The sequence below is a fragment of the Clupea harengus genome, chromosome 17, assembly GCF_900700415.2.
Source record: "Clupea harengus chromosome 17, Ch_v2.0.2, whole genome shotgun sequence".
Classification (NCBI taxonomy): domain Eukaryota; kingdom Metazoa; phylum Chordata; class Actinopteri; order Clupeiformes; family Clupeidae; genus Clupea; species Clupea harengus.
In genome coordinates this window covers 14,769,175-14,899,857 of record NC_045168.1, presented here as the reverse complement: position 1 = coordinate 14,899,857, position 130,683 = coordinate 14,769,175, and the positions used below count along the sequence as shown (strand labels likewise).

General features: G+C 43.7%; 7 protein-coding genes and 1 pseudogene across 11 annotated transcripts in view; 6 read left to right on the top strand and 2 right to left on the bottom strand.

Moving 5' to 3' along the window:
• gli3 (GLI family zinc finger 3) overlaps positions 1-19,859 on the top strand; it is a 129,805-nt gene extending 109,946 nt beyond the window's left edge. The window contains exons 10-16 of the mRNA XM_031583572.2: positions 1,837-1,977; positions 10,412-10,561; positions 10,804-10,968; positions 11,708-11,992; positions 14,331-14,494; positions 14,533-14,744; positions 15,015-19,859. Of these exons, the coding sequence (XP_031439432.1) occupies positions 1,837-1,977; positions 10,412-10,561; positions 10,804-10,968; positions 11,708-11,992; positions 14,331-14,494; positions 14,533-14,744; positions 15,015-17,533 (3,636 nt within the window). The 3' untranslated portion in view covers positions 17,534-19,859. The remainder of the gene's footprint in view (positions 1-1,836; positions 1,978-10,411; positions 10,562-10,803; positions 10,969-11,707; positions 11,993-14,330; positions 14,495-14,532; positions 14,745-15,014) is intronic.
• Positions 19,860-20,812: 953 nt separating this feature from the next.
• Positions 20,813-43,855, top strand: agla (amylo-alpha-1, 6-glucosidase, 4-alpha-glucanotransferase a). Of its 3 annotated transcripts, none has more exons than XM_031583657.2 (34): positions 20,813-20,909; positions 21,616-21,764; positions 22,813-23,023; positions 23,638-23,804; positions 24,471-24,674; positions 27,966-28,147; positions 28,346-28,457; positions 28,642-28,768; positions 28,995-29,088; positions 29,190-29,287; positions 29,412-29,551; positions 29,878-30,065; positions 32,448-32,571; positions 33,032-33,195; positions 33,554-33,655; positions 33,975-34,130; positions 35,186-35,336; positions 35,895-36,019; positions 36,185-36,297; positions 36,471-36,605; positions 36,989-37,119; positions 37,249-37,385; positions 37,752-37,885; positions 38,507-38,682; positions 39,210-39,312; positions 40,039-40,264; positions 40,600-40,711; positions 40,872-41,007; positions 41,228-41,340; positions 42,144-42,355; positions 42,482-42,579; positions 42,695-42,782; positions 42,864-42,997; positions 43,270-43,855. In XM_031583657.2, the coding sequence occupies exons 2-34, from the start codon at positions 21,683-21,685 to the stop codon at positions 43,385-43,387; spliced, it is 4,593 nt and encodes a 1,530-aa protein (XP_031439517.1). In that variant the 5' UTR covers positions 20,813-20,909; positions 21,616-21,682; the 3' UTR covers positions 43,388-43,855. The 3 variants fall into 3 exon arrangements, with proteins under 3 accessions (XP_031439517.1, XP_031439515.1, XP_031439516.1); XM_031583655.2 differs by lacking the exon at positions 20,813-20,909 and adding an exon at positions 21,097-21,216; XM_031583656.2 differs by lacking the exon at positions 20,813-20,909 and adding an exon at positions 21,155-21,244.
• A 4,658-nt stretch (positions 43,856-48,513) lies between these two features.
• LOC105911985 (galectin-3-binding protein A-like) lies at positions 48,514-52,093 on the top strand. The gene is given in 7 exon segments (XM_031584308.2): positions 48,514-48,662; positions 48,994-49,108; positions 49,479-49,682; positions 49,931-50,062; positions 50,381-50,675; positions 50,843-51,459; positions 51,462-52,093. Coding segments are annotated over 6 exon segments (1,737 nt in total). The 5' UTR covers positions 48,514-48,662; positions 48,994-49,014; the 3' UTR covers positions 51,857-52,093.
• Positions 52,094-59,436: 7,343 nt separating this feature from the next.
• On the top strand, positions 59,437-63,954 carry LOC105911991 (galectin-3-binding protein A-like). The gene is made up of 5 exons (XM_012840900.3): positions 59,437-59,599; positions 61,467-61,670; positions 61,920-62,051; positions 62,406-62,700; positions 62,859-63,954. Exons 1-5 carry the CDS (start codon positions 59,506-59,508, stop codon positions 63,865-63,867), a joined length of 1,734 nt encoding a protein of 577 aa, XP_012696354.2. The 5' UTR covers positions 59,437-59,505; the 3' UTR covers positions 63,868-63,954.
• A 3,239-nt stretch (positions 63,955-67,193) lies between these two features.
• rbbp8 (retinoblastoma binding protein 8) lies at positions 67,194-83,385 on the bottom strand. 2 transcript variants are annotated; one of them, XM_012840899.3, is made up of 20 exons: positions 83,283-83,385; positions 82,771-82,830; positions 76,715-76,846; positions 75,549-75,591; positions 74,835-74,930; positions 74,433-74,545; positions 74,037-74,109; positions 73,733-73,887; positions 73,237-73,323; positions 71,006-71,073; positions 70,698-70,774; positions 70,195-70,537; positions 69,729-69,837; positions 69,540-69,610; positions 69,162-69,252; positions 68,681-68,860; positions 68,339-68,399; positions 68,167-68,257; positions 67,525-67,666; positions 67,194-67,430 (listed from the first exon to the last, which is right to left on the bottom strand). In XM_012840899.3, exons 3-20 carry the CDS (start codon positions 76,836-76,838, stop codon positions 67,342-67,344), a joined length of 2,013 nt encoding a protein of 670 aa, XP_012696353.2. In that variant the 5' UTR covers positions 76,839-76,846; positions 82,771-82,830; positions 83,283-83,385; the 3' UTR covers positions 67,194-67,341. The 2 variants fall into 2 exon arrangements, with proteins under 2 accessions (XP_012696353.2, XP_031439801.1); XM_031583941.2 differs by having other exon boundaries at positions 71,006-71,070.
• A 105-nt stretch (positions 83,386-83,490) lies between these two features.
• esco1 (establishment of sister chromatid cohesion N-acetyltransferase 1) lies at positions 83,491-91,852 on the top strand. Of its 2 annotated transcripts, none has more exons than XM_031583939.2 (10): positions 83,491-83,947; positions 85,195-87,670; positions 87,829-87,916; positions 88,072-88,135; positions 88,348-88,432; positions 89,183-89,314; positions 89,603-89,692; positions 89,894-90,037; positions 90,523-90,707; positions 90,850-91,852. In XM_031583939.2, the coding sequence occupies exons 2-10, from the start codon at positions 85,196-85,198 to the stop codon at positions 90,995-90,997; spliced, it is 3,411 nt and encodes a 1,136-aa protein (XP_031439799.1). In that variant the 5' UTR covers positions 83,491-83,947; position 85,195; the 3' UTR covers positions 90,998-91,852. The 2 variants fall into 2 exon arrangements, with proteins under 2 accessions (XP_031439799.1, XP_031439800.1); XM_031583940.2 differs by having other exon boundaries at positions 83,491-83,980.
• Positions 91,853-99,677: 7,825 nt separating this feature from the next.
• LOC122133669 lies at positions 99,678-106,760 on the bottom strand (annotated as a pseudogene).
• A 3,252-nt stretch (positions 106,761-110,012) lies between these two features.
• LOC122133668 (CDK5 and ABL1 enzyme substrate 1-like) lies at positions 110,013-117,121 on the top strand. The gene is made up of 9 exons (XM_042710322.1): positions 110,013-110,434; positions 110,586-110,642; positions 110,775-110,864; positions 111,294-111,396; positions 111,857-112,019; positions 112,444-112,547; positions 112,644-112,750; positions 112,854-113,061; positions 116,937-117,121. The coding sequence occupies exons 1-9, from the start codon at positions 110,013-110,015 to the stop codon at positions 117,075-117,077; spliced, it is 1,395 nt and encodes a 464-aa protein (XP_042566256.1). The 3' UTR covers positions 117,078-117,121.
• The last annotated feature ends 13,562 nt before the right edge of the window (positions 117,122-130,683 follow it).

Here is a 130,683-nt window from a genome sequence, read left to right as displayed (position 1 = left end):
TGCATAAATAGATGCAGACACACACAGTGCTGCCCCAGGGCCAATTATGTGACGTTGTATAAAACTATTTGTTTGCTCGTTTCATTCTGGCGGCTCGTTGTTGCTGCTGCCGCACAGGCGATAAGCCCCATTGATCTTCGGAGCACGAGGAGGAAATTGTTTTCCTTTTAATCAGATGCCTAAGTGAATGAGGAGAGCAGAACAACGAAAGAGAAATTAGGCTGCAGATGGTTCCATGGGGCCTCTCCATGTGTTCGCCCCTCATTGCTGCTGTCTGCGGGGCTAGAGTATAGTGGCACGCCACAGGCAAACCCCATCCTGCTTCTGTCTTACTGTCACTAGGGAGTCACAGTCATCCCTCCGTCCCCTCACCTCCTCTTGATGCACTCTCCCTCTCACTGTCCGCCACTCACTTCTCGTTCGTTATATAGAAGCACGGGAGAATTACACAGTAGGGCTATTTCCAAAGGTATCCATTGTGATCTCTCCCTTTTTCCGTCTCGCTCTTAATCATAACCACTCAACTCTTGCATTCTGAGTTTAGCTCCACAGGTTCTCCCTCCCTGGCCAAGTCCAGCCAAAGCCACCCCATATACTCACAGCCAGAGTGCGTCCGTGTCCTTCACCGTGGAGGCCCGTGTTAATTACAGCTCTGCCTAGAAGTGGGGGCCCATGTGTTAGGGAGCAGTGGCCTGGCCCTGCTCAGCCCCACAGTATTTGACATGGACAGTGAAGTATGGGCAGCGTAATGACCCGACCGAGAGGAGGACGTGTGAGTGGGTGAGAGGGGGAGTGACTCCTCGACTGTTTGGTGGTATGAGACCTTGAGCCCAGTTTTATGGTGTACGGAAATGTGACTGGAATAGCATGTGCCTCGAGATGGCAGACCTCAGCGAGCAACCCAAAGCCTTAACCGTGTTTTCATTTCCAGGCTGTTAACACTCCTGGAAGAGTCAAGATAAACAGTCTGCTGCTGTGTTAGTGGTTGAAGTTTTGGAACAGTTTGAATAATTTCACTGTGCAGAGACAAAAACATCTTCCACTATTTATCAAGTTCCTCTACAGGAAGACTAGTCGCAGCTAAGCTACCTCTTGTCCAGGCAGCTTGAAACACTAAGAATCACTCTGCTTAATCAGGAACATATTTTCCTTGGTCGTCACAGCGATAGTTTATATTTTCGGCACACAACCACCTTGGATTTCTTGGATGTCTCTTCTCTCACCTCTCTGTTCCTCAAGCTTAGTATTGTCCTTCTTGGCACACTCATAGTAGACAATGTCAAGTCTTCGCCAGGTTTTAAAACAATTCTATTCTCCCTCATGTCTGACTTCCTTGAGAGAAGAGTCTTCTCATTTACTTCACTTACTCTTCCTGCCCCTGTAGAACTCATGAAACATTCCATTACCACAGCTAGGGCTGTAATGTGTGAAGTCCTGTAGAACTCATGAAACATTCCATTACCACAGCTAGGGCTGTAATGTGTGAAGTTCTGATAAGGCTTTTTAATTCTGTGCTTCTCTAAGCAGATGAGCTTGAGACATGCAACCTGCTCACCAATACATTTCAGCAACTCCCCTTCAGCAGCTAGCTCTTATCAGAAACAAACATGTCAGACATCACAACTCCCAGATGAGAGTATAAAAGCTCACCTTCCACTCTCCTCTCTCCTCTCTCCTCTCTTCTCTCTCCTCTCTCCTCTCTTCTCTCTCCTCTCTCCACTCTCCTCTCTTCTCTCTTCTCTCTCCTCTCTCTCTTCTCTCTCCACTCTCCACTCTCCTCTCTCCTCTCTCCTCTCTCCACTCTCCCCTCTCCTCTCTCCCCTGCCCGCATGTCAGGAGCAGCCGGATGGAATGACGCTGGTGAAAGAAGAGGGGGACAAAGACGAGGGCAAGCAGGAGCCGGAGGTGGTGTACGAGACCAACTGCCACTGGGAGGGATGCTGCCGCGAGTTTGACACCCAGGAACAACTGGTGCATGTGAGTAACTAAGACCAGGAGGGGAAAGTTATGTGATGCGGTGATAACAAGGAAGGGGAAAAGGTGTGTGTGTGTGTGTGTGTGTGTGTGTGTGTGTGTGGGTGTGTGTGGGTGTGTGTGTGTGGGTGTGTGTGTGTGTGTCATTTGTGGAATGAAGGTCACTCTAGACTCTGAACTAGACGGTCACTTAGAGCATCTCAGTGCAGCTGGAGAGGGGGCCATCTCATGGGCCTTTAAGTGTCAGCTGATAGAGCTTGAGGGGACTTCCTACTTAGAAGCTTAGAAGTGGTGCTGTGTGTGTGTGTGTGTGTGTGTGTGTGTGTGTGTGTGTGTGTGTGTGTGTGTGTGTGTGTGTGTGTGTGTGTGTGTGTGTGTCAAGGGGCCCAAGGTCACACTGACCATAGACGCCTCCTAAAATCTAGATCCATTCCATCCCACATGTTGGGTTAGTCACAGGCCAGACCCAGAGTGCCACTCACCCCCACAGGAGCACACACACACACACACACACACACACACACACACACACACACACACACACACACACTCACCTCCACAGGAGCACATGAAAGCTCCGGGTCTGTCTGTGGAAGGTATACACCACTATGTCCCCTTTTAAGAACCCATCATCAGCTCGCTCGCTCTCTCCCTCTATCCTTCTCTCCCTCTCTCTCACACACAGACACACACACACACAGCACCCCCATCAGCACACATCTGATAGAAAGATCCTCAGCTCTCCAAGGCTGTCTCTCCTCCGTCTGACATGGCAATTCGCGGCGGCCACGCTCAGCCCTATCTATAATTGATATCCTGGGCGAGGACTGGGCTGCCTCCCGCGTTTGAAGGGCTCGCCTCAAAGGTTGAGGAGCTTGACAACTTCTTACCCCTGTTTCTGAGGGCAACGGGTGCTTGGGGAAAAAGAGACAGAGAGGGAAAGAGAGAGAGATTGTGTGTGTGTGTGTGTGTGTGTGTGTGTGTGTGTGTGTGTGTGTGTGTGTGTGTGTGTGTGTGTGTGTGTGTGTGTGTGTGTGTGTGTGTGAGAGAGAGAGAGAACACTCACTAAACCTTTCCAGCCTGGATGTTCTCCAAGCGTGTTCTTTGCTCACCCCTCCATGTTCTCACTCCAGGTGGCTTCTTACTTCCTTACCTCTCCCTCTGTTTCCCCAGCCTCATCCTCCTCCACACACACACACACACACACACACACACACACACACACACACACACACACTGCCAGCACCACACAGGAGCTAAATCTCTCTCTCTCTCTCGCTCTCTCTTTCTGACACCCCTCCCTTCCCTCCCTTCATCAACCCATCTTCCTCTCCTTCCTCTCCTTCCTCTGCTTTTGTTCTCCTGACAGGCCCAAACGGCGTTGTGCTTTTGTGTTTCTCATTGTCGTCATGTTCCGTCCTTTTCTTTTCTCCTCCTCTTCGCTTATTGTGTTTTTATTTTCCCCTCGTTCTCCACGCTGACGCGGGTGCGGGTGCTGGTGCGGTGGCCATGCTAATAAACCCCCGCGCCTACAGAGCCGCTCTCGCTCTCTCTCCCCTAATTCAGCGGAGCCGAGGAGAAAAGTCTCTTATCTCTCCCCCGTCAGTAATGGGATAAGTACAGTATTTGGACCACAGTGGCTTCTCTCTCTCTCTCTCTCTCTCTCTCTCTCTCTCTCTCTCTCTCTCTCTCTCGAGCGCTGGCGGAGGGGGTGGGAGTGGGGGTGTTGTTTGGAGGGGGTGGGGGGTGGGGGGGAGTTGGGGGTATTCTGGGGCTCTGGAATTTCCATATATGAAAACAATGGACTGCCCCTCCCCCACACTAATTCAGCTTGTCTCTGCGAATCGCTGTGGAAAACAGAATTAAAAAATAAAATTGCCTCTGCTTCTGTTTGCCGCTCGGGAAAAAATGAGATTTTTAAATGAACTCCCCTGACCTCTCAGATCAGACATATATATATGTATGTAGATGTGTGCATGCTAACACACACACACACACACACACACACCATTTTGTTTTGAGGTGAATTTAAACATTTCTGATGCAGTTATTATTATTGCAGTCAGTTTCCCACACTCTCCACCAGCGCTTTCATAACATAATTTAGTTAATTTAGTCATTTAAATGTGATAATTAAATGCTGGAGGTTTGTGTTTCTTCTTGTTCTCTTATCTTTTCTTTTGGACTCTAATTTTAGATCAAAAGTGCACACACACACACACACACACACACACACACACACACACACACACACACACACACACACACCCATGCACGTACACATACACGCACACACACACCCATGCACGTACACACACACTCCAGCACACATATGCCACCCTCATTGCTTCACCTTGATTAAAGGTAGCCCTGCTGTGTGGATTTTTTTGTATGTGTGTGCACATGCATGTGCATCATATGAGTGTGTGTGTGTGTGTATGTGTGTGTGTATGTGTGCGTGTGTGTGTGTGTAAACAGCATTCTCTATGACGTGGTGGCGTGCGTTTATCAGGCCTACTTAAGCGCTCTCCGCACCGGCGATAAGATAAGCATCACATCTGCGCAATTTAGCGCCCTTATCTGGCCTCCACAGTCTGCCTGAGCCAGGCGGGTGTCAATTTACACTCGCTCTCTATTTCATTTCATTCACCTCCTCTTTCTCTCACTCTCACTCTCACTCTTTCCCTCCCTCATTCACTCACTCACTTTATAATGTCATTTTCATTCCCTCTTTATTCATACCTTATAAAAGTATGTGTGTGTGTGTGTGTGTCTGTGTATCTTTTTTAAAGATATATATATTTTCTGTTTATCTCTCCCTCTTTCCTTCTCACCCCTTCTGCCCTGAAGGGGCCCAGCAAAAGATAAGGGCGCAGCTTTCTTTAATGTGGGATATGTGGGGTGCACTGTTGAAGAGAGAGAGAGAGAGAGAGAGGGAGAGTGGGAGGGGAGGAAAAGAAGGAGAAAGTGAGTGAGAGGAAAGGGTTCTTGTGTCATGAAAGGACACCTCTTCACCTCCCTCTCCTTCTCATGGCCCAGCCCAGATATGAGCCCAGGGCAGAGTTGTAAGTGTACTACCTTCTGTGTGTGTCTGTGTGTGTCTGTGTGTGTGTGTGAGGTAGATGTAGGGTAGTCGTGATGTGTGTGTGTCTGTCTGTGTGTGTTAAGAGAGAGAGGCACGGCGGCTCCTTGTACTGTGCTGTGCTGTGAAGAGATAAACTCGGGCGGCGCAGAAAGAAGGACCCCCACTCTGACTGCTGGCAGGTCCCCTTTAATTGGTAAAATGCAGATTTTTTTTGATCAGGCAGCGGATTAGACAGCTTATCTGTCTGGAGTATCTTGCGCTGAGATGAAAAGCCTGCATAGAATTACACATGCCAATTTCAGTCCCATCCCTCTCTCTCTCTCCCTCTCTCTCATCCTTCTCTCTCTTTCTCTCTCCCTCTGTCTCTCCTTCTTCCACTTTTGCTCCAGTTCTCACCATCTTGCTCTCTCTCTCTCGCTCTCTCTCTCTCTCTCTCTCTCTCTCTCTCCCTCTTTCTCTCTCCTCTCCACTCACTCTCTCACTAATTACCTCCTCTCTCTCTCCCTCCCTCACCTTCCTTTTCCTCCTCCCTTTTTTTCATTCTATGCACAAAACCGCCCCAGCCTTTGACGTCGCAAAAGAGCGTATGATTTATTAGTGCATGTTTGATAAAGCTCAACAGTGTTTTGTCTGGGATTGCCTTGTAAACAGCTCCTGTGCTGCTGCGCGGCGCGGCTGTAATGGAGTGCCTCGTCCTCATCCTCGTCCCAGACAGAAATTGATGAAGGACACAATAGAGACTCGTTTGAAAGGAGGGATAAAACAGGCCAGCAACAGGACAGCCATGAAAGGAGCAAAGGCATCTTCGGGACTGGCTGTGGTTGTGGGAAGCAGTGTGTGTGTGTGTGTGTGTGTCAGTGCCAAGTCATCTTCTGGAATGTGTGTGTGTGTGTGTGTGTGTGTGTGTGTGTGTGTGAGAGGGAGTGATTTATGTTGCAACATGCTGCTGGAGTTCAGAAATTGCAGTATTGAAATATTGTAAACAAAACTTAAATGGACAAATACCAACTGTTTACCAAGTGTGTGTGTGTGTGTGTGTGAGAATGCACATTTTTTACGTTACGGTGTAGAGCATATACGTTGTGGAACAGAGTTGTGTGTTAATAGGCCAGAGCATTCACACTCGCTGGCTCCCTCCCCTCTCGTCCTGTGCTCGTGCTCGTGCTCGTCCTGTGCTCGTGCTTGTGCTCTGTGTAAATCCATCTCTGTGGCGTTTGCTCACTTGTTGGCCGATAAGCCGGCAGATGAATGTTGCGCTCGTCTGGTCTGGTCTCGTCTAGTCTCCGGTCCGCTCCGCTCCGCTCACCTCTCTGCTATCAGCACCTGTGTGTCTGTCTCTCCGCAACGGCCCCGCCACCGTCCCTCTCAGCAGGGAGATTATTGATTCTGTATAAAATGGCCATTAGATCCAGCCATTAGGTCGCCTGTCCAGCCTCCGCTTCCCCCCCACCCTTTCTCATTTTACCAGATCATCCCTCGTTTTTGTGTCCTGTCAGAGAGGGAGGGGTGGAGGGGGGGGGGGGGGGGTTTAGATGGTCGAGCCGTAGATTCATCACCGCTGGGCTCGTTTGTTGAACGTGAGTCGCAGTGTGCTAACTTGCACACAGATCACTCACTCATTTTCTCTTCTCTCTCTCTCTCTGCTCTCTCTCTCTCTCTCTCACTGTGGATATTGAGCGCAGCGCTTCACAGACAGATGGTGTGCCACTGGGATTCCCCCAGTCTCTCAGGTGGGGGTGAGGGTGCCGGGGAGGGAGGGAGAGTTTGTCTTCCATGTCACGGGCCCAACGTATCGATCCTTACAGGAACTTTATGAAGGAGCTCCCTATTCCTTGGGCTTCTTCTCTGTCTGTTCACAGTGAGATAGGTGAAAGGAAGAATGTGAAAAGACAGTCTGACCATTAATAACCTTTTGGGGTTTAGGCATATTATGATCCAATGTGAGCCTAGCCAACACCACATTTAAATGAGGCCTTTGTCTTTTCAAATGAAGTGTCCTAATGGCCTGGTTCAGTTGTAGGCAGTGTCACGTAGAGATGTTATCACAACAGGCATTGCACAATGAATGGCCATGTGCTATTGCACAATGAATGGCCATGTGCTGCTATTGCTGAAAATACATTACTGACAAAAGCTGCCCTTTGTTTTCTCTGTTTCTCTTTGTTTTTGTCATCATTTTTGACATGTTGCATTAAAAGTTGCTTCATGTGCTGATCCTCAGTAGGCCTCAGTAGTACGTTACGATACACACCCTCTCCTGAGAATCAATGGCCGCAGATGGTGGGGCTGTGACTGAAGCAGAGGAGTGTGTGTGTGTGTGTGTGTGTGTGTGTGTGTGTGTGTGTGTGTGTGTGTGTGTGTGTGTGTGTGTGTGTGTGAGTGTGTTTGTGTGTGTGTGTGTGTGTGTGTGTGTGTGTGTGTGTGTGTGTGTGTGTGTGTGTGTGTGTGTGTGTGTGTGTGTGTGTGTGTGTGTGTGTGTGTGTGTGTGTGTGTGACTGAAGCAGAGCCCCTATCTGAGGTAATAAGTCTCTGACCAGTCAGTTGTGACTCAGCATCAGTTGGTCCTCCCAGAGTAACGCCATTGTTTGACCCAGGGCTACCACAGCTGAAAGACACACACACACAAACACACTCACACTCACACACACACACACATCCCAGAGTAACGCCATTGTTTGACCCAAGGCTACCACCGCTGGAAGGCCTGGTGCTTTTCATTCGGCACCCAGGACAGAGCTGGAGCGAAGGATTAGTTGTGGATGCCAGTCACACAGACACACGTCCACAGTATGCACACAGACACACACACTTCCACAGTATGCACACAGACACACACACACACACTTCCACAGTATGCACACAGACACACAGACACACACACACACACACACACACACACACACACACACTTCCACAATATGCACACAGACACACAGCCCCAAAGTTTTTTGGGGTGCGCCTTCAAGCCATGAAAGCGGCGCAGAGAGGTGACAGGGTGACTGAGGCGGCATGTCTTTGTGTCATGAAGAGGAATGGCCGATGAGGCACCTCTCTCTCTCTCTCTCTCTTGCACCCCTCTCTCTTCTCTCGATCCACCTGTCTCTCCAACCTTCTTCCCCCCGTCACACTTATCTCCGGCCTCTCTCTTCCCCTCACTCTCTCTCTCTCTTCCCCTCACTCTCTCTGCATGTATGATGCAAGGCAAAGCTCTCTCCCTCTGCCTCTCTAAAGAGTCCTCATTCTCTGTCTCTCTCGCTGTGTCCATCTTTCTTCCTCATTGCTTATTTCACTTGCTCTCTCCAGTGCATACATATGCACAAATACACACACACACACACACACTCTCTCACACACACACACACACACACACGCACACACACGCACACACACACACACACGCACGCACACGCACGCACACGCACACGCGCACACACACACACACACACACACACACACTCACATACTTATGCATACAGACTCTGAAATGCATGCAAGCGCACAGACTGCTACTCGCAGCTATCTCTCTCTACACCTATCATCCACTGGCCTCTCATCTCTCTCTCTTTCTTTCTTTCTCTCTCTCTCATCTCTCTTTCTTTCTTTCTCTCTCTCTCTCATCTCTCTCTTTCTTTCTCTCTCTCTTTCTCTCTCTCTTTCTGTTTTATTGTCTCTATGTTTGTCTCCATACTTCACACTCTATACTACACCCCTCAGGCAGGGGTCTCCCTCCGCGGGCTCAGGAATGTCATTTTATGAGTTCCCCTCGGTCAGGATATTGTGTCTGTCTCCCTCTGAAAGGCATCTCTAAGAGAGAGAGGGAGAGGAGGCCCACACTGTTGCCTTTGTGAGGAGTCCAGATGTTGTGTAGAACGAACATTCTACAAGTCTCTGTGTGCACGTGCAAGTTCATAAGTGTTTCTGTGTGTGTGTGTGTGTGTGTGTGTGTGTGTGTGTGTGTGTGTGTGTGTGTGTGTGTGTGTGTGTGTGTGTGTGTGTGTGTGTGTGTGTGTGTGTGTGTGTGTGTGTGTGTGTGTGTGTGTGTGTGTGCGTGTGTGTGTGCGTGCGTGCGTGTGTGTGTGCATACAGTTGCTTTTAATATGACCCTATGTGCTTTTCACTTCTCTGTAGTCATTGTGTCTGTCAGTGTTTTAGACGGAACTGAAAAAAGGAATTTATAAGTGAGATTTGGTAAGCATGGGAGTTTGTGTGTATGTGTGAGTGAGTGAGAGAGAGAGTGAGAGAGAGAAAGAGAGAGAGAGAGCTTGTGTGTACACAACTGTAGAAGAGGAGAGGAAGTAAATAGAGGAGGTAGATTGCACAGGGAGTAAGAGAGAGAGAGGAAGAGAGGGAGAGAGGGAGAGGGGAAGAGAGAGTGGTGAGTCTCTCCTGATATGAGGCCCGGCTGCAGGAGTAAAGCCCTGGTGTTTGAGCTGATTTCCACAGAACTTTTGATTTCCTTCTCCCACCCCCGTCACCTCCCCCCTCCCTCCCCTCTAAGCCTCAGATTGGAAGTTGCCACGGCAGCACAACTGTCAGCACATGTCATGGTGGGGCAGAGGCCCGAGATGATGGCGAGTGACAGGGTTTTATTTGAAATCCCGTTCAGATTGGACACTGAGACTCACAAGCCTGCTTTATGCCTGACACTACAAATGCAGCCGGAGAGAAGGAAGGGGGGGAGAGAGAGAGAGAGAAGGAGGGAGAGAAAGAGAGATGACAAAAAGTGATAGTCTGTAATATTCATGGATGAATAAATGTGTGAAGGTGGGAAAGATGTTTTTAAGAAAGAAGGAAGGAATGTTTTGGAGAAAGAAAAAAAAGGAAAAGAAGAAATGAAAGAAAAAATGAAATAACAAAAAATATGATTATAATTAATTTTAGCTGCCAGTGCTTTTTTAAGTCCTAGAATGGTTCCTTGGTTGTGGCTTGAATGGTCTGTTGGTGAAACTAATGCTTCTTCCAGATCTAAACTTACTTCTTCTTAGCCATCTTAGTCTATACATTTTATGCGCTGACAACTCAAGGACATGTCATTGTGACACACATTAATACAGTTCAAATTTCGTAGAGAGGAATAAAACTTAACATTTATATACTGTCTTCGGAATGTGTTACGGAGCCAAACCTATACTGGCTCTGTCTCTAAGCTCACTGAGCATGAAGCCCCCTTGTGGTATTCTGAGATATTACACTAGGACCATTAAGGGATCAGGAAAGAATAGAGATATCGCAAAAATACAGGGTTAATGAATGTGTTTTGGATTTGAAAAAGTAATTTAAATGTGTTTCTTCTCTTGTGTGTATGTGTGTATGATTTTGCTCACCTGTGGTCTCCCTTCCTTCCATTCACAGCACATTAATAATGACCACATCCACGGGGAGAAGAAGGAGTTTGTTTGCCGCTGGGTGGACTGTTCCCGGGAGCAGAAGCCCTTCAAAGCCCAGTACATGCTTGTAGTTCACATGAGACGGCACACTGGAGAGAAGCCTCACAAGTGCACCGTAAGAACTACATTTCCCAGCATTCACTACAGCACTCAAACATCAACATTTAAGTCATAAACTATATAGTTGGAGCGAAACATGTGAACGTATATTAGCAATAGATGAACAAACAGGTGACTAAGTGAAACGATATAGTCCTGGAGATCAGAATATTTGATAGTTTGTATGCATTTAATATAAAGAAATCTGAGGTAAAAAAAAAGCGGTTTTCCAAATGTGACTTCTTTGTATGTGTGCAGTTTGAGGGCTGCGCTAAAGCCTACTCCCGCCTGGAGAACCTGAAGACCCACCTGCGCTCACACACTGGAGAGAAGCCATATGTGTGTGAGCATGAGGGTTGCAACAAAGCTTTCTCCAACGCCTCCGACCGTGCCAAACACCAGAACCGCACACACTCCAATGAGGTAAAACCCATAACATTCACATGATGCACACTCACATCAATAAATCACACACACACCTGTCCTTATATATGTGTGTTTCTGAAACACACTTGCATGCATTATTGGAACACACTCACATGGGCACAAACAGCCATAATCCAAGGCGTTCTCACTGTAACTCTTTAACTGTGCTGTGTGTTGCTTATCCTGACTGTTCTTGTAGACTACTCTTTAAATGTGCTGTGTGTTGCTTATCCTGACTGTTCTCGTAGACTACTCTTTAACTGTGCTGTGTGTTGCTTATCCTGACTGTTCTCGTAGACTACTCTTTAAATGTGCTGTGTGTTGCTTATCCAGACTGTTCTCGTAGACTATTCTTTAACTGTGCTGTGTGTTGCTTATCCTGACTGTTCTTGTAGACTACTCTTTAAATGTGCTGTGTGTTGCGTATCCTGACTGTTCTTGTAGACTACTCTTTAAATGTCCTGTGTGTTGCTTATCCTGACTGTTCTTGTAGACTACTCTTTAACTGTGCTGTGTGTTGCTTATCCTGACTGTTCTTGTAGACTACTCTTTAACTGTGCTGTGTGTTGCTTATCCTGACTGTTCTTGTAGACTACTCTTTAACTGTGCTGTGTGTTGCTTATCCTGACTGTTCTTGTAGACTACTCTTTAACTGTGCTGTGTGTTGCTTATCCAGACTGTTCTTGTAGACTAGCATCCCCTCCACATGCCCATTCACCCACCCTCTCTCCCACAGAAACCGTACGTGTGTAAGATCCCTGGCTGCACTAAGCGCTACACGGACCCCAGCTCGCTACGGAAACACGTGAAGACCGTGCACGGCCCCGAGGCCCACGTCACCAAGAAGCAGCGCGGCGACGCCTACCCCCGGCCTCCACCTCAGCCTCGAGAGCCGGGCAGCAACGGCCAGGGCAGGTCGCCGGGGCAACTGGGGTTTGCAGACCAAAGGGACTACAACCATGCTACCTCGAAACAGGACGAATGTCTGCAGGTCAAGTCTATCAAGTCGGAGAAGCCCATGGTGAGCCCCTTTTCAAGACACATCACAGTTTGACCTCCGACCTCTGATTCACATCAGCAACAGCTATTGGTGCCGTAGATCCCCTCTAGTTCATTTCAATGTCTTTGAAGTATGTAATGTACCGCAATGGAGCCCACAGCAAGGTGCCAAAATAATAGAACTACATCATAGCAAATGGATAAATAAAGGTTCTGATCTCCATTCACAGAACATGTCAGTACATCACCACACAGAACGTGTCAGTACATCACCACACAGAACGTGTCAGTACATCACCACACAGAACATGTCAGTACCTCACCACACAGAACATGTCAGTACATCACCACACAGGCCCAAGTCTAGCAGATCTAGAGGTTGGCCGTCACACAGTGGTACTATCAGCTGATTGCATTAAACTTCGTAGGACATTCCTCAAATCTCAACCCCCTGTTCAACTACCATTTGTCAAAAAGACAGTCAAACTCTGAGGAACATGTGTTAGCAGGTAGCTGTAGTGTAGTGCAGTGTCCAGATAGCTCTCTTCCCCCTCTGAAGTAGGTCTTCTAACCAACGCTTTCCCGTCTGTGTGACACGAGATGAGACACGAGTAACAGGATGTGTGCTTTTGATCTCTGCTCTGCTCTGCCTTGCCGGTGTAATAACTGAATTTCTCTCCTATCTAATGCCTCATGCATTAACTCCCCCTGCCTTTCTAAGGACAGTGGGTAATCAGGTGAGAGTGCTGTCCATTCACCCGTCTCCACTCTCGTGGCTCGTCATGTACCATCTGCCTGCTCAAACCCACCTCTCGCTCACGCCATTGAGACGCCGCGGCGAGGCCGCTCCACTCTAGTTAGATCCCATTAGCTCGTCTTGTCATCGTTTGTGATCATGCTACCCCCATCTTGTCGTTACACCATAGTGCTGTGTGTCCGTGTGCTCCATCCCTGCCCCTGAAAAAGGGCTGCCCTGGCGTAAGGAGGAGAGAGCAGGTGTGGGTGAGGCTGGCAGGGAGAGCTGCTGTATGGATGTGAATGACAGACTGAGGCTGAGAAAGAGAGGAGGGTGAGAGGAGGGTGAGAGAGGTCTTTCTCCTCAGGACGAGAGCAGAGGTGAAGGAGTGGAAGTCTGAAACAGTAGCACTCTTTCTTCTTTCTTTCTTCCTTTCTTTCTTTCTGTCTTTCTTTCGTTCTCTCTCGCGCGCTCTTTCGCTTCTGCAGACCATCATATAGTTCCACCAGGGAGAGCAGCCCAATTAGGGCCCGTCTGGTCTGACAAAACAGCATTGTTTGTTCAGCATTGTTTTCTGAAAATAGAACAAAAAACGTCTGCCTCTTTCTCTTGTGTGCACTGTTTAGAGACTCACTGTGCCCCATTACAGTTTTATGTGCATGTGTGTGTGTGTGTGTGTGTGTGTGTGTCTGTGCTCGTGTGTGTGTGTGTGTGTGTGTCTGTGCTTGTGTGTGTGTGTGTGTGTGTGTGTTTGTGCGTGTGTGTGTGTCTGTGCTCGTGTGTGTGTGTGTGTTTGTGCGTGTGTGTGTGTCTGTGCTCGTGAGTGTGTGTGTGTGTGTGTGTGTGTGTGTGTGCGTGCGTGTGTGTTTGTGGGTGTGCGTGTGTGTGTGTAAGATTGAATGCTTTATTTAGACAGAAAAGACACAGCAAATTGATGTTGAGCAAATCAGCACGTCTGAAGGAAGGGACAGCTAATTAAAGAGTTATTCAACAGCATGTCCTGACAAATATTTAAGTGACTAAGTGCTTATCAGCCGTATCACCCGTTAGGTATTTGTCTGGGCAGCCGCTTACTCTGCAAGAAATCATTTGAAAGTACACATCATAAATATTGTCGTTGGACATCATACATATGTTTTGCCATTGTGGTGTGTTCTGTTGTCATAAGACATTCATATGGGCATAATATTCTTAAACTGTTTTTTTCAGTTCCTGTTGCATGGATGTTTGTACAGTAATAAAATAGATTATGAATGTGAAATGTGTGTTATGTCCGTGGATTAATGCATTATGAATGTGAAATGTGTGTTACGTCCGTTGTTTAATGCATTCTGAATGTGAAATGTGTGTTATGTCCGTTGATTAATGCATTCTGAATGTGAAATGTGTGTTATGTCCGTGGATTAATGCATTCTGAATGTGAAATGTGTGTTATGTCCGTGGATTAATGCATTCTGAATGTGAAATGTGTGTTATGTCCGTTGATTAACGCCCCCTTTATCTCCTCCCTCTTTCCTTTTTTCTCATTCTCTCACCTTTCCTCCTCTTTCATAACTCTCCTTTCCTTCCTTCTTTTCCTTCTGCGGTTTCCTCCCTTTGTCTGGTCCTCTTCTGCCCTCTCCAGACGTCTCAGCCAAGCCCTGGCGGTCAGTCTGCATGCGGCGGTGAGCAGTCCCCCGGCGGCGGCCCTCCCGGCCGTGGAGTCCAGCTTGTTGTGAGCGCCGTGCGGCTGCAGGGGGAGGGGGAGCGTGCCCGGGGGGACGAGGAAGACGAGGAGGAGGAGGAGGGGGGGGGGAGCTGGAGGAGGAGGACGAGGACGACGACATGGACCAGAACCAGGCCCTCATCATGGACGCCACGGTGTCCACGGCAACGCTGGCACTGCAGGCTCGGCGCAGCGTGGGCCGGCCGCTCCGCTGGATGGAGCAGGTGAAGATGGAGCGGCTCCGGCAGGTGAACGCCGCCCCGGCCGGCCTGGCGCACCTATCCCCCATGCCCCCAGTCAAAGGCCACAGCCTGCCCACCATCCTGGGGAAGGGTAAGGGCCCTGCAGAAATGTGTGTACGCTATGCTACGCTACGCTACATGATGACAAGGGCAGCAGTGGAATTGGAATTTGATTAGCACTGATTGCTACTTTTTTTTTCAAATTGCTACTTTTAGACTAGCTTTGACATCACTTCCTGATATTTCATCATTCTGATCCTCCAGAGAGGCTCAACAAACGTATCAAAGCACAGAACAAAGCAGCTATTCAATGTCCTTCTCTCTGATGTAACCCGTCCTCTCTCTCTCTCCCCTCCCTCAGGTTCGTGCCTGGGCCACGGTGATTACCGAGGGGTCACTCTACCCCAGCCTGCCATCTGTCCCGAGACGTGCGGGACGGAGCTGACGGTGCTCAGCCTGCTGGGCAAGGGGCGGCGGGACAGCAACGAGAGCGCGGCCAGCACGGGCTACCTGACCTGCAGCCGCCGCTCCTCCGGCATCTCGCCCTGCTTCTCCAGCCGCCGCTCCAGCCAGGCCTCGCAGTCGGAGGTGAACACCCACCGCTGCCGCCACAACCTGAGCTCCACCGACTCCTACGACCCCATCTCCACCGACGCCTCGCGCCGCTCCAGTGAGGCCAGCCATCACGGCGGCGGGAGTAGCATGGGCGGAGGAGCCATGCCTGGGGTCGGATGGGGTGTCGGAGGAGGAGGAGGAGGAGACGGGGGCGGGGGAGGTCACAGGGGTTCGGGAGGAGGTGGTGGGTCCAGAGGAGGAGGTGTTCTGAGCCTCACGCCGGCGCAGCACTACCACCTAAAGGCCAAGTATGCCGCCGCCACGGGTGGACCTCCCCCGACGCCACTGCCCAACATGGAGCCCGCGAGCCTGCGCTCCCGCATGCCTCTGATGGGAGACGCACAGGATGGGAGCAACCCTCCACTGCCCCCGCTGGTCAGACCGCGCCGCTGCAGCGATGGAAGTGCCAATGGTTACAGCACGCATAATAGCTACCGCCACAGGGGGCTCTACCCAGGGGAGGGCATGCTGAGCACCAACAGACGAGCCAGCGACCCCGTACGGACTGTGCACACGCAGGACCCCGACGGCGGCCTGCATCAGATGCTGCACTTCAGCAGCCTCAACAACATGCACCCCTTACCGCCCCTCTCCAACCAGCACATCCACCAGGGAGAGGCCAGACACGTGAGTCTGCACCACCACCACCACACTCGCTCCGAAGGGAACCTGCAGCGCAGCCTGCACTCCCCGTGTCCCCCCAGAATAGAGGAGCATTCGGCGCTGGAGGACCTGGCCATGGAGGACGACGGAGGCCTGCTGCTGGGATATGAAGACATGCTACCCGATGACCTATTGCAGTACATTCGCTCCCAGGAGCAAGAGGCTTTGTATCGGCAGTCGCAGAACCACAACGGGGACCTCCACCTTCCTCATAATAATGGCACCGGGGGTGACGTAGACCTTCTCCAGGTGAACCCAGCGGGTCAGCAGCAGCAGCAGGCCGCAGAAGGAGAGGGCATCGGCGGCGACGAGCAGCCCATCCAGTGGAATGAGGTGAGCTCAGGGAGCGCACACCTGTCCCCCGCCAGGCAGCAGCCGGCCCAGCAGCCCTGCGGAAGGTGGTCGGAGCGCGGCGTGGTGGCCGGCCGGAGTCCGTTTGGCCAGTTTGGCAACATGGTGGTGCAGCAGCAGCAGCAGTCTCAGCTCCCTGCTGATCTCTTCGCTCAGCCCCGAGGGGGTGACACGGGGTCGGCGAATCCCATCAACAGCTACAGGTATCCAATCTGTAGTCTGAGTTCCTCCCGCAGGTCCTCCGCGTCCAGGCTCCCTCAGCTCCAGGCATGCCAGTTGAACGCCGGCGTCAAGTCCGAGTCATCAAACGCGTCCTGTCTAGAGAGCCGGAGGAACAGCTCGAGCACGCAGGTCTTCGGAAGAGCGCCTGACTTCTCCCAGATTTCCCTTGGTCCAATCCGGCAGAGCTGTGGACAGCAGCAGCAGCAACAGCAGCACTTCCAGCCCAGTCAGCCCGCGGCACAGCTGATCGGGAACAACCTGCTTCTCCAGAGGTCCTCTCAGGATGGCCTCTCTCACGGGTCACTGCTGCGTCCACACCCACCCGCGAGTCTCCAACCAAACGGCAGCAGCTGTAGAAGCTCCACCAGACCCCAGCAGCACCTGACCGGTGGTAATCACGTCGGCTCCTGCCAGCAGCAGCCGCAGCACAGCTCCAGAAATGGCAGCACGGCACACTGCTCACTGGCTGGACACATCTCCGGACTGAAGATAGAAGCTCAGGACCAGGCCAGCTCCTGCTCTTCACTGCAGCAGCAGCAGCAGCAGCAACGACAAGCAGGCTTCTTCCAGCCAGGGTTTGGAGACTGTAGAGAGGCCTTTGACCCGTCTGAGGCCAAGCCGCTGTCCTTGCCCAGCACAGAGGAACGGGAGCGGTGCCTGATAGAGACCCAAGCATCTCCGCCCGGGGCTCAATCAGACGCTCCCTCTGCCCCTCTCCTGTCCCCCGGAGCGGACCAGGTGACCAGCACGGTGGACGGTAGCCCCAGCTGCGAGGTCCTTGACAACGTGGGCCTGGACTTCACCCCCATCCTGGAGGACAACTTCGACCAAGGCAGCCTGGTGTCGGACGTCATCAGTGCCAGCGTGTTCCAGGGCATGTCGCGGACCTCCTCTCGCCTCACCACCCCTCGTGCCTCAGCCGCCTTCGCCAGTGTGCCCTCCGGGGTGAACAACATGGCCATCGGCGACATGAGCTCACTCCTCTCCACCCTCGCCCAAGAGAGCCGCTTCCTGGCGATCATGCAGTAGCTCTCTCTCTCTCTCCGTCACTCTCTCACTCTCTCGCTCTCTCTCTCTTTCTCTCTCTCCCTCCCCCCTAAGCCCCCTTATGTGGCCACACGTGGAAGGAATTGCTTTAAAAGGTGAAATTAAAAGGGACATAATCTTATAAAAATAAACATTTTTAAAAATAAGAATAACGCAGAGGAAGAAAGTTGATGTTTTTTATTGACTGTTGGTTTATGAAAGGATGTTAACACCAAGTGTTGGTCAAGCAGATGTAAGTTCTGTCTATTCCACATAGCAGCAGAGATATGCCAAACGTATATAAGGATATATAAATATATATTCCATTTGTGGAATGAAGGCTATTTTTTAAGCCCTTTTATAAAACTATCTCTTGATAATGATGATTGGAGGCCTCGTCTTTCACTCATCACTTTGAAACAGTATTCCGTGTGTTGTCTTTATTTTTATTTTTATTTTTTTTCTATTTGTGTTTCTTTTCGTTTGTTTGTTTACTGTATCTTTTCCGTTCTTTTTGCTGTACACTGTTGATATAAATGCATGTTGCTCACATGGTGAAATGTACACACTGTCTTTTTAAGTGCGTAGGCTAGCTCATGTGCCAATGTAACTTGAGAGAACCATGACTTGTAGTATACACATGGTGCAACCACACTGAATCCAGAACTTTGACCCCCCCACCCCGACCCCTTCCCACCATCAGCAGGTCAACACAGGGTCGAATATCACAACATGCAGGCGCTTAGGTCACATTTTTATACGGTATTTACATTTTTTTTTTTACATTGTTGTTTTAGTACTTTTTATGTTTGCGCAATACGTAAAAGATTGTGTTTTTAGTGATTTTACAAGCCTCGCCAAGTGGTGTGCTTGTGTGTGAGTGTGCATACTTGAGCAAGTGTTCCAGTAACGTATTGAGTCCAAATATGTAGGGCCATTTTGACGTCAAAGGTACTCTTAGAAGCGTTTTGGTCAATTGTGTATTACTTGATTTATCACTTTTTTTGTATGTACTCACCTGTATATATCACTTTTGATCTTTTCTCACATTGTAAAAAAAAAAAAAATCATGCTTACTATTTCTGATATCAGGACCATCGTTGTACATCATCAGAAATATCTTCTAGAGACTTGGGGAGAGTGTGCTCTGTGTTTGACCCACAGGGCAGGGCAGGGCGCATCAGGAAGAGGAACAGGTGGCATGACTGCACATCAACAGACGGCACTGTCACGGCCCATGTACAAGATGTCATGTGATTCCAGCCAGGAGTGTTATTGGATCATGATGTTGATTTCTTTGTCACCATTTCCTTCATATTGGTAGTTTATGATTTAGCTGTTGTGACTAGCGACATGAGACAGATTTTAGGACTCTCCTGCTCCTGTAACCTCTTTCATGGTACTAACATCCCACAGATTTCTTTGTAGGCCCGAAAATGTTCAGTTTTGTATACCACAATGAGAGATTTATTAACAGTATTATCATTGATCTATATCGTTTTTGTGTACAGTCTTCAGCACCATCCTGTAGCAAATTACTGTAGGTACTGTCTGCCAGATTGGCTGTGTTCTTTTACAGTCTGATAGTCGGAGTCATTTGTTTTGTAGATGTGTAACAGTGTGTCATGATATTGTTGTTTTGAAAATGGTATGGCCCACCCCCAACGGAGAGGTTTTGAGGGTGGGTGTAAGGTATGTGCCTTATCTCAACCTGTTCAAATTAGAAAACGTACACAAAAAAAACTAAACAAAAAACAGATCACTGCCACTCTTCCATAGTGAGTTCTTATATAAAAAATGATATACTGTATGCGTTACGTATTTTCTTTTTCGCTTTTCAGAGCAAGAGTTATTTGTTCAAAGATTTTAGGAAAACAGTGAATTCTCTGACTCTCTGTGTGTGTGTGTGCGTGTGTGTGTGTGTGTGTGAGTGTGTGTGTGTGTGTGTGTGTCAGGAGAATATGACACATAAGATCCATTTTATTAGAAAAAAGAAAACATCAACTAAAAACATTTTAAAATGTTGTTTAAAAACTTTGAGTTATCACATTTCTTGCCTTTTCGATTTGATTGTTTTTTTATACTTGTAAATATATAACCGTTCTGTAGGTTTAGCTCAGACTTGAGGAGGCACCATGGGCCAAAAAGAGGAAAAATGAAAAGTGACAACAACAAAAAAAACAAAAAACAGGGATCCAGGGCCCAGGTCCGTGTTGAGAATGGCGAGAAAAGATAGCACATCCATATTGCCAACAGGGCCCTGATGATCTTTTCTAACTGACCACAAATGTTTGTATGGTTTTAATAAAAAAGGAAATTATATCTGAAACTTACTTCCGGTGTGCTTATTCTGTGATTGTTAGAGTTGTGATGAAAACCTAATGTGCTTTAATAATGTGTAATCCATAAAATCATTGATACGACATGTTTTTTATATATAAATTAGGATTTGTTCATGTGATGATATAGGTATGTTCGATACATACCCAGTGGTGCGGCACTGGTCGTTGCAATACCAACGTTAATCACAAGAGGGCATTGTAGTATTTCTGGGGGGGGGGGGGGGGGGGGGTTCTGGGCATACCGCAGACGCTACAAAGGAAAACAAATATTGTAGTGACCCTCACATACTCTCAAATACACCCATACATGCATTAGCGTCATACATTTCCCTTAGCTTAATGAGAGAGAGTTTGGTTAGTAAGGAGGGGGGTCGGGTGCTGTGGAGAAGGAGCAATAGACTGTATTGTCTAGTTCAGAGAGTTATCTAGGTCGTTCTTTTTTTTTCCAGGCACGTCTGCAAAAAGTTATGAATGTTGTCCATCAGTAAAAACACTGAGAGATAAGAGTTGGACTACGCTAAATCAATTGTAGTTTACCCATCTCACCGCTATCTTAGGTGATTCCGAAAAGGGTAAAAAGTTCTAGGTTCTATTCAGGTAACATAAAGACAAATTTTGTCTGGTATTTGTTACTTTATATTTACATTTGATTTCCTTAATTCCGTAGGAAAGTTTGTTAACCTTATCAGGTAAAAGCGGCACCCAAAGTACGTGTCGCTGAAGCACTTATTTCAGTGGATTGAAAATTGTCATTTGGTTGAGTATCATGAAAGAATTGATAGTTCATGCTCAGTCAAGTCAAATATTTTTTTAATGACTGGCATTATAACACCCAGTTTATGTGGCGCATTAAAAAAACATATGCTTGTATCCTTTTCAAATGCAGTTGCAGTGTATGCAACGCGTAGGCTATTCCCTATCTTTTATGTTCCAGGCAACATGCGGCATGGGAAGGGTGAATGTTCCAATGTGCTCAGATCCTGATGCCACGCCCCCCGCACCACTGCAGCGTCTGGACAGGCTGGAACACGGAAGAGGTGAAATCTCTATTGTATAGCCTAATAAAGTAGTTTGAATACGATTGTTGTTGGCTATAGATCTCCGTAAGGCTTACCAGAAATGTGTTAAATCCGTTGTCATTGTCAGGGAAGCCCGTGACGTAGCGCTGTGTTATTGCACTTACGCCGAGAGGATAGATGAACTCGCACGAAAGATGTTGTCTATTTAAGGGACATCAGAGTGTGACGACCTTACTTTAGATTCCTAGCCTTATTAGACGCCTACTGCAGGTTGTAGAACAGTTTCACATGTGATGAAGCTTGTATGCAAGATCGGAGGCTTGAGGCAAGTAGATGGTCGAGAGCGTTAAGCGGTAGGCGCTGACAGCTTCTGTGGTGCTTGTTGCAGGAAATGTCCCCTCTGTCTTTTCTGCACGTCTCTGTTTTGTATCGTTACGTAATATGGTTGCGTGTAGTTTTTGTGTTCGGATGCTTGGTAGTTTAAACGCAGAGTTGTGCCTATTGTGCCTCGCTGTTTCGAATGTAGCCTACTGAATGCATGGAGGATGTTGCAAAAGGTTGCAAGGTTGTAAAATGCCCGCCTATGCTACGCCCCAGTCCAATGAATAGCGATAGCGATGATTGGGGGGCTGCATCAAGCGTATCTGTTGCTATAACTGCTTGTGGTGACAACACGTTGTTTACACTGCGGAATTAACCTATAGCGGGGCTCTATTTCTCTCAGAAGGCGCTAGGAATCCAGAGGCTGCACTCCCCGTATGCAAAGGACATCCTAAAAAAGGAAAACCAAAATGGTCCTTACAAAACACACCAGAGTTCTGCCTCTGAATGACATGGAGCGGCTGGAAAGAACCCTCTTCCGTCTGGAGCAAGGTAGGCCACAATATACGTGTTATAAGTATCTCTATTAGTACACCATACGCTCCATGTCACAACTGGGCCGAGTGCACGGAAAAGTACTGCTGCGAATGTTGCAAACTTGTTGTCATAAATTACTCAGGCAGCGGTCGGCCAACGAGCTGCAGGTCTGCAGCGCGTGCATAGACGTTCAACGCTCGGTGCCAATGGGGACACAGTGTTCTTTAATATTTTCATAATTGTTTGGTATAGATTCCGTTTTATAGTGATATTCTCTGCAAATGTGTGTGCGTATGTGTTGGTGTGTGTGTGTGTGTGTGTGTGTGTGTGGTCAACGCCTGAATCAATGCACCTTTGCCATTTGCCGAAATGTCATGGTGAAAGAGTAAGTGCTATTATTAGTTACTGTTACAGGGCTTGTGCACCCTGTTGTCTCTGACTTGGCTTTGGTATGGTGGTGTGGACATTGAAGCAGAGTTGCTCACCAGAGGTACAAGGCCACACTTTACCTCGAAAATTCACATGTCAGGCTGGTTCTGCAATCTGTCTTTCACTCTCTCTAGTCATGAAGAATAGTTGCACTCTCTTGCTCTGCCATAGTGAACTAAAAGTGATATTCATTTCAGTTAAAGTGTACATATACACAAATGTGTTTTTTTGAGCTGTAAATTAAACAATATGACTGTACTTTCACGGAACTCATCAATGCTGGTGTTATTATTGACAAAATTGCCATTCCCATTACAATCTGCATTTTATGGATTGAAAACGTGTCAATATGCCATCTACTGTTTTAAATCATCCAATGCTGACGTAGACTCGACCAGTTGGTACATATCTAAATTAAATACATAAACTCTCAGCCACTCCCTGCCCCCTCTCAGCCCCTTGCCCACTCTTTAGCAGTTTTCGAGCGTTAGGCTTAGAGCTGGGGGTGTACTTACGCTTATCACGCCTCAGTGTTACAGTGGTGCTGTAATAACTAGCGGCTGCACTCTACCTACATGTACGTTATCCTGTGAACTGTTATGCTAACCTGTGCATTAATTGTGTTATACACCAGGCTTTGAGCTTCAGTTCAGGCTGGGCCCCACGCTGCAGGGCAAGTCTGTATGCGTCTACACCAACTACCCCCCAGAGGGGCAGAAGTATGATCCCGTCAAGTACCGTGCCCTGGACTGGATCAACCTAGCAGGACGCGAGGACGATTCGGACAAGTACTGCAAGCTGGACCTGGAGATTGCAGGCTCTTACCACTACTACTTCAGCTCTGGGTGAGTGTATGGACATGTCTCCTTTACTGGGCATCAAAGAAGATAAGATCAATATTAGAATAATAATAAATAAAAGATAAATATTCTTCTGAGGTACACAGGGGCCAGGAGGTGAGGCGTGGCCCAGTTTGTAGTCCAGGTGTCCAAACTAAGACCAGGAAGTAACAGTTGGATTTCCACGGAAGACTTTTTTTCTCTACAGCCCACAGAGCTGTCTTACAGCATTTCCTTCTAATCGTTTTGAAATGTTTCTTCCTGCTCACTATTTTGTCTTTGCACTTGAACTCACTTGGACAGCCTTCTGTTGACTGTAGTGGAGGCTGCGTGGGTAGCCTATCGTTAAGTTTTCACAATTGCTTTAGGATTTTAAAAGGCAGATACCTTGTTTTTCCTGATGCTTTTTCTTCTTGTGTATGAAGGTGTCTTGAACAACCTACTATCATTTTGGTCACCTGTGTCCTAATGACCATCTTTCAGATCATGTGTCTGGACTCATTCATTGAGTCATTTAATCATTCATTCATGCATTTAAAATACACATCTCTCCATTGGCTGTTGTATCCATATTCGGCCATCTTGTTGATGTCAGTGTCACACAACCATGTTCTTGACAGGGAAGAGAAGAATGGCAGTGGCTACATTGTGGTGGACCCCGTGCTGCACGTGGGCGCAGACAGGCAGGTCCTCCCCCTGGACTGCATCACCATCCAGACATACCTGTCCAAGTGCCTGGGCCCTCTGGACGAGTGGATGGACAGACTGCGCGTGGCCAAGGAAGCCGGTGAGAGCCAGCAAGACTGTCCGCTGTCACCAGAATCACGATGACCTGAGCAATCAAGAAATGACATACTCTTTCATACTCTCACTTGAATGTGTGGTATTAATACAGTGTGTGGTATTTTATTATTTTTAACCCTGATTTAGTTGTCAGAGCTGGTCTCGTGTTGTTAAAAACATAAGAGAAACACTACAGAAGCCACAGTGCAGTTGGTTCGTAGTTCTGAGGTATGAGACGACAGTTGGCTGAACCTTTGACGGAAATGCTGTTTGAACATTATTTAGGAGACAGTCCCCATGGGTCGTTGTCCTCTCTCTCTGTTTGTAGTGTCTGTCACTGCCAAAGTATTGAGCGCTCTTATGTGTGTGTGTGTGCACTCCTGTCCAATGGGCCGTCCCCTCCCTTACCAGTCGCTCACTCCTTACAAGCACACGGTCATGTTGCAGGCATGTAAACATGAAAAAGCCTAGTTTTCATAAATCTTTCAGTTGAAATCATTATGACTGTTTTGCTGAAGCACTTAAGTCATATCTGGATTCATAAGTGCATAACAGCAAAAAAAAAAAAACGTATTTAAAATTGCCCGTTGCAACTGTCTCAGCAATCTCTCACAAATTTCACACAAAATTCTTCAGTAGTCAAATATATAGCTTTTCTTTTTCATCCCAGGGTACAACATGATCCACTTCACACCGCTCCAGAAGCTGGGACTGTCCCGATCATGCTACTCTCTGGCCGACCAGCTGGAGCTGAACCCTGAATTCTCTCCTCCGGGGAAGAACTTCACCTGGGCGGATGTGGGGAACCTGGTGACCAAGCTGAAGACCGAGTGGAATATGGTTAGCATCACGGATGTGGTGTATAATCACACAGGTGTGTAGGCCATGACAGTCTGTCATCTTTAGAAGAGAGGTATGTCGCTATGTAACTGACAGTTGTGATTTGAAGCATGATAAGAAGCAGTGGTTTGACTTGTATCTTGTCACTGTGAACAGAAGAAGAAAAAATAATATGTTCCCAAAGACTTATTTTGTAGGATTGGTTTTGGAGCCTATTTACAATGCCGGTGGCTTCCCACATTAAGTCATGTTGAAAATATGTATCAGAATCAGAAGAAGGTGTATTGCCAAGTAGGTTTCCACATACAAGGAGTTTGCCCTTGTTGAGTTGTGCCGGACCAGTTAAATGTACAAAGGGAAACTAAATCTATCATTGCGATTAACATAATTTCCACTATTTTAACGAGGATTCATAATGAAATGATTGTTGGTAGTACTAGACCGATAGAAAATGGACATAAATTAGGTTAAGTTAGAAACAATCTATTATAGGTATAACTTGTATATAACTTATAGGTTTAACAGCATGAAATGTGATTGAGGACGTGTCTTCTGGGCAGGTATATATTGTGATGGAATTATGTCTCAATGGCAGAGGTGTACTCTAATCATGTGGACGGGTAGATCACGCACAAAACACGCTACTGTGTGAATCTTTCAGGGGCACCAGTGAGAGAAAGCCCCACGTGCTGCCCCTCCCATGCGGGGGTGGGGTTGGGGGCAGGCAGGCTTGTGTTGCAGTTGCAGCTGTCCGAGTTACATCATGAGGTTCATCCGTTAGTCAGCCTGAAGGTCAGGTCGGCCGGTCTGTCTCTCTGGGGTGAGCGCCTCTGCTTGAGCGGCACAGGCGCCTCGAACATGAGAGCCCTCGCAGCCAGGCCGATGGACCGCCGTGACCGAGGCACAATGTGGCTACCTCTCTGGGGTCAAATTAAAGACAACACAATTTGGAGCGTGTGAAATGATTTTCACATGTGTAGTAACGTTTGGCAGCTGGAGAAATATTTGATGCATGTGTGAAAAAGTAGAAAGGTAGGAAACGTGTGTGTCCATCCAAAAACATTTTTACACATGTGCCAATTATATCTAACATTATTTATATATATATATATATATATAATACATTTTCACACGTGCAAAAAATATTTCTACAGCTGCAAAACTTTATTGCATATGTGAATGTCATTTCACCAGCTCAAAATCTTTTTGACTTTAATTTGATCCCGATTACCTCTTGACCTTTCTAAGAGTGGAGAGGATGAATGGGGTCACGGAGGCAGCGGCCTGTGACATTATAACATTTCATTTGGCGCCTGCCAAAGGCCTAGAGACATCTGCCATGTCACCTTTCAACAACTTTGCCAGTCTAAGGCCCGCCACTCCTCTTCACAGAGACCCCTGCGGACGCTGACTACTGTTTGGATTCTGATGAACGGAAACCACAGCCTACTCACTGGGGTCTCTTTTCAGAATTGTTTGATGGAATAGGATTACTTTAATCAGATTTAATCATACTTTAATCAATTTCTTACCCCTAGTGTCCCTAATAATTTGAAAGCTAATATTCTATCTAATCTTATTTATACTTGAAATGTTATAGTATATTTACTGAAGACACGATTCTGTCAAATAGCCAATAGGACAATAAAGCCGTCTTGCCATCCCAAATACTCTGTTAACTTGAGTTATACTAAGGATTCAATGGAATGGGTTTTTCTTTTTCACTACAACAGTGTCAGCAGTTACTTAAATGTTTCATGCAGAAGGTATTCTGATTGTTCTAGGTGGTGGCAGTAGAACTATATAAATCAGTTCTATTATAAAACTGGTCGGCCAATCTGATGCTCTACACTGTGAAATGAATACCATGGAGCCAGACAGCCTGTGAGTGCTGTACCTAGTTTGATTTAAATTTGTGTTTTACGTTTTTGAGCAGTTTGTCGCTGGAAATATGACATGTTTAATGGTTGGACACGCACCCGCCGTTCTCATATACCTAAATATCTAACCACTTTTATCCAACGCAGAAAAAGGGCTGTGATGTTGAAGATAATTAAGCTTAACATGGACTCAGTGCCAGTTATCTGGCTATGAAAGTAGCCTACCCCACTGTGAGTCTATCTGTTTCTTGGAGGCGACTCTGAAAGTAGCCTACCTCACTGTGAGTCTATCTGTTTCTTGAAGGTGGCTCTGGCTAGGGCTCTTTGTTTAATTTGCCTCTTCTCCTCGTCCTTTTTTGGCTGGCCCAGCAGCATCTACATATCATTGTTATCTACAGGTTAACTAGTTAAGTATCTATCTACCAGCTGGCTCTCTACTATTAACTTAAGCCTCAGGAGTCTCAGAGACATAGTTGGTGTGCTATGAAGGGTCATCTATGGGAATGAATCCAGTGTCATCCATCATTTGTTTTTTATTTGTCGTTAAACCAAATCAACTGCTTTGACTTTTTGAGAGAGTTCAGCTTTCCCTGGTGTTCTAGATGTATTATGTGTTGTGTCCCAGTACTGTCACACTTAAGGGAAGAGCCTGTCCCTGTGTGTGAAACATCATCTCTTTCGTGTTTCGGGGCAGTTTGAGCCTAAACCCTCCACACTGGTCTTCAACAGAGTCACACTTGATATGTCAGAACACACACGCGGGAGGTTAAAGGATATCCATTTGCTGAATCCATTAAAGATGCAGTCTGTAACTCAGTTTCATTTTTGCTAAAGCTTGTTGATTGGCTGCGATGGCTGGATCGGAGCCACTATGTATGTTTAACGTTTAATGGCAACCACTATATGTTGGTTACACAACTTATGTCAGCCATTCGTGAGATGTTGCTGTTTACCAAAACAGTAGCCAGAATTATGCCACATGTTTTGTAAGGTCAGCAGTAGAAATAAAAATATACAGGATGTAAATTCAAGGTGCTTTTTTCAATAACCAGTGGTATGTTGTCATTGCAGCTTATGCCAGCCATTCCTTACATGCAGTCAGAAACTATGCCACAAGTTCTGTGAAGAAATAGGAATAAAAAATATATATATTTAAGGTGCACCTTATTATTCACGGTCGGTAGACACGTTATGAAGTGAAAGGTTACTGTGTTTTATGCATGAAAATGTTCAGCATCTCTAATATGATGTTCCACATTTACAGTTGTTCTTTTGATAACATGTCTTCCACTCAAGTGTGGCTCCATTAGTCTGAGAAGATCATTACCACCCGTAAAGCAGAAGTGATGTCAGACACACAAAGGGTTGAACGTACTAAAGGTGAATGCTCCAAGTAATTGCAAGGCCTTTTTCTGATTTGTATATTACTTGTCACTTCCCATCAGCTTCGAACAGCCAGTGGATCCGCGTACATCCAGAGTGTGGCTACAACCTGGTGAACTCCCCGCACCTGAAGCCTGCGTGGGTGCTGGACCGGGCCCTCTGGCACATCACCTGTGAGGTCGCGGACGGGAAGTACAGCCAGCGGGGCATGCCTGCGCTCCTCACCAGTGAGAAGCAGCTGAGTGTGAGTCCCGCCGCACGCTGGCAATATGTGAACTCCAAGTCCCAGCATGCAGTGCTTTTCTGTGTGTACACTTTGGGTAGACAGTCATCATATCACTACGTTCACTCTTCAGTGACTGCTTAAATACATCAATTAGCAACGGTGAGATTATGCATAAAAAATGAAAGTTGTATGTGAAATCTTAAATTCCCGTTTCAGGTTTTGCGCGAGATCTTGTGTAAGGACATGTTCCCCCGGATCAAGCTGTGGGAGTTCTATCAGGTGAACGTGGACAAGGCCGTGGAACAGTTCAGAAAGATGCTGGGGGCAGGTGAGAACAGGAGTTCCTCGACGCTGTTTGTCCATGTTGGTCTTGACCAAAATGTGGAGGGGTTAGATGGAACTAAAGCATTCATGAAGGAACTTTAATTCAAAGTTCCTTTCACCACATAGTGCATTCACAGAATCCATCCTCACTGACTGAGGTCATTCTTCATTTTGGCCGTTTTCCTCAGGCAACAAGCCGGCCAGCAGTGGAACAGAAGGCAAGTCAAAGCTTCGAATCATTCAGGACCCCCATCACAGGCGCTTTGGCAACAGTGTAGACCTACACACAGCACTGGAGCACTTCGCTCAGAACGGGTGAGTGGACACTGACCTGCGCTCCCTGCTCATGCTCCAGTGTTCTATGCTCTATGACTATAAATGACTGACTATATATGACTTAAATAAAGAAATTTAAATTCTCAATTTAAGTAAATGTCTCCTACATGTTGGTATAAGTAAGCCTAAGTGGCATTTTGCACAGTGCAAAAATGTGAAATATTTCCTCCCCTCTCATTCGATGTTATTTCCCCCCCTCTGTCAGTAATGATTATCAGGACTGCTGCAATAGGCTGAGGAGGAAACTAGAGGAGATCAACAGGGAGTTCTTTGAGGAGATGCAGCGCCATCAGGAGCAGGTTGGAAACTGCTCGAGGAACATTATTGTTTATTTATTATTTAACTTCTCCCATCTCACCATCAACCGCTCCTCTCAAACTCTTCTTCCTTCTTCTTTTAGGCCATCAACTGCACCATGGGAACTATAGTTTATGAGCGTTTTGCTGACCATGGACCTAAACTGGGGGCTGTCACTAGGGAAAATCCCCTAGTAACAATGTAATGTTTGCTGAGCAATAGTGAACACAAACTACATGAAATTGTTCGTATATTGTGATTGTGTTACCATGTGCAGGTAGTTCACCTTCACATTTGTATATTGTGATTATGTCACCATGTGCAGGTATTTCACCTTCCCATTTGAGGAGATGTCCATGGAACAGGAAATGACCATGTTGCATCAGGATGATAAAGCGTGTCACTTCCTGGCTCACAACGGATGGGTGATGGGAGATGACCCCCTCAGGAACTTTGCTGAGAAAGGTGAGAGCAGTCGCTGCCAGCTGTGTGTCACTGTGGTTGAAGGCCTTTGAATTGTTACCGAGGTCATTTACAATACCTCCAATACATTTATTTACATATAGTGATGTTCTGTTTATTTAACTGTCACAATTTAGGTACATTTTACCAGTTAGACATGAAAACAAGGCATGTGCCTATGAAGCCTTAATGCTGTTTCACTATACAGTTGTCCCTTTTACATTTTGAACCTATTTTTAAACGCGGTATTTGCGATACTGTATCGATGATTTTGGATCCTCCTTATGTAGTCCGTATGTGTATCTCGCTCCGTCTGTGTCTCGCCTCAGGCTCTAATGTGTACGTGCGGCGGGAGCTGGTGTGCTGGGGGGACAGCGTCAAGCTGAGGTACGGCGAGAAGCCTGAGGACTGCCCTTACCTGTGGGCGCACATGAGCAAGTACACAGAGATCACCGCCAAACACTTTGCCGGGGTCCGTCTGGATAACTGCCACTCTACACCACTCCACGTGGCCGAGGTAGGCTAAGAGGAAGACATCCTTCTCATTCGAAATGACTTGCTGTTTGGTGATAGTTCTGTTAGGTTGTGGTTCTTGAGGCAGTACGCCCAGTGTGTGTAATATGCAAACCAAAAATATCGAATTGGTCCACATGTGGGCAGAGATGGTATTTTCATGCTTGCCACCATGTTTGCCACAAAATGGGAGTATGTTTGGGCTTATAGTGAATTATTTATTGAGAACTGTTTGAGTTACCGTATTAAGACCTTACATTGTTTTCAGTGAAAGATTCCAAATCCAGTATACGTATGTGCGACTGCCCAGTTTTAACACAGATACTTATTCTTGCCATGTTCAGAGTTCCCATGATCATGGGGATCCCGGAAGTCCTGGTGCAGGCCTGTAAAAGTCATGAAATTCCATAAATCCATTGAAAGTTTTGGAAAAGTCCATGAAATTAGATTTTATTGAATGTAGGTCTAATGAAATTAATGATGTTATTGTACTCTTCCATGGATAATGTTTCACTCTGTAAATTTCTGCTATTAGAAAGGGAATGGAATAGAAAAATTCAGCAATTAAGGAAGCAATTTTGTTTACTTGTAGGTTGTGAAAGGTCCTTGAAGAGTTGTGGAAAGGATTTGAAATGTTGTCACTGCATATGGGTGGGAACCCTGCAACACAGGGACATTGCAATTGTTAGTGTTGTGAAAACCCAAACTGACTTCTCCTATTTATATGAGTGTATGTATCTACGTATGTGCTGTATGTGTCTATGTATATATGGGCTCTGTAGGCCATGCTAGCTGCAGGCAGGCGAGTCAAAACCAATCTCTATGTGATAGATAGCTGAGCTCTTTACGAGTAGTGAGCAGATTGACAATCTGTTTGTGAATCGGCTGGGGATTACCAGCCTGATCAGAGGTACTGAGCTACTGCAGGTGCACGCAGAGCAGCACGCTGGAAAAGAACCCCCATTAACACGGCACCTGTTTTTGTCTTAAAGGGAGTATTTGTAAGACTGGCTAGCTCTCAGCAAGTTAGCTAAATGATTTCATACTGCCCACCCCAAGCAGATTGGGGGCAGTGTTTTACTGCATTCATGCACCCCTACCTCACCTCCCTCCCTTCCCTTAGTTCGTAAAAGTAACCAAAAGGGTTGGCCATGGTGGCTGAGGGTAAAGGCTACCTGTAGCATGAATACATTTATATGATTGAAAGATATCTAGGCTTTCATTAGTGTCTTCATCAGCATCGATTGATATTTATATGTTACATTCATTTAGTCGAGGCACACAGACTCCTGTAGGTCTTCATTTAAGCACTCAAGGTTTTGAGCTATCTGATAGTCTAACCATTAATGTTACAATGGACTTGCTACTGAGCTACTTAGTGCTACCAACTACAAGATAGGCATGCTTGTTTGAGTGCGTCAGTAAATTCAATTTGGCACTTTGACACCAATCCAGACAGTATGGGCTAACGCCTATGGCAGCCCATTGCTTTGCCTTTCCGTTTCCTCTTGAGGTACAAAGAGGTGTTACTTACTTTGGTAGATATCTGGGCAACGTTTATGACATAACATCAAAATGGTAATTTCTTCACCTTCTGTTGCTATCTCTGGTGAAGGTGGCAATGTTATAAACTAGGGCGAGCGATTAAAATGAATCTAAATAATTAAATGCTTTTTGATTAATTAATCTGGATTAATGGCATATATCAATGACATTTGTTTGTGACACCACTGCGCTACAAGAGCAGCAACTGCGAGTTCAAAGCAGACTAGAAAGGATAACAAGAACAGCTATGCGTCCTTGATGCCCGCAATTGTCCGTGCGTGCACCCGCATACAACTCCACTGCACACTACAATATAGCGCCATTCTAGGCAGAACAAAAACCAGAAGTAACAGATGCAGCCTTATGCTTTTGGTGTTGTGGTTGAAGAATGTCACCTAAAACTGCCTTTTGTGTTTTTTCCCCTCCCCTCCCTTTTTTTTATGTCATCTTTCTCAATTGTCACAATTCTCACTCTACTGACTGCTCCATCTAAATCCACTCTTTTTGGCATATTTCCTTCTTGTTACCCTTTCCCCTCTCTTTCCTCTGCCACTCTCCCCCACTCTTGCCTCCATTGGTTCATCCCTGCCTTGCCACTGCCCAAACTCGCTCAACTTTCATGGCACGTTCTCTCCCTCCTCTGCCTTTCTTTTTCCCCTCTCCACCTCCGATCCCCTCTTTGTCCCCGGCTCTCATTCCTCCTCTCTTCCCTCCATCTCCCAACACCTTCCCCTCTCTTGTCTCACTCACTCTCTTTCTCTTTTTTGACACCCTTAATCTCCACACCACTCCCCCTCTCCCCCTCGACCCTTGCTGCTACTGCTGCTGTGTCTGGCTGCAGTACATGCTTGCGGTGGCACGTGCCGTCCGTGCTGATCTGTATGTGGTGGCTGAGCTCTTCACTGGCAGTGAAGATTTGGACAATGTGTTCGTGACGCGACTCGGTATAACCTCTCTCATCAGAGGTAAGGCCCCTCCCTCTGCACTGAACACCCCACTCTGTCCCTCCCCCACCCCACCCCAACCAAACAGTATTGAAACAGTACTTTTCCTTACAAAAAGTTTGTCTAATTGTGTCATTCTATATCTTTTTAAGTTGACTTGGAAGTTTGTTGTTTTCATAACATGCCTTAGCTGTGATTTCACTTGTTATATTGACTTTGCAAGCAGACCTTTGAGCATAAATAAAAATGCATTTGCAAACTATTTAGGCCCAATTTTACTGCTGACTTGTTGCAATAATTATTACTGCAATCCAATACTACAATATTGTTATATTAACTGGCTAGATCTTACACTAGAAACAGACAAAAATACACAATTAGGGGACATGGTACTAGTTTTTGCACCTACTAAAGGTTTCAGTAAATCAGGGTCTTTCCAGTGACTCCATTCTCACCTTTGACCTTTGCTCCCTTTTCCCAGAGGCCATGAGTGCTGGCGACAGCCACGAGGAGGGTCGTCTGGTGTACCGCTACGGGGGCGAGCCGGTGGGGTCCTTCGTGCAGCCCACCCTCAGGCCACTCGTGCCCGCCATCGCCCATGCCATGTTCCTGGACGTCACCCATGACAACGAGTGCCCTATTCTGGTGCGTGCTGTAGCTCAGATGGTGTTCTATGCTAACCTGTAGCTCAGATGGGGTTCTATGCTAACCTGTAGCACAACAGGCACTTGTGTTAAGAGTTAGTTGAGTTAGATGCTGTTCTATGCTAACCTGTAGCACAACAGGCACTTGTGTTAAGAGTTAGTTGAGTTAGATGCTGTTCTATGCTAACCTGTAGCACAACAGGCACTTGTGTTAAGAGTTAGTTGAGTTAGATGCTGTTCTATGCTAACCTGTAGCACAACGGGCACTTGTGTTAAGAGTTAGTTGAGTTAGATGCTGTTCTATGCTAACCTGTAGCACAACAGTTGATGCTGATCGCCTATCTGCTTGTGTGTTGCAGTGCCGCTCTGCGTATGACTCACTGCCCAGCTCTGCCATCGTCTCCCTGGCCTGCTGCGCCTCAGGCAGCACGAGAGGATACGACGAGATGGTGCCCCACCAGGTGAGAAGATAGCAGAACGTGGCGACAGGAGAAAGAGTGACAGTGACATGATGTTTACAGTAAATGTGTCAATAACAACATTTCTCACAAAAGTCAGTCAGTCCCGAAGAATGTACAGTTCCGGTGGTGGTGGTGGTGGTGGTGGTAGTAGTAGTAGTAGTTAGATTATTTACTACAAAAGATTTCCCAGGAGCATAGCTGCTATAGTGAGGTGTTGACAAAGGAACAGACCTGAAGAACTCTGACTTCAAACATCAGAGTGTGTCCTCTTTGTCTTTAATTTACATAAACTTTACATGAACCTTTTTTCTCTGCTCAGATTTCAGTGGTTAAGGAGGAGCGCTTCTACCCCAAATGGAACCCCGATGCCAAAGCCTCCACTCCTGGGGAGACCAACCTCCAGACGGGGATAATGGCGGGGAAACGGGCTCTCAACAAGCTGCACCAGGAGCTGGCTGCCAAAGGCTTTAATCAGGTCCAGTGGCCACGAGGGTGTATGGTCTACAGCAGGGGTACTCGATTAGAAACCCAAAAGGTGCACTCGCCAAATTTCCATTCAGTCCAGGGTCCGGAATCCAAAATCCAAAAACATAACTCCAACAAAAACGTTTGAACTATGCACAAAAGGTGATGCGGCCTTATTTGTGTGAAAGGTGACACTTTTTTGTGGTTTAAACTTGGGCATAAAGGGTGTGAAGGCCAGGCGGAGGCACTGATGTAAGTGTTCATTAGTGAGTGTGCTCCTGTATTTGTTTTTCACCATATTAATGGTTGAAAAGGCAGACTCACAACAGTATGTTGAGGTATACACGCTCTTGTTGTGTGGCTGATCTAACTATTACACTGCATGTTGCTTGGTATGATTGCAGATGGTTTATTTTTCTGCCCCTTACCTCAGAGTTCTGCGGGTATTTTTGTTTGTGTGCATGAGTGTGCATGCTTTGTTTCATAGTGACGTTTCAGGTTACCAATTTTGACAAGGGCAACAGTCTCGTTACAGATTAAACACATCGGTGTTGTGCTCCCAACAGGCAGCACAAATGCATACTTGTCAGTCCACAGTCCACACAAAGCACGCAATGATTTTTGTTTGCTGAGAAAAAGATACCGTTCACAAATCTATTTGCCCGCGTTGTTGCCATTGACACACACAACCTGCGTGACCCACAGAGCTCGCGGCCAACATTGAGTGAGTGAGTTGTCATATTGATATTGTTATTACAGCTCCTGATTGGACCTCTGGATTGGACACGGAAGATAGAAACCACATCGAGTAGGAAAAAAATATATAGCGCGAAATCACGCACCAATGAAAACTCGCTTGGATCATGATTAAATTAGAATGTTGCCTTTGGCTTCGGTCCAAATTTGATTGCGTCTGGGTCCGGATCCGGACCGTGGTCCGCCTATTGAGTACCCCTGGTCTACAGTAATCATATGTGCCATAGGGGAAGATGCTGATATATCCAGTTTTTATTCTGATAAACACATTGATTGTAACTGGTGTCTGTGTGTGTGTGTGTGCTGCAGGTGTATGTGGACCAGGTGGATGCGGACGTTGTAGCCGTCACCAGACACTGTTCAAGCACACACCAGTCAGTGGTAGCCGTGTCTCGCACCGCCTTCCAGGATCCCAAGAAACATCACTACAGCAATGAGGTTCCGTCTATGTGCATCCCAGGTACACATCACTCCAAACTGTCTCTAAATCCGTACTAGTACATCAGGCCTTTAGAACACACTCAAACCTGTCTCTAAATCCGTACTAGTACATCAGGCCTTTAGAACACACTCAAACCTGTCTCTAAATCCGTACTAGTACATCAGGCCTTTAGAACACACTCCAACCTGTCTCTAAATCCGTACTAGTACATCAGGCCTTTAGAACACACTCCAACCTGTCTCTAAATCCGTACTAGTACATCAGGCCTTTAGAACACACTCAAACCTGTTTCTAAATCAGTACTAGTACATCAGGCCTTTAGAACACACTCCAACCTGTCTCTAAATCCGTACTAGTACATCAGGCCTTTAGAACACACTCAAAGCACAAGCAGTACCCTGCTCTCACATTGTTTTGCTAGAAAGTTTGCTTGGCAATATGACTAGGATCATAAACCTTTTTCTGTATTTGTATGCCTTTGTCATGATTATACACATTAATGTTTTCCATTATGAGGCCTTATTTACTCGTTGTAAAGATGTTGCTGGAATGTTACCTGGAATACTCTGTCTGTAGGGCAAATTGAGGAGGTTGTTCTGGAGGCTCGCACCATGCTCCGGTCCGCGGGGCCATACGGTCAAGATAAGAAGAGCATTAATGGCCTGCCCGGCTACACCGTGGAGATCACCGAGCACATCCAGGTAACATGGTTCCCCCATGGCCAGATGGGGGCCAGATCACATCACATCACAACATCTACACACGTGGCTAGCAGGCTTTGTAATGTGATGAAAGCAAGACATGCAGAGACTATGGTCTGTGAAAGTTGTTCACACCATTACTGCTTACTCATCTCCCACCTACAGTTAAAGGATAGCAAGATTGTGAAGCAGGCAGATGTGACCGCCAAGGGCCGCAAGGAGTTTGTGCAGGAGATCGTGTTTGAGCACCTTACCCCAGGAAGTGTTATCGTGTTCAGGTGGGTGAACGTATACATATACATGACACATGTCTTTGGCAAGCTTTCTTAATATGGTAGAAAAATAATTGAATTGTGTTATTTAGGCATTGTCATAGATAAATCATTATTAAACTTAAACCTGGAGCATAGTTCTGGTTTGGCATGTTGAAGAGCATTTGTCTCCCACACAGGGTGAGCCTGGACCCAGAGTCCCAGAAGACAGTGGGGCTTCTGCGTGGTCACCTGTCCCAGTTCAGTCGGCAGTACAAAGCAGGCAGTCTGGCCGACCCTCAGGGCCCAAGCATCCTGAAGAGTGACCTGGAGTCGTGAGTACAGCTGCCATTCCTCAACTCCTCATCTGTTCATATTTCTTTTAAAGATACAGTCCACGATTCAGCTGTGAAAAGTTGCAGATATTTGAGCTAACAGCCAATCAAATTACACCGTTGCCTTCCCTGCTCCTGAATCACGTGTTGATTGGCTCAGTCCAAGTCACTATGTTTGTTGCCCCTTTACCGAGTCAGGACTGTGTACGAACACTGGAGTTTCTTTGGTGGACAGCTCAAATTCACTGAATTTTACAAAAAGTGTATTGGATTAAAATTGTGGACTGCACCTTTAATTACCAGAGTAAATGTCCTTCCAAAGAGAGTCTTCATTAATGTTGACAAAAGCATGAGATAAGCATACATACTTTCTCTCCTTCAAGTCTAATGTCTAAACTGAGTCTGGCCGACCTGAACACACTCATGTTCCGCTGTGATGCGGAGGAAAAGGAGGATGGTGGAGGTGTTTATGACATTCCTTCCTGGATACCCCTGAAATATGGTGGCCTGCAAGGTACAAACAAGTGTGAAGCAGATAACCATGTGTTACGCCATAAAAGTTAACTGTGTGAGTGAATTTTTTTTTTTAAATTAAAACTATTTGCAGTGTTTTGTATAATGATACTTGACATTTTGAACAAAGGTTTAATTTCGGTGATGGCGGACATCCGCCCCAAAAACGACCTGGGACACCCATTCTGTGACAACCTGCGTCAGGGTGACTGGATGATCGACTACGTGAGCAACCGGCTGATAAAGAAAGACGGAGCACTGAAAGAGGTTAGAGACAGGCACCTGACGAGGCCTTCAACCAGTACCTGCACTCTCGACAGAAAGAAATGTTCTTCCCAGGGCACAATGTTCAGCAGGCTCAGTGGAACCCTTTGGTCATGTATCTGACCGAATCTGCTACATACAGTATGTAGTGGAACCTTCCTATGCACAAGTGAATCATTATGTGTCAGCAAAGCACATTATGAATGGTATGACAATGTAATAGTTAATTGCGACAGACATAAAACATCCCAAATGTATATTCATGTGTCTGTAACAGTTTTGCTTTTTTTCAGTCAGAGAATGATGAACTAGATGAAAAGGAACATTACCGTGAGATCTATGTTGATTTTTAATGTTACCTGTCCACAGGTGGGCAAATGGTTTCAGGCTATGTTTGGGTACCTGAAGCACATCCCCCGCTATCTGGTGCCCCGCTACTTTGATGCCATTATTGTGGGGGCCTACACTGCAGCTCTGGACTCAGTGTTCAAACAGATGTCAAGGTAGCTGCACATTTCATACGTTCTAAACCAATCGGCTTCATTTCTGTTAGTTGAAACAAATAGATAAAACATGTGCCACAAAATGTTGTTTTCATAAAACATCAGTGGTTACAATGTCATAAAAAAGCTCCAAGTTTGACCCTGTGATCATGCAAGATGTATATTTCTTTTCATCCCATCCCTCTGCCTTGTGCTGAGGTGTTTAGGGAAAAGAGCCTCAGATTACTGTATGGACAACATATCGCAAAACTATGAAGCACTGCTTCACTGTATAGGAAGCTGAAGCCAGTGAAGCAGTGCATCAGAACTTCTCTAGGTCTGCACTTACAAATGCACTGCTCAAAGAGACTCAGTGGAAATGTACCTTTGTCTCAGTCAGAAACGCGTGTTCAAGTCAAAACAAGAACTTGAGTCAGTTGCACAATGTGGCACAAGCACTAGTAATTTTCCATCCTACTTTTAAAACCACACAGCCACCATGTCCTCAACCTTAAAACCTATTTGATATATGTCATGCATGTATCCATGTTTCACTCACACATCCGCAAAGAGTGGTAATCATTTGATGTGTGCAGTGTTTTATGGTGTTCCGTGTGTCACGTCTATTCTATTCCCCCTCAGCTTTGTGCAGAACGGTTCCACCCTGGTAAAGCAGTTGGCCCTGGGCTCGGTACAGATGTGTGGGGTGGGACGCTTCCCTGCCCTGCCCCCCTTGTCTCCATCACTGAAGGATGTCCCAGTCCGCCTCAACCCCGACACTAACAGCCAAGAGCAGTGCTGTGTGTCCCTGGCAGCAGGTTGGTACTGTTCCAAGCCTCCCAACACGGCACAGACGAGACGTGTTCAGTGATTCAGACACTATTGGGCTCACGTACACAACACAAGCATAGTTGTTTTCATGTAGGAACAAAAGGTTTTTGCAGAATTTCTTACTCAAATAGTCTTTGACTGGGGTTCATGCGAGTCACATTATTCTTTACAAAATGTGTGTTCTCTGGGATTTTGAAAATACAGTTTTATGTAATTTGTTTATTTCAATAAAATACCACAATATATTAATTATTGGCCTGGACGATTGGAGAAGGATACCCATCACAAATAGCAGGAGCATAGCATGGCCCTACACACAGGCCGGTGTTCCAGAAGGAGAGAAAAAGTGATTCATAGTATTCATGTGTACTAGACTAGAGAATCCTCCCTGATCAACACAAGTCAGTACATGAAATTGAGTCTGTACGGTATGATCACTGGCTCATGGACACACGTTTGGACTGTAGGTGATCGTTACGATATGTTGATATGCTTTTGTTGTCTTATTGAACAGGTTTGCCTCATTTCGCCTCTGGAATCTTCCGCTGTTGGGGGCGGGACACTTTCATTGCCCTGCGAGGACTCATGCTGGTCACTGGGCGCCACCTAGAGGCCAGGTTTGTTTAATACACACACACACACACTCACACTCACACACACACACACACACACACACACACACGTTTTAGGACATTAGTATCCTAGAACATTGACTTCCAGTGACACATCATTAGAGCAACTACTGATTCCTGCCCACACCAAACCTAACTCTCAACTCTCGGTGGCAGTAGGATCTCACTGATGCCAGCCCATGTTTTGTTAATAAATATTTGTCCTTGCCTTTACCATTCACCGTTGAGGGACTCGTTTTCATTTATGGTTCTCCGGCGGTTGTGGGTGTTGCAAAGCAATAAAAAAAAAAAGATGGCGGCGGACCAAACTCCGTAGATGGTCGGATTTGTACATAAAAGTTGTTTGTTTTACTTTTTTTTGCTAAGATTTTAAGAAATAGACACTGCAATGTAAAAACCCCGTTTTTGTAACTGAAAAATACGTCTGAGGGGATTTGCAAGGTGTCTGCCAGCTATCTAATGTTGGCATACTACTACCCACAAAGTAAACAGCGATGTAATAACGGATTGACGGAGACGGATAGTTACAAAACTTGGGATGTGCACGGAGAGGTGCTCGGAGAGAGTTTGCCACGACAAAGAGGGCTCTCCGTGTGTCCGTGTCTCCGTAAACGGACGACCATACATTACGCTTAAGTCTCTTTTCCTCTCCACAGGAACCATTGATCACTGGAACCTTAATACAAAGTTAGTCTCTTTTTCTCCGCACAGGAACATCATTCTGGCGGTTGCTGGCACCCTGCGTCACGGTTTGATCCCCAACCTCCTGGGCGAGGGAGTGGGCGCCCGCTTCAACTGCCGTGACGCTGTGTGGTGGTGGCTGCAGTGCATCCAGGACTACTGTAACCTGGTGCCAGAGGGCCTGAGCATCCTCACGTGCCCCGTGTCACGCATGTACCCTACGGACGACTCTGAGCCCCAGACCCCGGGGAAGAAGGTGAGGACACTGCGGACGTTAGGAAGGGAGACAGAAACCTTAAAACATAGCATGTGGGGGCATAACCAGTGGCATAACCAGTGGCATAACCAGTGGCATAACCGGTGGCATCCCTTACATGCACAGGTCCAAGTGCCCATGGGGACCCAGGTTTTAGTCTGACCCACGGTCATTTCCCAATCCCAATCCATATCTCTCCTATTTCCTGTCTCGGAAAGGCTAAAAAAGGCAAAAAAAAAGCCCCAAAAATAAACAAATGAAGAGAAAGCACATCCACCCAGTGTAGCGTCACTCACTCAGCTGTGATGTGTGGCGTGTTCCTGTCTCCTCTGCAGGACCAGCCGCTGTATGAGGTCATCCACGAGGCGCTTCAGCGCCACATGCAAGGGATGGACTTCCGAGAGAGGAACGCCGGGCCCCAGATCGACCGCCACATGAGAGATGAAGGTGAGTCCCACTCTAAAATGAATAGAGGCCGTGGGAATTCCGAATTCCGTGGGAAGCACTAGAATTGATATCATTGATTTCAGAAGACTCAAAATCTCTTTCCTCTGCAAGTGCTGATTTTTGTTTGACCTGCATGACTGCTTTTTCATCTTTTTCTCAGGATTTAATGTTGTGGCCAAAGTGAACCCAGTCACTGGATTTGTATATGGAGGGAATAGATTTAATTGCGGGACTTGGATGGACAAAATGGGAGAGAGCGACAGAGCCCGCAACAAAGGCATGCCGGCCACACCCAGGTACAGCATGTGTGACGTATGTAAATGTGCTGAATATACAGCTTAGATCTCAGCAATGCTTGAAGCTTATGGTATCAGTGCAACTAGTAGATGTCATTGTCATGACAAATGTTTGCTTCTCTCAGTTTTGTCCTCTAATTCAGTTAAGGTTTTGTGACTGAACTAGATGGTTGCATGTGGTATGGATTACGGGTTGAGAGTCTCTGTTGTTACCCTGCAGGGATGGTTCAGCAGTGGAGATTGTTGGCCTCAGCAAGTCCACCGTGCGCTGGCTGGCGGAACTACACAAGGCTGGCGTGTTCCCCTACTCCTCTGTCACCATGACCAGGGATGGTATGTTCTCTGCATGGACACACTTTATTATAATTTTTTTGTACCTGCGCAGTTCTCTATACTCTGTGCACTCTGGAACAAACTTAATGTTTCATTTTGTGTTAAATCTTACGTGATTATAATATGAAATAACTTAAGGTGAGCTGCAAAATGTATACAATATACAGCTTCGGAAAATTTTAAATGATCAGTTTCTCTGGTTTTCCTATTTATTGGTATGTGTTTGAGTAAAATGAACATTTTTGTTTTATTCTATAAACTACTGACAACATTTCTACCAAATTTCAAATAAAAATATTGACATTTAGAGCATTTATTTGCAGAAAAATGACAACTGGTCCAAATAACAAAAAATATGCAGTGTTTTCAGACACAATGCTAATGTTTTAACTTTAGGAAAAGTTCAGAAATCAATATTTGGTGGAATAACCTTGATTTACAATCACAGCTTTCATGCGTCTTGGCATGCTCTCCGCCAGTTGCCGTTGGGTGACTTTATGAAAAAAAAAAAAAAAAATTCAAGCAGCTCTGCTTTGTTTGATGGCTTGTGACCATCCATCTTCCTCTTGATCACATTCGAGAGGTTTTCAATGGGATTCAGGTGTGGAGATTGAGCTGGCCATGACAGGGTCCTGATCTGGTGGTCCTTCATCCACTGCTTCACTGACCTGGCTGTGTGGCATGGAGCATTGTCCTGCTGGAAAAAACACTCCTCAGAGTTGGGGAACATCTGTTTGTATTGTGTCCATTATTCCATTGTAACGGTCAGTGTATAACTGCATCTGGGTTCTTCTCTGCTGCAGGAAAAGATGTGTCTGTCTCCTATGAGGAGTGGAACAGAATGATCCAGGACAACTTTGAGAAGATGTTCTATGTGTCCCACGACCCCAAGGACCCCCATGAGCAGCACCCTGAGCTGGTCCACAAGAGAGGCATATACAAGGACAGCTATGGGGCCTCCAGTACATGGTGTGACTACCAGCTCAGGCCCAACTTCACCATCGCCATGACAGTGGTACGTTCTCTGTTCTCTGACGTTAAGGGGTCTGTTTGCTCATCCAAATGGCGTTTGATTTGTACTTAATGTAATGAAACTCTAAATCTAATCTAACCCGGGGGGGGTGTATTCTGTGTACTCCAGGCTCCAGAGTTGTTCACTGTGAAAAGAGCCTGGGAGGCTTTAGAGGTGGCGGAGAAGAAGCTGTTGGGTCCTTTGGGCATGAAGACTCTGGATCCAGAGTGGGTTTCACACTTATCCGCTGTTTCACATGCTGCTCTATGACCCTTCTTTCGAAAAGTGTGGGGGGGGTTTCTGGTCATTGGACTGTGTCTGACTGGATTTTTCTCTTTTTAGTGACATGATGTATTGTGGTGTCTATGACAATGCCCTGGACAATGACAATTACAACTTGGCTAAAGGTTTCAATTATCATCAAGGACCTGTAAGTACATCATTCTCCCTTTGTGTTCTTCTAAATTAGTGCAGTTTGGCAGATTAGTGTTTCATATGGTCTTTTTTGCAGGAATGGCTTTGGCCTGTTGGTTATTTCCTCCGTGCTAAACTTTACTTCGCAAAGAAGCTGGGTAAAGAGACCTACGACAAGACGGTGTATTTGGTGAAGAATGTACTCTCTCGGCATTATGTCCACTTGGAAAGGTACTGAATCATCTGATCACAAACATTTAGTAATAATTTGGTTTTGTCTTTTAGTGTAGGAATACAAGTAAACTTAAATTAGACTTTGGTCAGTATAAATATAGTAGATTATCATACATTTTTTCTAATATAGTCATTTAGATACACTGTTGACTTTTCCGCCGCAAATTTTTTTTCTGCAAGATTGCAATCAGATATTAGTACTGTTAATGTTCCTTTTCAAGCAATACATTGTAAATCTGACAATTATATATTATCTTTTCTTTCATCAGATCTCCCTGGAAGGGTCTTCCAGAACTGACCAATGAGAATGGGCAGTACTGCCCCTTCAGTTGTGAAACCCAGGCCTGGTCCATTGCCACCATTCTGGAGGTTCTCCATGACCTGTGAAAAGAGGGCCTAAACCCCCTTATTATATGCATCCCACCTACGGTACCCTTAGGGGCCTGTCCGCACATTCTCACTGCCCTAGTATTTGTTTACCTAATTGTCCACCACAGTGTTTTCCCTGTGCTGCTTTTCCTAGTCTTCCAGTGTTCAAAGCACGTATATGGTATTATTTCCATAGAGTACATTCATGGCTTTGTGCATATCTGTAATATGTAGAGATGATGCATACAATGTTTCTGCCCACAAGTGTGCTGTTACCTTGTGCCAAAGGGCTATAGTTCAGAAATATCACCCGTCCTGTAGAATCATACTTTCAAAATGATTTTCCATTACAGCAACCTGTTGCTCCTCAACCTACATAAGCTTTGTCTGGCTGTGTTTGTGTTTACCTTGTGCCTGGATATTTTGAATGTTCCAATAGATCACCAGCACCTTTTAATTTAAAAAATAAAGACTAATTAATGAAAAGCTTAATGTGTCAATGACTGTCCTCATTTAATGACTGATTCTTTCAGGGGACACAGATACACACACACACAGGCATTAACGGTCAACTACACTTTTCAGGGGACACAGATACACACACACACACACAGGCATTAACAGTCAACTACACCTTTCAGGGGACACAGATACACACACACACAGGCATTAACAGTCAACTACACCTTTCAGGGGACACAGATACACACACACAGATACACACACAGGCATTAACAGTCAACTAAACCTTTCAGGGGACACAGATACACACACACAGATACACACACACAGGCATTAACAGTCAACTAAACCTTTCAGGGGACACAGATACACACATAGGGCACGAACACACCAGACGTGTTTCTAAAAACGTGACGCTAGCAAAACCATTGTTTTCTATGGTACGGCACGCCTTTTATGCGCAACGCGTTTTTCTAGCCTTTTATAGGCGCGCTTAAAAGTTTAAATATTCTCAACTTTTCAGCGCAAGGCGCGGAGGCGCACAGCTCATCAATGTCACACTCGGCCCAGGCAGGTTGCGCACGCAGCCCCACTCCACAGACGCACCAAGCTGTTTTGCCCGCCGCGCCCTTTGCCAAGGCGCTTTTGAAGCGTCTGCGTTTTTAGAAACGTGTCTAGTGTGTTCGTACCCATACAGATACACACACACAGATACACACACACAGGCATTAACGGTCAACTACACCTCACCACAGCAGACCTCACAGCAATGACCACAGACACCAATTGCACTAGCTCACACACTCCGCTACTATAACACAGACACATATATGGAAGTTCTCTCGACTCACATTCACAAGGACAATCTGAGGGGAGTCCATTACAGGTTTAATATCCTGCCCCCACCCTGAAACCTTGTTTGAAGGGTGTAACTGAGGAGAAAAATTGCAAATATCAAAAAGGGACACTAAAGGGAGGAGGAGGGACACTGAAGAGAGGAGGAGGAGGAGGGACACTGAAGAGAGGAGGAGGAGGGACACTGAAGGGAGGAGGAGGGACACTGAAGGGGAGGAGGAGGGACACTGAAGAGGAGGAGGAGGGACACTGAAGAGGAGGGACACTGAAGAGGAGGAGGAGGGACACTGAAGAGGAGGGACACTGAAGAGGAGGAGGAGGGACACTGAAGAGGAGGAGGAGGGACACTGAAGAGGAGGAGGAGGGAGCATGAACTATAACCAGTATGACTCATCATACCTTTTAGGAGGTTTTATCATTAGTGATAATCTGGACTACCGTGGAGACTTACATCTTGACATGCACTGATTTAACCTTTTTTGGTCACTCAATGTATACAGGATGACCTATAAAAGATGTATGGTGGATAGGTATGTGTGACATGCCTTCACTCAATGTATACAGGGTGATAAAATATGTATGGTGGATAGGTATGTGTGATACGCCTTCACACTGATTACTGCTGTGTTCTATGGTGACCTTGAGCCTTACCAGAAGGGAGCGCCTGTTTGCCTTAAAGTCACAACAACCCACAACCTTATCTCAGTTTTAATAATGCATTCACACCCCTCTCAGACTTCTCAACGTACAAATAAAAGTGAGGCAAGTGAATCAGAAATGTGCTTTATTTCTCTTAAGCAATGATGAGTTTCAGATCAGACGTTATATGATCCTGGTAGGGATGAGGCTGGCCAAAGCTCAGACCAGAGCCCCAGAGGTAGTTAAGTGAGGGCAGGAGAGAGGGAGGGCATAGGGTTAAAGAGATTTAGAGAAATCTAGGATCAAGGCTAGGTTATAGTGAGATAAAAATACGGCATTATATGGCTAAATCGATTCAGAGTTGTAGCAAGAGGCAGAGGGCCCTAAAAGATTCAGAGAACCCAGCGATAGAACATGCTAATGTGGAGCTTTGAAACGGATCATTTCTATATCGTTTTTTCATGAGGCTCAGAACTTTTAGCGATGCCTCTGTGTAAATATTTAGCTTTTAACCTCAAACTGCACAAAAGCCCTTCCTCCAGCTGTTACCAACTGCTGGTCTCCTTTTTGAAAACCTACTCCCTCTTCTCCAGTGTTCTCTTCTCATGATTTAGGGGAGGGTTTGGGGCAAAGTGTTCCTCCTTGCTCCTCTTAAGCTGTTGACCTTGAGTTGACCTAGAAGCATGCCCTGAAGAACCTCCTCCTGCCGGTGTGGGATAAATCCTGACATCTACTTTCTGTTTTGGCCTGTTTTGCCTCACGCTGTTCTTTCGCTTCTGCCTTTTCCTGCTCTTTCACTTCCTTTATCTGCGTTTGCTCTCTCTGCTTTTTTTCTTTAAGTTGCCTTTTCTTCTCTTCCTTCAGCTCAGCCTGTTGAATCTTTTCCATTTTCTCTCTTTTCTTTTTCTCAAGCTTTGATGTCTCTTTCAATTCAGCTAGAACTAGTTTAGCCTCCTTCCCCTTGGCCTCATTTCTGATTTTGTCAATCTTTTTCTTATACTTCTGGTTAATCTTATCTTGAGCTGCATTAGTTGACAGTATCAATGTCTCAATTTCTTTGCTAAGGCAGAAATTCTGAAAACAAAGCAATGTTGAGACAGAAACACGATTACATTTTGAAGCCTTTAAAGCATAGCAGATTTAAAAAAGGCAGTTTTGAAAGGTACAAACATGTATATAGTACCTGAAGGTCATCATTGAGGAAGGCCTGATTCCCCTGGAGTTTTCTCCATTCATTACGAATCCTCCACTTCAGGAAAACATTTGGTACATTTCCGCTCATCATATGGCCATCTGTGGAACTTTCTGAAGCCTGAGGAATAAAAACAGACAAAGGAATCCAAAGATGAAGTTAAGCCCTGTCACCCGGGCAGTGCTGTACTAAAACAATAGACTCAACTACAACAATATCATTTCATGGTAAAGAAGATGAATTAATTACATTTCCAAACATCCATGTCTCAGCCTGAGTCCTCAATTCTGCCATCAGCCTCTGTTTGATAACAACAGTGGTCACGGCTCCAGACAAGACCAGGTATTCCACTTCCTTGGTCCTCCTATGCCATCTCTCAGAGTCCTTCAGCACGCTCGCTTTAAATTGATCCCTTTCCTCTTCAACAGATAAGATTCTCTCATGTTTCTCCCTCAGCCTTAAATCCATGTCAGATGTGGCCTCCTCGTAATGTTCCTTCATTGTTTTAAGCTGCTGGTCCCTGGAGGCCACCAGATTTTCCACCTCCTTCATTAGAGCCTCTGTCACCTTCTTGCTGGATGTTTCTCTCTCTTCTTCATCCCTTTTCATCTTTGCAATGAGGCTCTTGTGTTCAGCCTCCATTTGCTCCCTCTCTTTCAGCCCCTCCATGTTCTCGTTCTTAATCCTTGCAGCCATTCCTTCAACGGCAGCCTGACATTTTATTTGCTCCTCTTCGCGAGCAGCTTCTATCTCCAACTTCAATTTCTCTTTCTCCATCTTCCACTGCTGTTGCTCCAACCTGCTGTCTCCCTCCATAGCCTCGATATCAGAGAGCAGTTCCCTCAAGGCCATTTTCACCACCTCATCCTGGTCTGCGAGGACGCTTCCTAACTCCTTTCTCATAGGCTCAGTCAACTGAGTGTGAAAGCTTGCACTAAACTCGTCCATTTAAACCTTGAAAAGCAAAACATTGTAAGTACATGAAATATAATGTTTAGCCTCAGCAAAGACTAAAGAATTGGCTCTGACATGATCTGGAGCCTATGCTAAAAGCTGCATGAAAATGGCTAACTAGAATCCCTCTGGGAACACTTTCATTTAAGACCCTTAGAAACCACTTACAGTTTACCATTCATCATACTCTGATATGTATGATGGTCCCATAATGTTTACAGTGTGAGTATCTGACTCCATTCAAACCACGTTTGATCTACCTAAAGGAAACTCACCTTATTTCACTGCTGTATGTAGTCTGTGTTTTCTTGTATCAGTATGTGTAAATAATAAGCCACTCGTCTAGTTGCAAAAACTGACAATCAAGTCTGACCATCCGATTTTCTAGGAATTGAGCGTGACGTAACAATACCAAGTCAAATGACGCATAGATCTCTAAATCAATGCACCTTATGACGTTACACGTGACACAAATTTGCCTTCCTGCAGGTAGAAAGTTTACATTGTTTTATTAGCATTCAGTTGTTGATTCTCCTTTGACATTTTCTATTTCCATTCCACTGTAGGCCTGGGCCTATGGGGCTAAATCCCCGGTTATTTTATGACTAGCCACGGATCTCAAATTAATGAGAATAAAAAAGTGTTCCGTATCATTCTGATAATGCATTAAAGACCTCGGAAATAATATGACATCGATCAAACTCCGACCGAACCCCGTCAACGGGCACATCATGCCAAATTATTACAATACAGGGGTAGCCTGGGTTTCCTCATTTTCATATTTCCAAGATAATGTTTTGAACAATGCTTGGTGTGACTTTAGAGCACAAACCTTCTGCATAGGCCCTTCCCTGCATTGCGAGCGGGTATCATATTCTCCTGAAGTGCAGAATCATTTTGGATACACTGAAAATCAAGATGATATGTAAATGTTTCGATGGACAGACGCAGGCCAAAATTATTTCACTTCATCTTTCAGTTCAGGTTCCTGTTTTCCCCAAAGTCTTGCAACATAGCATATTGTCTCGACTTGCAGTCCAACCATTCTGTTGTGGTTTACCGGGAAATGAAACTTATGGTTAAGTCGGAGAACAGGTTTCGTCTTGCTAGTCGGCTACCCCTTATCCTATAAATTGAAGTGAAACGCCGTCTTGAATAGAATTAGTTGACTGCTCAAGGTAAGATAACGAGGTAAGATTTCTCAATCGGACCCCACGAAATATTCGTGTTATTTACGTGATATAGCCTAGGCTACTGCAGCTCATTTAAAAATGTGCAAGTAAGCCGTTTCTTCTTCTTCTGTAAGCATCTTTCATTTTTCCTGTAGCTATTCTTTATGTCCCGCTCTCCCACTTCGCATGTCTATCATCAATATTTATTATATTGTTGTGCATATCTATATATATATATTTGTGTTTGTAACTTGCATTTAGAGAAAACATTTATCTTGTTTCAGGAAGTAATGTTTAGATAGTCTTGCAGGTTCCCCTTTCACCTTTGTATGTGTTTGCCTTTTCCACAGAGACCGATTTCACTCATAAAAATGCCGACATTAACAGGCATATTGTATGGGCCTATCATGATCTTCTGCCTGTTATGCAGTGAGCTTGAATCAAGGAGTCTGGATTGGCTGGATGGTGAGTGTATTTGATGTCCTGTTTTCAATTAAATGCTAATACGTATAATCTCATTTGACAGTGTCATCTTGTTTGTCACAGTAACCTACGTTTTACAACTGACCAACAGACTACTGAGACTATTCAAATATAATCAATTGTGATGCAATATTTAGCGCGCACTCATTTCTACATTTGTCTGTATTCTTCATCAGTACTTACACAAACAAAGGGAAGAAAAGCGGGAGGTTAATATTATGTGATTGTTACACATGCACACACACACAGTAAGTGAATTGCCATTAATGATGTGTGTATTAGAAAGTGTGTAGTTTGTGTCTCAAATGGTTTGATTTGATCTCTGTTGGCTTGTGGTTGTCTCCCTCTTCAGGTGGACGACGGCAAGTACAGGAGGGCGATGTTCGTCTGGTGGGTGGGAGATGGCCATCAGAGGGGCGGGTGGAGGTATTCCACGCTGGTAGCTGGGGGACGGTGTGTGATGATGGCTGGGGGACGGAGGAGGCGCAGGTGGTGTGCACCCAGTTGGGTTTCCGTGGTGCCCTTTCTGCAGAACCAGGAGGGAAGTTCGGACAAGGTTAGTCATCTGGATCACCAGTCTCCCAACTGCATTTTAAGAATGAAAACTGTGTTTGCAAGCCTGTATGGCCCAGCTGAATCTCTCATGGACCAAACTGTATAATGTTGTGCCCCATTCAGATGAGAGGATTCTTTATTAACAAGAGCATTTAAACAAACACAGCATACATAGGTTTAAGGAAGAGGTGTCTTTCTTCCAGCTATTATACAACAACCACAGCGTGTGTATATTTGTGCGGTTATCAGGTTCTGGAAAAATATGGCTGGATGATCTAGGATGCAAAGGCAGCGAGAAGTCCCTGAGTAGCTGTGCCTTTAAAGGCTGGGGAGTGACTGACTGCTCCCATACAGAGGATGCTGGTGTGGTGTGTGATGTTGGTAAGCCCCCTACTGAAACACAAACAAACTGCTGACTAAACACCATCTTAAACAACCTTAGCTCAATATATCAATTATTCATATTAAGGAACTGAGAAGTTTTATAAAGTTATCAGATATGAAGAATGAAAATTGATAAAACAATTAATTAATCCACCCCAATTCATTTGTCCATCCATACACTGAAAATAATACAAACATGTGTACCGTGGATGATCAGACCAATAAAGATCTACCAAAGAACTGGTTGGATTAAGGACTTATCATATTACAAAGGATCTTGATTAACCATGCTACTGACTGTGCCTATCCTCACAGATCCAGCTTATAACAACACAAAGAGCTACCCTCTGGATCACAGCATTGAGCTCTCTGGCCAGCTGGGGGAGCTGTTTGACAGTGGCAAGGGTTGTGATTTCACCCTCACATTCTCCTACCCTCCGGAAGATTCCCTTGAAGTGGAGACGTTTGAGGCCCCTGCTAGCAACACAAAGGAGAGTATCTGTGTGCACAGCCTGGTTCTCTCTCTCTTCCCAAAATTTGCCACCAACAAATCAATCTATGAAATGGACATCAGCTTGAACTGCCAACCTTTCATCAGGAACTTCATACGGTATGATGTCAATCATTTCACTGCAAAAATATTAGTCTCTTGTCACTACCATTATTTCTTGTTTTCCTGGGCCTTTAAAAGGTTTTGTAGGTCTGTAATATTCATCATGGCCCCCATGCTGTCTCACCCATGGAGTGGCTCACTGACCTCCTTGTTGCCACCAACAGGTACCTCTACACACGCAGTATCACAGTCACCTCCTCCTCCATGCAGTGTCTTCATCAGCTGGCTTCTGAGTTTGGCGCAGAGCGTCTGATGGAGGACATCGGACGTCTCTTTGTGCCCCTGCTGCCTGAAGATTCCTCCTTCCGCACGCAGGTGGCGCTGTGCAGGTACGCCGGGCGGTCCGGTGATGACCTGCTCCGTGAGAATGTCTTGGGCTACCTGGGCTGGAATGTGGAGCCGCTGGTGGCCTCAGCCCAGTGGGTGAGCCTTCCAGAGGAGCTCCTGAAGGGTCTGCTGGTCCGCACAGACCTGGTGCTGCCAGACGAGGCCTGGCTGCTGGGTGCACTGGATGCCTGGATGCTGGCACAAGGTGAGGAGGTGAACCCTGAGCAGCAGGCAGCTCTGCTGGGTCACGTGCGTTTCCCCATGATGACCCCAGTGCAGCTGTATGAGCTGCCCTTCACCTCCCGCCTCTACAGCAGCCACAAAGAGCTGTTCCACTCTGCCATTCTACTAGGGTTCCAGTTCCACGCACTGAACTTCTCTGCTCTGACTGGGCATGTGGATGGACAGAGTCAGCAGTTCCAGCCCAGGATTTACACTGTCAATCCCTGGAGCGTAATCTCACAAGCTTGTCCAGGAGATATGACGGATATAATTCTTATAACCAATATGGCAGACAAAATTCTTATGGGCAAAAGGCATTCGACACCCCTGTACCGATCACATCCACTTATTCATCTAGATCTATTCCATGGGTTGCTGATGTCTTTTCAACTGATCAGAGTTGCCTCAACTACGGCTATAAGTGCAAAACATTTTCTGGCCGCCTTCAAAAGAGGGAGAATGCGAGAAGCTTCCAGTTCAGCAACCGACTGCTGTTAGCCTGTAGAGGAAGATATGTCTTCCGTGTGCAAGAATTCAAGAACAATGAGGCTAGGATCTCAAACAACATTTCCATCCCGTGTCCAGATGATCTTACCTACCTATTCGTTGTCCGTCCTCAGTATGTCTGAGGTGACTGCCCCATCATCACAGACAGTGTTCCCATGATTCCCCCTGTCTGGAGCTGAATGTATCTCATTAAAGTTTCTATTCATGGTCAGATGACACAACAATGTGTTATTTTAAAATCATTCAAATGGAAATTTAATTTACCGAATCATTCTGATTAATCATTTTTGTATTAGAGAAAATCTTCCTTTGATGTTGATTGTTATGCACACTGATGAATAAAAAAGTATACCCTCTGAGCACATGTCAAAGAATTCTTGAAAATGGATCATTAGTCATTAAAACTATTTCAGTTTGAATATAGCAAGACTAAAGTGGAGAACAACTGAGCAAGAATGAAAGTTTTAGTTCAGTTGTCACAATCAGTATTTGGATTCCACTGGGTTCAATCCTAGGTAAGAGGCTGATCAGTTTGTAGACAGCATCAAAAATGAATGTTCTGTAAATAGAAAGGTGAACATAGAAAGACATACTTTTATCACATTGTCTTAAAACATGTAAGAGAAAGTGCAAACTTTCCTCACTGCAAAATTGTAGAAACAACAAAAATGTAAACATTCAAAAAAAAAGATCACGAACATGTATGTCTGAATAATGACAATTATTGTCTTATCAAAGGTCTGTAATTCTGTATATTGTCCTTCTCATGTTAGCCATATAGCAGTGCATTATTTATTGTAGGAATGGATCTAAACTTTCAGTAATTTCCTTTGTAACAAACTGTTAATTGCACAGCATTTGCCCTGCCAAAATCCGTGTACCTCCGTCGCTTGAGACCGCTTCAATGACATTTTAATTTCCCTTCTACCCCTATTAATGTTCCTGTCCTGTCTTCCTAGCTCTCTTCTCATCAGAGCAGAAGAACATGGTTCAATTTCTGTGGAATCGTTTTCTGAAGGCAAAATGAATTCCTCCTGATTAGCCTAAAGAAAATGATCCTTGTGTTTGATGAGGATTAAATGGGGCAGACTGAAAGGGATTGAGAAACATACTGAAAACACTCCACTTCAATAAATAATAAGGAATTGGAAGCATTGACCCTTTTAATCTCAGACTCAATAACTTTACAGCAATAAATGTAATAAAAGATACATCTTTATAATAAGTATTCAAAAAGTATTCATGCCATTACTTCTGATTGATAAAAACAGACGAAGGTTCAAGATCGCTAATCTGGATCACAGCATTGAGCTCTCTGACCAGCTGGGGAAGCTGTTTGACAGTTGCAAGGGCTGTGGAATCCCTCTTCCTTGCACGTGGTGTTTAGAGATTGTGGTGTAAACAACTTGAATTGCTGTTGATTCTCTTTAAATATAGAGATGACAGATTATCATATGGACATACGGACATACGGACATTTCGAAAAACTATGAAGCACTGCATCACTGTATAGGAAGCTGAAGCCAGTGAAGCAGTGTATCAGAACTTCACTAGGTCTGCACTTACAAATGCACTGCTCAAAGAGACTCAGTGGAAATGTACCTTTGTCTCAGTTAGAACAGTGTGTTCAAGTAAAAACAAGAACTTGAATTAGTTGCACCTTATGGCCCTAGTCATTTTCCATCATACTTTTCAAACCACACAGCCACCTTGTCTTCTGCCATAATCATGTTATATATTTCTCGCATATATCCATGTTTTACTTGTACACCAGGGAAAGAGCGGTAATCATTTAATGATTGCACTGTTTTCTACAGTTCTCTGTGTCACCTCTGTTATGTTATGCCCAAACCTACCAACACTGCACAGTTTTTACAGAATTGCAGAATTTGTAAGACGTGTTTGGGGATTCATACACCATTGTGCGCTTCACATACAGTAGTCCAACTGTTGTTTTCATGCAGACACTAAAGTTTTTGATGAATGTTCTACTATACTACTCTTTCAGTGAGGTTCGTGGCCACATTTTTTTTACAAAAATACTTAATTTCTGTGGTTTTGAAAGAAAGCATCAATATATATCAATAAAATACTACAGCATATTAACATTGCTATATGGCTAGGCTAGTTGATTGGAGAACTAAATACATCATAAATAGCAGGAACATAGCATGCCCCCCCCACACAGGCCAGTACTCCCTGAAGAGGTGAAAATAGGTTATTTGTGGCTCCATGTTGATGTGAGAATAAGGTTTTAATAATGTCATAAATTATAATAATAAAGCAATGTTTGAATGTAGAGGTAAAATAACAAATATCAGTGGAGTTGGTCTTGCGGTGAGTTAATGATTATGTGTGTGTACGTGTCCTCACGTACCCCTGGTTCTGGCTAACCTCCTCTCTGTTTGTGGTTTTAGGTCATTATGGCTCTGACATCTGATGTGCTTCATGGGTTTGATTTGTTGTGTAACCAATATGCTTATTTCCTGATGTAGTCAAATAATACCCTAATTACCCTTCATATTCCTAATGATTGTGTATTACACCCCTGAATGAAGGTGTTTCAGTATCTTATTATGAAATGTTATTCATCTATTATAATTACATTCCTAAATGTAATCCAAGAGGCATAGTGTGAAAACATGAGTAATCTGAACCCAGGTTGTACCAGACCTTGTGTGCAGGCGGAGGGACACTGAAGGGAGGAGGAGAGAGCATGAACTCAACATTTCTTTACGGAGGCTCTATTCTTAGTGATAATCTGGACTACTGCTTGATATGCACTGATTTAACCATTTTTGCTCTCTCAATGTATGCAGGATGATCTATAAAAGATGTATGGTGGATAGGTAGGTGTGACACGCCTTCACACTGATTACTGCTGTGTTCTGTGCTGACCTTGAGCCTTACCAGAAGGGAGACTTAAAGTCACAACAACCCTTTATCTCACTGTGAATAATTCACCTCACTCCCCTCTCAAACTTCCCAATCTTCGAATAAAAATTAGGCAACTAAATCGGAAATTGCACCTTTATTTCTCTTATGTGTTTCAGATCAGAAGTTCTACGATCCTGGCAGTGGTGAGGCTCCAGATGTTCAATTGGAGTAGTGCATTGGACAGAGAGCAGTGGTGAGGCTCCAGATGTTCAAGTGTAGTAGTGCATTGGACAGAGAGCAGTGGTGAGGCTCCAGATGTTCAAGTGGAGTAGCGCATTGGACAGAGAGCAGTGGTGAGGCTCCAGATGTTCAAGTGGAGTAGCGCATTGGACAGAGAGCAGTGGTGAGGCTCCAGATGTTCAAGTGGAGTAGCGCATTGGACAGAGAGCAGTGGTGAGGCTCCAGATGTTCAAGTGGAGTAGTGCATTGGACAGAGAGCAGGGGACTCATCCAGGGCTCAGTCATCATGGCCAAAGCTCAGACCAGAGCCCCGGGGTAATTAAGTCAGGGCAGGAGAGAGAGAGAGAGAGAGAGAGAGAGAGAGAGAGAGAGAAGTGAGGAAGCATAGGGATAGAGATATTTTAAGATAATTATGAGAAATATGACTTATATAACTCCAGTATATAGGTATTGGGCTGTAGCAAGGGGCAGAGAGCCTTGAAAGATTCAGAAAACCCAGTGCTAGATAGGAACCCTGGCAGTGTGGACCTGGATCCTTTATATTGATTAAAGTTTTTTGATCTGGGCCCTCAACTTTTAGCTATGCCTCTGTGTAAATATTTGTATATGCACCCTGGCTTCATGTGGCTCAGAATTGGGCTCTGCATTGACACTTAATGCATTTATAGGTCTAATTGTTCACATGAAATACGATACATATTTCCAAGACAATTTTTCCACACTGCTTGATGTGACTTTTGATGTGACAAACCTTCTCATAGGCCCCTTTATGCGTTGTGAGAGGGAAACACATAGTCTCGTTAAGTGCAGTCCTTTTGGATATTACTTAAATTAAGATTATGAGAAAAAACAGACACAATGTTCAAAATTATTTTACTTAACATAAAGTTAAGATAAGATAAACTTTTCCTCTTTGGATTGTGGAGTTCCACTTTTCCCCAAAGTCTTGCAACACAGCCTCCTCTGTCTAAGCTATCCTGCCCACACCCCAACACCCCACTGTTGCAGTTTAAAGGGAAATGTAACCTGAGGGTAGGCTTGAGGCCGGCTTTTGTGTCCCCACCATCATATTTCATAAATGCAGTGACACCCTGTATTTTATAGTATCTGTTTACTGCTCGAGGTTAGACTTCACAATCGGACCCTGCTTAACATTTGTATTATTTAGGCTACGTGATAGCCACACTGCAGCTAAAAAAATGCAAGTAAGCCGTTGCTTCTTCCTCAGTAAGCATCTTTCATTATTCAAGTATCAACTATTTATTATTTAATTGCTTGAGTATGAAATGTTCGCATGTATAGAACGGGGCATTTTACACGGACACCTGTTTTGCCCATTGGATAGGTAGTTACAGCTGTCAGCTGACGTGAGCCTAGCAGAGAATGTTTCACGTTACTTATTGTCGTTGCTATTTCTGCTATCCCAATATAAGCGTATTGTAGCTTGTATTTAGAGAAGACCTGTAAACGCGTCACCTGATTGGACATCATTTGCACACACCCCTCAGATCAGACCAACATTTCTCTTGCCTCTGGAAGAGAAGTTTACAGGCCATGCAGACGGACTCTAGTTTGTCTGAACCCGATGAACCCCGAGTCCGGATAGCCCTATCGTGCAGACGAACGCACTGTATCCGCACACTGTATCCGCACTCCCTCGAATCGGGGGTCCAAAGTGAGTAACCTCCGAATCCGATTGCTGTTGGTGTTCGTCTGCACGCTATCCGCATACCTAATCGGATTGCCCCACGTGATCGCACCATTAGACCAGCCAGAACAACGGACACAACCGGCATTATTTAATAACTGAATGGGTTGCCATGGCGCAGTGAGTTTGCCAGCCAGTTATAACAGCTCTCCAGTTTAAAAAAAAAAAAATCTTCCTATTACCTTGCTCCTTTTCCACGTGAATTTCCCTAACGGGATTAATACAAATGTATCTATCTATCTGTTGTTAGGAAAGGGATGACATTAACAAGCCACACTTTAATCTATCACTGTTTAATCTATTTGCATCAGACCATTTTTCAAAAACCAGTTTTTAAAAGTGTCAGCAATAGCCTATATGAGCAAATCTGACGTGAAAAGATTTTTTATTATAGACGGAAGTTTCAAAACAGATGAATGTTACGTTAGCTTTAGTCCTGTCAGACAACGATAGCGATAGCTACTAGCTTGCGTTAACGTTACTTCAGAGGTAGCCTACAGTACGTGAAGGACAAAGCCCTCAACAATAGCCTACATTTGTTGTTAGTAATAAAACCATGAAATTGGAAGCAATTGTAAACCATGAAACATCCAGGATCCACAGCACTTGCATTGTGGTCTCTCGTGCTCAAGCTCAGCATCTCCATAAAGCACAGGCATTTAAACAACTCAGACATGTCATGTTGCACATTGCTTTGTTGCACTGTTCTAAACTCTTTATTATCAATAACAAATATAACTAGAAAATGCATTTCCTGAAGGAAATACCAGTGCATGAAATGCAAAAGTTAAGAAAGGAAGAAGAAAAGAAAGAAGAGTGAAAGAAGGAAAGAAGAGTGGAAGAAGGAAAGAAGAAAAGAAAGAAGAAAGGAAAGAAGAGTGAAGCTAGGAAAGAAGAGTGGAAGAAGGAAAGAAGAAAAGAAAGAAGGGAAAGAAGAGTGGAAGAAACAAAGAAAAAAGAAAGAAGAGTGAAAGAAGGAAAGAAGAGTGGAAGAAGGAAAGAAGAGTGGTAGAAGGGAAGAAGAGTGGAAGAAGGAAAGAAGAGAGAGTGAAGAGGGAAAATATTGAAAGAAGGAGAGAAAATGGAGTGAGGCAGAGAGATGGAGTGTGAGAGAAAGTAGAGTGAGAAAAAAAGGTAGAGTATGGAAGGTGTCTCTTAATATTCCTAGTTATACAGTTGAATGGAGAGGGACAGAGAGAGAAGAGGAGCCTTGGAACCTTGGCGCAGGTGTCAGTGAAGCACAGGTGCAAGCCAGTTTAATGACCCTATTATGATGTCATAATGGCCCAATGTAAGTCAATGGGAACATTTGTATTCGTTTTTCTTTAATATTTTAAAAAGTATAAAGTTTAGAAAAATGAAAAATACATAGCATAAGTGTCCTTTACAAGACCTACGCGCCAAAGTTTGAACGGAGTTTCTAAGTTAAGCGGTTCGAGCTGAATTAAGTGCAGAAGTCGGTACAAAGAATAATAAGAAGTAGAAGAATAAGAAACGAAGGAATAACAATACAGGGCATTTCATGCACTGTAATTATTTTTCGCTTAACCTACAGTCTGCTCTTACCACTGATTTTATAAACCACCATAATGTGTTACTGTGCAGATTAAATGTAGGCTATGCGGCTAAGCTAAACGTTGCTAGTTGGAGCTCAACTACTAGTGATGTTACAAATGAACCCGAGGCTTCGGAGCTTGTGTCGCGAAAATGAAGCACTTCCAGATGGAGCGCGTATCGAGGCTTGTATCGTTTTGCCGAAATGACGTCACATGTGACGTCTGAAGCCTCATTTGAATCAAGTGCTTCACCAAGTGGTTCGTTCGTTCACTTTTGGCGGGACGCTTCGACTATACGATGTCCAAATTCCCATCTCGTATTCGTGGTTGTTGTTGTCAGTGGTTGGAGATTTAGCGATAGTTGGAGATTTAGCGATAGTTGGAGATTTAGATTGTTTGGTGTTGTTAGTAGTATAGATTATTTGAGATAGAGTTATGGAGCCAGTTAGGAAGAGAAAGCTCCTTGATCCAGTTGCACAAAGCACTTTCGCCCCCTTTTCAGTGCCCTGCACTTTCAATGACCAGTTGGCCAAAAGCACTCTCACTACCCTTGGTTTTACAAAAGTACTGACCTGTATTCCAAAAGCACTTTAACTCTGTTCCAACAACATAGGCTACAGAATAGAGTAAAGATAATTAGCAGGCGTTTTTATCCAAAACATCGGGTTAAAATTCGATTTGACAAGGCTTCGAAACTGTGTAGTAAACTCCAGCAGGTGATGTCGCTAACCGTTGTGCCACCATACAACCCTTCATTCCATCGGTCAGACTATTATTAGAACAAAGAATAGCAAAGGAAAGCCTTTATTGTCGTTGTTTTCGCCTACAATGAAATTTGAATTAATGGAGGTACATTTTCTTCACCATACGTTTGTGTGCATGTTATTTTAGCAGGCCTTGCGCACCACAACAAATTTAACAAATTTAACAAATTCACTGTCCCGAGAAAATCTTTCTTACAACGTATTTTTAATGAACAGCAGGTGTCACTAGAGAGCGAACGACGCTTCGAGTAGTGAACCTTTTTTCAACACATCTGGCTGAAAAGCTTCAAAGGTTCATGAAGCTTCATTTCGCCATCACTATCAACTACTGTCATATGTTACGTTGATAGCATGCTCCTGTCTTCTTCTCCGTTTTCTTCAGTTGTCTGTAGCACCAAAGCGCCACCAACAGGCGTGGGGGATGTACTACAGCTGAGTCAATCGGATTCGCTGGGTTCATGTGCACGCGATGTAAAAAGTATGTAGGTGTGAAATAGGTGTGAAAAATGAACCCGGGTTCAGGCAAACTAGAGTCCGTCTGCATGGGGTCTTAGTCTGGGAGGTTCCCCCATTTCACTCTTGTATTTGTTTGCCTCTTCCACAGAGACTGTATTTCACTCATAAAAATGCCGACATTAACAGGCCTATTGTATGGGCCTATTGTGATCTGCTGCCTGTTATTCAGTGAGCTGGAATCAGGGAGTCTGGATTGGCTGAATGGTGAGTGTATTTGATGTCCTGTTTTCAATTAAATGCTAATTATAAAAGAGGGGAATATATTACTGAATCCATAGTACTGGATATGTATGCTAGTTGATTTAATAGGTTCCAATCGCCACAGGGTTGTCCGGTTAGAACAATGATGTCAAAGTCCCGATGACAATGTAAACACTATTTATTTGCTCACACACTCTCAAGCCTTGAATGGCAGGATGAACATGAAATGACCGTGTTGAACCGTGGTTTCTATGGATATAATATAAATAACAAGACATACAAATATGAACAATTATATACATCAAATATGTTACATTTACATTTACATTTAGTCATTTAGCAGACGCTTTTGTCCAAAGCGACGTACAAGGGAGAGAATATTCAAGCTACGAGCAATAGAACCTGGTGTAACAATAAATAAATACTACTTTACATAAGAAATATAACAAAATGAAATAAAAAAGAAAGAAAGAAGTGCAGAAATGTAACTGCTGTAATTGCAAGTTACTAGTCGAAGTGCCAGTTAGGACGGGAAGTGCTCTCTGAAGAGTTGGGTCTTCAAAAGCTTCTTAAAGGTAGAGAGGGACGCCCCTGCTCTGGTAGTGCTGGGTAGTTCATTCCACCAACGTGGAACTACAAATGAGAATAGTCTGGACTGCCGTACTTGCACAGACGGCAGTGCCAAACGACGCTCACTAGAAGAGCGCAGCATCCTGGGTGTAACATTTGCCCTTACAAGAGCATTTAGGTAGGTGGGAGCAGAACCATCAAGCACTTACAGTTACACACATGATGAATATTATGGCTATGACATGAATGTGGACGTGTCCCTTTTAATACCGTGCTGCTTTACGGTGAACATTCCATTTACCCATTACCAATGGTAACTCTTTGAAATAGCGGAATAACTGATTGAAATATAATAAGACAGTGAATGATTACCACACTAAATGACTAACAGATATTATCTACACTGATATTAACAGACTAAATTGCTAAATCACACATATAACAACAGAACACTCACTATCTTAAAGCAGCACAACGGAGGAATTGCTAATCGCTAACGAGATGCTAGCGGCGAAACCTGTTAAAATTTGATTACTTTGACACTATGACAAACTAGTGAGTCAACAACTCTCCTAGCACAGTCAAACATCAAGCAAGTGCAACACAAGACGGCAAATAAGTTACTTACTAGTCCGACAGAGAGTAGTACCCGGGCGGCTTCCAGAAACCTACATAGCGCAGTAATATGCCTACGGACCCTGATGGCAATGGCACAGAGGCCATTCTCCATATTAAACGTCATTGTAGCGCCCCAATTTTTTTAAGATGTTATTTTAAGGTAAAATTGCTAATCCCAACCCTAACCCTGAAGTACAATTGCTACATACTGTTACTTTAACGACGCACGGCAAGAACGAAAGACGAAAGTCAACTTCTCTTGACCAACAACTGGACAGAGGTGGGTCGGATTTATATAGAAATGATGAGGGGAGCCTTCTGAACACTAGCGTAGCTATGTCAGTTATCGGACAGATCATTAATTCTATATTTTAAAAACCCAGACTACTCAGACCATTACAATTGTGCAAAATATTACAGATATGTTCCTCTATGATGATACAATATGTAGCATATACTTATTTCTACATGTTAGTACTGATGAAGAACATGTGGGGAAGAAAAATGTGATGTTAATATTGCATGTTATACACACACACACACACACACACACACACACACACACACACACAGAGAGTAAGTGAATTGCCAGTAATGATGTGTGTTTTAGTGTGTTGTCTGTCTGTCTGTCTGTCTGTCTGTCTTTTGATCTCTGGTGGCCTGTTGTTGTCTCCCTCTTCAGGTGGACGACGGCAAGTACAGGAGGGCGATGTTCGTCTGGTGGATAGAAGATGGCCGTCAGAGGGGCGGGTGGAGGTGTTCCACGCTGGCAGCTGGGGGACGGTGTGTGATGATGGCTGGGGGACGGAGGAGGTGCAGGTGGTGTGCACCCAGTTGGGTTTCCGTGGTGCCCTTTCTGCAGAACCAGGAGGGAAGTTCGGACAAGGTTAGTTATCTGGATCACCATTCTCCTAACTGCCATTTTAAGAATGAAAACTGTGTTTGCAAGCCTGTATGGCCCAGCTGAATCTCTCATGGACCAAACTGTATAATGTTGTGCCCCATTCAGATGAGAGGATTCTTTATTAACAAGAGCATTTAAACAAACACAGCATACATAGGTTTAAGGAAGAGGTGTCTTTCTTCCAGCTATTATACAACAACCACAGCGTGTGTATATTTGTGCGGTTATCAGGTTCTGGAAAAATATGGCTGGATGATCTAGGATGCAAAGGCAGCAAGAAGTCCCTGAGTAGCTGTGCCTTTAAAGGCTGGGGAGTGACTGACTGCTCCCATACAGAGGATGCTGGTGTGCTGTGTGATGTTGGTAAGCCCCCTACTGAAACACAAACAAACTGCTGACTAAAAAAAATTAGAACAGATAGTAAACTACCTCAACTGAATGCGTCAATCATTTAAAGTAAGCAAGTATAGTAAGAAGTGTGTCATAAATGATCAGATGTGAATTAAAGATTGAAGATCAATTAATCAACATATGAATCCACCTCAATAGATTTTTCCATTCATTAACTCAAAGGAATAATACAAACATGTGTACCATGGGCGATCAGACCAATAAAGATTTACCAAAGAACTGGTTGGTTTAAGGACTTCATATTACGTATTACATATTACAAAGGAACAGGATTAACCATGCTACTGACTGTGCCTATCCTCACAGATCCAGCTTTTAACAACAATAAGAGCTACCCTCTGGATAACAGCATTGAGCTCTCTGGCCAGCTGGGGGAGCTGTTTGACAGTGGCAAGGGTTGTGATTTCACCCTCACATTCTCCTACCCTCCGGAAGATTCCCTTGAAGTGGAGACGCTTGAGGCCCCTGCTAACAACACTAAAGAGAGTATCTGTGTGCACAGCCTGGTTCTCTCTCTCTTCCCAAAATTTGTCACCAACAAATCAATCTATGAAATGGACATCAGCTTGAACTGCCGACATTACATTCGAGAATTCGTACGGTATGATGTCAATAATTTCACTGCACAAATATTAGTCTCATATTACTACCATTATTTCTGGGCCTTTAAAAGGTTTTGTAGGTCTGTAATATTCATCATGGCCCCCATGCTGTCTCACCCATGGAGTGGCTCACTGACCTCCTTGTTGCCACCAACAGGTACCTCTACACATGCAGTATCACAGTCACCTCCTCCTCCATGCAGTGTCTTCATCAGCTGGCTTCTGAGTTTGGCGCAGAGCGTCTGATGGAGGACATCGGACGTCTCTTTGTGCCCCTGCTGCCTGAAGATTCCTCCTTCCGCACGCAGGTGGCGCTGTGCAGGTACGCAGGGCGGTCCGGTGATGACCTGCTCCGTGAGAATGTCTTGCGCTACCTGGGCTGGAATGTGGAGCCGCTGGTGGCTTCAGCCCAGTGGGTGAGCCTTCCAGAGGAGCTCCTGAAGGGTCTGCTGGTCCGCTCAGACCTGGTGCTGCCAGACGAGGCCTGGCTGCTGGGTGCGCTGGATGCCTGGATGCTGGCACAAGGTGAGGAGGTGAACCCTGAGCAGCAGGCAGCTCTGCTGGGTCACGTGCGTTTCCCCATGATGACCCCAGTGCAGCTGTATGAGCTGCCCTTCACCTCCCGCCTCTACAGCAGCCACAAAGAGCTGTTCCACTCTGCCATTCTACTAGGGTTCCAGTTCCACGCACTGAACTTCTCCGCTCTGACTGGGCATGTGGATGGACAGAGTGAGCAGTTCCAGCCCAGGATTTACACTGTCAATCCCTGGAGCGTTAGCTTCAATCTCACAAGCTTGTCCAGGAGATATGAAGTATATAATCCTTATGGAAGGCAAAAGACATTCGACACCCCTGTGCCGATTACATCCACTTATTCATCTAGATCTATTCCATGGGTTGCTGAAGTCTTTTCAACTGATCAGAGTTGCCTCAACTATGGCCATATGTGCAATAATTTTTCTGGCCGCCTTCTAAAGAATGTCTATCTGGGAGAGTATGAGAGCAGCTTCCAGTTCAGCAACCGACTGCTGTTAGCCTGTAGAGGAAGATATGTCTTCCATATGCAAGAATTCAAGAACAATGAGGCTAGGATCTCAAACAACATTTCCATCCCGTGTCCAGATGACCTTACCTACCTATTCGTTGTCCGTCCTCAGTATGTCTGAGGTGGCTGCCCCATCATCACAGACAGTGTTCCCATGATTCCCCGTCTGGAGCTGAATGTATCTCATTAAAGTATTCATTCATGGTCAGATGATCCCAGAATGTGTTATTTTAAAATCATTCCAATGAAGATGTAATTGAAATCACCCTAAAGGCCCCGTCACACCATGACGTTCTGGTCAACGTTCTATGATGTTAGAGGAAACGTTGGTAATCGTCCATGGTCGCTGGAATTGCGCCAGAAGAGCTTTGTGTGAAAGCTGGTGAACGCTGTAATCGTCGGTGATCGGAGGAGAACGCTGGTCCAAAAAAAAAGTTTTGAACATGCACAAAAGTTCTCATGGAGATCAGCGTTCTTCAACGTTTAATTTAAACGCTGGAGAACTTTCGTGGAACGTTTTATTAACTTTGCACGCGTTTGGCTATCATAGTCAGTCGTTGGGTAGGGTAGACTGAGTACAGTTGATGCACCCGAAATAACTTATGTGCGCAGCAATCCTGATAAGTGATTTTTAGTTTGGACATGCCTACTAACGTCCTCTTTGATCCAGGGAAATTTGAGCACCTAACCCATCTCTCGTAGGAAGATATCGGCGAAAGTTTTTTCACCAAGGGAAGATCTTGATTTTATCATGTCCCTTCTACAATTAATATGTTATTAACCATACGTGATCAACAAACGCAACTTACATCATTGCAAACGTTATTCTGTGCACTATAAATCTGCATATTCCATGCTATCATGTCATGCAAGGTCATTGCATAATCTAGCGAAAAGCGGAGTGGAGGGTATATATGCTTGCTTGAGCCCAGCATGAAGTAGATGTACTGAACTTGAACATAGCTGAGCACTGTTATAGCTGGTGCTGTTCCATGGCAGATGGATATGATATGAAGACTCTTGTGACATGGACAATGTGTGTGGATGTGTTGATGTTTTCTAATAATAAACATTGAGAAACACAAATTCAGTGTCAAATTTAAATCATTTATTTTAATAACATAAAACCCAAGGCATAACGCCCGTTATTGCGTAAATCACAGTAATAGTAACAGTAAATCTTCGTCCGAAGACATTGCTAGTGAAAGAGGCTTTGTATTCTTCTTACTTTCAGCAGGATTTATCATCTTCTTACTTGCAGCAGCGCTAGTAGCAGACACGTCAGCACACGTTTGTCGCGCACAAGTGACACGTCACAAGTCGCGGTTACATGCTCCTCATGCGTGAGTCCCACGTTAGTAGTCATGCGTCAGTCCTACGCTATTCTTTCGTTAAGTTACACGCCAGATGTGTCCACATCGCCCTAGAACGCTCGAAATTGAACGATTAGAAAGTTCAGAGAACGTTGACCAGAACGGGGCCTTTACAAATCATTTTTGTATTACAGAAAGTATTTTAATGTTGATTTTCATGCACACTGATGAATACAAAGTATACCCTGAGTACAAGTGAATGATTTTGTAAACGTCATGAAAGATTTATACTTATGTTTTTGTTAGTGTATAACTAAGAATCGTGTTTTCATAAGCTTAGAAAGAGCCCTTCATATTTCCATTGGAGTGGCCTGCCATGTTTTGACAGTAGTCCAGATCAGACAAGACTGGCTCGAGAGAGGGCCTCTTGAGTTTTTACGTTGAAGTGGCAGTTTGAATTTGGTGGCGACATTTGGAAGACAAATACAAAAAAAAGAGGAAAAGTCAGTGGTTGCTTATTCTAATTTTATTCTAAACTTATTCTAATTCTAATTTGACTTATTCTAATTTTCAGTGTTCATAATTTCCTATTTGGGGTCTACTAGAATAGCTTTACATGTTTCAATGATCCAAAAACACATTTGAGATGTTCAGTATGAGACAAATAATCACCCTCTGTCTGAAACTTTGTTAGGGCTCCTGTCTTTAAGCTTTAGCTCCTGTCTTGCCTATAAGGTCAAGGATAAGGATTAATTTAGAAAAAGAGGGACCAAGGTGGAAGTGGAAGCTCTGTGTAAAGCTCTTACAGTGGTCCTGAAGTGCTTTGCCCCATGTAAGTGAATGGGAATACGCAACTTTGCGTAAGCTCTTACAGTGGTCTCACTGGGGATCGATGAACTCCCACCCACGGTCACCATCGGCTGTCGCTGCAGTCTGGGGGTCGCTGCTCACTGCTGCTGCTGCTGCGGTCGTTATCACGCAGGGCAGCCGGGGTTACTGTGTCCTGGTCCATAATGCAGTAAACGGTCAAGGTGACTGAAACCAGGGCTTTTTGTTTGCCAAGTTAACGAATTCGTGACCACACACAGACAATGTGGGTGCACAGTCAGTTTTTGTTTTTAAGGACTTAAACATACACTGCATTTGGAAAGTTCTCAGACCCTTTCAAGTTCACATCTTAAAATGGATTGGACTTTTTTTCTCTCACCAACCTATGCACAATACTCTACAAAGACAAAACAAAAACAGGTTGTGTTTCAATAATTTGTTAAAAATAAGACACAGATATATCCAATCTAGTATACATACCCGTAGGTCAGAACTTGGTTAAAGCACTTTTGGCAGCAATGACAGCCACAAGTCTTCCTGGGAATTACCCTACAAGCTTGGCACGCCTTACTTTTGGAAGTTTCCCCCCATTCTTCTCGGCAGAATCATTCAAGCTCAACCAGGTTTGATGGGGGGTGTCGTTGCACAGCCATTTCCAGGTCTGTCCAGGGATGTTCTATTGGGTTCAGGTCCGGACTCTGGCTGGGCCACTCCTCCAGTTTTCTTAAAGCCACTCCTGTTTTTTTCTTGTTTCGGGTTGTTTTGTTGAAATGTAAACCTTTGCCCCAGCCTGAGAGCCTCTGGAAAAGCTTTCCCCTCAAGATTGCTCTATATTTTTCTGCATCCATCTTTCCCTCTTTCCTGACTAATCTCCCAGTCGCTGCGCAGAAAACATTTCTACAGCATGGTGCTGCCGCCACTGTGTTTTACTGTAGGGATGGTGCCACCACTGTGTTTGACTGTAGGGATGGTATTGTGAGATGTAGTGATAATTTAAGTCAGTTAAGCCTTTCCAGTGGTATAATTGTCAGAACCATTGTGTAGTTCTGAGGAGAAGGATCTTTGAGAAGACTGGACATCATTCCACAAAGCTCCTGTGCCTGATAGCCACTCATTGAATGATTCTGTATTCTGTTATTCTGTATGTAGTTATACTTCATTTGTAACTTAATAAATACTTCTGATCCAACGTCAGGACGTATACTTTCAAAACATTTTCAGAAATCATAATGTCAAGCATTTAGAAATTCACTGGGAAAACGACAAAACATAAAAAGAAAAACTTTGGTTGAGTAAATATTTATTACAATTAAGTATCAAAACCAACATTATTAATCTACAATCATATGAAATTAGAAAGTGCAAACTAAACATGGAAGACAAAACGTCCAGATAAGAGATTAGTTCAGTAAGTAGGTTGTGACTGAACCAACATCTCACTGGTTTCAACATCTTCAATCCTTGGCCTTTGGAGAGAACATGGCGACGTAGGGCCGTCTTCTCCTCATGCGGGGGTCAGGCTCTTTGTCCTCCTTGATGTAACCTGGTAATAGCAGGGCACATTAAATGTCGAAAGCTCAGAGCTTCAGTGGGTTCTAACTGGTTTTATTGTTGGCGTCACACACAGGCTAGTTTACCTCTTTCCACACATGTCTGGGTCGACGGGAATCCAACCTCCCAGAAGTTCTCCGGAGTTGAAGGAGGGATGTAGCGAAATCTGTGGCGGGAGCAGGAGGCCAGCTTCTTTTCACGCTCTTCTTCTGGGAGATCAGCGTAGTACTGCAACCAACAGCACAAGGTCAGGCAAGGTCAGGCAAGGTCAGCACAAGGTCAGATCAGGTCCATCAAGGTCAGGTCCGCAAATGAGCGCAGGGGAGTCAGGTCTGTTTCTATCGCTAAGAGCAGCATCAGCTCTGTGCTCATGAGCAGATAGGAGGTCGGGTCTGTTACCGAAATCTAAGGGTAGTCAGAAGTGATAGCTGTCCGATACCATAACCAAGGAGTCAATTCTGGCGCTACAATTAGAGTGGGGTTCATTCTGTTACATACAAAGCTTTAAAAATAAACTTAGTACAGAAGTCCAGAATATTTTGCCTGCCACTCAGACTTGTGGCATATTTTTGAGGGCCTGGTAACATGTTACTTTTCATCACTGAAAAACAAGTGCATTTGTACTTCAGACAATATCAATACCTTATAGGGCATTATAAAGCATCTTCTCATAATCTCATCTCATTAGTGACCCCCCCCCAAAAAAAAAAACCCCTGAGTGCACTTACTATTTCACACTCCTTACAGGTGTGACCCTTCAGTTTTCTCCTCTCATCTCTGTTGCGGACCACATCCACGTAAGCGTAGCCAGGCTCCGTACTGCGGGCGGAAATAAAGAGCTAATGAAGGCTGACGGCGGACACTGAGGGTCAAAGGTCGAGCCCAGGAGGATAGTCTTACCTCTTCCTTGGAGTCCCCTTCACTTTCATAGCTGCTGCATATACAGGGTCACAGTCCTTCTCTGAAAGAAAACAAAGATGAAAAGGTCATTATTTCCAACCATTCTGCACATGCCAAGCATAGATGCATTTTTTCTTGATGTGCATCACGTTTTGGAAAAAAGGCTCCTCTCTCAGGAACTGCAGTTTCAAACAGTTCAGTTTCATGAAGAAGAAAAAAAAAAACACCACCATCTTCATCCAAACACATCCAAACACCGTCACTTCTAGGTCAGACATGCTTGAAATGTTGAAACAACCTAGTACAAATGGTTGTACTAAACTCCTTAATAATTCTATTCACCATGCCCAGCTTTCTCCTCGTCCTCCTCTTCTGCGTCTTCGTCGTCTTCGTGGTTCTCCTCACAGCCCTCCTTGTCCCGCTCCTCCTCAAAGCTGCCATCCTGTGGACACGACTCGTACTCCCCGTACGCCGTTTTATCAAAGATCTCAGCCAGGCTGTCGTTAGCCTTCAGACCAATCCCTGGATCAATACACATCAATCCCCGGATCAATACACATCATGCCAACATCTCTTCAGCGCTCCATTTGACTAAAGATATTCACCGAAGTGAGTCATAAGTAGGACTGCCATTGGTGGACTCAAAAATAGAGAAATGCATGTGTCTGTGTTTGTATGTGTGTGTGTGTGTGTGTGTGTTTTAATCAGTGCATGTTGGTTTTAATTGGGGCAGAATGCCACAAAGACCTTATCTCAACAACAGAAAACTGCTTTTTGTGAGTAGACTGGGACCTTGAAGAGGGGGTGTTCCTTGAAACCGTACCTGATTTATCATGTCTGTTTCTGGCCTGTATGAGCATGCTGTGGCTCAGGTAGGTGCAGTCGGTGTCTACAGTCTCCGCCTCTGCTATGGTCTATCGGTGGTCACACACACACATACACACAAAAAAATCAGAGAGACATCTCACAGACATTTTGTCAATTTTTCCATGAGCTGAGTTTCCTCATATATTTAGCATATTTCATACAATTGCCTTTGTGTACGAAATATGCTACTGAAATAAACTTGCCATAGCAATAGTAACTTTTTTTTTCTAATGTACACCACGTTTGCTTATTGCTACTTCACAGTTCATTCAATGCTAGTACCACATTCCTTCATAGACACAGCGTGACATGGGCCCTGTGCGGCATTCTGTACCTCTGTCTGAGGAGGGCTGTCAGCGCTGTACTGAGAGAGGCCTGCTGCTGGGTCCACACTCCAGCTCTGCTCTGCAAAGCAAACACAACCATGTCCAGCTTTGTATTTATCCATCTATGACCTTTGCCCACCCCATGCTGTGCTGACATGAGCCTGGGATGTGGTTGATGGCTGACTGAAGTGTAGTACCTGTGGCCTCCTGCAGAGGGCTCTTGACGTGAGCGCAGGGGTTAGGCCGGAGGACTGATGTCTGCTCTGAGTCTGGCTGGGCTTCCCTGCTCTTCTTCCTTACTGGAGCCTAACAGGGAAACAGCCACATATAATTCACAGCTTAAAGCCAGGGATGACTGGCATTTATGAGCTCAAATATTATGAAATGTTTCTGAAGAACTCCTATAAACAAGGAAAGAATAATACATAATAAGAAGCTTAAATAGCTTACAGAATAAGTAATCACATTTTCTAACTGAAGTTAACAGTTACAATTTTTCAAGACCTCACACACACACACACACACACACACACACACACACACACACACACACACACACACACACACACACACACACACACACACACACACACACACACACACACACACACACACACACACACACACACACACACACACACACACACACACACACACAAATACCAGTATGGTAGGCTGTTTGAAGAGCGCGTCTTCATCTTGCGTCTCCTCTGGCCCTATGGTTCTGCTCGGAGCCTGTGGCTGGGGGCCCAGACGAGGCCTCCTCTTCGGCCTCTCCTCTGGGGACAGGTCCAGGGGCCTCTCCGTGCCCCCACCATCCTCCTCCTCCCCCCCACCACTGCTGAGGCTCGTGGCCTTCCTCTTGGCTGGCTCAGGGGGGGGGTTGTGGGAGGCTTGGAGAGGGACGATGCGGGGGGTGGCCACTGCGGGGGGGTGGCGCAGGTGGCGGGGGGAGAGAGACATCTTCCACAAGAGGGAAGGGGAGGTGGCGTCTGGTTGGATGAGGCTGGGCAGGGGCACAGAGAACAACAACAACAACTGTGACTACTAAAAGTTTGGAAACCAAAAACAGAAATAAATAGGGGTCACGTTGAAAAAATATTAATTAACTTTATACTTTTATATCAGAATCTCTATGTTTGTTGGTAGTATCTGCATGAACTCACTTTGAATGTCTTTTGGGTTCGTCTGGAGATGTGTTCCGTGCAGAGCCAAAGACTGAGCTGAGCACACTTTGAGAGTCCTGTACACACACACACACACAGTCATAAGTTTACACGACTACAGTCACAACACAATCATGCATGAGTTTTGGATCTACTTTTTAGTTGTCATGTAAATCTGCAACAGAAAGAAAAGAGCCTTGAGCACAACGCGACAGACTGAACAGACTGAAATGAAGAAAAGAGCCTTGAACACAACGCGACAGACTGAAATTGACAGGTAAAATGCAGCATCCTCAGGTCTCACATACCTCTTCAGGTATTTCCAGACGACAGGTCTCTGCAACCACAGCCCTCCCGTTGCCCACTGAACTCACTTCTGACACACACACACACACACACACACACACACACAAAATAAACCAATTCATGTTTCCATAGTCTTTGTATACATTGAGCAGAACATAATCCATATACATCATTGAGACTGCATGCAGAAGTCATTACGAAAGCACAGAATGATTGACAGCTGTTGCATATACAGTGGGGAAAAAAAGTATTTGAACCTCTGCCGATTTCGCAAGTTTGGCCACTTGCAATATCAACAAAAAAATCCAGAAAACTGCATTTTATAACATTTATGACTTAATTTGCATTTGATGCAGGAAATAAGTATTTGAACCCCTAGCAAAACATGACTTAGTACTTGGTGGAATAACCCTTGTTGGCAAGCACAGACGTCAGACTTTTCTTGTAGTTGGTCACCAGGTTTACACACATCTCAGGAGGGATTTTGGTCCACTCCTCTTTGCAGATCCTCTCCAAATCCTTAAGGTTGCGTTTTCAATGGGAGGGAATGAGGGAATGAGGTTCAAGCCCAATATTCCACATTACATGGCCCCATCCATAGTCCCCTCGATGCAGTGGAGTCGTCCTGTACCCTTGGCAGAGAAACAGCCCCAAAGCATAATGTTTCCACCTCCATGCTTGACGGTGGGGATGGTGTCATATTCAGCATTCTTCCCCCTCCAAACGCGGCAAGTCGAGTTGATGCCAAAGAGCTTGATTTTGGTCTCATCTGACCACATCCTGTCTCCCAATCCTCCTTAGAATCATTCAAGTGTTCATTGGCAAACTTCAGACGGCCCTGTACATGAGCTTCCTTGAGCAGGGGGACCTTGCGAGTTCTGCAGTACTTCAAACCATTACGGCGTAGTGTGTTGCCAATGGTTTTCTTGGTGACTGTGGTCCCAGCTGCCTTGAGATCATTCACAAGCTCCCCCTGTGTAGTTCCGGGGTTATTCTGCACCTTTCGGATGATCACCGATACCGCACGAGGGGATATCTTGCATGGAGCCCCAGACCTAGAGCGATGGACAGTTGTTTGGTGTTGCTTCCATTTACGAATAATCGCACCAATAGTTGTCTGCTTCTCACCAAGCTGCTTGCCGATGGTTTTGTAACCCATTCCAGCCTTGTGCAGGTCTACAATCTTATCTCTGACGTCCTTGGTCAACTCTTTGGTTTTGCCCATGGTGGTGAGGTTGAAGGTGTGAAGTATGATTCTTTGGACAGGTTTCTTTTATACACGTCACCAGTTGAGATCAGGTGTCCCTTGTTAGGCCTAATGAGGACTAATCTGTGTGCTTCTTGGGCACATAACTGGTCATTGGGAGCCAGAATTCTTGCTGTTTGCTTGGGGGTTCAAATACTTATTTTCTGCATCAAATACAAATAAAGTCATAAATGTTATGAAATGCAGTTTTCTGGATTTGTTTGTTGATATTCTATTTCTCACTGTTAAAATACACCTACCATTACAATTATAGATCACACATTTCTTTGCAAGTGGCCAAACTTGCGAAATCGGCAGGGGTTCAAATACTTATTTTCCCCACTGTATCAGACAATGGGCCACATGCAGTAAGTGATATACAAATACATTTTCATTTAGTTTTGTTTGTATCCACAACTTGTTCTCATTTTACTAATACCCATTGATTTCTGGGATTGACCAATGTTTTCTTATTTTTGCTTTCCTCTTTAGGTAAGAGCACTTCTACCAAGATGAGAAAAAAAACCCTAAGAAGAACCTAACTTATTATTTTTTTAAACCATAAATATCATATAATCAAATTTACACAAGTTTACTCTGTTTTAGTTTATTTAACAGACTATCAATTTCACTACTGCTGAAGTTCTTGTTCTTCTTACAGAAATGTTTCCCTGGCATCTTGCCAGTTTTTGGGCATGTGCCAGAGTATTGGCACATGTTTAGGGGGCGTTACCTATGCTAATAACAACAAATCGGCCACGCGCCTCCAATTAAAGATGAAGTAGGATCATCATTCAGCACACCGGGGTAAGAGCAGATTTGGATGGTAAAGAACGTTTGGTGCATCTGGAGTTGACTTCTCTTATTTTTTCTCTCAACAGAAAATGATGAGAATGTTACTGCATGAGCCCCAATGTCTCTCTACTGAGCTCAAGCGGAGGAGAAGCCATTTGCACGGACAAAAAAAGAAGGTAGGCTAAACTGTACTTGTAGTTGGGTTCCCATCCATCTCACAGGTTTCAGGAACCAGGACACCTTCGTCATAGCAACGCAGAGGCAGTGAGGAAGACAATCCTAAAGGACAATGAATCATTAACTGTGCTGCATTATACGGGCACCGATTTCACTTTCAACCATTTGCCTTGCTATTCATATAAAAAAATAAAACTCTGGCAAATCCCTATAAGGTTAATGTAGCAGGCTAGATGCATATGCAATTAGTAGCTGCTTAAAACAGAAGAAAATATTATTCAGATCACTTGACTGGATTATTTAAGGTTCCTATAATCTATTCTCTAGTTTGCGTCCTTGTTCAGTCTCTATGTACTAATTGCTAAAGTACTGACAGACACAGAAAACTGGTATGCATGGTATACCATTTATCTACCCAAATGAGTATAACACTCTCATTTTGTGTGCCTTACAGTTCTGTGAAAAGCACAGGCTGAGTCTGCATGTTTGAGTCCAGACCCATGAGCCCTACCCTTGGCCGACTGGGACAGAGGCTTCTCTGCGTAGCGCACGTGAGTGTGCTCCTTCCTCCTCTTCATCTTGCTGATGGAAGGCAGGGAGACGGAGTGCAGCGGAGAGTCGGGGATCACTCCATCCTCTGCCTCTGAGGACATGGTGTGGGGAGATCTGGACACACACACACACACACACACACACACACACACACACACACACAGAGGAGCAATTAACTGAATTTTACAAAAAATCAAAAAGGTGTATTGGATTAGAATCCCTTTACTGTGTATTATAGAGTAGTGTGTGTTAATTATGCCCACCTGCATTCTTGAAGACTCTCTAACTGAAGATTAAGTCTCTTGTTCTCTTCCTGAAGGGAGTCTCTATCCACTCCTAAAACACACACACACACACACACACACACACACACACACACACACACACACACACACACACACACACACACACACACACACACACACACACACACACACACACACTTATCAGTAAACAGAAATCACTATAGCCTAGGCACAGACAACACAAGGAATGAAATGCATTCTCAAATAGTTCAGTGGGGGGGCATTTCTTTCTGTAGGTCAGAGAATCTTGCTCAAGCTGAGATTCATTGGGGCACGGCCTGTGTTGATGTCCTAAAGCTATTTTGTGGAATGGGTCTAAATATCTCAAGGTAAGGTCTCAAGGTTTAAACTCACGGAGTTCTGAAATGAGCAGCTGGTTCTGTTTGCAGATGGTCTCAAATTCCCCCTGCTTCTTCTTCATGTGCCTCTCTGTCACGGCACAGCGATCACACAGCCCCGCACGCAACCTAGAGAGAGAGAGAGAGAGAGAGAGAGAGAGAGAGAGAGAGAGAGAGAGAGAGAGAGAGAGAGAGAGAGAGAGAGAGAGAGAGAGGAGATGAGAGGACCATACAAGAGAGCTGACAAAAAAAAACACAACCAAATGTACACATTTGTGTCCAGTTTAACAGAAAATACGGCTGTTTTTGAACCACACTGCAGTCTGACCTACACTCAGACCACAGGACAACTACTGTGCATTCCCAAGAGCTTAGAGACATTAAAGACATTAGAGACATGCGCATGATAAAGGCACACCTGTCCTCCAGGACTTTGACGTTGTCCTGTAGTGCCTTCTGCTGTTCCCTCAACAACTGGTTCTTGTTGTAGAACTCCTCCAGTCTCTGGGCATCTCTACATTGAAAAGGAGAGACATTTAGAATTTACATTTAGAATCGAACTCTTCAAAACATTAAACGAACATATTCATATGAACATACAGTATCTATGATACAAAGCGCTCACATGCTAATGAGTTTTCAAATGAGAAACAGGTTCTACCTCTCTCTTAAAATAAAAATACAAATTCAGGTTAAGCTCTTCAGGTCAGTTGCCTAGAACTGCCTAGCCTTAAGTGAAAAAGGGGGTCTTTGTCAGGCCCCTTGCCCAGACACCTGAAACCCCAAACACACTGACTGAGGGGTCAGGCGGAACAGGAGGCTTCAGCCAGAACCATGAGGAACACTGCACAGCCAAGCGGAAAGCTTTGCTAGAGTGGGAAACTAATGTCAAGCTCTGTGGGAAATTTTGCGCCAAATCTGATTAATGACTGAATGCTTATAAATGCAAGACTCTAAAGTGTTTTGGCCAGATGGCGGTGACAGAGGTGAATGAAATTGATGCGTTATTTTATTTATGGTTCCTTTTTCTAGTAAGGTAAAAAAGAGAGAGAAGTAAGGTTTCAAGATAAACACTCAAAAGTGATTTTCCCAACAGAAATCCCTGGTTAAATTACACTGGAGGAAAACTTACAAGCATCGCTCTTTCTTCAGTTTGGACACCTTTGTCTGCAGACCTGTAAAGAAAACAAAACAAACTGTATGCCTGAATCACTGCTCATAACAATGACATGCCAACATGACTGAAGTGTGGAAATGTGTTTGTTCTACTCTTCTACTCATTGGCCCAGTTCAGTTTGTTGTCCTCCAGATCTACATGTTTGGCCACAATCCTGTTACGAATTGTCCTTCGCCACTGTTCTGTCGGCATTCTGCCATCCTAGGTGACCACAGTCCTGTTTGTTGGTCAATCTGTGAGCACACAGCACTCTGGCTTTGAATGCCTTCGTCGACCTCACACAGAAACCAGAATCAATACGGCAAACCCAATCCCGCCAGCAGGCCTGAATGAGGTGATTGTGAGGGAGAATGTCTGAATGAGTAATGATATTCAGTAGCCGTTTTTTCAGGAAACCAGCGAACTGTGGATGAGAGAGGGGAAGAGAGAGAGAAAGAGAGGGGCCTCCCCTTTCACCAAATCCATTAGGGAGTTGCTTGTAGATACCCCGTTCTAAACAATGATGTTTTTGTGCACTGAGAAAGGGCTGAATTCTGAACGGAGTCGTTTCTTGGATTGGTTTGGTCACTTGCTGAAGACGGTTGCATCTATCAGTAGAAAAGGACCAAAATAGCCTCTTGGCCTTGAACCTCAGACTCCTTCCACAGATACTCCATGTTTTCTGGAGCTGATGTTCTGAAAGATGTCAATTCATGATCCAAATGATATTACACTGGGAGGACTTAATCATTTGATTCAATCTATCCCTGTACTGGGAGGATAGCTGTAATCTAGATACGGTCTTCTCAGAGATCCACCATATGAAACAGGCTTCTGTCTTCTCAGAGATCCACCATATGAAAAAGGCTTCTGTCTTCTCAGAGATCCAGCATTTGAAACAGGCTTCTGTCCTCTACAGAGCCCTCATATAGAAAAGTAAAAACTAAACACACACAATCCTTTACTAACTTTTTGTGAAATCGGACACATTATGAGGACATTTGTTGTTAGCCAGTCAAGGCAATGATTTAATTAGCATGTAATCCATCAAATATCTGGTATAATGTGTGCATTTATATCTGATAAATGTGTGTGTGTGCGTACATAGTTAAGTGAGCCAGTAGTATTTGGGATATGAATACCTTGAAGCGCACCGTCATGGCACTCCCTCAGGCGGCCCCACAGCTCGTGAAACAACTCAGCCGAGTCTGAGAGCGCCACGCTACTGCCAGGGCTGCCTCCACTCAGGACAGGGCTGCTCATCATCTCTGGAACTGGGGGAAGGAGAGAGGGAGAGAGGGGGAGAGGGAGAGAGGGGGGGGGGGGGGGGGGGGAGAGGGAGAGAGAGAAAGAGAGAGATGGGGGAGAGGGAGAGAGAGAAAGAGAGAGATGGGGGAGAGGGAAAGAGAGAGAGAGAGGGGGAAAGGGAGAGAGAGAAAAGGAGAGGGAGAGAGGGGAGAGAGAGAGAAAAGGAGAGGGAGAGAAAAGGAGAGTGAGAGAGGGAGAGGGAGAGAGAGAGAGAGAAAGGGAAAGGGGGAGAGGGAGAGAGAGAGAAAAGGAGAGGGAGAGAGGGGGGAGAGAGAAAAGGAGAGGGATAGAGAGAGAGAGAAAAGGAGAGGGGGAGAGGGAGAGGGAGAGAGAGAGAGAGAGAGAGAGGGGGAGGGAGAGAGAGTGTGTCAATATTCTACATGTGTTGTGCCCTCTTAACCACACACATTAAGCTGAATCCTCACTCAAGGAACCTCCCTCAATCCTCACTGCTTTGTAAAACTATAAAAAGGTCTGCAGGCGTCAGTTAGCGGGATAGAATCTGGCTCTGCCGTATGGTGCAATGTCCCTGTAAAATAAATAAAATAAATAAATAAATAAATAAATAAAATAAATAAATAAACCTCTTTTAGAGCATTTTATTCTATTATTCAAGTAAAAATATGCCAATACAACCCTGTCGAACTAAAATATATTCAAGTATGCTCATAGCCACATTATCAGTTTTGCTAATGATCATTATGGCATGGGAACCATTAACCGGCTCTATTCACAGCATTCTGGTCATTCCAGTCTACTATTCTGGCTTCTTCCCATCTCCCATCCAAAAGATAATGCTTGTCTTGTCTCGAATTACACACATTGAAATCTGTACACATTTGACATCCAAATTAAGCCATAACCGAACAATGATGAATGGGTAAGAAACTAGACCGCTGCATACACTAAGGCCAGTATTTAATCCGACACAAAAATAATTTTTCCCTTCACATTTGTAGCAGCAAGATATTGCACCATTTATCACAATTTCTGAGGTGCCGTGTCATATCTATCACAGAAACCAAAAACAATGAATGAGGTCTATGCGGGGCTCAAACAGTTCACATCCAAAGAGTCCGGACTAAGCCTTCCCAGCCCTCTACTCCTGAAAGAATGCTGGCATCACTGGACATTTCATCTCAGGATGCAAACAGCATAACAGAACCCACAAACATATCCAGTCCTCTTTAACAAAGTGGTGTGCTCCAAATGCCATTGAACACAATACACCCAAGACATCCCTGCCACCATGACATCTACCACATTCCTAGTACTCACCTCTGGGTTAGTGGAGTCAATCAGAAGGGACACAAATCCAGAGACACTGCAGAGACGACCAGGCAGTGTGCTTCTACATTCACCCTGCATACCTCTGAACCTATACACCACTCTCATCTGACTGGCAGGGCAGGTTAGCACATTCAGTGGGACCTGGGATCATACCAGCGCTCGGCTGGCTCAGGCAACTGGTCTGACGGGTTCTCCCCATCTGAGGAAAACCGGTCCTGCCGGTCCCTCCTTGTCCTGTTTCAAAGGCCAGCCGGCGCAGCATGTAGGAGCCTGGTGCTGAGGGAGAGGCCCTGAGCTGCTACTGCTCTTGCCGTTCAATGTCTCTCACTCCATTTATCTCCCTTTCACTGGATCTCTCCCACTGTCTTGTGGTCGGAGACACACACACACACACACACACACACAAATAGGCACTAGCGGATGATTAACTCTTCTCAGGCAAAGCCGGGCGTGTGAATACACAGAACTCCTTTATTAAAACGACATCAGACAGATTAAGAAGTCATAGCCTGGAGGCAGAGAAATCCCCAGTGCCACTCCTCATGACCGGAGGGACAGGAAGAGAAGAAAGGAGTGATGACAGGGCAGACGCTGCCATCTCCGGACAAGCACTTCCATCAACCCTGACCCTTGAACTCTACCCAAATCATAACTGTCAACAGAGCCCACCCCCACCCCCACTCCACCCATAGCACATCATACCCCGGAGGTTCCACGCTGTGCTTCGACACACTCGTGACTTATCAGACTTGGATCTTATCAAGCAAACACTACTTTATTCTTTTTTTCAGTTCAGGTAACACCTCGGTAATCAGGCCATTTGTTCATCTGTGAACCAATGGTTACTGCTACTGTTTTGAATTGAATCCACCATTTTTTTCTAAAGGTCAGGGTACATATCATGTAGCTATTGTAAATCTTTACATCACAAAATGTATCATTAGAGTCCAGCCCTGTTCAGGGAAATAATCAAGGTTTATAGGCACACTTTTCCTGCTCAAGCCTGAAGGGAGATGAAAGATTCACACACATGTGTAGGGTAAGAGTCAAGCGACTCAAGCCTGAAGGGACATGAGATTCACACACTTGTGTAGGTAAGAGTCAAGCGACTCAAGCCTGAAGGTAGATGAGATTCACACACATGTGTAGTTAAGAGTCAAGCAAGGCAGGGAAAGCCCCAAGGCCAAGGTTTTTCAGGGGGGGGGGAATCAAAGAGGAGTCTGTTATCCACCTTCCCTTTTGTTAACAAACTAGCATCTTGACATGACATGCACACTCATCATCTCATGAGTCCTGTCTTAGAGACAATGAATGCTCAACATCTAATGTCAAACATCTAAACCAGAGCGTCACAATTTGCAGAGTTGCCAAGACTGTGACTAATCAGTCATCCCACTGATCCAAGAGAGGCTTTGATCACAACGCCCCAGTTCTCTCTCAGTTGCTGACACATTGTGCTTTAATCTGCCCATAGTAAAGAACTGTGCCATTGCACCAGATCTGGAGAATATAAAGGGGGTTTGGTGAAGGCACTCAAGGGAGGACTCTCTCCAGCAAGACAAGCAGTGACTTGTTGGGTGTGACTGGCATATGATGCATAACATGCTTTGGGACAAGCCTGTGCCAGCCAATAGCATTCCAGTGTGAGGGTCTAAACAACTCATTTCAGATTGCGGATGGAGGTCAAGAAATTGTTTGAAAAATGTTAAATAAATAACTTACAAAAAAAAGAAATAAACATATGCAGACTGGCTTTAGTGTTTCATGACAAAGTTAAAATACACTGTCCTTGAAACTAAGGATGCTCTACTAGCACATTTTAATTTCACAATATGTAATGTAAAATTGTACATTAGCCTACATAAAGTGGCAATTAATAGAACAAAAAGTGTACTCTGTAGTACACTTACAATTAGCCAACCTCTTTTACAGCACGCTTTTTCTAAATTTATATATGTAGAAATGCTGACGTTACAGTTGAGTGACTCACGCATACATTGAAGGTGACACATCAGACAACTTCCTTATGATTACTTATGATACTGCACACAATAGAAAAACTGAATTTTGAATATGTATAGTTTTATGTAAATAGGGCCGCCAACCATCTACGTCTAGTATTTGCGTGTATATATGTTCAAAGTTCATGACAAGCACTGACCTGACCAAACTCAAGAAAGTGTAGTTATACAATGGGATGCAGGACCCTTTCTTTCTTGTTTGCTTTGAAATATTCAGGGTGTGACAAAAAAATAAATACACAAATACTCACACACACACACACACACAACAGCCTCTCTTACCCCCTACTAAAACCTACTTTTATTCTTTAGCATTTGGATCCCCCCGATTTTAGTTGATAATTTGTATATTTGCTTTCTGTTAGAGGTGTTTCTGTTCTTTTGATGTGTATATAGATGCTTAGTTGAGTGTGTTGCTTCTGTTTTTCTATTTTATTTTTTATTTAATTTGTTTTGTGATCTAATCGTTTTGTTTCTGTTTTCTATTTGTTTTGATATTTTATTTTATTGTGATTTAATTGTACAACACTTTGGTCAGCGTGAGCTGTAAATGTGCTTCATAAATACATTTGATTTGACTTGAGCAAACGCAAACTAGGTGAAAGTTCTGGGCTGGTATTAGTGCTGGCTCAGACCATAGAACCTTATAAGAATCGGTTTGCTTTTCCATGGGCTAACATAGGGCAAGGTCACGTCACTGTATAAGAAGGGGAAATCAAGATGCCTCCCTGGTGGTTTCATTCATTAACACTGAGTGAAATTAATGGGGAAAGAAATGTCTGAGTCCACATCCAAAAGTTAACAGAATGGCTTCCATGACATATGCTTTGAGATAAACCTGATTGATTCTGGTGATCATAGTTTTTTTTCAGTAACAATTTGAATTGTTTTGTAACGAGGTGATAAGGAACTACAATGAATATGTCACACAGATGATGTCAATGGTTTGCATAACAAAACAAAACAAAGCCAAAAATAAATAAATAAAATAAAAGCATAGCACGTAGTGATAACCATACGAGATCAGGGCCTGTGGAGCAGTGTGGCTACTCACATGGAGAGCTGACAGGTGGCGTCAGGGCTAACATGAAAGACAAGGCATATGCTATGGTGAGTAGGAGCGCAGTGCTGATTTAACATGGCACTGAAAATCTTTTATTACTCTATTATTTTATGCTGTAGTGTAGGCTGATAAAATTTGCAGAAAACACTCAACATCTAATGCATGTGGTCTGCAATGCTGACCTGTTAAATGCATCTCAACAATGATTTATTAAATGAGCACTATAATTAATTGTCAGTCTTCATGTTCATGTTAATGAAAAGTAAACAGGAATTTCGTGAAGCTCTCCTGTGAGTCACGTCAGTTGCAAACAACAACGGGAAGGAGAGACAGTCCAGGCTTTACTGCTGTTCTTTCCAACACCTCCCCGACCGAGACAGGCAGTTCACCTCGACCATCGCAACCACTGATGTGAGAAATTAGCAGCTCGTTAAACATCTTTAGTTCTATAAAAAATAGCAATGATAAAGTTAGTTAGTTAGTCATGCCTGACGTAAGCGGTTCTTGGTTCTAGACCAGCCAAGTGTTTTCTAGCCGAGAGCCAGTTCTGTGGCTGTCAAAACGCTAAGAACTGGTTCGAGATAAAGCACCAGCCCACAAACTGCCTTTGTGGAAAAGGGGTATACAATTCTTTGGGCTGGGGACCAGCAATGAGCCAAATCACTACTGTTTTGCATTTTACTAGAAAATGCCAACCTGGACAGGGAAACTACTGATTGTTGTTCTTGTTGTTCTATATAAAAAGGGGTCACATGCTTAGGAGCCGCTGAATGAGCACAGTTACCCATGAATTGGGGCACAGAATAAACCCAGAAAAGTTATTAAAGCATCCTGTTTGGACAACTCCAGAATGTCCACCTCATACATCAAGGGCTGACCTGCCACAGACACGATTTACACTTTATCATTTTAAGACATCAATAGCTGAATGATACCAAAGTAGCTCAAAATAATAAACAAACAAAAAGAATGGTCAAGGCCGCTCCATTCACATATAGCAAGCCACGCATAGTGTTGAGTTAAGTGTTCTCATCAATGGTAATTAGTATTACTTTATATTGCTGATTTGTATTCCTATTGTGTCGATTATACTCATGTTATGTGTTACGTAAGTTAAGGGGAAATGCACTAATGGGACTCTTAATTTGTTCCCTGATATATCTATATAAACCCGTTAGTTTCCTGTGTAGCTCATACGGCTTTGAGCCATGCCACAGATACCGATGTTCTGACAGTAGTGTGAGAAGTTTAGTAAGCTAATAAACAAAACTGTACGTTTCTACTTTGAGTGACCTTTCATTAATTATTAATTAATGACGGTAACGTATTCCATATCAACATGGATCTAGGAGAACATAATTCAACACATAGGCTACAACAAGACAAGCATGGTTTGATACAAATCAGTTGTGAATTAAATGTCAGTGTAGTGTTGGGCACACTGACTGATTTTTTTTATTATAGATTTGGCCCAACTGTTGTTAATTGTTTATTGTCAAGGAAGAAAACAACTCACCTAGTGGTGTCGGAGAGAAATTCCTCGCATAGTCTATGATTCGTCCACCGTGAGCACCACCTAGAGTGCGGGAAATGATTTCACGGACAATGCTTATCCTGATAAATACTGACAACTGAGTAAGCTATCGTTGCAGGCAACGCACCTCACATTGCAACAAAAGTTAAACAAGAGTGACAACGCTAGCTAACTTTGTTTAGTATATAGACCAATCTGACAACAAAAAAGAATTACGACTATCAAGCTACATTTTTGAAGATACAACTGGCGTTTTGTTATTATCATCCTCCAAATTAACTGACAAGTATTCAACAAGTCAGTGATGTTAACACCCCGGTTATGCCATCATGCAACCATAAGTTAGCAAGGAAGGTATCTAGTGAGCGGTTACCGATAGCTAACATTAAATCAACACGGCATAGATGTTTAACAAGATATTGCGGTAAAGCATAACTGAGCAAAGCAAACTTATTTACGGTCATTGAAATGTCCATGTGAAGCAGTATACTTACATGCACAGTAAAAAGACGAAACGTTACCTTGTGGAAGTTAGTTATTTCAGCTAAACCTCTATCTTTCCACAAAGTTTCATAGAGCGCGCGTCACATTGCATTATGGGATACAAGGACATTTAGATTTCCGGTTCCTCTAGACGTTTTTTAAAGAGCTGAATGTTTGTGGGTGTTTTTAGCTCTATGACTGTAAACACTCAAATGTGCAATGCCAATAGTGTCTAAATCCTTAATGGCAGTTTTTATTGACATCAGTCTATATGCCAGACGTTGAACTAGCAACAGTTAGATGTGATTTGCACGAAGCGATGACATTATAATAACATACGAGTTATATGATGTTTCGGCTCTAATGATTCACTTTAACACTATCAGACGGCGGGTGTAGACTTCTTGTGCATTTCATATCATAATGCCTCATTGTAGTATTCCCTTTTATTCAGAAATGTTGTCACACAAATCAGTGATATACACACTGAATCCCACCAACGATGATGTGTATTTCATGTGATGAAGACACTTAATCATATTAAAAGAGAGAGGAAAAAACACAATGACCCCCTTTTCTCCTCACTTCCCTCTGCTCGGCTAGCTCCGGAAGTACAGCCAAACTTTACTCCACAGAAGAAAACAGCAGTTGTTGGGGAGTAGAAGTAAACGATAAAGTGAGTTTTTATAAATAATCGGTTTATTTGCGAGTAAGTTACTATTCTGCAAAATCGATGTGTATCGTGAGTGGTCGCACATATGTTATACGCTGTGGCTGCCAAACAAGCTCCTTATTCCTCGTTTGTTTTGCTGGCTTGCTTGTTGACTGTCCTAGCTACCTATAGCTAGGTTAGCTAGCTGATGATCAGTTGTCGTAAAAAAGCTAGAAGTAGTCATTTGTCAGTCACATATAATAGTTTCACGACACACTTAGATATTAGAGATGTAGGCATCTTATATTTTATGGAAAAGCTTGCCAAAGAGCATGTACACAAAGTAAGGTGTGCTGGACAATCATGATGGCAATTTTGAAAGATGACTAGCTATGTAGCAACTAGCGTAGATAGTCTGCTAAAGCGGACCTGTGACTTGAGCCAGATAAGTAGCTACCTAAACATTAGTAGGTTTCTAATGAGAGCGTCTTCGGTGAGATATCGATAGTATTTGAGGTTACTGCAGAATGATTAAGTGGCTACCAGCTCTATTGAGATGAGTTAGCTTGTAGTTGTTATTTTTAGCTAGGCTTTTTTGCGAGTGAGCCATTCACTCACCCAGTCACCTTATTAGCTCGCCGGCTAGCCTTCAGAATTAATAGTTACCAAGCCGGTGTATTTCAGTTTTATTTACTTACTATGTTTGAACTATAAGGGCTCACTATTTATTAATGCATAATTTGATGCTTCAAAATGCATGCCTGTCTCAGGGATAATTCTGGAGATGTAGGCACAGGCCTTGTGTTTTCGTATGACGTGCCATTTAAAATTGACCAAAATCGTCTGCTGCCATGATATTTATGGTTTAAGGTACAAAATTAACATTCCATGCAGTGAAAATGGAAATTCAATAAAAATGTAATAGATACTTGTTGGAGTAATTCTATGGATGTCATAATGTATAGAAAGCCAGTGATCGATTATAGGTACATTTAACGTTGATTGCATTAACAGATTCGATGTGTGTTCGAATATTGAGTTGCACTGTTTACTTTAGTTGCAATGTAAACAGTTTACCACCTTAATTTAATGGTATGCAATTTAGCCTAAATTATTAACTCTGTGGAGATTTAAATTTGAGATTGGTTTTAGTCAGTTATAATGAACCGGTGATGGTGACAAAATGTCTGTAAACATCTTGCATTAAGTTATTGTTGCATTCAGTTTTTGTTTTGATGCTAATCTTTTCCAATGTGTCTTTCTTTTTGCAGAATGCCAGCTTATAAGAGAAGGGTACAATCAGATGAAGGACAAACTAAAAAGAGGAAGCTGGACCAGCAGCCGGGGACAGAGGCCAGCGATGCTCCCGAGACTCCACGCAGGTCACTGCGAGCAGCAGCATCACAGAAGAAAAGGATGGAGGATCAACAATCTAAGGAATCGCTCACAGGAGAGGAGAACACCAGTGGCCCCCGTCAGTCAGCCAAGCGCAGGGGACCTGCGAAGGGTGCGAAACGGCGGAGGCAGACAAAAAACACAGCAGAACAAGGAGCTACAGTAAAGCCAGAACACTCAAAGGATCCTGAAATGTCTGTACAAATTCGAGAGTCAATTCCGAGAAAGAGAACTAGAAGGAAGAACCTAAAGGAGAAGGATGGCGAGGGTGCTGTAATAAAACGTCCTGTTGGTCGCCCTCCATCTAATGGCCTAGGGAGCTACAAAAGGAAGTATAACCCAAAGGAAACAGATATTTCTGTCAGGTTAGAATCTACAGGTTTACAGCTGATACTAGACCTCATACAGATAGATCACAGCTATGGCAAGACCACCAAACTTACAACTTGGAAGCCCCAGCCAGTAAAGACTATTGTCTCTTCACCTGAGAGAAAGGAAAGCCAAGTAATTGAAAGGCCTAAGGAGGAAGCCATATTGGAGCATCAATCTGTGGAACCTACACAGGACAATACAGTGGCCACAACAGAAACACAGCAGCAAAGTAAAGATGAGCCAACGGAGCATAAAGAACCAGATTCTGTGGCCTGCAACACAAATGAGGACTCTCCGAAGGACTGTCCAGTACCTGCACCAGAGGCCGGGGAGCAAGTTGAAAAGATGGCAGATAAAAAGGAAGAACCACTGACTCCTGCTAGTGACAAAGTAGAGGTTCCAAGTACAGAAAATGCAGCCGTGACTGACCAGACTGCAGAAACTCTAAAGGATATTCCGGTATCTACCTCAGAGGTGAAAGAGGAGAGCAACGATAACCAGGAAGAGCACAAGGAAGCCGCCGCTGTTTCTACACTTGAACCTGACGAAACATTGGAAGACCCTATAAACCCCCCTGATCAGTTGAAACCAGTCCCAGAAGAGTCTAGCACTTGCACTGATCCACCCAGTTCAACAGAGACTGACTTGACAGCATCACGCATTTGCAGTGTTGCTGAATCTCCAGAGGGACCAAATATCGCGCCCTCCTCACCAGAGCTGGAATGTTCTTCAGACACACAACCGATGGACATAGACGACATTGAGATTGAAATTGAGAACTGTGTGGTGGAAGTGGTGAGTGAGAACCTGCTCAGCTCACTAGATATCCAGCATGATGCACTGGATAAGGTAGCACTTGGACTACTGAGTTCTTCATGTGCGTCTAAGGTGGTGAGGGCCCTGTCAAAGGACTCCGTCACCGGGAAAAGCATGGCAGGGGGCAGCCCAGGACAGCCCAGGAAGCAGGCCATGAATCCTCAAGCCAGGACCAAAGCTCGTCTGGCTGCACAAGCAGAAGCAATGGCTGCAGCCTCTAAGAGAGCTGCTCACAGACAGCTGAACATCCTGGCCCTGTGTGAGGAGATAGCTGATGACATTGCGTCGGACACTGCGTTAATCAAGGAGATAAAGAAGGAGAAGGAGAAGGAAAAAGACGTTGCCCAAACTGTAGCAGCACTGCCGTCACAAGAAGCAGCCCTAGCAGTCAGAGATGAAACGACTGCAACCCCTGCAACACAGAAAGATGAACCCGAGTCCAAGGAAGCGGAAGCAACTCAGTCCCCTCTCGGCTCTAAAGAGCCCCAGCAGACCAGTGAGCCCGAGCAGAAGGCCCCGGAACCAGCACCACAGCCCGAGGCAGAGACGCCCAAGAGGCGCTTCTTCCTGAGCCAGATAACCGTACCACTGAAGGTCCACGAAAAGAAGAAGCTCTCTCGGTACCAGAGGCTGCGGCAGGTGGAGCTTCAGAGGGACAAGCTGACATGGACACGCGTCAAGAAACTGAAGTCCGATCAGGCCAGTCAGAACCAGCCTCTTAGAGAGGAGCCTTGGTTTTCGGCCTCTACCACTGTTGCTCCTTCCACTCCTGCTCCTGCTCTTACTCCTACTCCTGTTTCTGCTCCTGCTCCTCCTCCTGCTCCTGCTCCTGTTTCCTCTCCTGTTCCTCCTCCTGCTGCTGCTTCTGTTATTAATACTCCCACCCCAGCTGCCTCCTCAAATTTGTCTAGACCCGACCGGACCCCCAAGCATCCCGTTTCGAAGGAGAATACCCCCAAACCTTCTAATAAACCTGTACCCAAGAGAGCGCTCCCTTCAGTTCCTCCTCCTCGACCAAATGGGGTGGCTGTCCCAAAGACACGTCCTCCAATAGAGTACAAACCCTATACTCCCAGGCCCAAGTACTCTGCCGATGACTTCGTGCTGGACGGCTTAGATGACGAGATCCCCACGCCTGCCGTGCCCAGCAATGGGAAACATGAGGTAGTGAGGAAACGTTGTGGCTGTCCACACTGTTATCATCAACATGTCATATTTTAGGGATAAGGGATTTTGATTATTGTTGTAGTAACTAGTTTATCCATGTGTAATCTTTCTGAAATGTGTTTGTTTTTTCTGTTTCTTGTCATTAAACCTTACAGAGCAATGTAGCACAGACTTCTATCACACAGTCCAAAGGGTCCACAGTGAGTGTCGCAGAGAAGCAGCTTTGTGTTAAGTCACCTGCAGGTAAAGCCGTCTTAAAGCGTTAGGGGCATCAGTTTAGCCCAGTTTATCACACCTAAGAGACCATGTTGTTTGGAAATGAAATGTAGAACTCAATACTTTAAATGTTCTATAATATGTTTTGCAAAACACTAACCGCGTTTTATCAAACCATGTAGATAAGGAAGTAAAGCCACCAGCTCAAACGGATCAGACAAAGCCACCGTCCGGAGAGATTGTCCAGTAAGATACAAGAATATCTTTTCTTGTGGTCATACATTCATTCATTCACAGCATCAGCTGTAAAATATAATTATATCTTCTTTATTATGTGTCCGTTCCTGCTCATTGCGTATCGTGTTTGAGTGTGTAACGTTGTATGCTCATGTGATTATGAACATAGAAAAGTAAGTGTTGTAAAATATTGTGCTAATTTGAGTATATGTGTTTTACAGGCCTAACTGTGGTCCTCAGTCTGACGCAAAGCTCCAGAAAGATGTGAAGAAAGAGGCCAGCAAAGGAGGCCAGCAGACCACAACCGTGAGTCTTAATATAGCGTAAATATCGAACCTCCCCTTCTGCTACAGCCTCCATCGAACAGAGAGGCCCCAGATGGCCGCACTGGGTTGATTTTCACCCGCACAGTCGTGTCTGGCTTTTAATGGTGTGGTGGTAGGGGCGACAGTGGTACAGGAGGTAAAGAAGTCGTTTAGTAATCAGAAGGTTGCTAGTTCGATTCCCTGTCGAAGCGTCCTTGAGCAAGACACTGAACCCCTAATTGCTCCTGATGTGCAGTGTGCCATCAGTGTAAAATGTGTATACATTGTAAGTCGCTTTGGATAAAAGCGTCTGCTAAATGACTAAATGTAAATGTAATGTAAATGTGGATTATGCAGAGTTGACATTGCTCACATTCTCCCAGGCACATCATTCACATAGCTAGTTGGGCTTCTGTTTTCTGGAAAGAAACGTCTGCAGTATATTACTCCTCGCACAGAGGTAAATAGAGATAAACTCTAACTATAACTTTTTTTGTTACATCTTGTGTGTGTGTGTCTGTGTGTCTGTGTGTCTGTGTGCGTGTGTTTGTGTCTGTCTGTGTGTGTGTCTGTATGTGTGTGTGTGTGTGTGTGTGTGTCTGTCTGTGTGTCTCTCTGTGTCTGTGTGTTTGTGGTGTGTGTGTGTGTGTGTGTGTGTGTGTGTGTGTGTGTGTGTGTGTGTGTGTGTGTGTGTGTGTGTGTGTGTGTGTGTGTGTGTGTGTGTGTGTGTGTGTGTGTGTGTGTGTTGTAGGACTCTGGACAGAAGCCCTTTGGGTCAGTGCTCTGCAGTGTGTGTGGAATGCTATACTCTGCATCCAGCCAAGAGGACGAGTCTCAGCACTTGCTTTTCCACAACCAGTTCATCAGCGCCGTTAAATACGTGGTGAGGAGGAGCACATATGCACACACAATGAGACGTGCACATGGAGCACACCCTTGCCCACACTTACCCATGCCAACAGGCCAACAGGCCAACATACACTTGATTTGAAAGCATACTTTGAAATGTGAACAAGCGTGTAAGAACCCTTCAAACCCTCAAGACTGTCATATTATATATATGATATTAAAACATATTATTTATATATATATACTATATATATATGATATACATATCAGTCCTGTCAGGTTTTCAGTGACTCGTACCAAACCTTGTTTCTGACTCCCTCAGGGATGGAAGAAAGAGAGGATTCTGGGAGAGTACCCAGATGGCAAAATCATTCTTGTACTTCCCGATGACCCCAAGTATGCACTGAAAAAGGTACGTTTCAGATGGTCAGTCCCATTTCAGCACCTCGCTCTTCCAACCCTCAGGCCTACTACAGAGAAGCAGCATCTGCCCTTTATTGAGATGTAATTACTAAATGGGGTATGAGATGATAATAATTAAGTGTCTGAGATGGTTATGTGTCTGGTGATGGCTTTGAGTAACCATTGTTACCCTCCTCTCATCTCTGCCAAGGTGGAGGAGATCAGGGAGATGGTGGACAATGACCTGGGTTTTCAGCAGGTCGAGACCAAGTGCCCCTCCCAGACCAAAACCTTTCTGTTCATCTCCAGTGACAAGAAGGTGGCAGGCTGCCTCATCGCGGAGCACATTCAGGAAGTGAGACATGCCTGAGTGTCTGCATTTGTGCTTGAGTCTGTTTTTCCACAACGCTTTTTTTTCTCCTCAGGTTTTGATGCCAGATAAGCATTCCATGTGGTTACCTTAACAACAGGCTGCAGTGTGGCCTAGATTAATAATTTGCACTGTGATCTAGTTCAAATCCTCTTGCATTCAGAGATCAGGATAAATGGCTCTAATTTTATCATTTGAAGATAAGAGATAAGATAAGTGTGAGTGCTTGTCCTTAAGGTGAGAAGTCCAAAGAAAAGTTGTGTTGGTCTAGTAGTCCGTGAACTTCCTCAGCAATGGAAAAGGAACATAGGATGACCGAAGAATTTGAACTGAAATAGCCTATGGCAAATGATATGTGGTAATGGTAATAACAACAATAATAATAATAATAATAATGTTATTGTTTACATTCATTTTTTATGGCCTATGTGGTCAGTGACTGTCTTGCCGTCTCCCTCTCGCTCCTGCAGGGCTACCGGGTGATAGAGGAGCCGGGGCCGGAGGGCTCGGAGGGGGAGAAGATGATGTTCGAGCGGCAGCGCGCCTGGTGCTGCTCCACCAACCCCGAGCCAGCGCTCTGCGGCATCAGCCGCATCTGGGTCTTCAGTCTTATGAGACGGAAGGGCATCGCCTCGCGCATGATCGAGTGTCTCAGGTGAGTGATGGCCCCATCATCTGACTACTTTGTAATGCTAAAAGACAAACCCAACGAATGTGTTGGAGAAGCAATCATTATGAATTAAAGTGAAGCAAGTTTGTTTTCATGCAGTAACATCATTTTCTGTATCACATTGTAGGAATAACTTCATCTACGGTTCACACCTGAGCAAAGAAGAGATTGCCTTTTCAGACCCCACACCTGACGGAAAGCTATTTGCCACCCAGTACTGTGGCACCTCCCAGTTCCTGGTCTATAACTTTGTCAGTGGGAACCGTTCAACTTGACCCTACCCTTACCCCCCCCCCCCCATGTGTGTACCCCCCAGATCACTGACTGAACCATGTAAGTTTTGAGATGAGAAATCATGGCCTGGATTTAAAACGAACGGCAATTATGTATCAAGTTCATTCTGAATGGGCTTGAGCACAGAGACATGCAGTGGACACGGCACAGCAAATCTCACATATGTGGAACGCTGTCACTGGTTTGAACTGAGCGAACCAAGCAAAGCGGACGCTGTCGGTCCTTACTGAGAGAGACTGGCCAAGTGTTTTTACCACTAAGTCTGGCCAGTGAAATTAGGCCGACGGTATTTCACGTTATATTATCACTTGCTCCGGGAGAGAGTCTGATGATGTTCGCTCAGGTTCAAGTTTTTGAGTGGATCGTGAACTTCGCTTGGACCTCCCAAAAGGTGTCATTTATCCCCAAGCACATCAGCAACCCCAAACTGGTTTCCTCTCTCCAAAGCTCAGTCGTGAGACTTTGCACCGACGGTTCGAAACGCTAGCTGTGGGCGACACCTTCTGGCCGGGAGAGGAAACCCTCACAACTACTTTTAGAATCTCAGGTTCCAAAACATCAATGAGTGATCCTTTTTGTTGGTTTAAAACCTTTAAAACTGTACTGTTAAACATTTTAAAAGAGAAATATTTTCTTGGCATTTTTCTTTTTACAATTACAGACTTTTGGTGTTTTAAAAGTTTACACAAATGAAATTGACAGCAATAGACACATTTGATAACGGTAACATTGTGTAATTGACCTAGTGTACAAAACGGAGATTAGATGACATAGCTATACAAATAGCTGTATAATGTAACCTGTTAAAAAAAAGTCTAATAAAAGGCCTCCTTTAACATCATTGTTTTTATTACATCAATCCAATAATGCCGGCTGCTTTTCTATATTGTCCATATAGTCAACATGAGCAGTTATTCATTGTACATTTTGCAAAACAAAGTCATTTCACATAGGTTCAAATATTTAGTAAGCATTCTGGAAATGACATGATTGTGATTGATACACCCATGTGAAATAATGAGATTGGATTCAGGAGAAAAAGTGAGATTTGAGATTTTGTCAAGTAGGTTCTATTGTAGTTTATAAATTACAGCCATGTGCCGCAGCATTGTTCATTATGTGAATTACACCATTGAACAAGACGGAGCAAACCTCACATTACAAAGATGAGTGAGTAGCCACATTACAAAATGACACAGGTTACCATCTGAACTGAAAGGTGCTTCACAAAGAATGAGCTACGGTGCTCTTTGGCGGGAAATGTCAGTGGTGCAACAAAATATAAAATAATAAATCAAATCCAGGGTACTTCATGAAAAGTAACTGGTTATTGTGATTGGTTATTTCATAATGAAAGAAGAAAACAGGATCACATGGCAAGTAAGTGTAGAAAGAATGGAATTCACCCCCTCTTCTGCAATACTAGATTAGATGCACTTCAGAATTCCTGCTGTCCTGCTCTAGAGAGAAAGGGGAAGCAGGTCACATTCAAGCTTTTAGGGTAATAGTTTTCTAGTTAATATAGATTTATTATTATATGTTTAGTATATGTTCAGAGTATTTATATGGTATGTTAGGTTGTTGTGCGGTGTCTTGTAACAAGAATTTCACTGCCCAGTCTGACTCTGTGTTGTTCTGTGCATCTGACAATAAAAGACTTGAACTAATAATGAACATACAGACCACCTCCAAATGAAGTCAGCAGTATTTTGGAAGAGACCGCTCTCCGCTGTTTTCAGATGTCTGCCAGGACTAGAGTAATTTAACATCCAAGTTAAGTTGAGGACTAGAGTCATTTAACATCTGAGTTAACTTGAATAGAGTCATTTAACATCCGAGTTAACTTGGGGACTAGAGTCATTTAACATCCAGTTAAATTGAGTCATTTAACATCTGAGTTAACTTGGGGACTAGAGTCATTTAACATCTGAGTTAACTTGGGGCACACAACTCAGATTTAGAGGATTGTGGATATGAGGAGCCTACAGTGGCCATGGCCTTCGTGTACTTTGAAAAGCTGGCCCTCAGAGGCAAGGTGCACAAGCAGAACCGCAAACTCTGTGCGGGTGCCTGCATCCTCCTGGCTGCCAAGATGGGCAGTGACCTCAAAAGGTTCGAGGTCAGACAGCTGCTCGATGTGAGTACCCATGTGAGTGTGTGACTGTTGTAGAGGTCCTATAAAAATCCCTAATGACAAATCCCAAAGAATTGCACCAACCGTGATGGCAGTAGTGATAGTGGATTTAATTGAGCAGTAGAATGAGGAGTCCTTGTCAAAAGCCATGGGAATTGAATAATTATAATGAACATATAACCTAACCCTCAGAACATTAGAGAATCAACCTCATTCAACTGTTTTAAAAGTAATCTCAAAACATGGTTGTTAAATAACCAAAAATGTGATCATTAGTGGGTAAGCAGTAGAACTTGTATATTGGGATTGTATTTTATTTTATTTTATCTTATTTAATTTTTTTGATTTATTGTCAATGTTATGTTTGATATACGTTAATGCCTTTTTTAGGTTGTATAGCCTTTTTCACTCTGGCAGGGGGACGCCAATGGAAACTAGCCTTTTGGCTATAATTGGGTGAATTTACATTTTAATGTTCATGAATGTACACTGTCCCTCTTTATCAAATAAACAAATTGATTGATTGATTGATTGATTGATAACAGTTATGTTTGTGTGGGTGTAATGCAAATTTGTAGGTAATTACATAAAACATTCAAACCATTAAGAGGGCTATAGAGGCTAAGTAAGGGAGATTCACTTGAGTGACGCGCTACCAACAATTTCAATGTCCGCTCTGGAGGTTACGATTTCTTTTGTTTATTTTTATGGGCAGATAAACATCCTTCTTGAACAGGACAGCAGATAGAAAAGTGCAAGTGCTTCTGTGCAAGGTGGCGATAATAAATATACATGCAATTCATCCAATAAGCGTTTTAGTTAGTCCATAAAATCCAAAGTTCCAATAGTCCATAAAATCCAAAGTTCCAATACTCAGCATATTGAGCGGTCAACAAAAACTGTGCTCTCCCTACTCACCCCCTCGCCATACTACCACAGGTGCCCAGGTGCATATATTCATTCACCAATTCCTATGCCAATACCCACGTGACTTGCATACACACCCACCAGATACCAAAATAAAAGCACCAAAGCACAGACCAATTCAATCATGGCATATGGCCGCTATAAGGGCTGTCAATTTGGATGGTCAAATTCTGCACGCACTTCAGGCATTTCTGATCAGGAGGTTCCTTTCAAGAGCATGGTAGAACATTCAAGAGCATGGTAGAATACACAGTCTTCGCAACCTCTCTCTGATTTCTTACTCATCAAGATTTAAAGTAATTGGAATGTGTATGTTTTGTGTGTGTGTGTGTGTGTGTTTATAATGCTGAGTATCCCTCATACTGTATGTGCCCTAGAGGCTAGAGGAGCGTTTGAGGCTGAGCAGGAGGGAGTTGCTGGCATTTGAGTTTCCTGTGCTGGTGGCGCTGGAATTTAACCTGCACCTGCCCGACCATGAGCTGCTGCAGACCACCTGACCCAGGAAGGAACATCACACTACCAACCACTACATAGGCAGGGGTGCTTGACTTTAGAGACTGGATGGCATCAGAAACAACTACAGACCACCCGCCACTCTATGGACTGAACACTGGAGATGGCCTTGTAGTTTAAATGTTATACAATAAACTACCTTCTTCTATCCTTCACCCAAGTTAGACACTTCAAAATAACTTAATAACAAACAACAATTGGCTTGGTAGTGGAGGGAATAAAAATTACATTTATTGCCCGTCAAGTTATTGAGACTGAGATTAAAAGTCAATGCTTCCACTTCCTTATTATTTATTGGAAGTGGAGTGTTTTCAGTATGTTTTCTCAATCCCTTTCAGTCTCCCCCATTTAATCCTCATCAAAACACAAAGGATCGTTTTCTTTAGGCTACTCAGGAGGAATTCATATTTCCTTCAGAAATGATTCCATAGAAATTGAACCATGTTTCTTCTGCTCTCCTGGCACTGGTTGCATGGCTTGCGCTCCTTCTTTTCTCTGGCTAATTCCTCTTTATTTGCTTTCTTCTCTCTTTCCTTTTCCCAGCTTTCTCTCCTTTGCCTGGATTTTCTCCAGTTGTTTGCTCATCTTTTTGTCCAGTTTCCATCTCTCCGTCAATTGTGTATCCCTTAGTTTCTCCTCCTTCGTATACATTTTGGTGCGAAGTTCTTTCATACTTTGTTCAATCTCTTGCTCTATCATGGCCGTGATTGGGTTTAGTATCACCTCTGTGTCACAGGACCGCCTGAAGAGAAGACACCTGAAGGACCAAACACAGAACAATGTACAGATGGAAGCAATTAAGTGGGGAACGAGTAGGCAGCAATCTAGTGTGACTGAATGTCTGGGTAGAGATGGTGTAAAATGTTTGTTTATTTATTTACCTCAAACGGCAAAAACTAAATTATTTATTACCTCTTTTTCTGCCTGCACCTTCAGCTCTGTCAGTAGTTTGTGTTCAGAGGGGCAACAACCAGGGCTCCTGATAACACCAAGTCTACCCTCTCAGTCGTCATCCTTTCAAAGTTCTCCAAGTCTTTATTCATTTGCCTCTTTCAGCCTTTCAGCCATGGCATCATCATGGTCATCGTCCTGCTTTTCCAGGAGTTCCTGAGCGTATTGTCTCGAATTCAAGTTTTTTACATTTTTCTTTCTCCTGCTCCAACTCTTCCTTCTCGCTATTGATGCAATAGAAAGTTTAGGTCTTTCTCAAGCTGGCATTTCCATTGTTCGTCCCTTCTTGCTACTTCTATTCCTTTCAGTAGTGTTCTTTATTTTTTCCCCATTCCTCCCGTTCGGGCATTCAATACAGCCTCCATCTCTACTATGTCCTGCAGGAGGGACTGCATAGTTGCTCTCTTTGCCCGTTCATTCTGCTCATTTTCTGCTGCCATGTTCATTGAAAACTGCTTCCAATTGCCACCCTTATTGTCTGACTCATCTCAGATCTCACACTCTCACTCAGATGATCCATTTGGTAAAGTAAATGACAAACAAACAATAACCACACTTTTATAGACTTTGTGGAACGCTATGTCGTCGTCATAGAACATGACGGCACAATTGCCTTGTATCACGTCATTACCTCACCGGCATGAAACACTTCAGAATGCACGCTAATTATAAAATGAACAATAAATGGGCGACAGTGGTACAGTGGTAGAGAAGTCGTTTAGTAATCAGAAGGTCGCTAGTTCAATTCCCTGTCGAAGCGTCCTTGAGCAAGACACTGAACCCTAATTGCTCCTGATGTGTAGTGTGCTATCAGTGAAAATGTGTATACATTGTAAAGTCACACATATGTAAGTCGCTTTGGATAAAAGCGTCTGCTAAATGACTAAATTAAATTAATAATTCAATGAATTATAAAATACGCATTGTCTAGCGGTCATCTGATAAAAATCGTACAATCTCGTTCCATTAATGTCAGTTTGAGTTTCTAAACAAACGAGACACCTCCAAGGATGCAGTTCTGATCATCTACACTAAACAATAATGATGATGATGATGATGATGAATTGTGTATGGTTATGGTTTGGAAGTCACTTTTGTCCAAAGCGAGTTACAGAACATTACAAATACATCAACATGACAGATGTGGATGTTTAGGCTAAACATTAAACGTATCTTACTTAGGCTAATTGATGAATAAACGAATGTGGTGATTACAACACCTGTTTAGTGTTCCATTTTGTGCCATAAATTACGGCACAGCAAATCACGGCACACGCAACTCTCACATATGTGGGACGCTGTCACTGGTTTGAACTGAGCGAACCAAGCAAAGAGCATTTCACGTTATATTATCACTTGCTCCGTGAGCGAGTCTGATGGATGTTCGCTCAGGTTCAAGTTTTTGAGTGGATCGTGAACTTCGTTTTGGACCTCCCAAAGGTGTAATTTATCCCCAAGCACATCAGCAACCCCAAACTGGTTTCCTCTCTCCAAAGCTCAGTCGTGAGCCTTTGCACCGACGGTTCGATACGCTAGCTGTGGGCGACGCCTTCTGGTCGAGAGAGGAAACCCTCACAACTACTTTTAGAATCTCAGGTTCCAAAACATCAACGAGTGATCCTTTTTGTTGGTTTAAAACCTTTAAAACTGTACTGTTAAACATTTTAAAAGAGAAATATTTTTACGATGACAGACTTTTGGTGTATAGCAACCTTTCATACAAAACAATGCAGCTCAAAGTGCTTAACAGCTAAGAAATTTACGTGCACAAAGAAATTATATGCACAGTAATCACAAAAACAATAGACATCAAATAAACATAACACATAAAAACACGAAAACAGGGATAGAGTGCATAAAGATTTAAGATAAAAATAGCATACATAAAATGCATAACATAAGATAGAAATAAAAACTATGCAGAGATATAGTTTATCTAACCTCTTAATATCACGTTATATCATGATGAAGATCAGAGTAAAAAAATAAATAAAATTAAAATAAGAGGAAGCGTAGGGTTGGCACGGTGGGCACAAATATAGAAGGCAGTGGATTTGGGGCATTAGAGGGCATTTTGTGCTTTGAATCATATGTGTGTTTATTTAACCCCAGTGTATAAAATATACAATTTTCATAACTTTTGTAACTCGTAAGTAAAGACCCACATTGCCTGGGCTGCAGTCTGCACGTTCTCTCACATCACTCCACACCTGGCAGTCAGGAACACCTGTGTACCTCATGGCCTGGGTGATCAGGTGCACGCTGAGCTCTCGCGGAGCCGAGTGTTTGCTGGACAGGGACAGGCGCAGCTCCAGGTCCTTCCCGTCGATGGCCAGGCCCGTATCTGGGATCTGCAGTGTCACCCCCGCAAGGCTTCTGAGGCATTTGGGTATCTGCGATGCCAGGAGGACACCACACCACATGGTCATCTTGCCTCGCCTGACAGCCTCCTCATACACACGCCTCTCCTTTTGAGAGCCTAGGAGGAGAGGCACTACAATCAGTTTGTGTAGCAAGAATATCTGCCAGTTGAAACTACTGTATGTTTATTCCTCAACCCCTCAAACAAGCTTGCTAACAGCATGTGTGGCAATGGCTGATGGATTGACATTAGAGACATAGGCAGTGCTGGCCCTTCACAGAAAGGGTCACTTGGTAAGATGCTGTTTGTTTAGGTAAATTGCAGGCGGTTAAGAGTGTATCTTCATAGGGGAAGAGTGAATGCCATTGTTCTCCCTTGTGAAAAAAAAAGAAAAACACTTTTCTCAGGACACTTACAATTAGATTATATCAAGTTAACAGAATTAAATGGTATGCGTGAAGTGTGCTAAAACCAGTAGTCTATTTAAACCAGTGTGTGTGCTGGTGAGGTCTGTGTTAGCCAGTGTGTGTGATGGTGAGGTCTGTGTAAGCCAGTGTGTGTGATGGTGAGGTCTGTGTAAGCCAGTGTGTGTGTGCTGGTAAGGTATGTGTTAGCCAGTGTGTGTGCTGGTGAGGTATGTGTTAGCCAGTGTGTGTGCTGGTGTGTAAGTCTGTCTAAGTCAGTTTTAGTGCTGATGGCCCAACTCTTCAGAGAGCACCTCCTTTCCTAACTTGCACTGCCTCCCCCTTCCTCTTCCTTCCTCTACCTCTCCTTATCCTTCCTCTAATGCTATCTCCTCTAACTAGTACTTCACTCGCACTTACAGTAGTTACATTCCTGCGCTTTTTATTACTTATGTAAAGTAGTATTTATGTTACACTAGTTCTCTATTGCTCGTAGCTTGATTGTTTTCTCCTTTGTGCGTCGCTTTGGATAAAAGCGTCTGCTAAATGACCAAATGTAATGTAATGTAACTCTCTGACCTAATGGTTATTCATGGTGACAGTGTGTGTGTGAGTGACTGAAGAAAGGCAGTAGTACGTGGAGAGTTTATATTAGAATCGTTTTGAGGACGTCTGTGTGTGTGTGTGTGTTTGTGTATTTCAGTGTTGCATTAGTAAATACCAGCTCTGTTGTCATCAGAAGCTTCTAAAGTGGCATCTGTTCCAAAAATGTGTAGTAGACCAAACACTTGTGCAGGTATGTGTGTGTTGTCTGAGAGACACTAGTGTGTGTGTGTGTGTGTGTGTGTGTTGAGAACAACCAAGATTCATACACTAAGAGGTGTCAAGATATTAAATATATGTATTAGAACCAGAACATACATTTTTACATCAAACCTCAGAGCCATGGTGAGCCACAGTTTGAACGAGTTTATTAGAACAGGATTTTATGACACAATCATTTGAAATCAAAACAAACTATCGTAGGTAGAAAAAATCTATTGAACACTTAGATCTGTAAGTTATTTAACACTTTAATCTGTAGAATACTTAACACTGTGAATGTATGTGTGAGTGTTTGTATGTGTTTGTGTGTGTGTGTGTGTGTGTGTGTGTGTGTGTGTATGTGTAAGTGTGTGTGTTGGAAAGTGTAAACTGATATAATCTAATGAGCTAATGAGAATCTAATCAGCTATATGCTCTTACTGAGACAAACACAGAGTGCAAATCCAGGGGTGTGAGTTACATGATACAAAATACAGACGATACAAAATAATATAAGCACTTAGGAAAAGGGCAATATGTGGTTCTATCAGCCCCCCATTGCCCATTTATGCTCCATAGATGGACCCGTTGAAGGTTGTGTAGGGTGGGCTAACCACCAGGTTGGGTTTGACCTCCACATTACAGCTGCCCTTCATGTCCCTGAAGGTGTCGCAGTCAAAATCTGCCATCAGCTTCCTGCAACCGGCTCGGTAGGGCGTGAAAGGGATCCGAAAACGCACGCGCTGATCAGCCTCAAGCACCCGGAATTCTACGAACACACAAATACAAACATTGTAATGTCCAATCAATAAGGTGGGAGATGCAGGTGTTTTCGTTGAAGTATTTCACTGGGAAGGATATATGACTGAAATTAAATGTCAGAAGCTGTCAGAAGCTGTGCTGTGCTTTCCTGAAGACAAACTGTACTCCATCTCACACACACACACACACACACACACACACACACACACACACACACACACACACACACACAAACACACACACACACACACACACAGACAGACAGACAGACAGACAGACAGACAGACAGACAGACAGACAGACAGACAGCTCACAAAAGAGCAGTCTTAGAGGTCAAATATGCCATCAGGGAACATTCACTCTGTCAGTTCAAATGCAAGAGCTCTTTTCAAATGGGATAAGTTCCCCAAAGGACACTTCTTTCTCCACTTGTGTGTGTGTGGGTGTGTGTGTGTGTGTTACCTGGCCACCACGGTATGACTCAACAGCCCACTGCCTGTTATTGTAAGGACGCCATCTCTAAGTGTGCTGGATATGGGGTTTTCAAAGATGACCTCCGCCGTCACCTCTGTAAACTGCTGACATGTGCTGGGTGCCTAAGAACAAGCAAACTTCATTAGATCAATACTTTCACCATTACAATACAAGGGATTCAGGGTCAATACGTCCCAAATCTCTCTTTAGGTCTTATTGCCATTGACAGGATTCATTAAAACAATCCACAGAATATATAATAGTATAACTCTCTAGCAGTATACTACTCTAAGAACTGGATCTATGATCGTGTCAGTATAAGTGTGATGGTGACTCATTCAGTTAGCCTCTGAAATACTTCTACCAACACCAATACTGATGGTTCCTGTAGATCAACTGTGTGTCTGTATATATATATATATATGTATATCAGTATGAAGTACTAAAGTGTCAATTACGTCTAGTGTCTATTACATGTAAATATAATAATATGATGTTGGTTCAAGTATGAACTATGCAAACACCACTGTGGACAAACCTGATGGTGATTGTAGGCTCCTGCGGTACGATGTTCTTCACAGCTAGGTAGCCATCTCCTGGGTGCTGCTTGTCGTGCACCAGTGCCGAGACCTTCAGACTGCTGTTGTCCAGCATCTTGGTCCCATATAAGGAGAATGGGATCCGGATGGAAATCTTGAGGTCTGTACACACATGCACAAACACACACACACACACACACACACACACACACACACACACACACACACACACACACACACACACACACACACACACAGATATAAACAGTAAAATAGATTAGATTAAATAGATAGTTCAATTATAGATTATTACACTGAAGAGGTGCCATTTCTGTCGATAAGACTAAGTAAAATGAGTATCAAACCAAGGTGGAAAATGTAATTCAGAGTCAGAAATGTAAACAATATATTACTATATTGAAAAAAAAACAAAAAACAGTAGAAACTCCAGTTTGGGGTCTCTCCAGAGCACCGGTACACCCACCCTGCTTGGGCTGCAGCAGGACATCCTTCTCTGCCCTGTACACCAGGCTGTCGGGCACACCTGTGTACCTCATGGCCTGAGCGTTAATTTGCACGCTGAACTCCCGCAAGTGCTCCACTATGGAGGAGCAGACTCAGCTCCAGATCCTGTCCCGTGATTGGCTCCTTCTCCTCTGTGATCTCCAGCTTCACCACGGTAGGCTTCAGTGGCAGCTCAGGGCGGGGCTTGTGTCCGTTTCCTCTCCTCACGGCTTCCTCAAACACCAGACGCTCCTTCTTAGAACTAAGAGGAAGAGCACCAGGATCAGCGCACGGGCAGGGGAATAATTTTGGCCACTGCTTGCTGTTTTCACTACAGTGACTCACTATCGCCTCTTACAAGTTACAAGTTACAAGTCTTTTATTGTCAGATGCACAGAATGACACAGGGTCAGACTGGGCACTGAAATTCTTAGGACAAGGCCACCACACAACACCTACCATAGCATAACATAGCAAACATAATATAACATAACATAACATGACATACACTCTGTACAAGTACTCTGAACATAATTTACATGTAATAACATATAATAACCTTACTAAATATACAAGATAATATACAATACAATATGCTAAACATATAACAACCTATACATATAATACTAACATATATACATATAACAATAATACACATATAGTAACATAGTTATCTGGTAAATCCATTCCTTATTCATATGAAAATATCCCACAGCCTCTAGTGAGGTCTGTGTAAGCCAGTGTGTGTGATGGTGAGGCTTGTGTAAGCCAGTGTGTGTGATGGTGAGGTCTGTGTAAGCCAGTGTGTGGTGTGATGGTGAGGTGTGTGTAAGCCAGTGTGTGTGTGATGGTGAGGTCTTTGTAAGCCAGTGTGTGTGTGATGGTGAGGGTGTGTGTAAGCCAGTGTATGTGATGTTCCCCTCACCCTCTGGGTATTTGTAACTGGCTGTGATGTCCTCCCGTCTGTATGCGCCTACAGCTTTAGTGCTGATGTTCTGGCCAACATTACTAGTTACAGTGCGGAGCCTGTGCTTTGAGCCGTCTCTCATGAGCATCCAGGTGACTTGATCGGCGTTGACTTCAGCGAAGACGAACGGCACGTCGTACTTCAGGTCGCTGTGTCCCTCCAGAACAGCCTTCACAGGGCACGGACCACAGCAGAACACTCCTAAGAGACAAGAGGGATTTCAGTAACTTGTACGTGTGTGTGTGTGTGTGTGTGTGTGTGTGTGTGTGTGTGTGTGTGTGTTACCTGAACTCTGCTCCTGTGGGGTGGGGTCCAGCACCTGCCAGCCATCGTATGTTGAATCCCCAGAGAGGTCTGGCCGCTTCATCATCCCTCTACCCACACGTGGAAGTTCCTGAACACACAAACACACACATAAGTAAGTTCATCTGTATCAGGCAAGTAAAAGGTTTCCTCCACATAGTGAGTTTGAGGTAATACTAACTGGTACAGACACTCGGGGTGACTAACTGGCAGAGACAGAAACTGCGAGAAAAGGGGATTATGGTCAATCATTTTAATGTCATGGAGGTGTGCCAACAGGGGGCCATTGGGCCCTGTGAGTAAGGCGGGGGGTGAGGGGTGGAGGGGGGGTGTCCTGTGTTCCATGTAACGGTAGGCCCTGTGATAGTGCCCTATTGCCCCGTAACGACTAAGCAACCGTTCATTTGACCCTCTGCACTGACAAACACCATGTTCCCTAATGCTATGGAATGGAAATATAGAACAATTCTGTAAGTCTGACAACAGTGGTAAAAGGGACACCAGTCTTATCTAACTGAGCAGCAGTCTTTCAGAAATAGGCGGTAGGCCGACCGAGTGTCGAAAAGGGACTAACAGGAGACTCCATAAACACCTACATATACTATACATATTAACAAGCTCGTCTGATTCATTTCTAGTAAGACACTCACCACACACTGTCATCGCTCTCCTTAGGCTGAACCCGTGGTCTGTGTAGTACTCATCGATGGTCAGGTTTTTATCAGTGTCGTGAGCAGACTGGAAGTTGCTGACTACACGACATGGGATTCCCAGACACCTCAAAACTGACACACACACAGAAACACAGTGAGACCTCGATATTTTTACTGTTGACCTGTGTAGCCAAGCAGTATGAAACAGCCTAAATCATAGCCTGACTGATCTATGATTGAAGAGATTGTTTCATCTTGTGATATACAGAAACCTTTGTTTTACATCAGGAAGAACAGTAATCAGATATTACACGGTGACCCTAGAGTTCTTGCAGATAAATAAATGTTTCCAAACCATTAACAGCATCCAGTGGTACCACAGACATGAAATTAGACAATAGAAATAATATGTTTACACAGTTCCAGTTCTCACCTGTGCACATGACCCCAGCGAACACCCCAGCACTGTCCGTACTTCACGGCGAGTAATGGCTCTTGTACCAGCGCCGCAGGATGTCCACGCTGCTGCTCCAGTGGGTGGGGGCCACGCCACCGGAGTACGGTGTTGCCAGCGGCCCGCCAGGATACCACGGTCATCATTAGCGTTGATCTGTTGCGAATAAATCAAGTCAAGTTAAGTCAACTTTGTCTAGGAAATTTTAAAACAACAGGAGTTGTACCAAAGTGCTTTCCGGTCAAATTAAATAGATTGATCAAACTAAACAAGAATTAAAGGAAATAAGGAAACAAATACCACACAGACGTTTTTACGAATACAATACAACAATGTCCCAAACTCACAAAGAGAGAGAGAGAGGGTGAGAGAGAGGGAGAGAACAACAGGGCATACATAGCACTGACCACCCTCCCTACATAGATGGGGTTGCAGCGGGCAGAGAAATCCTCAGCAGGGTCCCTCAGACACTTGGGGTTCATGTCCAGCAGCTTCATGCAGATGTCCACCATATCCTCCTCAAACTGAAAAGAGCAGCAAAGACAGCATCCACAAACACATGAACAACCGCATCCCACTGGCTAGTTCGCAAAAATCATAAAACACACATGTGCTGTTAGCGTACTGTCCAAAGTTCCAGGCCAGGGGGGCCGATGCGGTCAGCAGATCCTCTGTAGATGATGCCCTGCTCAGCCATCACATACTCCTGCCTCTTAGCTTCCTCTGGGAGGTGCACCCAGTCCTCTTTATCCATCAACACACACACCACATCCATACAAACAGAGAGCACAAACATATACAGACAAGGCCGGTAAGTTTTCAGACAAATGCGACAGGGGAATGGTAGGCATGCATAAGTGTAACATTTGTCTGTGTGTATAGGCCACCTCACATCAGCATACATTTGTTTACATATGAGCCTTGCATGTCTGTTTGTGCTTGTGTGTTTCAGGAATTGCATACCTGTGCACCAGGGGTTAAAGAGGAGCACCATGTTTGTGATGGACTGAGGGGAGGCGTGTGACCCTTCCCTCATATACAGATTGTAAGAGCCCACACTGGCATCAGCTGGGCTGCTTATGGCCAAGGTCATGGAAGATCGGCCACTCTCCTGTACCAGTGCTGTCCATGCTTTCTTTGCACCCGTCGACTTCGGGTAACCAAACACGCAACGCGTGCCCTTTTCCTCTGATGGCTTGGGTCCTGCAGGGAAAGCATATTTGCTGTTAACGCCAATGTGATGTTACTGCCTGTTCATGACAGAGTTTATTCATGATGTAGGTAGGGTTTTTAAATAGAGGATGACTTGGCCTTTAAGATCACACTTTGTCCAGTCATACACATTGCATTTCTCATTTGTGTGACTTGTATTATGCAATGGCAGTTTGAATGTTGATGCATAAAGACTGATAAAAACATGAATGAGGAAATTGTAATTGGCATTGCTATCAACACATGTAGATCAAGCTGAATGCACTGTATTCCTTGTGTGACTGATACCAATACTGATCAGAATGATGATACATAAAGAATGATGATACATAAACATACCTGTCTCCGCAGTAAAAAGGAGCGTGTCGGTATCAGGCTGGAACTGCCGATTGGTGTGGAGAGTGATTTTGAAGCTCTGGCCACGGCGCACCATCAAACGTTTTACGCTTACGTCATCAGTGCGGTGCTCCTTATTGTTTTCCTTGACGTGGAGCAGGACCTTGCTTATCTCTACCAGAAATCATACCAAAACATACATCAAAGTGAATTTAACCATTCAAGTTTGCGTCTAGACAACAACGAAAGACAGCGCGCTACGTTCCTTGAAATCTTTGGTGAAAAGCAGTGCTGCTGCTGGACCCGTTTAAGTGTCTAGCCCAATGAAAACAACATCAGGTTCCAATGTAAGATGCAATGGCATGTCAAATGTGTGCATTCGCGTTACACATTTACGAGTAAGGACCTCAATCAAAAAAATTAAAACCTACAAGAATGAACAACTTCTTTAACCTAGATTTAATCTTAAAATACCTTCAGATGTTGATGTTAGGCTAAATAAAGAAGTTACCTTCACATACTTAGCTGTAGTAATAGGCTAACGTTACGGCCCCACTAGTTTCTGTTAATCAGGAAGCTATCATCTCTTAACGCATAAACTTTTATTCAACTCGTATTTTTCACTGATACCTAGACACTCCAAAGTCCAATGCAGTTAGTCAAGCTTATTTAATTTGACCCCATAAAAACTTTAAAAAACAACTTTTCCCGAAATATCATAAGCGGAATCCTTAATTTCCATTTCCATTTCCCCTTTCCCATACATCCACAGGTAGTAAAAGGCTTGTTGTATAATATTAACTTGTTTGTATTATTTATGTTAGTTTAACACTTTATAATTGAGACATTCTGTAATAGGACTAATGTATCAATACTTCCAGGCTTCCATACTTCCTAGAGTTTGAAAGTTGATAGGTGCCACAATTCACTTATAACACAAAATATGAATGCCAAATGTTTTAAGACTCATTCTAATCTAATTTTAAATAGAAATGACTTTGAGTTTATATTTAGGAAAGTTCTCCATACAAATGTTACCATATTTCACTTGATAATTAAGGCTCACTGTTTTAATTAGTTTCCCATCATCTTAATGCCCCCTTGCCCCTTAATGCCCCCTTGCAGCTCCCTGGCGCCCCCATGTGGGCCCCGGCCCCCTGGTTGAGAACCACTGAAGTAAGGGACTTACCAAGCGCCATAGTTGCTGTTGAGAGGATGAGTATTCTCTTCTCCTAGTGATGGAGTTTAGATAGTCGTCCCAGCAAGTGTGAATCTGCAGGGAGAGAGTGTGTGTCGCCTATTTAAACCCTGTCATGCCCTGTATTTCAGTTCCCAGGAATGCCAGAGGGGTTTTCTTCCCGACAAGAGTACACACCCCTCGCCCAGCCCTGCTGAGGAAATCAAACATGATTTCATCATTTACATATACACATTATTGTGACATCCTGTTGCATAGCACACACTAGACTATGAGAGAGAGAGAGACAGACAGACAGACAGAGAGAAAGACAGAGATAGACAGATAGAGAGAAAGAAAGAGAGAGTGAGAACCCACACAAACTCTCCTCCCATAGATCTTAATCTGCTTTAGGGCAGTGTATTCTAGGAGGAGCTCAGCCCAGGGTTGGGATGGGCCCTTTTTTCTCAGATAGTATGAATACAGTACTTTCTCACTTTTGACTCAGGGTTGGATGAAAGCCAATAAAAGTGTTTTAACATTACTCCATGGTCCAGTGTAAATGCAAGTCTTTGCTAATTATCGAGCTCATCAATGATGATTTCAAGAAAAATATGTACACACAAAGTTCTTCATATAGTAATTGTTAATTCATCACTATCATCACTATGACCTCATTAGGCTGATCCTGTTCCTGCTTAAGGGCAGTGCGTTCTAGAAGGAGCGCAGCCCAGGGTTGGGATGGGCCCTTTTTTCTCAGTTAGTATGAATACTTTCTCAGTTTTGACACAGGGTTGGATGAAAGTCAACTTTGGCATTTCCACATAAGTGTTTTAAACATCACTCCCTGTTTCCAGTGTAAAAGTCTTTGCTAATTATCGTTACCTGTACCTGATGAGTTGAAGTACGGTATGTAAAGTCACACAAAGTTCTTCATATAGTAATTGTTAATTCATCATTAAGTCAATATTACCTCATTAAGCTCATCTGTTTACTGATTTGTGTAAAAAATAAACATATATTCAATAAAAGCGATCAAATGTCATCCAAATATAACACTACTTTATTTTTCAACTTTTCTTACGAAGAAAATAGCTGGTTTGGCATGCGTTACACACACGTGTGTGATCGAACTGAATAGTGATCATTACAGTTTCTCTCTCTGACAGAAGTAGGTGCCTGTGTGACTGTCCAGTCAACCATTGCATCACTTCATCCTCAGCAGTCCCTCCTGAAGAAATCCATGTTTTTATACAGATTTATGGAAAATATTCTAACAATTATGCAAAATAATTGCGGTCAGCTCAAAATAGTTGCTATCAGACGATTATGTAATAATTGATCGACATACTGTGATACTGTGCACATCTGAACTTGTGGAGGACCTGCCCACACTACAGATATATAAACAACTTACAGTTTCAGTCAATGTCAGTGACTGTTACAGATGAGTAGTCTGATAGTAAACTGATAGTCATAATCATAATGTCAGACAGCTTAATTTTCTTATTTGTTGAATCTGTGAAGTGAATTGCTTGAGTAACTTCTCCTCTACCTCTCTCAACTTGACCTGTGTGTTCATGACTGACAGTTCATGAGTATCTCAGCAACCACTCGGAATGAGATTGTTACGATAAGGTGAAAGGGTTTGTGCTGGAGGACTGCTGCACTTCCGTTCTGTATTATATTATAAACATAAAGAATTTAATAGAAATGTTGGTTATAGATACACATGCTGTGACCCACCGTACTCTCTGAAGGCTGTTCTGGAGGGACACACCAACCTGAAGAATGAAATGCCATTTGTCATCGCTGCACTGAATGCAGATCATGTGTTCTGGATGCTCACGAAAGACGGCTTAAAGCAGAGGCTCTACTGACACGGCTCAGATTAGCCAGAACATCAGCACTGAGACCGTGGGCAGAGGCAGACAGGAGAACATCACAGCCAGCTACAGATACCCAGAGGATGAGAGGGGCACAACACACACTACGATAAACACAGATTTTAAACAGGGCAATAACAATTGAATCAATTCTGGTTAAGGGGATTGGGCGGGGAGCAGGCGTGACATTTTCATATATTAACCTATAGGGTTTCTAAAAAGGTATGAAGCTTCTGAAATCTTGAAATTAAAGATCAGTTTTACTCCGGCCGAACTGAATTAGTTCCTCCGTGTGCTGATTGGTGTTCTTCCTCTTAGAGTCTAAGAAGGAGCGTCTGGTGTTTGAGGAGGCCGTGAGGAGAGGAATGGGTGATAGGAAGCTTGGAGAGCTACGTCTCAGCCCCTTCCATAGCCCCAAACATCGAAAGAGTGACACAACACGGATCAAACTGGGGAGGAATTTTTCTAGGTTTATGTTCATTTATACATGGTAACCTCTCATCGTTAGTTTAAATGGTATTTGGTACCCCCTTGAGACACTTTATCAACCCATCAGTAAATCAGCTTGTGTGGTAGAACATGGTGTTGGCCTGTGTTTGATTCTCAGGAGCATATAACCTGGCAGTAGTGTGTAGTGGTATGAAACTCATACATTACAAAATAATAAAAAGCATCACAATTCAAACTGCAGTAGTACATCTTTATACCAGATATATGGACTCTCATTCACATAATTACACAAATCAAACCTAAATCTGACACTGAATTTAATAATTAAATCTAAATATTTTTTGTATGACTTTTTTTGTCTCAGGAAGATTATCCTTATTACAGACTATACCTGTTCTCCTCAGAGGTCCTAATCACTCATCTCCCCATACTTTTCTCCTGGCTCTCCCCCCTCTGTTGCTGGTAGTTACCGCTGCTTGTGGTGCCGTGCTGGTGTCATGTGTGGGTGGTGACACCGTGTGGTGTGGAGAGGTACTGCTCCTCGTGTTGAAGGCGCTCTTTGCCCTGACGCGTGCCTCCCGGCCTCCTAGCTCAGCGTTGCACCTCTGGGCGTGACTCTCGCAGTACCACGTGCGCAGCTGCGAGTCGAACTGCTTGGTGGGCGATCAACACACACACATACACACACACACACACACACACACACGCACAACATACTCACGAGTCACGACAATGACAGTTCCACACACCCACAAACACACACACACGCACACACACACACACACACACACACACACACACACACAAACTCATAAACACACATGCACAACACACTCACGACAATGACAGTTCCACCAAGTGCATTGGACAAAACTAGAGATTTATTTCACAATCCTAGAAATATCTTAGCAGCTAAGGTAATTGAATAAAGTCCCAGTATAGGACAGCATTAAGTAAAGTGTTGAACAGTCAGACAAGCTCTCTATTGATGGTGCCCCTTAGATCTAGAAAGTAACAGAGAGCTTAAACAGCCTAGTCCTGTCAGCTGTGTATCAGGACCACTTGAGGCGTTCAAGACCTGCCATTCACAGCCATGCACACTAGACACCCCGCTATACAAATACCCTCTAGCAGCCCTGCCAGACACCCCGCTACACAGATAAAGGGACTCGTTTGCACCAGCTATGGACCAGCGCACAAGACAGGCTGCTCTTTACTTCCTGAGGAACATCTCTCTGGATGGCCAACCACCACAGGGTTTTAGGGAGGGCTTTTTGGGTGCTGAGGCGGGGAGTGAAGTTGCCATGACGACACACCAGCAGTACAGCAGCATTACAACTGCAATAGTCCACAGTTCTGGAGCAGAGGACCAGACTTGGAGTGATAGTGTACCAACAAGCCTGCCAGTAGATCAGGAGTCTATGGACTCTGAAGCACAGGCTGCATCTGACATAAGCAGTCTTCTTCATCGTCATCCTCCGTCTGATGCTGCCATAGGGAGACTCACCCCAGCACCTCAGAGAGAACTTTCTGGCTCCCCCAAAAAGCAAACACATAGTTCCTCAGACAGCCAGGGCAACGCCTCCCAGGAGTTACAGCGGACAAGGTAACCTTTAGATAGACACATATCATACATTACTGATTATAGAATTCATGTAATTCATCATCAGAGTTAAGTCTTAAAAAAGGAATCATTACTTATTGTGTTTGTCGTCTGAATGACACCAATATGGAACTAATCAAAGCATCTTTCTCAGGCGCAAAATCCGGTTTGAGACCCTGCCGGACATTGAGGAGAATGCTCCCCTCCGCAGGTAATTCAGGCGCTGCATTTAACACACATAAAAGACTTTCATCATATTTTGTATGCTTACCGTCAAGCCACATGCTAGAATTTTGTATGCGGTGAGAAATGTAATGTCAAGATAAACATTTTTTCTGTTCAGATTTAATTCATCAAGCTTTCCTCGACCAAAAAGCAGTAAAAGGGTCCATTTCATAAAAAACCTGCGACAGCATGACACAAGTGACGGCAGGTACTTTGCACACATACACCATGGACACTCTCTTAGTAGCTAATCAAAGTGAAGATGGTAGAATATGTGAGCACTTGCAGGGAGGTGTCACCTACCATCCACAGTGGGATACTGAGCTGTGATGGAAGAAGGATTTGTAATCTATGTCTTATACCATTGACAGTACAATAATAGTAACATCTTGGTTGTAACTGATGTTTTTCCATCACAGGATAATTCTGATAACTGTCAGACGAGCTCTTTGTCGGGTGTTTTCTCTCATACCTTACCGAGACTACAGCCATATTGGGTACGTTTTCTTTCATTATACTGTCTGCTTTTTGTAATGTATATTATACCAATGTGAATCGATGTGTAGGTAAAGAGACATACAGACATTATATTCAGTTTACATGTGACATGTGATATCAGTCATTGTGTGCTGTGCAGGGATGTGACACTGGAGAGTGGACATCAGCAACCATCTGGAGCTATGGCCACAAAAGAGATGGTGATCGGCCTGGAAGGTGTTGAGCTTGGTACTAAAGGAAAGGTCAGTCTAAAGACCTGTTCATCTCTGTTCATTGTAGTTCAAGCCACATTATGTAGGGTTTTTTGTACCATTTTAAGGTATGTTTTTGTAGGTAGGTTTTTATGTTAGGTTGTAGGTTGTATTTGGGTTGTACTGTATATGGTCATGTGAAGGAGAGATAAACACATTTGTTACATTTAGCTGCCTATGTTATTCACTATATAGTTTTGTGAGCTGGGTCAGAAACCCTGTGAAAATGTAACAGCAAATACATCACAAACACATCAGTTAGCAAGTTGGCTATCTTTCATTATTTCCACTTGAGATGTTTGTTTGCAGAGTAAGTTTGTTGGCTTTTTTTTCAAGTTAACTTGCTAGTTTCAGACGTAAACTCTTAAACCAAACAGCATCATCAGCAGACCAGTCCATTAGAGTCCTGACTACTGAATGCTGAGTGCTTGTGTTTGATGTATCCCTCCAGACAGTTTCATACACCCAGCTGTTGTATCCCACTCATGCCCTGAGCAGACACTGTCCCGTCAAGCAGCAGAGCTCCTCAGGGCCCGTCTACCCTCCTGCTCCCTGTGGTTTCCATGGTTACCACCCAATCAAGAGTGTCAGCGCCCACCGTAAGGGGAAGACAGGTGAGGAGCTTACTCAGTACAGTCAGAATTACATGAGTATTCACACACACAGGTGAGGAGCTTACTCAGTACGGTCAGAATTACATGAGTATTCACACACACAGGTGAGGAGCTTACTCAGTACGGTCAGAATGACATGAGTATTCACACACACAGGTGAGAGAAGCATTACCTGGCCTCAGGAGTCTTACAAAGTCCTGTTAAGAGCAGTCTGATTTTAAGGACATGGCTTTTGGCATATTATCTAGCGTTCTGGCATATTTTAGCATATTAGTCTTAAATGGAGACAAACATTTTATTTTCTAAATGTGTGTACACCATTAACTGGATCAAAATACACAATGGAAGCAGGTGCATATGACTCTTGTGCTCATCTCCAATGACCAGGAGCCTTCTGTTTATGTTGTGCTCATTCATTTAGCAGGAGCTGATAGTAGAGACTGCAGGAACTATGACCCAAACCTCTTGGATGATCCCCTTTGGCCATGTGGCAAACACAAACGTGTGCTTGTCTTCCGTTCTTACATGGTATGTTGTTTGTTGTACAATGAGCCTAGACTGAAAATGATGAAGGAAGCACAGCAATCAAACAATGCCAATCTGTCTTTCCCCCTCTTCTCTCAGACTACTGTCATTGAGTATACCAAACCCAGTGATCTGAAGAGAGATATGAATAAGACTTTCAGGGAGAAGTTTCCACACATTCGACTGACCCTCAGCAAAATCCGGAGGTGCTTGAATTTGCTATAATGTTGTTAGAATGTTGACAATTGAACTGCCTCATTTCTGATCGGTCAGAATATTGTTTTTCTCTCTGCCTTCTAACATTCACAGTCTGAAGAAAGAGATCCGTAAGGTGGCTCAAGAGGACTGTGGATATGAGGAGCCTACAGTGGCCATGGCCTTCGTGTACTTTGAAAAGCTGGCCCTCAGAGGCAAGGTGGACAAGCAGAACCGCAAACTCTGTGCGGGTGCCTGCATCCTCCTGGCTGCCAAGATGGGCAGTGACCTCAAAAGGTTTGAGGTCAGACAGCTGCTCGATGTGAGTACCCATGTGATAGTGTGTGACTGTTGTAGAGCAGTGGTTCTCAAACTGGGGTCCGCGGTACTTATGTACGGATACTAGACAAGTTTTGAAAGGTATAAGTATAGTTACTTCATTAAAATAGCACGCAATCAGAGCGCACTCACTGTTCCGCTCCCTGTCATGCTGCCTGCACGCATTTACTGCAAGGGCGGGGCTGCCCAACTCTCACACATGCAACAGACAGCCTTCACTCACAGCGAGTGATCTCAGGGGAGACATGGCCTCATGTGCAGGAGCTCTGGCCGACCGTCCTCGGCTTGTTTTAAAAAAATAAGTGAGATCTGGAAGTACTTCGGAAACGAAGCAGACTGTGAAGGAAAGCCCATCGACACAGAGACCCGTCTGTAAAACATGCTTCAAAGCCACTCAGGCAAAGGGAGGTAACACGTCAAATATGGCTAAGGACCTCTCAGACAGACACCCCGAACTTTTTAGAGAGTTCAAAGAACGACAGGTTAGCAAATGTGATTAAAAACATGAACACCCCCAAGGTCACCCATATAGCCTACAGCCTAACACGAGTAGCCTTAGTAGTAGTAGTAGTTTAGCGACAAGCGATTTTCCCCATCACAGAATTTTGACTATGCGTAGTACAATGATCATAATGCAGTGTGGTTAACGTAACTAAACCGCACTTTTCATGCTAGTAATGTTAACTGCCATAATCTGCAAGTGATGCATTTAATCTTCCATCAGTACGGGTCGTGTTTATCGTTGCAGAAGGCCCTTTTTTAAAGATAGGTTAGCCCTATTGCATGTAGCTATTCTCGTTTAAGACGTCAGGGCTCTCAAGTTTTGAAGACAGGCAAGAGTGACATATCCCCCCCCCCCCCCCCCCGGCGACGCCCCGGCCCACCCCCATTCCGCCCGCCCCGCCCCTGCCGTATGCCCACAGACCAGCCCCCCCCCCCCCCATATTATTATTAGTGTTATTAATTGCTCAGACTTGCAGAAAAGATTTGACAAATGGCACTGACAATTCAACCAATTACAAAGTATTTATTCAATTTGGGAGAGAGAGAGAGAGAATTATGACTTGTGTTGTTTATTGTAGGTGTTTGTTGCCTTTTTGGACTCTTTTATCATTTTTGGTGTTGGTTCCCATTATATATGCCATAGTCATAGAATTGGATGCATTAATTGTGCTGGTTGACTTCAGTGCCTGCTGTTTGGCCTGATGCCCCTTACTATGTGCCTTGTCACATCCCGCACACCTGGATGGGCACAGGAAGTCTCTTGGCGGCAGATAGAGCACCAGTAATATGAGCTGGTGCTTCCTACAGTAATACATGGCCATTTAGAGGTCCATTCACTATTAAAAGAGGTCTTGTATGTGGCTGCTCCTGGGACTTTTCTCCCTTTTGTTCTAGCCATCTCCTCCACTGTTTCTTCCACCGTCTCCTCCTCCTCCACCTGCACCGTCTCCTCCTCCTCCACCTGCACTGTCTCTCCCTCCTCTACCTGTACTGTCTCTTCCTCTTCCACCTGCACTGTCTCTTCCACTTCCACCATCTCCTCCTCTAATGTGTTTACAACCTTCTCTGGGCCTTATCTGGCCTTTTTAGGGGACTTTCCCGTTGGGCGAAGGACAGGATGCTTATTTGTTTTTTACCTGACATCTTTGAAAGACAGATGCAATGATTAATGCATCCATGGCCAGGATATTTATAACATGCTAGTATGCCTAATGAGCTCGCGATTCACAACTTCACCAGGCGTGAAAAAGCCTCGGAATCTGAATAGAATGTTCAAGCAAACACATTTACAAAAAATAATGCCCATAACATAATTGAATATTAAGGGCTGCCTAATATTCGTTCGAATTATAGGCTATATATATATATTTAATAGGCCTGCTCGAATTTATTATAGCCTATTAACGAAGTTCGGAGTCAAAGCTATAGTGAAAAGGCAAACTGTGTTGGCTACAAACACTCATTAAAAACTGATGCTAATCATCTGGGAAATATTCTCTAACTGCAGTCAAGTTGTCATTGCTTGTGTCAAACCATTGTGAATTTGTTGTAACATTAAAATAGGAGACGACTTACTCTTTGTAGAAGACTGATGCTCGGAGCTCCAGTGGTTTCCTCAGGTGAACGAACGAAACTTTCGAAAGATCAATCGCGCGCAATTTCAGGATGCTTTATTTTCATTGGTTGCTGGATTAAATCTTACCCAGATACAACAGATGTATTTTCTCGGATTGGCTATTGTGTAGCCCATTTTTTTTTTTGATTGGCTGATAAGTGGCACCTCACGGCAGAACTCCAGGGGATTCGGGGAGACGTGCTTGATTCCTCCATGGTGAGGGCAGCGCGACCAGGTCATGTTTGCGCGCTGCGGCACATTAAATAGCCTAGAGGTTTTTTTCAGCGTGAGAAATACGATGTGTGGCGGGAGTGCGTGAGTAAAGACCGAAATGAGTGACTGTCACGCTCAATGCGTGACACTTGAGAGCCCTGAGACTTTGATCTAGCTTTCAATTTGGCTGCAAGAACGTAGCCCAGTTCATTGTCAAAATTAACCTCTAGAAAGAAAACGCTATACGTGTATAATCAATGCAGTGATGTCACCATGTTGTTTTCATTAGTATCTTGCTGGAGGCTAATACTAATATAAATGCCATTTGTTAAGTGTTCGTGACAACGCTAATACAGACAAGTGCCCATCACATCAGCCATAAAACAACTGCAGATTTCTGGTTTCCAAAGGTTGCCATCGTTCAGTGACAACAAGACCGGGTAAATAAACTGCACTGGACAAACTATGTGCTGAGAGACAGGAACACCCTTCTCATTGATGACACACACACACACACACAACACCACCACTGAAAAGAGTTTATCATATTTTTTGTACAGAGATTTGTACGGAGTGTCAGTCTGGGATACCAGTTTTTGATAACATTAGGTGAATATTTCATGTTTGTTAATGTCTTTGTTAAAAATAAATCTTCAGAATCATCTCCGTTGGAAAACCCTACAATCTGAGTTGTATTGGAAAACCCTACAATCTGCTTTGATAAAAAAATGTATTCCATCAATATTTGGTTTTTATGTAAGGTAAACATTATTTAGCTTCTCAGCACATTTTCCAAAAAAATATTTACAAATATATCCTACATACTGTCAAGTAATGCCAATTGTAATACAATGGTAATACAATCTAAAACTCTTGTAATATTAGTACTATATGATTTTAGAGTAAAAGAGTCCAAAAGCATAAAACATCACAAATAGCTATAAGCCTATATGGTTTAATTTGGGATGCGATTATGAGGGGGTCCTCGAAAAATGTTCTACCCTTTGAGGGGTCCCTGGCCCCAAAAAGTTTGAGAACCCCTGTTGTAGAGATCCCATAAAAATCCCTAATGACAAATCCCAAAGAATTGCACCAACTGTGATGGCAGTAGTGATAGTGGATTTAATTGAGCAGTAGAAGGAAGAGTCCTTGTCAAGAGCCATGGGAATTGAATAATTATAATGAACAGTTATGTTTGTGTGGGTGTAATGCAAATCTGTAGGTAATTACATAAAACATTCAAACCATTAAAAGGGCTGTCAATTTGGATGGTCAAATTCAGCACGCACTTCAGGCATTTCTGATCAGGAGGTTCCTTTCAAGAGCATGGTAGAACATTCAAGAGCATGGTAGAAGACACAGTCTTCGCAACCTCTCTGATTTCTTACTCATCAAGATTTAAAGTAATCGGAATGTGTATGTTTTGTATGTGTGTATGACTTTGTGTGTGTGTGTGTGTGTGTGTGTGTTTGTGTGTGTGTGTGTGTTTATAATGCTGAGTATCCCTCATACTGTATGTGCCCTAGAGGCTAGAGGAGCGTTTGAGGCTGAGCAGGAGGGAGTTGCTGGCATTTGAGTTTCCTGTGCTGGTGGCGCTGGAATTTAACCTGCACCTGCCCGACCATGAGCTGCTGCCACACTGCAGACGCCTGCTGCAGACCACCTGACCCAGGAAGGAACATCACACTACCAACCACTACATAGGCAGGGGTGCTTGACTTTAGAGACTGGATGGCATCAGAAACAACTACAGACCACCCGCCACTCTATGGACTGAACACTGGAGATGGCCTTGTAGTTTAAATGTTATACAATAAACTACCTTCTTCTATCCTTCACCCAAGTTAGACACTTCAAAATAACTTAAATAACAAACAACAATTGGCTTGGTAGTGGAGGGAATAAAAATTACATTTATTGCCGTCAAGTTATTGAGACTGAGATTAAAAGTCAATGCTTCCACTTCCTTATTATTTATTGAAGTGGAGTGTTTTCAGTATGTTTCTCAATCCCTTTCAGTCTCCCCCATTTAATCCTCATCAAACACAAGGATCGTTTTCTTTAGGCTACTCAGGAGGAATTCATATTTCCTTCAGAAAATGATTCCATAGAAATTGAACCATGTTCTTCTGCTCTCTGGCACTGGTTGCATGGCTTTGCGCTCCTTCTTTTCTCTGGCTAATTCCTCTTTATTTGCTTTCTTCTCTCTTTCCTTTTCCAGCTTTCTCTCCTTTGCCTGGATTTTCTCCAGTTGTTTGCTCATCTTTTTGTCCAGTTTCCATCTCTCCGTCAATTGTGTATCCCTTAGTTTCTCCTCCTTCGTATACATTTTGGTGCGAAGTTCTTTCATACTTTGTTCAATCTCTTGCTCTATCAGGGCTGCGATTGGGTTTAGTATCACCTCTGTGTCACAGACCGCCTGAAGAGAAGACACCTGAAGGACACAAACACAGAACACGTACAGATGGAAGCAATTAAGTGGGGAACGAGAAGGCAGCATCTAGTGGGACTGAATGTCTGGGAAGAGATGGTGTAAATGTTTGTTTATTTTACCTCAAACGGCAAAACAAATTATTTATTTACCTCTTTTTCTGCCTGCACCTTCAGCTCTGTCAGTAGTTTATGTTTCAGAGGGGCAACAACCAGGACTCCTGATAACACCAAGTCTACCCTCTCAGTCGTCATCCTTTCAAAGTTCTCCAAGTCTTTATTCATTTGCTCTTTCAGCCTTTCAGCCATGGCATCATCATGGTCATCGTCCTGCTTTTCCAGGAGTTCCTGAAGCGTATTGTTCTCGAATTCATTTTTCTTTCTCCTGCTCCAACTCTTCCTTCTCGTTATTGATGCAAAAGAAGTTCAGGTCTTTCTCAAGCTGGCATTTCAATTGTTTGTCCCTTCTTGCTACTTCTATTCCTTTCAGTAGTGTTTTTTTCTTTTTTCCCCATTCCTCCCGTTCGGCATTCAATACAGCCTCCATCTCTACTATGTCCTGCAGGAGGGACTGCATAGTTGCTCTCTTTGTCTGTTCATTCTGCTCATTTTCTGCTGCAATGTCATTGAAAACTGCTTCCAATTGCACCCTTATTGTCTGACTCATCGCAGATCTCACACTCTCACTCAGATGATCCATTTTGGTAAAGTAAATGACAAACAAACAATAACCACACTTTTATAGACTTTGTGAAACGCTGTCGTCGTCATAGAACATGACGGCACAATTGCCTTGTGTCACGTCATTACCTCACCGGCATGAAACACTTCAGAATGCACGCTAATTATAAAATGAACAATAAATTAATAATTAAATTAATACGCACCGTCTAGCGGTCATTCAATAAAAATCAATAAACAAACGAGACACCTCCCAGGATGCAGTTCAGATAATCTACAGTGAATGTCACAGAGTTAGTGTTTCATTTGTGACCAGGATATTTCTTAGCCCCCGACATTATGATCAATTAAGTCTACAGGAATTTTAATTTAATCAATCAGTTAACTAAAACATGTTATCCGTCCTTACATTATTTGATAAGAACTGTGTTTAAAACATTTAAACATTTTTAACTTCTCACTGGGTGAGCATAGAACGTTGATGTTAGGCGCATGTCCATTGTTAAGCTAGCTAGGGTATCCCCTTCTGGCAAATCGGCTAAACGGTAGGCACTGACCATATAAGGCTCTATAAGTGGTTTGTATTACACTACTATGTTGTACGAGCACCGTGACACAGAATTTGACCTGTAGGCCTAGTTGTTAAGGTTTCTCGAACTTTGGGAACCACTCGGTTATACAAACAGCTGAGGCAACAACAAATATGCGTTATTAAGCTTTGACCTTCGTCTGTTTTTAATCAATCAGAATGAATAGAATGGATACTTTTTGAATACTTATTATAAAGGTGTATCTTACAATATTTTTTTTAACCTGCACTGTATCTTTCAATATATATTCAGCCCAATCTAAGATAAATCATCTAATGGGGGGCAGAAAATGAGATGAGTCCGTGAATTATTTTTCAACAAAATGACAGCAGCGACTGAGGACGGCATCAGTGTTCAATAGTGCCAGGTTGCCTGTAGTTTACCTCATAGCTAAAACTATAGCAACTAAAATAACAAATTGGGCAACAATTATTTACACTGAAACGGCCTTACTTTACTTCGTAATGTACCTTCAAATCAACACTGGACGTAACAAGAGTTGACAGTCTAACATGGTGAACACCTGTTAAGTTTTTCATGTTGTGCTCTAGGTCTTGTATATTTTTCCATCATTACTGACCTAGACTTGATGGTAATTAGTTTTATACCATATATTGAAGATTCAGTCTTAGGTTTGACCAGTCAGGATTCAGGTTTATTCTTGAAGAATGGCGGCCGACCATTTGTGAGACAGAGACTTTCAGATCCATCCTCCCTCACAGAACTTCACCTCAGCATATCTGACTTGTTCCTTGGGGAACAGTCTGTTAAATACACTGACATTAAGGGGTGTTACCGTCTATTCAAATGGGCCATGCATGCAGGGTTCTTTGTCTCGACCTGGGGGGGGGAGGTGAGACCAATGACGCACCTCACTCCCCTGGTCAAAATCAAGTATATTCACCCTGGAACTGTTTACATGCTAGTTAAGTCCAAATAAAAGTAACAATTAGAACTAGGTATAATATCATTGACTTATTGACTATGGCATATTCTTATGACCTATGCTGGTCCCTTCATTCCCCCTTTTTAAGACTGTATGTCTTAAACATCAGATCATTTAACTATTTTCTTTTTCTTGAGTGAGTGGCTTTGTTCAGTCTCTGTCTCATAAATGTGGCATTCTCTCACAAGGGAAGGCGAAACCCATGTTACAGAGTGCCCCACGCTTTTTCGCCAATTGTGATGATTTAGGGACAAATTCCTTCCCGATGTTATATCAACATAACCATCCTATTTTAGCCGTGAGAGCAGAGAAATATAACAGAAGTAATACATATATGTACATGGTACCCATTCGGAAAATGCAGTTTACAAGCGGTGAGAACACAGAACAAACTTAATTACACATGTTAACTCTAAGGTAAACTAAGCTAAAATGAAAGGTTAGGATTAAACAATAGTACAGAAGATAACGGATTATGGGAGATACATTATAGTGTCACAACATTTTAAAATATTTCCTTTCTGGTTACTGAGGGGTACATGACATGGAGCATTACTTTATTGTAATGTGGGTTGACGGTAATACGGTTAAGTGTGTGTCTCTGTGTGTGTGTGTTCGTGTGTGTGACTCCAGAATGTGTGTGTCTTTGATGGTGATGGTAATCGTTTCCGATTTTTCCGTGGTCCCTTGGAGTTGATCGTCTATGATGGTTGAAGGTGTGTGTGTCTTGACACTCTGTGTATTGTGTCTTGCCTTTGTTTAAAAGCAAGGGTTGACTTTCCTTGGGAGGGGGTAGGACGTGTGTGTGTGTTTGTGCGTGTTAGTGTGTGTGTGTGTCAAGGTTATTATAGTTTTGCATTTTTCACTAGTTTTTATTTTTATTTCGTTTTGACTTTTTGTTTTCAATTTCAGTTTAGTTTTAATTAGTTTTCAAAGCGGGTTTGCTAGTTTAGTTTAGTTTCTATTTTTTGAAAATGCTTAGTTTGAGTTTAGTTTTTATTAGTTTCAGTATTAGTTTTAGTCTTTACTGCGGAATGCAACAGACCAAGGGGGGGGGGGGGGTATTCACTTAGGACAGATGAACAGCCATCCACAAAAGACAACTATGAAAGATATGTGTCAGACGTGTGTCAGTCAGAATTTGCGCATGTCCTGCTCAAACAGACAGGAGACGGTGAGGCAGCGACGAGCTGTGCCTCATCTCAGATTGCGCAATCCCTCACAAACTGGGTTAAGCGCATGCGTAGAACCTATTTAGTTTTGCTGATCTGACGTAAAGCCGCAGTGAAAAAGCACGGAGAGGAGGCAAACAGCTTCAATGAAGGGAGCATGCGAGAGGCCACCGGTCGGGTTAATGCTTGTTCTGCCGTTACTCTCTTATATTTTACCTTGACTACGAAAATAGAAGATTCTATAGCTAAGCTAAAACATTTCTCATAACTGGACTTTCAATCAAAACGTGAATTGATCAATAATGGGAGACCAATGCCGTAGCTAAAAGGTTTGCTTCAAACCACGGGACAGAAGATAACTCGATCGACTTCTCACATCCAAAGCCAAATTGCTTTGTAAATATTTTGAACCTCAAGAATAGATTTGATTTTGGACGTACAGCGGAGACCCTCAGGGGGCCTGTGCAACTTCTTAAGAGTTCATATTCACGAGTGCATAATCACACTGATTAACACGAGTTCATCACAAGCTAGCAGCTGCCAACTGTATGTATCTACCTTACCTATGTGTGTGTGAAGAATGCTGATATGAAAAACAACCAGTAGTCAATGTGCAAGCTGCCAATTGAATGGTGATTTAAGCTACTGTATTGGGTTTATATATTTGTAAATCTGACTCTGAAAGAGTCAGTGCCTCACCACTCACGAACCTCACCGCACGTTACTGTTCCAGGTAATCCCAAATAATGCTAGATTTATAGTTATCCATTTGGACGGAGACGGACACATAGCCACGCCTTGGCAACACCCTTCCCCGTGGTGGAACGCCCATCCGAGCCCTTCGGAGAGCTGGACGGACGTGCACCTCTCGATTTTTGTAACTTTTTCGGATACGAACGGATAGCGACGGATACCCCCTTGGCTGTGATGGGTCCGCTAACGAAATCATTTCCTAACGACATCATTTCCGGAATCTCACATTTCCTGTTTCATTCCCTATCTGTTCCTATTCTGTTATAGAGTGTGGATCAGCCGAATATTTCTGTCCGAGCCCGGCCTGCGTCCGACAGAGTAGTGCCCGAGCCAGACAGCCATTCAAATATATTGTCGGAATCCAACCAGACATAGTCAATGTCTCAACTGTTCATACTAATGACACATTTACGTATGTTTTTTATGAATAGCCTGTAGACCGTCTCACAAGCTTCTTCTAGTTGATTATGAACAAACATAACAGAAGAGGTCTGAAGATATTTCTGAAACACTTATAAGGACGCTCAAATGACCGCAAATTCATAGGAGAGAATACTATCCCATTCTCACAGGAGACATCACAGCAATCGGAGCATATTTGTCAAACGCGATAAAAGATAGCCCTACTGCTCTGAAATATTCCCATTCCATACTGAATATTCTGTTTAGATCAAAGGTTTGTTTTTCGACACCGTGATATTTCAGATGATGGAACAGTTGAAATGAATGCTCATATACAAAAGCTAACATTAACGTGAAGTGGAGTTAACTTGCAGCCAACACCATTGCATTACAAACCCTAACACACACACATAATGAGAAAGTAGGCTTATTACACCTGGCGATTATCTCGCCTTTTATCTTCCATCTTTGAATAATGTAACTTATAAACACGTCGTTTTAAAGCGCTGTGGCCGTCCTGAAAAGATGTGTCAATAAATGAATTTAATCCATAGAATCCACGTTGACTTTACTACAAATCACGGAAGTGTGGAATATTTTTTATGGCTTTTAGTTAAACACTAAACACAATACAATGTCAAAAAGTTATCACGAACAGACTGTGCTACCGTCACACACCTGTATAAACTCCGTCCCAACACAGAACAACGACATGCAATTAGAACAGTAAGGAACATTGTTAAATAACATCGTTGGGCGCTGCATCACATCGAGAAAAGTATGTGCCCGCCGCACGGCATTATGGGGCGACTATGCCGGCAAGTTAAATATGGAATGTTCAATGCCTTATCGCGCTGACTTGTCCCAGCCCTACCCCAGCCCGACAGCAAGTAAAATATTTAGTCCGAACCCCAATGAGTCAATGTCTCAACTGTTCATACTACTGACACATTTACATACGTTTCTTAAGAATAGCCTGCCTTTATTAAACTCGAGCATCAACAGATGAATGATAAATGCACTGGCTCACACAAACAAGCCCCGTTAAACGCACAAGCGCTCACAAAAGGGATATAAGCATATTGAAATGAATTATTCACATTGCAAGAACGGAATGAAATGGCCTACACATTACACACGCTATGCATCTGATATGCCTAAATAAAACTCACGTTATATGCTACACCAGAAGAGGCGCGAATAAAACAAGTCTTACCATTGAAGATTATCTTTTTTCTTGAAAAATGTAAGTACACGGACACATTCCTTATAAAGGTATCTACATAGTCCAACCATCGATGTTTAATCCATGTTGTGGAGAAAGAGGATGGCATCAATCATATTTCATTAAAGCTTCACACTTCTTACATTGGACATATCAAACAGCCTCATTAGAATCCGCATAGAATATGATGCCATCCGACAGAAATATCTCCATAGGCCTACAGTAAATTTCCCCTCGAGTGTCGTTTTAAACTCTCCAGATGACAGTTTCTTTTTTTTAAAACTTTAAGTGCACAAAGTTCGTTATAAAACGATCTACATAGTCCAACAATCGAGGTTTAATCCATTTACATTTAGTCATTTAGCCGACGCTTTTGTACAGGGGAGAAGCATGTGAAGCAAACACGTTTACTTGACTACTTATTAAGATATTTAAATATGGAATGTTCAATGCCTTGACTACTAAGCAGAAATATCTCCATACAGTAGATTCCCCCTTGTTTTGTATTGTTTTAAACTCTCCAGATGACAGTTTATTTTTTAACTTATTCCCTGATACCAGTTTGCCTCCTGTAATCGCGTTGTCACAGCTAGGACATAAAAAAAATCCCCGCACACAAGAAGGCTATTATCCTAAATGTGATTTATTTTACTCTCAAAAACGAACTTCTCCATCACGTGAGGCAGACACGTTGACTTGACTACTTATTAAGATATTTAAATATGGAATGTTCAATGCCTTATCACGCTTATGTTTGAAAGCCATTGTTTTCAGCTTGCAGGTGCTTTTGCCTCTGGCCCAGTTTGTCGGTTTTGACGTTCATCTCTCTCCCCCAACCATCCAGGTTTAATCAATCCGCGTTGACTACTAAGCAGAAATATCTCCATACAGTAGATTCCCCCTCGTTTTGTATTCTTTTAAACTCTCCAGATGACAGTTTATTTTTAACTTCTTCCCTGATACCAGTTTGCCTCCTGTAATCACGTTGTCACAGATATTTATTTGCCCAGTCAGCTTGTTGGTCTTGACGTTCAGATGTTGCGCCTAAACTATCATATCGTCTCGTCACATGATCAAATAGAGACTTGACATTGGACAACAGCATACATATTTTTCCCAAATATCTTTATTGATTTTAAACACATTGTTAACTTTTAGACAGTTGAGGTACAAGCATGTACCAACATGACACACATATTACATATTAATGATAAAAAGACAAAGACAAACGATTTAACAAAAAATAAGAAAATAAAAGAAGAAAAAATTAAATAATAATACACACATAAGCTTCTCGCAAGATTCCACTAGTTTTCACACACCTATTCCATTAAGTGACATCCCGTCAACTCCACCATGCTCAAGGAAAGAAAAGAATGGATTCCATATTTCCTCAAATTTCCCGTATTTACCTCTAACAATATAAGTAATTTTTTCCATAGACATGTTTATAGCCATTTCTTTCACCCAACTACCTACCCTAGGTGCTTTAATGTTTTTCCAGTGTAGGGCAATTAAACGTTTTGCTTGTAACAAACTCATGTCTATGAAAGAATAATCTCTACTTCTTAGTGAAATGTGACGAGGATACATGTGTAAGAGGAATGATTTAGCAGATAATGGGAAACTAATATTTAAAATTGTATTTATCTTATCGTTAACCTCTTTCCAGAATTTCATTATGTGTTCACATTCCCAAATACAGTGGTACAAAGTGCCTTTAAATTTGTTACATTTCACACAAGTGTCAGGGATGTTTTCGTTGTATTTGTGTAATGTAGCTGGAGTGACATAAGTACGCATTAACCATTTATATTGTTGTAATTTCAGTCTTACATTTACTGTTTGGGTTTGGGCCTCCTTACATGCCTCCATCCAATCATTCACATTTATATCCTCATTTAAGTCCTTACTCCAAGCTTCTAGTGTATGATGTGAGGATTCTTGTGATCCTGAAATTATAATGTCATAAAGTGATGAAATTAAACCTCTGTTATAGCAATCTTTTATCATTTCCCTCTCTAAAATAGATAGAGGGGGTTTCATTAAAGAGTTCTGTTGGGAGGTAGAGATGAAATTTCTTATTTGTAAGTATTTAAAGAAGTGTTTTCCAGGAATTTCAAAAGAATGAGCTATTTCTTCAAAGGACATGAGCTGTTTGGACGAGTATAAATCTGCAACTATCTTTATCCCTTTGTCTGCCCAAACCTTAAACCCTGCATCAAGCCACCCTGGTTTAAAACTTGCATTGCCCCAAATGGGGCTAAAACAAGACAAGTTATTAGGAATTCGTAAGTATTTCTTGACTTCATACCAAACATTTATCATATTCAGTACTATTGGGTTAAAGGTGTTTTTCCTAAGGTTTTTGAGTTCAGATGAATAAAGGTATAGGCTTAAGGACAGGTCAGAGGAGATTGTAGAAGATTCCATGTCAACCCAAGACGGGGTACTTTGAGAAGAAAAATAGAACATAATGGTTCTAAGTTGAGTAGCCCAATAGTACCACTGTAAATTAGGACACTGAAGTCCTCCTCTATCATATGGCAAATATAGAAGTGAAAGGCGGAGTCTAGGACGTCTGTTATTCCAAATGAAATTAGTGAACAACTTATTAACTGTTAGGAAAAAGTGTTTTGGAGGTGGCAGGGGAATATTCTGAAATAGATATAGAAGTTTAGGCAAAACATTCATTTTCAAAATATTTATGCGTACAATCAGGGATATGGGTAAAGATGACCATCTTTCAATAGAGTTAGAAATACCCTCAAAGAGGGGGTCATAGTTTGCAGAAACAATATTCTTGAGTTTTGAAACTATTTTTATGCCCAAATATGTAAAGCTATCAGTTGGATGAAACATGGTAGTACCATAGTTGGGCTGTTGTCCATCCCTCTCATTTAGCAACATTAGCATGCTTTTTGAATTATTGATCTTGAACCCAGATATCTTCCCAAATCTACTAATGGTCTCTAACAGGGCAGGAAAAGAGTTACTAAGATGTTTTAAAAAAAGAAGGACATCGTCTGCAAACAAGGCAATTTTATGTTCTATTTGACCAACAGTAATACCAGTTATGCCCATATGTTCTCTAACTGCTATTGCAAAGGGTTCTATGGAGATTGCAAAGAGGAGGGGAGAGAGAGGTGAACCCTGCTGACATCCCCTGGAGATGTTGAAAGACTTGGACACCATATTATTTGTCAGAACCTCAGCTACTAACTTATTACAAAGAATCTTAATCCACTTGCAGAATCGTTCCCCAAACCCAAATCTTGTCAGGAGGTCAAATAGATAGGGCCACTCCACTCTATCAAAGGCCTTCTCTGCATCTAGTGACAGGATGGCAGTGTCCGGTTGGCCCTCTTGGTTATGAAGGATGTTGAGAAGCCTTCTCACATTATGGAATCCCTGTCTGCGCTGGATGAATCCATTTTGGTCCTCTCCTATTAGATTAGGTAAAAGAGTTTCCAATCTCCTTGCAATAACTTTACACAATATTTTAGTATCTGAGTTAAGGAGGCTTATTGGACGCATGTTTTCACATCTTGTATTAGTTTTCCCTGGTTTTGGTAGTAGAGTGATTAAGGCTCCTCTCATTGATTCAGGGAGGAGACCCTCTTGGAACGCTTCCAACAACATATCTAGAAGGGGGGATAGCAATTTATCTTTGAATTTCTTATAGATGTCTATAGGAAGGCCATCTGGCCCCGAAGTTTTCCCTGCCGTCATTGCATCAATCGCTGCTGATAATTCTTGTATTGTTAGCTCTTTTTCTAGATCAATCTGATCTTCCTCTGAGAGCTTAGGTATATTAAGATTGTCTAAGAACTGTGACTGGAGCTTCTGATTCGGAGGGCACTCTGAACTGTACAGCTTTTCATAATAATCTCTAAATGCTTCATTAATCTTAATTGGATCAACAATATTTCCTAATGGGCCTTCAATTACGGTAATGGTTCGCTCAGTTTGTCTTTGTTTGATCTGCCATGCAAGTAGTCTTCCTGCTTTGTCTCCATGTTCATAAAAGTTCTGTTTTAATTGTAATACTTTTGCAGCTGCTCTACTGGCTGACACTTCATTATAGCGTGCCCTAAGTAGCACTAATTTATTATGGTCATCCACATTAACTGTATTTTCCTGATATATATCCTTTTGTAATTGGTTAATCTGCTCATCTAATTGTTTCATTTCTAGTCTAGATTGTTTGGACTTTGAACTACAAAATCCCATAATCTGACCTCTAATGAAAGCTTTGAAAGCCTCCCATCTTATGCATGCTGAGGTTTCAGATCTATTAGTCTCAAAGTACATCTCTTTGATTACCTAAGAATTCTATGAATGACGGGTCTTGAAGCCATCCTACTTGCAGGCGCCATTTAGGAGGAACATTAGCTATTTTGTCATTGGTGTATACCAATGATACTGCAGCATGGTCAGAGATAACTATAGCATGATATTGACAATCTGCTATCTTGGTAAGAAGTTCTGCCGATATTAAAAAATAGTCAATACGTGAGTGTGTTCGATATGTGCTAGAGCAGGGGTCTTCAACCTTTTTCAGCCCAAGGACCCCTTGGCTGAGAGAGACACTGAGCAGGGACCCCCACCCCTGCCGCCCCAAATTTAGGCCTGATATTTATATATTTTATCTGGAACTAAGTGTCAGTCACACACACACACACACACACACACACAAACACACTCCCCTACACATGTTTGAACATAATTATACATAATTTGTAACACACAACTTGTTTCAATTTATTCTGTTTATTATTGACATTTTTTTCTCTGTATTCAGATAGGGACAAAGAATTGAGTAGCTTGAGAAGCTTAAGTATGTATGAAATATCTCATACTTAGTGAGAGGCCTGACGTTTGACAATTCATCACTCATGTCTTTGGCAACAAGATTCTCCGTATGAAGCATTCAGTGCGTCACACATGGCTCTTGCACCGTCTGTGCACATCGCGACACATTTTGGCCAGGGTATATCATGTTCAAGGAAAAAATTGTCGATCACTTTGAAAATCTCTGAACTTTTTTGTACGTCCATGCAGCTACTTACAGAATATAAATTCCTCCTGCATCTCATTTTGGTCGACAACCACACAAACGCTAAAAGCTGAGGGTCGTTTGACACGTCTGTGGATTCATCTAATTGTAGTGCCAAATAATCTGCTTTCGGGAGTTTTGCGACTAGTTGTGCCCTCACATCAGCTGCCAATTCATCAATAGGGCGGGCAAAGGGATGCTTTTCCTTCCAAAACATTGTTTTTCACATATTACTAGCTGCTGGCAGTATTAAACTTTCCGCAATTATGTATGGCGTTTTGGTCTGAGCGACACGTAATGTAACTTGATAAGAGGGTTTTAAAGCTAGCTCGCCAACTTTGGCTGATTGTCTGCTGGCCCTCAAAATATTTTAAACGGGCCTGGAAATATTAAATGTTTGTTTCTTTCAAGTGAGCATGTGTTGTCTCTTAAGTCTAAGTGTCGTTGCAGCTTTGATGGCTTCATACTTTCGTTTGATAGCACGGAAGAGCAAACCACGCACACTGGTAGTTCGTCACCATCGGTCTCTTTGTAGGTGAAGCCAAACTTCAGATAATTATTTGAATATTTACGCGTTTTCTCCAGTTTGCGCTTCTGGGTATTAAGGCATGTTGGCATCCTCTGAAGGTAGGTCATCTGAACCGCCATCAGTGCTGTATGACGTGGAGCTTTTGTTCCGAGAAATTACAAAACGATCTATCATTTTAAAATGTTATGGTTATGGCAGCCAGGTAACGTGTTTTGGCATCAGATAGCTAAATGTAGCTAAAAGTGCATATACTACACCAGTATATTGCCATAGTGATGAAATGATCGCGTGAAGATTCATGGGTAGCCTATGTATTATTTTATAAACGAATAGAAAGCAATTGTTACGATCTGTTTATGTAGCCTATTGGACGTTTTTCATTTTTGGAAGAGGGAAAAATGCAGATGATGGAATAATTTGGCGGACCCCCTGCAGTACCTCCGCGGACCCCCTGGGGGTCGCGGACCCCCGGTTGAAGACCTCTGTGCTAGAGTAACATGAGTAAGCTGTAGAGGTGGGGTTGAGGTGCCTCCAAATATCCAACAAATTTAAATCCTTCATGAATTGTTGAATAACTTTTCTAGTTTTGACATGGCTACTATCAGAACCTGTTGAGCGATCCTTAACTGGGTCCAAAGTGCAATTCATATCACCTGCCATAATGTATAGCCCTGACAGAGAGGAAATTGTGAGAAATAGGTCATTGAAAAAATTAGGATTGTCATCATTAGGGCCATATACATTTATGAGATTGATTTTTTCTGAAAAAAGAACACCTTGGACAATAACAAATCTGCCCGCTGGGTCCTTTGTTATTTTCTCAACCTGTATAGGAATGGATTTATGAATAAGAATCATTACACCCCTTGCGTTTGAGGCATAACAGCCAGAGAACACCTGACCCTGCCATCTCCTCTTTATCTTAACTGTATTTTCTGTCATCATATGCGTTTCCTGTAAGAAAACTACTTTTGCCTGTGATTGTTTTATTCTGTCCATTACCTGCCTAATGTTTTTAAGATTGCCCATTCCCCTACAGTTCCAAGTAAGACATTTTACCTTTCCAGTTTCAGACATCCTTGCTTGTGGGTAATAACCATCTGCCACACACCATTCATATCTATCTTTACCATTGAGAAGCATAAACAAAAACCATAAACATAAAGCACAAAAATAAACATAACACATACATTCAACATAAATTCAAATCCCATTAAATCCCTTGTTATAGGGCTGTCCCTAGTGGACCCCCCCCCCCTCCCCCCTCAAGTTCGCTTCTTATATGGGGTAGTTTGGTCCACACGTATGTGAGGAACTAACAGCTGATGAGCCTACCCTATTTCTTCTCGCCAGTTATCTTATTACAACCCTTAACATTGCTAGTCTACTTCTACTCATGTTATGAACTTAGCTGAACATGCCGTTTAGTTTGAATCTAGACTGATAGGCTATCTAAGCCTGTAATGAAATCAAGGCATTTCGAAAA

Excerpts from the sequence above, each read along its gene's own strand:
- LOC105911991 (XM_012840900.3), top strand. The coding sequence starts at position 59,506 with ATGCCGACATTAACAGGCCTATTGTATGGGCCTATTGTGATCTGCTGC. Across the intron at positions 61,671-61,919 it reads AGGAGGGAAGTTCGGACAAG|GTTCTGGAAAAATATGGCTG; the intron begins GTTAGTTATCTG and ends TGCGGTTATCAG. Across the intron at positions 62,052-62,405 it reads TGGTGTGCTGTGTGATGTTG|ATCCAGCTTTTAACAACAAT; the intron begins GTAAGCCCCCTA and ends CTATCCTCACAG.
- LOC122133668 (XM_042710322.1), top strand. The coding sequence starts at position 110,013 with ATGGACCAGCGCACAAGACAGGCTGCTCTTTACTTCCTGAGGAACATC. Across the intron at positions 110,643-110,774 it reads GAGAATGCTCCCCTCCGCAG|ATTTAATTCATCAAGCTTTC; the intron begins GTAATTCAGGCG and ends TTTTCTGTTCAG. Across the intron at positions 111,397-111,856 it reads AGCTTGGTACTAAAGGAAAG|ACAGTTTCATACACCCAGCT; the intron begins GTCAGTCTAAAG and ends GTATCCCTCCAG.
- agla (XM_031583657.2), top strand. The coding sequence starts at position 21,683 with ATGGTCCTTACAAAACACACCAGAGTTCTGCCTCTGAATGACATGGAG. Across the intron at positions 29,288-29,411 it reads GAAAATCCCCTAGTAACAAT|GTATTTCACCTTCCCATTTG; the intron begins GTAATGTTTGCT and ends CACCATGTGCAG. Across the intron at positions 34,131-35,185 it reads CTGCCAAAGGCTTTAATCAG|GTGTATGTGGACCAGGTGGA; the intron begins GTCCAGTGGCCA and ends TGTGTGCTGCAG.
- rbbp8 (XM_012840899.3), bottom strand. The coding sequence starts at position 76,838 with ATGATGAGCAGCCCTGTCCTGAGTGGAGGCAGCCCTGGCAGTAGCGTG. Across the intron at positions 75,592-76,714 it reads CCATGACGGTGCGCTTCAAG|GTCTGCAGACAAAGGTGTCC; the intron begins GTATTCATATCC and ends TTTTCTTTACAG. Across the intron at positions 73,324-73,732 it reads TCTGTCCCAGTCGGCCAAGG|GATTGTCTTCCTCACTGCCT; the intron begins GTAGGGCTCATG and ends ATTGTCCTTTAG.
- esco1 (XM_031583939.2), top strand. The coding sequence starts at position 85,196 with ATGCCAGCTTATAAGAGAAGGGTACAATCAGATGAAGGACAAACTAAA. Across the intron at positions 87,671-87,828 it reads CCAGCAATGGGAAACATGAG|AGCAATGTAGCACAGACTTC; the intron begins GTAGTGAGGAAA and ends TAAACCTTACAG. Across the intron at positions 90,038-90,522 it reads TCGCGGAGCACATTCAGGAA|GGCTACCGGGTGATAGAGGA; the intron begins GTGAGACATGCC and ends TCGCTCCTGCAG.